The sequence below is a fragment of the Pholcus phalangioides genome, unplaced genomic scaffold, assembly GCF_987345545.1.
Source record: "Pholcus phalangioides strain wild (caught in Gottingen) unplaced genomic scaffold, Ppha-v1.0 ptg000024l_1, whole genome shotgun sequence".
Classification (NCBI taxonomy): domain Eukaryota; kingdom Metazoa; phylum Arthropoda; class Arachnida; order Araneae; family Pholcidae; genus Pholcus; species Pholcus phalangioides.
Window position 1 is genome coordinate 22,270,695 of NW_028301616.1, and position 144,179 is coordinate 22,414,873.

At 38.4% G+C, this 144,179-nt stretch overlaps 1 protein-coding gene and 1 non-coding gene across 2 annotated transcripts; one reads left to right on the forward strand and one right to left on the reverse strand.

Moving 5' to 3' along the window:
• Positions 1–5,544: 5,544 nt before the first annotated feature.
• LOC149068997 (uncharacterized) lies at positions 5,545–104,073 on the forward strand. The gene is made up of 6 exons (XM_089250691.1): positions 5,545–5,993; positions 64,663–64,956; positions 72,052–72,146; positions 84,212–84,708; positions 99,354–100,238; positions 102,878–104,073. Exons 1-6 carry the CDS (start codon positions 5,946–5,948, stop codon positions 103,030–103,032), a joined length of 1,974 nt encoding a protein of 657 aa, XP_089106817.1. The 5' UTR covers positions 5,545–5,945; the 3' UTR covers positions 103,033–104,073.
• On the reverse strand, positions 15,627–15,699 carry TRNAR-CCU (transfer RNA arginine (anticodon CCU)). The gene has a single exon. It is a non-coding gene; the product is annotated as a tRNA-Arg (tRNA).
• Positions 104,074–144,179: the final 40,106 nt, after the last annotated feature.

Below are 144,179 nucleotides of genomic sequence, written 5' to 3' on the forward strand. Positions count from 1 at the left end.
GGACGGTAGAAGCTACGGGTATAACATAGGATTCTATGGGTTGGATTGCGTTGGGGGCGATGGGGGGGGAGATTTCTGAAGAAGGGGGCGATGTGTGTGGGACAAAAAGGTTGGGGTTAATGGGTTAAAGGGTGAAATTTGCGTCCCCCTCGGGGGGGGGGGGTTGAAACTCCCGATCCCTGTGATGAAATTTTCGGGTTTTCCTGACAGCTGCTGATGCTGCCCCGGGTACTTTTACCTTTCAACACATTTCCTCTGTATTACACGGGGTCAACAACATGACTGCTTGTTCCGGATGCCTAAGTGTCTACTTGCAGCCCATGGCTGCTACAACAGTATTATTACTCAATCATTGCACTTCACTCATAGTTAGAAAAATTGACGGCAGATGATAGCACTACACATAACAAACATTACACAGAAATAAACTTCACATTAGTTTCACAATACATACGCGCACAACTTCCAGCACGTCCCAGGTGTTCGACCACATGTTAAAATCTCTTCGTTGCGGTGGTCCATGATCTGGTTAGGAGGGGCACTTGAACATACAACATTTCAAATGTCCTAAATTTCTTAAGTAATTTATTTTCAGGATTACATTTTCCCTACTCTCTAATATTTTGATCATGCTCCCCCCCCCCTTCAAGGGCACAGTTGACAGGGCTCTAACCTGGAGCCCGGAATGATTCCTTATTTATTTTTTTCACACTAAAATTCACTGTAGAGGGGCCCGTCAAATATCACCGAGTTTATTCCCTGTTTCCGTTCAAAGTAAATAAATACTGGCCCATGGGACAGAGTAAATCTTCGTTTCAAGTTGTGGGTGGCCCTATGTGTGTGATTGTCTCCGTCATGTGTTGAAATCACGCAGAAATATGCCTACGTGACTCGTGTTAAACATGCATGACACAACTTATGTCGTATGTTGTGGCAAGATTTAAGTTGTATTACATGTATGTTCGCTATGCATTTGTATATAGTACGATCGTCCACAAAAAATAAAGTCGCGAGAAAGTGGAGTTATTTTCCCCATTTTTTCGATTTTGTTTTGTACCTGCTATAAGCCTATACGAAATGCTCCATAATGATGGGTCACATTTCTAATTCAAATCTTTGATTGCAACGATCAAATTGGCTGTATTTGAAATATGGGAAAAAACGGAATATATTAGGAAAACAAAACAAAAACACAACAGTACGCCCAATAAATGTGAAAAATACTGCAACTTTCACACTTTGTGCAGTTGTCCGTTGCTTTAAGCCAATGTTTCCCAAATACCACCCAATATCACTCCTGAAGGCGATGGAATTGTCTAGAGGGGAGATAGAAGCTATGGGTGTAATATGAGACCTTAAAAATTTTTTCGAGATGGGGGCGATGGGATAAAACAATTTCTGAAGAAGAGGGGCGATAAAACAACAAACCATCAAAAAGTTTGGGAAACTGGCTTTAGACCAGCGTTTCTCAAACTATGGTCCCCGGACCAGAAGTGGTCCGCAGGCAGACTTGATAATTCAATTCCAACTGGATGGAAAATTATTCAGTTGTTGTAATTGATGTAGTAATTGAAATTCTGGCTGTCAATGTGTTCAGAAAATGATGTGTCTCCAAAAATGTTCATCAGCGAGTTCTGTTGAGTTGGATTTTTTCTAACGTTTCTTGTGTACATTCATCTACTCAAATCTACTTTCTCTACATTCATCTACTAGAGACTCATCTACTCAAATTAAACGGATTTTGTCATTTTAACTATGCTATTATCTATCTTCAATTTGAAAACTCATTATCAAGACTGAATATAACTCCACGTAATCTCTCCATAGGTTGGGATTTTCTACGTTAGCTTTCAACATCACGTTAGTAGCCTAGTGAATATCGAAATCGCGATTTGGTGTTTTGAGACCAGGCCATGAATGCCTTTCTTCACTCTTGAAAGAGAAAAGTTAACCTTCCAAAAGTTTAAATTGAAAACTGAAACAAGTAATGATTTTGCACAATAAATAATTTTCACAATCGTGCCTATCAATAGGCTACAATAAGTGGATGGTAAGTACAAATATTTGTTAGTAATTGAATTTTTCGATATGCATATCGTACTTTCCTCCTTGTAATCCGCGGATTATCTGTTAAAAAGTGGTTAAACATTAAAAAGTGCGAATTATCTACCGCTGCGGGCAATCCGCAGAATATTATGTCATCAGCCTGATGAGTCTGAATTTGAAGGTTTTGATTGAACTGTAAATTTTGTTTCGTGTGTAAATAATGCTATTGTTTCGTAAATAAATTCCATTAGTTGGTGTACCAAAGGATTGATTATTAAAACAAAGGTAAGTTTTTATACATTTTTTTAAAATTCTGCGGATTATGTGATTGTTTTTTTTTTCTTTCTTCGAAATTCGCATGCGGATTATGCACCACCGCGGATTATACGCAGGAATATACGGTACACAAAACATGTGTAAACACAATGTTATTTAACCAGAGAAAAAATATTGTGTTATACAAGAATGTATAATACATTCTTGCATCCAAATATACAGGGTGCCCTTTAAGTCATAGTTCGGCCTTTATCTCATCAACCGTTCATCGTAGAAATATGATTCTAATTTAAAAAATGCTCAAAAAATGGGTTCAGGAATCGCTTTGTACCAATTTCAAGAGTAGAAATACAGTATGACACAAAATAAAAATTTTAAATTTTTATACGGTCCCTCTGTTCTCTGACTTCCAAAGCAAGTTGTTGCCCTGTCTCTCCTGAGGCCAACAAATAAAAAAAGTCCACGTTTCCAAGTGCAATCAATATTCGCTGAAATAATTAAGAAAAGTTGGGAAAAAGAGCTTAAAAATGACATAAAGAAGCGTTGTGTCCGTTAATTTACGCTGATCTTTTCCCACTCGTCTGCGATTTTTGAATTCAAATATCTCGTCGAATATTGCACTTAGACACGTGGAATTTTTTTGGTTGACGTCAGGAAAGACGGGGCAAGAACTTTTGAATTGGAAGTTAGAGAACAGAGGGAACCGTATAAAAATTTAGATACGACAAACTGTATTTCCACTCTCGAAACTGGTAGAGAGCAATTCCTGACCACATTTTGAGATTTTTTTTGGCCAAAACGCCGACAAAAGGAGATTGAAAAGGAGGTACCATTTCATGGAACAGTACAATTTAAAAATTATCTGCAAAGTCGAATAAAGTTAAAGTTGTCAATCGAGATCTCTCTCCTTATTAGTAAGAGACATATATAAATTAAAACTGTGTGGGAGTGTGTGAGGTAAACAAGAGTATGCGTGAGCCAGATAGCAGAGCCAAAAGTATACCGTGGTCTTTAAGTACCACCAGGCTTTTAAACGTAGGTATGAGGCTAAAAATTTCGATGGAAAGTAACTAAATTATTTTCTAAATAAGTTCAAATAATTGATATTAAAGGAGAACCACGAGGGGGGGGGGGCGGGCAAACGTTTGAGGACCACAATATTACAGAATCCATTATTCTATCACGGCATGCTCTGTAATTGTAAAATTTTTGGAACATACATGTAATATCTCACTCAAAAGGATTAAACACGAAAGCAATTCAGTTGGATGAGTCTACTGATAACGGTAGTGAACCCTAACTTAAGTATTCAGTAAGTTTGTTCGCAAAAAGTTATATTAGAATACTTTTAATTTTGTTCACCATTCCGAATGCAAATCCACAAATCAAAGGGACGAGATTTTCGATTTAATCAATAATCGTTTCAACTGGTCTAGGAATTCGAAATACATTATTACAAAAAGAAAAAAGATCGGAGGGACACAATACTTCTTCCATTCTTAACATCACACTCGTGCAAATCCTGTTTTTCATGTAATTACTAAAAATAAAGACCAATCTCAGCTGGAATTCTTGGAAGAAGTGTTCTGAGAATGCGCCTGTCCAAAATTTCCCCATACCAAGATGAAAATATTCTACAAAAGCGTCAAGTTCAGATATTTAATCAAGTTATATTTTATTACATTTTTATTATAAATAGTAATAAAATGTCTGTGCTGATATAATTAACTCATTCAAACTATTCTTTTTTGGAGTCGAAATTTAAGTATGTCACGAGATGAGAGAGGTTGAAAGACACTGATCTACATAATCAATACCAAAGCCAAGAGCTCGGATTATGTACATTTGCATATTTTGATAATTTTCAGCATTTTAATGTATATAAATGAACAACTTTCAGAATAAGTACATATACCTGAATTTCTACGAAAGCTCAATCACATTTTTACAGTTTTTCAAATGAATATTGCTCATTACATGTTCATAAAATCGGTTTTTTCCAGCATATGAGCAATGATCGATAGTGAAGTATTTGTACCCTACCTACATAAAAGATAAACAATATTTATGTATATACTGTATAGAGTTGAACATGGCCCCTTACAAGGGTGGGGCTGGCAGGGCTCTAGGTCCTGGGGGCCCGGGACAACTATCATCATTTTTTATGCTATAAATTCACTATAAAATGGACCGTGAAAAGTTTGACTTGGGGCACACCAAATGTCTCAGCTTAGGGGGGCCTTGCTCCGGGTTGTGGAGGACCATGGAGGTTAATTTCTTGGATTGCTAAAGTTGTTTGTAGCCTCCTTTGCTGGTATCCGTTTACTCAAGCTAGCAACCTAGAGGTCGGGTTTAAAATCTTCGATCAGAAGGCAAAATGTTGTAAGTCATTTTTCCCAAAAAATTGAGTTGTTCGCATTCCGAAGTCTCGTTCGTCAAAATTTTGGAAAGTGGCAAAATTTTGTCATTCTCTTTCAGTTTATGAGGAAACAATGGAGGGGCAAATTGTAATAAATCAAAAAGCCTAAGTGTATCGCGTATTGGTAAAATATTATTTACAAATTTGCCATCGCGAAATTTTAAAAACGTGCCATAACATTTTGCCGTCGTTTGACAACAGGAATTATCTAATTTGATCCTCGTTAGCTGCAATAATTTTAGTGTGTATTTTGTATGCTACAGTTCATATATGCATATTTTCAGAGCATTTTTCGCCTCCACCTTTTTGTTGGTACATATAATCCGGGCTCTGCCAATGACTATACATGGTTCCCTAAAATTCACGGAATTTCCGTTCACCGAATTTCTCAGAAATAAATCTATTCGTTCCGTAAAGTGGAGAGGGAGTAAAAAGTTTATTTGGATTCCGTTTTCCGCACCTTGTGTTCGGTAAGTCAGGTACAGATGTTTTCGGGTTATAAAACTTTGATAGACTGGGCGGAGCGAAAAAAAAAAAAACCCAGAAAGAATCATAAAATAAAACTAGGAAAAAGAAAAAGCGGATAAGAACAGAAAAGACGAGGCTCTCGTACGCGACGCATTTCGGCGCACTTTGTGGGCGGGATTTTGTCAGATGTGTGTGTTTGAGGAAAGCCAAGCCCACCTTAGCCCCGGCTGGAAGTTTCCACTGCAAATGCCTTCTCTCTCTCTCTCCCCCATCATATCACTGCCTCCAACCTCTTTTGCACTGTCGACGGCAAGGACTTGTCAACCGCACTAGATTGGACAGACAAACACACAGACCACATGGGCCATCCACGACGACGGAAAGGCAATCCTACACTCGTTCTCCTCTCGGCATGCGATTTGTTCCGAGGCGATTCTTCTTAATTTCCAATTCAAGTGTTTCGGTTTCATTTTCTTTATTAAAAATACCTTTCGTGTTACGAGTATATTTGAATTTGAAAAAAAAACCCCAATCCATAAATATTGGAGATTAATCCAATTAATAATCCCAGTGAAAATTGTGTTACTTACGGATAGATAGGATTACGTTTAGCGGAGGATTTGCGTACTGTCTTTTTTTTTTTCCCGAAAAACTTTGTCCGTCACGTTATGATGATGATGGTGTGTTTGACGTGATTTAAATTGGAAGAAGTTATATTATATCATCGAGATACGTAATGTCATACACGCAGTTTGGATATACGTCTTACGCTACGACATCTCCGGTGAGTTGAGCCTTAATGTCTTATAGTGCAATCGATTTCGATTCAATCTCTTCATTAGCTATAGAAAACTGAAAGAAATCAAATTAAAACAAATTAAATATACAGCCTAATTTATGATTTTTCTTATCATTATGAAAATGTTTTACTTCTCTTTTTTCATTATAATTTAACCCTCTATGTGTTTCACCCCTCATAAAAACGTATTATTATTTTTTATATTTTGAAAAACGGATGTGAATGGGTGCTGTTAGTATATTTTTAATTGAAACAATACAGCAATTTAACTAATTAGAGTTGGTTTTTTAATTAACTGAAACGGTTATTATTAAACACATTCATTGCTGTAATGACGAGCATTTAATCTACCCCTTACGCTAAAGTTAAAACAAAACGCGCAAATTGATATAAAACTTGTTACTTCACTTTAACATAAATGAATAAATCGAATGTGTGCTCTATAATGATTTAAAACTTATAAGTGTATAAATCTGGCATAAAGTTAGAATTTCTCTATACTACGGTATTTTTCAAAGCAAGGCGCTACACAAAATGCAGGCTTTGATGTGCATGTGTTCTGCACAGATAGCGTGTTTCTCGTAGAATTTGGTGGAAATTACACACGAGACACTTCCGTGTTAACGTAGCTTTTAGTTGAGGTTGCGGATATTGTGTCCACGTAATGTTGTTCTTCCATTCGTGACATATCGGAAGACTTGACGATGCATGAAATAATTTCTAGGAACTGATGTATCCTTACGTTCACTAGAATTTAGCAATTTCTTTTCGAAACCAAATCTGAGATTGCTTTTCACCGACTTTGGTGTACAAAACGTGGGAGTTAGGAACTGCCAGATATCGAAATTTTGAATCGCAACTTTTCTGTACCATTTTAGCATTTTCCGCAATGATGAGTAATTGGAAATCAGTTAATCAAGTCTATGCAAAAATTTCACCAAAGACCATGAAAATTGTGCTGTTAGCGCCTTGTAATGTGAAAGCAAAATAATATGGATTGGAATGCTTTGAAAAGTTAATAAATAAGTCGCTGAGAACACGCTGCAATAATAAGAAAAACCCTAATGTAGAGAACGAGCTATCTCGTCGCTAGCGATAGGCGAATATTCTTGGAAGACGAGATATCTTGTCCGTAGTGATGAATGTGTTAAGTGCGAACTGTGCAGTTTGCTTTTGTTTTGCTGTTATCTATGAAAACAGATAAAATCTTACTCTGCAAAGTTGAATAGTTGTTTCTTGAATTTTATTTCCGATTCCCTTAATATGGTGCGATTTTACAAATCGCTGAACTCGTAAAATTCCAGCAGCTTTCAAAAAATGACACCGACAGAGAATCAACTCCTTCTAGGGAAAATTCGCATAAGCCATAGTTTTTACTGTTTAACCATTGATGTTATAAGATGTACTTATATATACTTTCAAAAATACCAAAAGAAAAACTCTAATGTAATGGTTTTTTAAACCATGTGTATCCAAACCTACGCTGACCCATACTGTGTTAATATATGTTGGAAAAGATTCATACTGAAATGTGGGAAAATGATATGGATGATATGAATGAGATATTGGGAAAATGATATGGTCATTGGGATATTTATATCTCGATTATTATTGAGATTAGACTGAACTTTCGCGTAAACTATTCTATCCGAAATCTTTTAATACAAACTACATAAATATCTTGAGTTTAATGTGTTTCTGAAAGCCTTTTGTATCATGAAAAATTATTATAAAAAACGACGGCCTTAAAAGCCTGAAAATTCACCTTTCATCTGACAATGGCCACGAAAACCTAATCATCTACTTCTAAACATATAGATTAGGTTGAACATACTTAGCATGTATTTAATTTATTTTATGCGTTCGTTTTGTTTCTTTCACATTTGTTCCATGTTCCCACAATATAAATATTCGCATAAAATTTAATTGGCATGTGGTTAAGATACATTGTTTTCTATGAAGGCAGCGTCCTAACAAATTGAGTCCTGGGCGAAATGTCTTTTTTTTTTTTTTGCCCTTCTCCCTCTTGAGAAACGCTTTCATACATTTCGGATGAAATAATTTCGGCATTCAAAAAAAGCGTGCATGCAAAAGAATTCTGAGGAAACATCTCAAAAATAGGAGCACACATTAAAAACTTAGAGTGAGTAAACATCTTCACAGTTTGGGACTCCTGTTTGACTTAAGTCTTTGGCAGAGGCGTAAGCAGGGGGGAGGGGGGGGGGGGCTCAGAGTTCCCGTGCCCAACCCTCCCTCAAGCCGACCAAGAATTAGAATAAAAAAAAACCAGTATTTCGGTGTAAAAATTGAAATATCAAAATAAAATATCCCTTATATATGCTATATTAACTACTTTCTAGTAATTTAAATGCTTTTTGAAGGGTGGTAACTCAAAATTTCTCGGGAAGAAATTTTTGTCCTTCCCTCCTCCAATACAAGCATTTTGGGCCCCCCCCCCCCCTCATAGGTCGATCTGGCGTACGCCCCTGGTCCTTGGACCATTTGTTAATGCACCAATGCTATGCAGAATCAGAATCAACGTATGTACTTATGCATGCAAATCAACTTACAGTTCAAAAAAATTTCCTATCTTCCCTAACACTAGAAGGACGGTCATGGGACTATACCTAGAGAGGGGACAGGGCCCTCCCATCATAGTCTTTTCCGACAGTTTTTTGAACATTTTTATATCTTAAAGCACGGTATAGTATTTTTAATACAGAATAGAGTTATTACGCAAGTAATTAAAGGTGAAACCTTTGATCTCTCTCTGTTTATCATTTTTTTTTATTGTTATTTAGTTTTTAAAGCATTCTGTGCAAACCCCCCCCCCTCTTGATGGGCGTGAAGGGTCGTCTTGAGAGCATCATGGGCCCCCAAGTCAAGTGATTTTTCTGAGACCCTACCAGGCAAATTGAAAATTTCAACCAGATTTCATTTTTGTGAGGCCCCCGGGCCGTGCCCGGGTGGGCCCATGCCTTAAGACGGCACTGTGTGCGTGTGAAGTAAACTCGGGCGTAGTCATGACTTCGGATTGGAATGATTTCATTCCCTCCTCCCCCGAATAGGATTCGAGTGTTTCATCGCTCCTAAGTGTTGAACAGGATCAACGAGTGGGATTTTGCGCTTTTTTTTTTTTTTTCGCAGTTGCACGATGATTAGAGAGATCCTGATCTGAGGATAATCTTTCCAAAGGGTTTCAACAATCGTCGATTTCAGTTGGAAAAAAATTCGCATAATTACAGTGGTATGAAATCAGTATCTGTATAAGCACTGGGTTTCTCGTAAAATATTTCAGAATCTTTGACGTTCTTTTGTGACGAAGAAGGTCCCACAATATTCCCTACACTTTCAACTGCAGCAGTTTCTTCGCAAACCAAGGGCGGAGATACTTGGAAGTCTTATAGACTTGGAAGTCTTGCGGGGGGGGGGGGAGGGGAGCATGGGAGGGCAATGCACCCCCCAGCATCAAAGGTGGAGTTGACTGATCTAATTTATATGTGTATATATGAATTGACATCATCATCGTGCCCCCCCCCCCCCACAAGACTTCCAAGTCTATATCCACATATGCCGCAAAATCGATAGACGGAATATTATTGAGATCTCGGATACTTGTATGGAAATCAGTTGCCGTTTGAGTACAGCATGTTGTTTTTCTGTGGCTTCAGCGTGGTTTTATCGTTTATTGTTTCCAGTAGCGTTTTATTCTTCATCAGCTGATGCATGAACGGCACCATCGGAGAATAATTTTATTCTGGTTCACGCGTTTATCATCAATATTGTTGTTCGCTTCACAAATGTCTAAATGTCTCGCTTCCATTCTCTGAATTCTCAACATCAGCACCACTGGTCCTGGGTTTTTTTCTCACGCAATCTTTGCGAACTTCTGAAAAATTTCCCCTTCGAAGAAAATCTGCTTCTTTTTGCCAGTTCTACACCAATCAGAAACACATGGAGATATATCTACTTTGCCGTACAAACAATTCATTCATCGGACAAAATGACAAACGTACTTAACAGCAAAATTTTAGTCACCGTGGAACGCCGCTGTGGTGGTCGAGTGGTTATAGTGACGGACTCGCGATGCGAGGATCTGGGTTCGAACCCCACAGTGGTGGTCGGCTGAAGTTGGTTTTCTGTGGTTCCCAGCTTCAAGGCGAGAATGCGAGCCGATCTCCCCGTTAAAAAGTCTCGCCACAGAGAGCAACAGGCCTACAACGTTACAAATATCCAATCATTACACTTCACTCACAATTTGAAGTATAGATGGCAGCACCGAAATATCATACATAACACTAGCTACACGCTCAGACTGTTAGGTGTACACACTCACTTTGTTCTAGACTCTGCCACTAAGCTGGGCTGGAAGAGATCTCGGCAACGGGATAAGTCCGGTGGCAGAGATCCTGGCGTTCATTCATTCAGTCACCGTGGAACCCTTGAGGGTTATGAGGCTGTTCCACGGGATCCAAACAAATTTTGAATATTTCTGTAATGTACAGGGTGTCCCGTAAAAGGCTCGTAAATTTTGTGGTTCAAGAAAACTTGCTCCTAGCTAATAATTTTTATTTTAAAAAATCAGTTGTTTTAAGGTTTGTACGGGAATGTCTGTAATAACGGGTCATATACTAAGAGATCACCGCAATATTTATGGCATTTTACTGTCTAATAGAGTTAGAGCTCTTCTTGTTTAAAGATTTAATATTGAAAAAAAAAATCCAACATATTTTTCATCCAATGTATAAAGAATAATTTGAAGTGAAAAAAAACTAACTAAATTGTGCAGTGTGCAATTGTGCTGCAGTTTTCCAGCTTCGAAGTGCGAATGCCAGCCGATCTCCCATTTCAAAAAGTCTCTCCGTAGAGAAACTGACATGAAAATTCGAGCATTTTTCCATTTTTACTTCAGAAAATGGAAGACAGATGGCATCCAGACCAAACTTGACCCCCGCTCTGTCCCCATGGGGATATAAGCTGGTTAAGACAGATGGCAGCATGAACACGAAACAAGCGCAACTCGACAACATAAATACGTTAGGGCCACACATACACTCAGAACACACATTCTCCAACATGTGCCGATTGGTCAGGAATTCCGCAGAGGAATGTGTACGAGGTGCATGTGCGGTCAATTGGTGTTGAATTTTTTCCATGGTTAAAATGTCTGTGTTAGGAGGAAAAAAACTACCGGAGTTAATGTTTCTCTTTTGTTTGGTCAGCCAAATGACCTGAATCTGTTTAAACGCCATTTTTTCCCGTCAAAATTCAAAATAAAGAACCATATCAGTATAACAAGAAATTCTTTTATTTGCAAGCTATCCGGGTTCCGAGATTTTTTTAAGAGTTCCATGACGTTAGATTACGCGGAACCCCCGAGCGAGTTTTCACGGAATAACAGTTGTGTGTGTGGAAATCTATGCCTTAAGACACCTTAAGGCAGGTGTCTTCAACTTTTTAGACATCGCGGGCTAAATTGAAACTTTCCACGAAACCCGCGGGCCACCAACTCAATGGTGGGCCTCAACAGAAGGGCCAATGGGGCCCCTGTTGAGGCCCGAACAAAAAGCCTAAAATAATGGAAGGCTTCATTATTACGAAATTATATCTTTTGTCAATTACCAATGTTTATTAGTTCTGAAGTCATTTCTTTTACCATTCTGGAAAAATCTTTCATTAATTACTTCTCTGATTATTATAGTCGAATCCCGTTTTAATGAATACCGTTATAGCGAAACTCTCGTTTTAACGAACACTTCTAATCCTCCAGATAAGTTTACTTATGCACGAAAAACTGGAATTACTTTACAACGAAATTTCGTTAAAACGAAGTGATTTCTACGGTCTCTTGGAGTTCGTTGCAACGGGATTCGACTGTACTTTAAATGATTCTGTAATTATTTATTGCTACAACTTTGAAATTATTTCCTTCATTAGAATTCCGAAAATATACTAGAATTATTCTCCCAGTAAGAAGTAGAAATTTCTATCAATTGCGAAATAATTCCAAAAAATTCTGAAATTGCCTTTTCATGAAGTTTTTCAGAATTTCTGTGAATTCTGCAATTAGGTCGATATGTATTTTTAGATGCCGACTTTTTCCGTCTAAAACAAGGGCGCTGAACCTTTAGGAGAGTGCGGGGCCACTTCATTGGTTTGAAAACGTGTCGCGGACCACGTAAGCAACCTAGAACTGTGCCGTAGGTAACTTGAGCGATTCGCAACTGCACCAAGAACCGCTCAAGTGCTCTGCAACTGTGCCGTGGGACGCTTGAATGACCAGGAAGAGTGCAGCGGGTAACATAAATGATGCAGAACTTTACCGAGAGAGCCGCTCAAATGTTCTGGAACTGAGTCGCAGTTTAAGTGATCTGTAAATGTATCGTGGGCCGCTTGGGTGATCTCGAAATGTGCCGCGGACCACTTGGGGGACGACAAACTACACCGCGGGTCACTTGAGTGATCTGTAAACTTGCCGCGGACAGTTTAAGTGCTCTGGAATCATGAGACGGGACATTTGACAGACCTGTAACTGGGCCACTTAAGTGCTGTGGAACTGCACTGCAGGTACCTTAAGTGATGTGGAATTGCATATTACTTATTTAAGTAATCTGTTAATGTGCCACTTCGTTCATTATTATAAAATTAGGTGTGAGGCCGCGGGCCACATTAGATAAGGTTGAGGGGGGGAAGGTTCCAAAAACTGTTTGCGTCTCGTGCTCCGTTTCTTACAGGCCTGCGGGTTTATTAAGCTCTTTCCCTTAATCGTATTTCAATGTCCTTAGCCATTTTCTAAAAATGGTCGGCAGGCCACGGCAAAAAGCTCCGAGGTCGAAAAGCGGCCCTCTGACCAAGGGTTGAAGACCCTTACTCTAAGCCTAAGGTCTGAAAATTCCTATCAGCTTTGACTCGACCAAAGTCGACAAGGTTTCGTGCGATGAATAAATTTTTCTCTCTCGTAAATTTTGAGCTCTTATGCGCAGTGTAATTACCGATATAACGATATTCTGCGGACTGAAATTTTTCTCGTTGTAAAGGGTTTACTATCGTTGTATCGAGTATTGTTTTTTCAAGATTTCACTGTATGAAACAGAGGTACACAACCTCCTTCCAGCGGGCCAAATGCGGTCCGTCGAGGGGTTTCATCCCGCCCGCGCGGTAGGTATTCCAGAAGAAACCTATCAATACGCATAACACGGTAAATACATTGACTAAACATGCTTTCCTCATAACAATACGAAATAGGGAACTATAGGGACATCTCCAATTATCATACAAAAAAAAAAAAAAAAAAAAATTTCAAATGCAATTAAGGTAGCCAATCACAGCCGGAAGAATTTGTAAAGGCAAGTGAAGTTGAAAAATTACTGCCAAGAAAATATTGTGAAATGCAATTGAAGTTGCCAATCGCAGCCCAAAAAATTGTAAAGGCAAATTGCAAATTATAGCAGAAAAAAAAAAAAAATGTCAAATGCGATTGAAGTTGCCAATCACAGCCCGAAAAATTGCAAAGGCAAGTGAAGTTGAAAATTAAAACCAAAAAGAAAACAAAAAAACTGTAGAATGCAATTAAAGTTGCCAATCGAAAATATTGTGAAATGCAATTAAAGTTGCCAATCGAAAATATTGTGAAATGCAATTGAAGTTGCCAATCGCAGCCCAAAAAATTGTAAAGGCAAGTGAAGTTGTAAATTACAGCCAAAAAAATATTGTGAAATGCAATTGAAGTTGCCAATCGCAGCCCAAAAAATTGTAAAGGCAAATTGCAAATTATAGCAAAAAAAAAAAAAATGTCAAATGCGATTGAAGTTGCCAATCACAGTCCGAAAAAGAAAAAGAAAACAAAAACACTGTAGAATGCAATTAAAGTTGCCAATCGAAAAAATTGTAAAGGCAAAATTGTAAAAATGCAAATTACAGCCGGGAAAACAAAAAAAAAAGAATTGTCGATGGCAATTAAAGTTGCCAGCTATCGCCGAAAAATCGACGATGGCGTGAATGGGGAGCTACTGCAAGTCGCAATAGGCAAAAACGTAATTAACCAAAAAAAAAAGTATTTGCATGCAAATACGTGAGATGGATGTAAGCATTTATGCGACACTAATTAATTATTATAGAGTCATAATTATCATAATATATGACGTCATGAAAATAATCTCAATTCCCGATTTCAAAAATCCTCGTTTAAAATGAGGAAAAAAAAAACAGGAAAAATCCTGAAAAGAAAATCCGGAACGGCCAAAATTATGGCACCCCTAAAGAGCACATCACTGGCGCCCCCCGCAAGCCGTGTAAACACCGCATATGAGGCCCGCGGAATGAAAACGTTCTGCGCATCCCTAGTACATAGCTGCCAAGTCTCCCGAATTTTTCGGGAATCTCCCGAATTTTAGCTTCATCGCTCGACCTCCCGAAAAATTCTTAAATCTCCCGAATTTTTAAGAAAATCACAAAAAATCCCTAATTGTCCCTAAACATTCCCTACTTTATTTAAAAAAAAATCCCCGCTAATGAAAACAATCCCTAAGGAATTTCTTTCGGGGCATGAAGACTCTTTTTTTCCCCTTTTGAAATGACACCACACGTCGTAAATGGGGGAAATTCCCTTTTTAAGGAAGTTTTACAAAACCCTCTGATGGTAACAAGAAAGCTGTTTGTCTTATCGCGCAGGGAAAGGGCTTAGCAGCCAATAGTCCTGGATAATAATTGAAGATTATAGTGACGCGCATGTTGTCAAAATTTCTTTTGTTGAAGTTACGTACGTGCGATATAACAAAACATGAATACTGATAAGCAAAAACATATTTAATCAATTTTAAAGACACTTATTCCGATGAATTTCCTCTCATCAAACGTTCCAGAGAGAGCCGACTTTTCCTTTTTGTACAAGTTGTGTTACGGACATAAACATCGGTCATGGAAAGACTGTAATCATTACTCGTGAAATGAAAAAAAGAAAGAAAAAAATCAAGCAAGTGTCTTAGTCAGTGTTCTTCAAAAATTGACGCTTTTTTCCTTCATCTTCCGATGATTTTGGGGTCATTCACGCTGAATGTTTGTTCGCAGCGTTTCTGATTGAACACAATATTTATTTTTACATCACTGAAGTTTTGTCCTCCAATTTAACTTGTTTTTCGCGTATGAATTTTATTCCCAAGGGTTTAACTTCCATGTTTGTAAAATCCCTATTTTAATTTGACTTCAGTTTTTGAGTAGGGATTTTATTCCCTACGCTTTAACTTTTATGTTTGGAAAATCCCTATTTTATTTGGAAAAATCCATATTGTATTTATTAGGGAGTGGTTTAAGCATAAAATACGGGTTTGCGTGAAAATCTCCCGAATTTTCATTTCCAAAAGTTGGCAGCTATGCTAGTACATAAAATCCGAATATCTCTGAACTCAAGTTTCAGCGCATTATTAGCATATCTTTTCTATCACTCGAGGGCACCACTGTATTTGAAAGTGACATACATACAAACAAACAAACAAACGTCCCGCGGGGCTGCTTCTATTCCCACTTTTTATTCAAGAACATTTTATAGTTTCCGATTTTTATTTCGAAACGAACTTTACACAACAATTTCGAAAGGAAAGGAAAAAAAAAAGTTAAAAATTTTACCCCCGGCGGGATTCGAACCCGCAATCCCCGGTTTAGGAGACCGGTGCCTTATCCATTGGGCCACGGGGGTCACGATGATCAATATACCATTTTTGAACGGTAAAAATAAACTCACATTTTTTTTTTACCATGTTTCGTATATAAGCTCCGACCTTTTTCCAGTGGCGAGCACTGCCCTTACCCGTCACCAAAAGAAGAGCACCCTTACGGAGAACTTGACGTACGAATGCATGACAGGATGATTTCAATCCTCGAATGCAATTTGTACAAGGCGTTTAGTTGGAACGTTGAACAAGAGTGCTCGTGAGCGCCAAATCGGACACGAGCATCGAGCATTCTGGTTGCGTCAGGGAGCACCATGGTGCTCGCGAGCAACGGGTTGAAGATGGCTGGTATAAGCCAATATTAATATATCCGTATAAAACCAAAGCCAAAATGTATTTATGCAGCTGTGCTTCGGTAAACCGGGGGTCGAGACCCTTCTCGGATTACCCGAGAAACAATGGGGAATTAGGGTATAGGTTAATTTAATCAACGCAAGTTAAGGGGGGGGGGGGCGTTCAAGTATTAGTATGCCAACAGATTTTTCATCCAATTTTTGACCCCCTTCCACCCCCTTGTCAGCAAAAATTCGACAGCTCTGTTCCCCCCCCCCCGCTCCTCCTAACGCACATTGGACTAAAAGACGTACGCGGGGAATGGGGGGGGGGCGACGCTCAGATTTATTTGTGTATTTATTTTCGATGCAAAAATATTTAAAAAAAAATTTAAGTATCGGAAAAGTACCTTCATACATATATATAAACTGAAGAGCCAAAAAAAGTGGTACAGGCATGAGTATGCAAATAAAGAGATGTGGAACCAATCAGAGTACGGCGCTGCGGTCGGCAACGCCTATATAACACAAAAAGTGTCTGGGATAGTTGTTAGATCGGTTACTGCTGCTACAATGGCAGGTTATCCAGATTCAAGTGAGTTTGAACGGGGTGTTATAGTCGGCGCACAAGAGATGGGACGTAGCATCTCCGAGGTAGCGATGAAATTTGGATTTTCACGTACGAACATTTCACGAGTGAATATCGGGAATTCGGTAAAAAATTGAACCATTCAACGAAACATCATCGATATGGGCTTTCGGAGCCGAAGGCCCACTCGTGTACCCTTGATGACTGCACGACACAAAGCTTTACGCCTCGCCTGGGCCCGACAACACCGACATTGGACTGTTGAGGACTGGAAACACGTTGCCTGGTCTGACGAGTCTCGGTTCCAATTGCTTCGAGCTGATGGACGTGTACGGGTATGGAGACAACCTCATGAATCCATGGACCCTACATGTCAACGGGGGACTGTTCAAGCTGGTGGAGGTTCTGTGATAGTATGGGGCGTGATATGGGACCCCTGATACGTCTAGATACGACTACAGGTGACAGGTACGTAAGCATCCTGTCTGATCACCTGCACCCATTCATGTCCATCGTGCTTTCCGACGGACTTGGACAATTTCAGCAGGACAATGCGACATCCCACGCGTCCAGAATTGCTACAAAGTGGCTCCAGGAACACTCTTCTGACTTTAGACACTTCCGCTGGCCACCAAAATCCCCAGACATGAACATTATTGAACATATCTGGGATGCCTTGCAACGTGCTGTTCAGAAGAGATCTCCAACCCCCTCTTACTCCTATGGATTTATGGACAGCCCTGCAGGATTCGTGGTGTGAATTACCTCCAGCACTACTTCAGACATTAGTCGAGTCCATGCCACGTCGTGTTGCGGCACTTCTGCGGGCTCGCGGGGGCTCTACACGATATTAGGCAGGTGTACCAGTTTTTTTGGCTCTTCAGTGTATATATATATGCTGCAATAATCGATTTTTATTGATTTCAAGAAGAAATTCATTGCGACCCACACTCTAAGCCCTATACATATATGCTAAGCCCATGGTCCGCGGAACAGATGTGGCACTTGGGGGGTAATCTGATGTGGTCAGTCACCTCAAACCCAATTTTGTAAAAAATTAACGATGCGGCACAGATCGCTTGAGTGACCCGTGGCACAATCCCACAGCATTCAAGCAGCCCGTGGCATATTTTAAGATCACTGAAGTAGGCCCTGGCAAATTCACAGATTACTCAAGTGACCCGCGACGCAGCGTTCCAGAACACTTAACCGATCCGTGGCACATTTAGAGACCCCCTTGAGTGACATGTGGCACTGTTTTAGAGCAATTAAACGGCCTCCCAGTGCAGTTCTAGATCACTCAAGTTACCCGCGGCACATTCCCAGATTACTCAAGTGATCCGCGGAATAATTATGGATCACTTGAGTGTCGTGCGGTACAGTTCCAGGGCACTTAAGTGGCCCGAGACACATTTCCAGATCGCTTGGATACGCGGAACATTTAGAGGTCACTAAAGTGGCTGTGTAGAGCACTTTTCAACAGGGACAATGTTAGTTAAGGTGCCCACAAACTGGGCCCCTAGTAATCAACCGAGCTGATCGAAAAACGAAACCCCGTTTACAACGAACGATATACAGTCGAATCCCGTTTTAACGAATACCGTTATAGCGAAAATATCGTTTTAACGAACGCTTTTCTAATCCCTCTAGATAACTTTACATAGGAACAATGCAAAAATCTGGAATTCCTTTATAACGAAGTGATTTGTGCGGTCTCTTGGAGTTCGTTATAACGGGATTCGACTGTATTTGTGGTTTCCTTTCGCTATATATTTTCCTTAAATTCCTTAAATCGGATACAACGAACTATAAATTTGGATGAACGTCTTTTTTGCAACTCATTATACAGTGAAATTCTTATGTAACAATAACTCAAGGAACCGGAGGGAATCCTCTATGACGGATTTATCGTTATTGATGGAATAAGCTGTATAATAATTGATACTACTATTTAATCGTACATGCACCTCGTATAAACATTCCTCTACGGAATTTCTTAACGAATCGGTACATGTCGGAATGTGCGTTTGCTTGAGTGTGTGTGTGTGTGTGTTGGCTTTAACGTGTTTATGAGGTCAGAATTGTGTTTGCTTCGTGTTCTTGCTGGTGTTGCCATCTGACTATTTTGAAGTAAAGACGGTAAATGCTTGAATTTTCATGTTATGTATAAGTATCGTGATGTAGAATCTGCCTGACTTTTCTTAAATCGGAGGGCGGCTCGGCATTCACGCCTTGAAGTTGGAAAACCACAGAGCAGAGTAAAACCCCTCTCAACGAACAGCTCCTTCCCCTCAGATGCGGTCACCCCCTCTTTTAACGCCAAATGATGCAGTCGAATCCCGTTGTAACGAATACCGTTATAGCGAAAATCTCGTTTTTACGAACACTTTTCTAATCCCGCAAATAAGTTTACGTAGGAACAATGCTAGGTAACCTGGAAATTTCGCTTTAACGAAGTGATTCCTCCTGTCTCTTGGCGTTCGTTATAACGGGAATCGACTGTAATTTGCCCCCGTATAATAATAGTGCGCATTTCAAACTCCTGATTGACGGCCACCCTCCCTCAATTTTTTTTGTTCCTTTGGATTACTGGACTGGCCGGATTATCGTGTCTACTGTATTAGCACTATGCGTTGAGACCAGAGATTGATATCGTTATATAAGTGTTTATTGTCATACAGGGATTTTCCACTGTATTACAGGGAGGATATAGCCTAGTAATACCCGAAAATTAAGACGTCTACTCGTCAATAAGGCATCGTTGAAATTTTTCTTAAAGTTATTCTCACGAAGGGGGATGTTTCCTATACAGAAGAAAAGTTCGAACTTTCGTCGGTAGAGGGCACTGCACAAAACAAATCTGTGGAAATATGCAAATCAGTCTTACAAAATGCAAGATGTACAACAGCCCATTTCTGAATTTTCCTGTCACTGGCGCTTGCATAGTGATGTTGATATTGGTGGATAAAAGCACTATTGGTGAAGTTGTGTTTTACCTGAATCACGAAAACCAGTTGAAACTTTACGAACGTTTCGGGAACAGAAGATTTTGAAGAAACGTTCACGTCCAGGATTCTCTAACATTTAGTGCCTTCTATTGACAAAAATTTGAACTAATTTTTCCGTACCGAAAAAAAAAAAAATTCCCCCTTCGTGAGGCTCTTTTTTCGCACAAACTGCACTCAAATACTTGCATATCAATTCCTGCAATTTGAATGTATTTTAAACTATTTACGAATCTACGTTACACCTTGTTTATCCGTCATTTTCAAACAAACATTTCGGGTTCCCTCCCTCTTGCTACGGCTTTGCCTAGTACTGACATGTATTTTTCAATGTTATGTATTTACTTATGGTTGAGGGGATGAAAACAAGATTCAACAACTGATAATACAATTAGTAAAACCCGGGAAAGGAGCAGGTTTTCAGCATTTTCTTTCGTCTCCGTTAATACAGAAGAGGGGGGGGGGGATGGATGACGATCAATCAAGTCAAAGACGTAGGTTGGGGGGAATCACTATAAGGTGATGGCATCCCGTTGAGAATATTTCTTCTACTTGAATGACCCCCGTGGATCGAATAGCGAGAGTATTTTGATGACGTTTCAATAGCTTTTGGAGTTTATTCACTCGAATTGGATTTCCGATAACAAATAGAATGAGACGTATCTGAAATTTTATTTAAAAAGAAATCGAAGGGGTCAAGATTACGCTATAAAAGTTTTAGAAAAGTTCTTTTATAAAACTTGAAAAATGAAACCAATAAGCGCATCTGTTGCATTTGAGCAAATGGTTGCTTTTTTTTTTCACGTTTGATAAAAGTCCTTTTACAAAACTTGGAAAATGCAACCAATAAGATTATCGGTTGCATTCGAATAAATTCAGAAGATCAGGTTATTGGTTGCATTTATCAAGTTTTATAAAGGGACTTTATAAAATTTAACAGTAATCCGACTTAATAATGTAAAACACTACAAAACTTTGATAAAATCTCTCTCGTAAAACTTGAAAAATCCAGCCAATAAAGCTCACAGGTTACATTCGAGCAAATGCAGCCCATAATCTTACTGGTTGAAGTTTTCAAATTTTATAAAAGAACTTTTAGAAAACTTTTATAGTGTAATCCCGGCTGTATAGTAATATTTATTTTCGTACATGGCTCTGGCATTCTTTTATAAAATAGAGGAAAAACACAGATATATCTGCCAGCTATGTAAGTGATCATGTTCCGTCGAAATACCACTGAAATGCAATATAAATTCGACTCACTAGGAATGGTAAAAGTTTTGTTAGTCTGTTATACATGAATTAAAATGCAGTGAAACCTCGCTACAACGATGCTCGATATGACGATAAATCCCTCCATTATGGTATTTTTTCAAATCTTGTTTGGAATCATCTATAGCAGTGGCTCTTAAAATTTGTCGCCCGCGGCTCCCTTGCCAAATTCATGATTCGAATGCGGCTCCCCAGAATAGTTTGGTAGACATTTTCCCAAAAAAAGAACCACTTCAAAGCATAAATAAGCACACAAATCACCATCTCCAGCTCATCGCGACAAACACTGGCCTATAGTCAGTCTAATGATAAACACCTCTTGATATACAAAGATATCCTTTACTATGATAAACCCCTCTATAACGACATTTTTTTGAGGAGATTTTGAAATTAGTACTACCTGATCACCGAAAATGTTGACGTTTCCGCGGTATCACTGCTTTTTGTGACATCAACAAAGTATATTTCAATAAGCTTTCTGACAGGAACAATACATGTAATTGAATTTCGTTTATCAACTAAACTAAATCAATTAAATTTTTTTTGCGGTGAATAAGTACTCAAAAGTGCATTTTTTGGTGGTAATAACAACGTCAATTTGGAAAAAATACCAACAGACGCATAAATTTGATTGCACGCGATGATAATCGTGCCTCTCGATATAACGATAACACTATGGTAGGGGTTTCTAACGTAGTTTCCTTATGAAAATCAGGCTGTTCTATGGAGCTCAAACAAATTTTTGAATATTTATCCAAAAAAGTGTCCCTACTGCTGTCTCAAAAGCATCATAGACCCCTAGGCAAAATAAAAGAAAGCTAAGGAACCACCTCTTATACTGTATATTTACTCACATTTATAATCATAAATATGAGATTCATCGTGGAACCCCCCCGGTGCAAGAGGTCTCCTCATGTCCCCACAAGGGGGGGGGGGGGGGTGCTGACAGGGCTCCAACTCGGGAGCCCGCCAAAGATTACATCTTGGAGCCCTACTGCAGGATGTGGGGTCCATGGGTCTCCATGCCGTTTCCGGGGGAGTGGGTTGGGCTGGACCAGATGGCCCTGGGTATCTCGTAAAGTAAACGAGAATTCTGCAATCCAAGAATCCACTAGAAGTGGATAAAATTTTTTCGAAAAAAACACCCGTTTTAAGGCCAGGATTGCACTATAAAAGTTTCATAAAAGTCCATTTTTAAAATTTGAAAAATTCAACCAATAAGATTATTGGTTACATTCCTGAAAATGCAACCTTATTGGCTGAATTTTTCGAAATTTTATGAATGAACTTTTATGAAACTTTTATAGTGTAATCCAGGTCTTACAACTTGTACTCTCGAGAATCGGAAAATGACAAAAATTCGAATTTCATAAAGAAACGAGTTGGACATCCGTTTAAGAAATTTACAGGTTTTTTTTTGGTAGGAATTGGTAGGAGAGAATTTGGTAGGTTTTTATCCGTAGGAATTCAGATGAGATATTTAAGTTGTTTTTTTCCCTTTATCATTGAAAATAGAGATATTCAACATTTTGTAGAATGAATAGCGAGGACTCTCGGAGTGTTTTTTTTTTTTTTAACGCATGGGCCTCACCCGGGGGCCTCAGATGCATAAGAGGGTGTCATGATTATTTTAGATCCGACAGTATGACTTCCAAGAGAAAGTATGAAAACTGGTAGGCTGTGATTTTTGACTATATAGGGCACGTGAACATCACTTGCCCGGGATGCCCATGATGCTCTTAAGACGGCCCTAAGGTTGATGAGTTGCACGGGAAATAAGCACATCCGTAAATGTACCGTTTAACTAACAAAATTAGGCCCGAGTCCGTGGACCACACCAGATGACTCCGAGGGCCACATTTTATTTGCATGTCATGGGCTGAGCATGCATGTGCAAAACCTTATTCATTAAGGCCAAGTGTTATGAAACAAATTTTTCTTAATTTTCCGAAATTTCACGAAATACGATTTCAGTGAGCTGTTGCGTCCCTTGACGTAATCACAGTAAGATGACCCTTCAACTGACATCAAATCAAATCTTAATTAGGCCAGCTACATTTGCATTGGAAACAAACATTTCGGCGTTCTCATGCTATCATTAATAATTTATCAACTCCGAATGAATATTAATAAGAATATTCTTATCGTTGGTAGAGTAGGTTAAAGGGAAGATGAGATATTAACAAGTTCCAATAATACATACTAAAATCTTAAAAAACTCACTATAATAATTTATCATGAATTATTAATTGCGTATGCAATGATTTTTAGTGCGTGATATAATTTTTCGTCCCGTGAATTAAAACTACACATAATTTAAATACAGTAGTTTAAGAACAATGCGAACATGCTATTGATTGTAATTGTGATAATAAGTGGAATTATAGTACAAGTCAAAACTCGCTACAACGGTACTCGATAAAACGATAAATTCTTCTGCAACGATATTTTTTCAACTCTCGTTTGAAAAAGTCTGTTACGATAAATGTGAAAAGAAATAGGTATATTATATATAATAACGTGTTATTATGCATACTTACCAATAATTTTGTTAAGTTTGATAAATTTATCACTTTCACACCGGAGATTATGCATAATACCCACAAGCGTCGTTGGTAAATTTGATTAATACTAAAAAATTTATCACTTTTCATTAGAGATTATGCATAATAACCATGTATCGTTGTTAAATTTGATGAATACGTTTAAATTCGTTGCCTTTATGTGTGATTATGCGTGTAATTGGTGAATTACACCAATTACATCTCTAGTGTAATTGGTGAATTTGATAAATGTGAAAAAATTCCAAATGAGCCTAGTATGTGCGCACCCCGATATAATTACATAAAAAATTTTACGATTGTACTTTGATATACAATACATGTATGAATTATCATTTATAGTATATCAAAAAATACGATTTATCATGTTTACCAACGACGCGACGTTTGGGTGCTAAGCATAATCGCTGGTAAAAGTGGCCATGTTTTTCGGTGCTTATTAAATTTACCAACGACGATTGGGTTCTACGCATAATCGCCGGTAAAAATTTTGTAAAATTTAGGGAAGTTTATCAAGTTTACCAACGACGCTTCGGTACTGTGCATAATCGCTGGTAAAGAGTGATACATTTAGGGAAATTTATCAAACTTACCAAAATGCTCGGCGATTACGCATAATAACCGGTTATTATGCATTTATTATTTATTTCATTATTACCGTAACATCTATAATGTAATGTTAAATTGCTGCCTCTCGATATGACGATAATCCCTCTATAGTGGATGTTAAAGTATTTGCAACATGGAAGGCTTTACCGTATGCGTTTCCAGTTTTTGGGGTTTTTGGGTTTTATTAGAATCATAAGAGTTTTGTAAGAACTTTTCAGAGAATCGCGTAACTTTGAAATAATTTTTAGTGAATTGTAATTTTGTAAGAGATTTGAAGAATTATAATTGTTTGAATAATTTTTGAAGAGCTCTATTTTGCAACAATTTAGAAATAATTAAATTTTTTTAAAGAGTTATAATTTTTCCGAGAATTATTCTGTAAGAATTTTTATGAGAGTTATAATTTTGTGAGAAGCTTTAGATTTATAATGTTTAAAGTATTTTTTTTGGGGACTTTGTAGAGAATTTTTGAAAAACAATTATATGATTTTGTAAAAAAGATTAGAAAAATAATAATTTTTCAAGAATTTTTTTAAAAGAATTGCAAATTTTAAGAGAACTTTTTAAAAATTTTTTACAGAACTGTATCTTGCAAGAATTTTGAAATTATTAAATGTTTTTAGAGAATTAATGATTTTTGTAGAGAATCATAATTTTTTAGAAAACCATGATTTTGTAAGAATTTTTTTTGGAGAATTATAATTTTCGAAAGAATCGTGATTTTTTAGAGAATCATAATTTTCTAGAGATTGATAAGTTTGTGACAATTTTTAGGAAAATTATAATTTTTTCGAGAGCCATAATTTTGTAAGAATTTTTTCCAGAATCATAATTTTGTAAGAATTTTTTCCAGAATCATAATTTTGTAAGAATTTTTTCCAGAATCATAATTTTTTAAGAATGTTTTGACAGAATCCTAGTTTTATGTGCATTTTTAGGGGAAATCACGTTTTTTACCGAATTATAATATTTTGGAGAAATATAGAATAGATAATTCTCTGGATACAACTGTCAAATCCCGCTTTAGAAAACTTAGATTATAACGACTTCGAGTATAACGAACGAAATTTTCAGTCCAAACAAATAACACAAAGGTGCGTGTTTTTTTCTGATTAACCAAATTTTTAGTCCCCGGAAGTTCGTTATAACGGGGTTTTATTATATCACTCCTGATCTAACGACCCACCGTTGCACAACCAGGGTTAACGTACTCGCAGATGTTGGCAAAAGAGAAGAAAGTTTACAATATTTCGTGTCTCAAGCATGATCCAGAGTTGGCAAGAATTACCGAGCCGTTATATACGAGATTGCGCTGCGCTGCGGCCACCGAACTCCTCAGATTGGGAACGCATTCTTTTCCATCACGAGAGGTCACTGCACCAACCTCCGATTCCGCAAGTCTGGATTTAGATCACGACATTAATGTATTCGTTTGAGCCGGCTCTAAACAAATGGTGCTTCACGAGACATCTCTCGGATGCCTTTAAATACTTTCTTCTTCTTAACCGTACATGCACATTCCTCTGCTGAATTTCTAATAACGAATCGGCACATGCCGGAATGTATGTTCTGAGTGTATGTGTGGCCTAACGTATTTACGTTGTTGAGTTGCGCTTGTTTTAGTGTTGCCATCTGCCTTCTATTTTCTGAATTAAAGATGGAAATGCTTGTAGTTTCATGTTATGTCAGTATCGTGTTGTAGGTTTGCTTGCTCTCTACGGAGAAACTTTTCCCAAGACTTTTTTTTTGAATACTGTAGAGCAGTGGTTTCCAAACTGTTTGTCGCGACCCCCCCTGGGGGAACCGCGTTATGGAGCTGGGGAATGGGGGAGGGGGGTTCGTGAAATATTTTCTTAAATTTAAACGTCTTAAAATAAATTGATTTTATTCTTTCGTAACGTAAGGGGCCATTAAAGTATTACGTAAGCAGATTTTCAGCCATTTTTGACCCCCCCCCCCCGTCAGCAAAATTTCGTCAGAAGCTTAGAATATCTGTTATCTTCAAAAAGGGATGGTTGATGACGTAAGCAACTTTCAAACCCCCCCCCCCCCCCCTTGTCATCAAAAGTCAGCAAATCCGAAACCCCCTCCTCCCTTCGATGCTGACGTAATACTTGAATGACCCCTAAATAAATATATGTTAAACCTAAAAAACACACTTTAACTCTTAACCATGGCAGGCAACCGATTACGATATACAATTTAATTTGTTTTTGCGTAGGGCAGGGGTTTTTTTTAAGTTCAACTGACACTACTTAGTTTAATTACACTGACGCTACTTCGACCTATGTAGTGCTCGTTGTGGTGGACGTATTTGATTGAAACTTGGGGTATATACGACCATGGGGAAAAGACTAAAATTTTTTTGAAATAACTTAAAACAGCACCATTTTTTCATCTAGTGGTCAAAAATTGAACTTTTTCGTGAATTGAATCTTCCTTTACCCATGGGTTCATATATCCTATATACCTAGTTCCATCAAAATACCTCTATCAGAAACATTAGGCACTCTACATCCGTCTTTCTTTCTTTCTTTCAAACCGAGCACAACAAACACCATCAGAAAGCCTCCACGCGAAGCTTGTGACGTCACTAAAGAAGTTATTTCACCTGCAATCATTGGATATACTGCAAAAGAAAAAAAAAATACATCGCAAACGTCGGCCTGCTGCATCCAATGGCTACAAGCGAAATAACTTCTTCAGTGACGTCACGAACTTCGCACGGAGGACTTCTCTTATAGATAGTGTTGCCTCCGCACGGAGCTCATGACGCCACTAAAGAGTGTCATCTCATCTATAGCCATTGAATATAGCAGACCGTCACACGTGTGGCCATCTTTAACTTTTTATAGTACATCCAATAGTTATAGTTGAGATGACCTTCTTCAGTGACGTCACGAGCTTCACGCAGAGGCTCTCTGCCATAGATGGCGTTAGCACAACTCCGGTCTATGGCCATAAGCAATTTAGTACCGAGTGAGTTGTGCCGGAAGTATGATTGTGTGTATCTAACAATCTGAGTGTTGCGTCTGATTTTCAGTGGTGCCATCTGTAATTCAGAAATTGTCATATAAAGGGGTCCTTAAGTGCAAGAAAGAACTGATGGGGGAAAAAGGGGCTGCGGGGGAGTGAATTCTAGTTGGGCGCATGGAGGAAGAGAAAATGAAGATATATACGCAGGGGGATACTTCTGATGACGAGTGCCGGGGGGGTTCTCTTATTATGATTATTATGTGTGTGTGCGCTCCAGAGAGAGAGAGAGAGAGAGAGAGAGAGAGAGAGAGAGAGAGAGAATGCCGTTTTTGTACAAAGCTTTACAAATGAATGGTTAAATATTGGTAGTGTTCAAAATTATGACTGGATTTACGTTATGAGATGATATGTTCATTAAGGAAGGAGTTCGTAGAAATGAAGTGAAATGATTGAATATTTGTACCATTATGTCGGCCTGTTGCTCTCTGCGGCGAGTCTTTTGAATGGGGAAAATCGACTCGCATTCGTGCCTTGAAGTTGGAAACCACAGAAAATCAACTTCAGCCCAACCCCTGTGACGACGGCAGGTGAGTTGGTTTGGAAATGAAGGCCCCCCCCCCCCCATCTAACGGTGGTCGCCTCAAGCACCCCGTTAAGGAAAATATCTCATTTATATTCTTCTCCGGGTTGGAACCTGGGCCGCGACGGCAACCTTCACGAGGGTAGACGAACATCTTACCACCACGCCACTCGAGCGGGCTACGTACGTCTGAGTGGTGTCTGTTTATTTGTAACCACCCTGTATAAAGCGCTGCATTAAGGTTCCATTCGATCACCCTCTTGGGTTTCTCAGCTGAACAATATTTTTTTTTCCCTGCATAAATAGATATTTCTAAAAAGCATTCTCTTCTCACACCGCGATGTAAAGCAGCTTTTCAATCATTCAGTAGAAATTTTGCGACGTGCTTCGTGGACTTTGGCCGAGGATAAGTGGTTGAAGAACACTTATATAAATTGTCTGATTTATGGAAAATTCTTCACCACGCAATTCACTGACACTCAAACGATTCGACGGACCTCTTGTGTCCCGTATTACGTGACATTCCTGCATTTTTAATTGTTCTGAATTGCTTTATACATTTGTTCTGTTTTTCCAACGATGCATATTTGAATTTTTAATGTTTAACGTTACACATCGTGATTTCAAATAATTCGTAAATAGCGTTTTCATAACTTATTATGATAATTATAGCTATAAATACATATTCATCTTACATTCAACGTCAGGTTTAACGTTTTTTTTCTCTCAATATTTTACGGATTTCAACTACAATTGGGCATTTTGCCGACTTATACTGTAGCAGCGTTTTTGATGACAATTGGTGTGACGTCCCGTATTTTACTGTATTTAAGATTCCCAATTATTTTCGGCAATGAAATATGGTCATCTAGTCATTTGAATTTGTTTTCCCCGTCAAATACGTTTTTATTTACTGCGATTTGTAGCAGACCTTTATTTCCCTCCCCCGTTTACCAATTTTGTAGTAATTAGAATTCATCGTAAACTGCATTGACTACAGTTAGTGATATCTCGTATTTAGGATGGCACAATTTCTCGCATTTTCCTCTTTAAGGTATGGCGAACCTAAATATGAAGGCATAATTTTATTTGAACCCACATGAATATTATTAATATCAATTACAAAAAAAAATTAAATAATTTTTCATTCAGTTAGAATCGAATTATCAAGTCTGCGTGAGGACCATCTACGCCAGCGTTTCTCAACTTTTCTGAAAGCAAGGACCAGTAAAATGTCTGAAACAATTTGACGGACCACTTGTGTCCCGTATTACGGGAAATTTCAGTAATTTTCATTGTCCCGATTTTTTTTTATTCATTCGTCCCGTTTTTTCAACGATACTTATTTGAATTTGTAATATTTACTGAAGTCGTGAAAACACGGCGTTTTCATAACATAAATTATATTATGATAATAATGGTAAAAATTATAAATATTCATCTCACATATTTGTCGGGTTTAACGTTTTTTCGCAATATTTCAGCAATTTCAATTACGATCGACGATTGTGCCTACTTTTGGTAATGTTTCTGATAGCAATTGGCAATGTTCCGTATTTTACGGATTATTATTTAAGATAATGTATTTTCCTCAATGAAATATGGTCATCAAATCATGTGAATATTTTTTTCTTGAAATAGGCTACTGTACATTTGTAGTGTAATCACAACTGATTTGTAGAAGCCCTTCGTATTTCCACACAATTCAGCAATTTTAGCAGTAATTAAGAAATTGCATTTAAAGCAAAAAAGTGAAATTTTTTTCAAAATTTAGGATTGCAATTTCCTGCATTCTCCTTGATGGTGTACCTAAGTATGAAACTATAATTTTATTTGAACCCATACGGATGTTACTAATATCAGTTACAACGGATGAATAATTTTATCAAGTCTGCCTTTGAACGACCTATGCGATCGTCGCAAACCACCTCTGGTCCACGGACCATAGGCTGAGAAACACTGACCTATAGCGATGGATCAGAGTTGATCATAACTCACACACAACATTGTATGAAAAGACAGTACGAACTCTATGTGTGTGATTTTAACCCTTACAGCGGCAATCCCGCGAAATCTCGTCAAACTTTATTTGCTTTATTTCTTTCTCACCCGAATGATATCTCTAGTTTTCAAATTTCATTTTCACTGCGGGTGACGCCATAGTGACGTCACCATTGTCTTGTTCCAGCCAGCGGTTGTTGCCAACATGGCGTCGCGGTCAATGCATTTTGTTATGGGACTATAAAATACTAGTGGTAGGGATAGAGCCTTGTGATTTTAGATTCCGCAGTGAAAGTGTGCTTTTATTTCAAATGTGGCATTTGTAATGCGCGGATCAGGAAAATTTTAAAAACAGCTTAAAGGGTTAAAAACTGCTTTGAAACGATGCTCATCTCCAGAGGGAAAAATTGAGAAATCGTGGAAAAAGGCAGAATAGAATTTGAAGTCTCTATCTTTAGAGATTTCTGTCCTCATTTTCTTCTCTTGCTTGATGGGTTTTTTGGGTTTCCTTCACCTTCTTCTTTTTTCCCTAAGAAACACGAGAAGTCATTTGAGCCAAATCTCTGAAGACGTTTCCCTGATAATATTCGTCAAATATTTATCTCGCAACTCACGTCGAATAAATGTCAATGGGCAAAGTTATATCGCGGTGGAATTCATTTTTCGAATGGTTTCGGGGGAAGCCAAATAAAATATAAAAATCCGTAAATATAGTCGTCTTTTCTTGGTTCAGCTGATACAATATGATATAAAGTATCCCCCTGAAATTACATATTTTATGATGATATGATACCTTATACAGTCTTTTTTTCCCCTCATATGGTCACTCTTATCTTGTACTAAGAATTTTACTCATTATTTGTTGTCATTTTGTGTGCATGGGTCATGCATATAGTTTTGATTGAAATTATTTCTGAAAATTTTTGATTACTCACTAAAATTGTATCAATGACCGACCAGTTTCGAGTAACATTTTAATGCAATTTCGAAACTGTTATCTCAACAATGCATTTCGGAAACTATTCTAATTAACAATACATTTCGGAAACTATTCTAATTAACAATACATTTTGAAAACTATTCTCGGTAATAATACATTTCGGAAACTAATCCCAGTAACAATAAATTTCGGGAACTTATCCGAGTAACAATAAATTTCGGAAACTATTCTTAGTAACAATACATTTCTGAAACTATTCTCGGTAATAATACATTTCGGAAACTAATCCCTGTAACAATAAATTTCGGAAACTATTCTTAGTAACAATACATTTCCGAAACTATTCTCGGTATCAATACATTTCGGAAACTAATCCCAGTAACAATAAATTTCGGAAACTTATCCGAGTAACAGTAAATTTCGGAAACTTATCCGAGTAACAATACATTTCGGAAACTTATCCGAGTAACAATACATTTCGGAAACTGTTCTTATTAACAATACATTTCGGAAACTGTTCTTATTAACAATACATTTCGGAAACTGTTCTTATTAACAATAAATTTCGGAAACTTATCCGAGTAACAATACATTTCGGAAACTGTTCTTATTGACAATAAATTTCGGAAACTTATCAGAGTAACAATACATTTCGGAAACTACTCTCGGTAATAATACATTTCGGAAACTATTCTCAACAACAATAGATTTCGAAAATTATTCTCAACAACAATAGATTTCGAAAATTATTCTCAACAACAATAGATTTCGAAAATTATTCTCAACAACAATAGATTTCGAAAACTAAACTATCCTCAATAATCTTCAAAAACTAAACTTTCCTCAATCATCTTCCAAAAAAAAAAAAAGAAAAAAAAAAGAAAAGACTTCATAAAACCAGATTAATTTTTAAAAATTGTCCTCAACTGCAATCCTTTTTGCAAAATATGGTCAATAGTTCTTTTTTTTCCAAAGATGTCCTCAACAACAACTCTTCTTCAAAAAATGCTCTCAGCAACACAACAATTATGCTTTTCCAAGAATACTGTCCACAACAATGATGCTTTTCCTAGAATACTGTCCACAACAATAATTTTCTAAAAATGTTCTCGACAGTAATATTTTCCCAAAAATATTTTCAAAAACAATACTTATCAGAGGTTATCCTCAATAACAATATGTTTTCCATCGTGAAAACAAAAACTAAATTCACATCATATACATTATAGTTCACTGAGGCACAAAACATACACAGTTTAACTAAACTGATGGTCAGAATTGTAAGGGGTGATAGAACTTGTCAAAACAAACAACTTTCACCACAGTATGTGGGGTCGGAAAGCCAGTGGTGAGACGTGAGAGGGCGCCTGCGTGATGAAAACGTAGAACTCAGTAATGACGAATAATAAAGGATAAGGTATCTTTATTATCGAAAACTTTACACCAAATGCTCAAATGAACGACTACCAGCTGCGGAAAAGGCGTCACATCGGCGACAGATAGCAGCTGAATGAAGGGCTCTGCAAGGGGCTACGTTTCATCCTATCCAGAGAACGCGACCTCTGGCGGCTTGCTTTCCGACCCCACATTGTATGATCGTGAAAGTTGTAGCACCCTTTACATTCTGACCATCAGTTTAGTTACACCCTGTATATTTCAAGGTATGCCGCAGAATTTAGCAACCAGTTTGCAACTAAAAGTTTCAAATTTCTTCAATATGTTTTAAACAAAAAAAAAAATGTTTCATGTAATTCAGTGATGTCCGTAGTGTTTCCATCGATGTCATACTTATTACTAAAGAAAAATTTTGAACATGAAATCACTTATTATTAAATGTCCTGTTAATTAACAAAATGATGGTGGAAGTATTCGTAAACGGTGGCAACACAGGTTCATGCCGATACTGAATGAATTGGACCTTTCATGTAGATGTTGATATACTTACATTCTCGAACCTTTAGAAATTATGGAGGGTCTTCGACCTTTCGACATGGTCTTTCCACTGGACAAATGGCACAATCGAAACAATCCCGGATGTTGTTTTTTGCGGATATTCGGTGCAGTGATCAACAACGCGGAATATCCGCTGACCTATGGCGGTGCAGCGATGGAAACACGAATAATAACATGGCATTTACATTCATAACTGATGTTGGACGGGTAAATATATTGGCGATAAAAGAATAATAATATAATAATTTCATTTTGGCGTAAAATATTCCAAGTATCGGAGAATTTTTTTTCCCGCGAGAGAAGATAAAATTATTAAGATAAATTATATATTTTCTGTATAACATGATTAAGAGAGATAATGTGTGTGTGTGTGTGATAAATCCAGTTCATATCACACAAATATACCGAGCGAAGTTACTATAAGTTACTAATGTATTAGTGCACTAGGGGCTGAGGTCATGTGAGCCCACCCAATAAATTTTGTAAGGGGGGGCTAGGCCTCCCCCCCGCCAATACTTTCTGAAAAAAACAATGCAATGAATCGGGGTCGTCATTTCAACGTTTTGCGAGAGGGGGGGGGGCAAAGAACACGCACTCAATGTATTCATATACATATATTTGTATACGATTTCTAGTGAATTTTTTAGAGCCGGGGGGGGGCAAGCGCCCCTCCCCGACCACCCCAAATGACGGGCCTGCAATGTACCTTCCCTCTCCTGCGTACGCACTTGACTCCCGTATATACGGGACGACCAGCAATTTTCATCCCCTCCAATGTGTTTTCTTCATGTCGGCGTCTCTGTATACAGGGTGTCCTGTAATTCCTAATTCCGCCAAGAAAGGTGTTGCCCTGTATCTCCCGAGGGCTTTGGCAGCAACAGATACAACTACAAACAGTTCTACAATGCAGTGTTTCTCAAAATGCATGTCGTGGCTCGTAAGGGCGTCGCCAACCTTTATCATTGGCGTTGCGGTGAACTCCCTATATTCGCGTGTGCTTATTCGGTTTCTTTCAAAGCGGATCTTTGTTACACTCTTCTGGGGAGCCACGGCTGACAAAAGTTTCAGATCCATTGCTTTGATGTGACTTTAATATGAAGAGCTCTAATTCTAAGAATTACTTGGTAAAAACGCCATAAGGTCAAACAAAAATTATGCGAGGTAGTTGCATTTTCACTGAAGTTATAAGCAAGGCTCATTAATGGAAATGAGCTGTGAGACCACCATTATTTACATTATTTAACAGAAAAAAAGCTTTTTCTTTGTCCTTGAGTTGAAGTTGTTATTTCTGTATTTGCTCGGCCTGAACAGTCACGCGAAAATGATGATTATTCCCCCTCGAACTTTGCTTTTCTGGTGAAAAGATCGATATTCATGAATAGATCATTTAGCATTGGCTCATCGGGGGACTGGAATATCGAAAATGACAAAAAGAAGCTTTTGATCTGATAATAATTTTAAAATCTGTAAATAAGTTTTAGAATATAAGTCACGTGTCTGGACGTTTCACAAAATAAATAAATAAATAAATAAATAAAATTTTGAGTTAAAATAAAATTTTAAATTTACAAAATAATGGGATTTTTCCCACCTTTATTCCCATATACACTTCATCAAGTTTTTAGCTCCCAAAAGAGTAATTGCCATGATATTTTCGATGTGCTGTTCTTTAAATAGATGCTTCAAGTCGAGAATTCTTTGGTGAAGGTGCTCTTTTGGATAAGCACATCCATGCTTTTCTTTGAATTTTTCGAGATGAGTCTGGAGGATACGATGTATCATTTGGGAAAAACATTGGGAATCACATTTTTCTATGGATTTCTTGTTTTCCCACAAGCTTAAAATGGTTTTCGGTCCAGCGATTACCTAGGAAGCCGTTAAGCATGCGAACAGAGATATCCCGAGCATCTTTATCGGTCTTTGACTTTTGGGAATTTCCTTGTATTCCATATTATGTAATGTAATCACAGTAGCCTACTTCAAATTCTTTTTGAAAAATTCTCGAAAAATTCAAAGAAAACTTGGGCGCTTACCCAAAAGAGCACCTTCAGGAACGAATTTTCGGCTTGGAGCATCTATATAAGGGAGAACACATCCAAAATATCATGGCAATTACTTTTGGGAGCTAGAACGTGAAGATGAAGTGTATAATATGGGAATAAAGACTGGAAAAGTTCCATTATTTCCAAATTAAAAATCTTATTTCGACTCAAATTTTGTTTTCTGTTAAACGTCTAGACACGTGACATATATTTTATAAGTTATTTACAGTTTTCAACATTATTATCACAGTACGAGAAAAGGTTTTTTTTTGTTATTTTCAATATTCCAGTCACCCAATGAGCCAATGTGGCAAATGATCAATTTACAAATATTGATCTTCTCACCAGAAAAACAAAGTTTGAGGCGTAAAATTTTTCTGTATTGTCTTTTTCAGTCGTAAGCATTGGGAAATGTAATCTACTAACCAACGAGACAAAAAATCGTGTTACATAGTGATTATTGACATTATAGCCAAGCCGTTATAACCGAGTTTGATAAGTATTGGTATCGAAAATTTGCCATCCCATGCTGTCGCACATACCCAAAGAGGGCTGTGGTTTTGTTCATTTATTGATATGAATCCGTTTCCGACTCGCCCATCATCCCCATTATTTCCTTGCTGTGTAAATGCTGTTAGAGGGAGAGGGGAAGAACCATTTTTCTGTCCAACAATATATATATATATATAGAGTGAGGGTGACGAGAGAGAGGGATACACAGGGAGGAGTAACTCAGCTCCTCTCGGGTCATCTAGGAATTCATCTCACGCTCCAAACAGCACGGACCATGACAGGCGAGAAGATTTCGATAAGGTCAATTGACAAAACAATTAGATGCTTACTTGGATGATGGAGTTCGCGTCAGACACGTCAACGACTAAACACGTCCCCGCGTCCTCTCTGTTATCACACCAAGAGACGAGAGAATTTTCACGTCACATGCTTCAAATGCACCGTGTATCTCCTGTATTAACGGGAATAACAAATTAATTTACCGTTATCAGATTTTCCAGCTCCCAATTATACTGATTAATATTCCATAAGCATGGTTATATTTCAGTTATCACGCAATCCTTTACTTTTACAGCAAATATACAGATATGTTTACAATATGCATCTTAACAATAATTTTCCGTAGAGGGTGTTCTCACACATTTCATGAAAGCGTAGGATGCTCGCGTATCCCCCGAAGAGATGCACAAGGCGTGCGTAGTCTAAGATATGGGTAGACTTTTGAGTATTCATAGAAATGCGTAGAATTTTGAGTATTCATAGAAATGCGTAGACTTTTGAGTACTCATAAAAATGTGTATAAAGTTTACGTATTCATAAAAATGCGTAGAATGGTTGCGTATCTCTAGACATTTATGGAAGGTGTGGCGTACTCCAGGGCTGGACCTAGCTCTAAAAATTTACATGCCCGAAAAATATTATCAATTAAAAATCTAAAATTACTCAAACCACTAATTATAACTTCCCGCACTGTTGGTATCGGAAAAGAGAAGTCACCAAGATACAATACGCCTCGTTTATAGAATCGTAGCCGAAATACTGTACGGGACCGGATCAGGCAGGCTCTAAGATACGTTGGCTTGGCCATGCGACTGAGAAACCGGGACAAATCTTGATAAGAACCGGGACATCTCGAAAAAAAAATATTTCAGAAGGCATTATATATAGTGTCGAATCGCGAGGCAATGGATAAAATTACCCATCGGTACCAAAAGCCTGGGCCCTATACGGTTTAGTTCAGTGCCCTTCAACCTTTTCTCATTGTAGACAACTTGAATCAAGTGAAGATTTTCGCGAACCGGCATGACTGAGAAAAACAATTTACGAACCGACAGAAAAAAACAAAAACAAATTGGCGGATATTTCCTAACTTTCTGACTTTTTGTTTTATATCTGTACTTTGCTGTTATGAATACGAGAAACCACGTTAAGCTAGCACCTCTGCTGTCACCTATTGAATGAAAACAAAACTATCTGTTATACTTCTTAAAATAAAATGGTTGGTGGTTTTAAACCGATGTGCAGAATGCAAATGAACACGTGGAAGAAACTATTACGTGGCAAGAAACTATAATTTATTTTTATGCTGCATACTGGTGTAAATTTTATGCGCCAAAATACCGGTTAATATGCTTTTTGGTATTTACCAGAGAAAAACATATTAACCGGTATTTTAATGCATATAATTGACATTGGTATGCATCATAAAAACGAATAATATATGGTAATAGAGTAAAACCTCTCTTTTGCGGTCACCGGGGGCACAGAAATTTCGTCCGTAAAAGACGGGTGGCCGTTAATCAGGGGTTTGGAATGTATACTTTCATTATACAAGGGGACCCACCTCGTTGGACATTTTGCCTGTTGTGGCGTTGTATTTGAAATTATTATTTGGTCGTAAAAGGGGAGAATAGCACATCTGAGGGGTGTCTGTTAAGAGAGGTTTTGCTGTGTAACACATTTACTATATAACTATCCTCTACATCAGAGATCTTCAACCTTTCTCCCAGTCACGAGCACCGCCTGTATCCATCATCAAAAGAAGAGCACCCTTACGGCAAGTTTGGCATACGAATGTATGAAATCAGGATGATTTCAGTCCTTGAATGCAATTAGAACAAGGTGGGTTCAATTGGAACGTTGATCAAATGCCCGCGAGCAGGAAATCGGACACGAGCATCGAGCACTCTGGGTGCTTTGGGGGAGCACCGTGCTGCTCGCGAACAACTGGCTGAAGATGCCTGCTCTACACAGCAAAATGAGTCGAAGAAATAAAAAACAAATATCACTGTTTTCCTATTTCTATGGCACGGAGGGGCAGAAAATCGTTTTATAACTGAGAGAAACGTTTAAAGGAGAGAAGGTGTGTATAAGCGATAGATCACTGCAGTGTAATTCAGATTAATATGCTTAGCAGAAGATTGTTCCAGTTAATTTTAATAATAATAATAATAACCTTCCGTTAAATAAATCAAGTGTGAGGAAGGGATTTCTGAAAAGACATCATCATTCACAAACCCACGTGAAATCCGAAAACAGAACTCGATTTACATTCAATATGGCTACCATATATTCATCCAAGAAAACAAAAAACAATATTCATAGCATAGTAATGTCCGTGTGTGAAGCTAATTTTTCACGAAGAATATCTATATTTTGGTTATTTTTCTGCACCGTTTTCAAGGATATTTTTCAGCTACATTCGGTGGTCATTAATCTTTCAGTCAGACGAATATCCTAGCTTGACTCCCTGACCATACGGATGGAAAGAGAAAAAATAAGAGAAGTCACAGTTTAAGAGAAAGACATTAAATCATTCTGAGTCCATCGTGACTTAGAAAAGAAAGACCTCCAGTGTCTTTTTCAGGGATATAAAAGACACACACACACACACGTATAAGGGCAGGTATATGCATAAATACACAGACATATAATACCAATACGTGATGTGAATTGTCTATGAGTCTCTTGTCCTGTATCTTGTCCAATCTTAGGGACTATTATTGCCTTTTGAGTGAAATTTTAGAGAAGAAAGTCATGTATAATACTAGGTTGCTTCGAAAGTTACGAATCTTTCTGGTAAATGCATGCTTCAGCTGTTGTGGTGGTGCCTTTCTATCAGATTAAAATACAGTCAAATTCGGTTATAACGATATCGAAGATTCTGTGAATTTTTTGTCGTTACAACCGGGATTGACGTTTTTGAGCAAAAAATGTAATCAGTTGCAATCAAATATCGTGCATGTGAAGTTGTTATTTCATTACGATTAGGGTGACTAAGTTAAGTTTGTTCGGGGAAAATACGGAAAATTGGGGGGGGGGGGGATGGGTCATTTACAGAGGCGTACGCAGGGAGGAGGGGTGTTCAGAAAGCCTGTGTCCCTCCCCTAAGCCGACCAAAAATTAGAAAAAAAATGTAATTTTTCGGTCAAAAAAGTGAAATATATCGAAAGAAAATACCCTTTACATGCTTAACCAATTTAAATGCTTTTTGGAAAGGTTGCAGAAAATTTTAGTGCCCTCCTCCAAAAGGCGATCTTGCATACGCACCTGGTCATAAATACGAGATGTCACTAATTCTTGCCAAAAATATTGCCAATTGTAGACGAAATAGCCGTGTATTGCTTCTAAAATGACCCCTTGGCGAGAAATACTGTACAATAGAAATTCTGCAGTGATTTAGAACGTATTTGCGGTGGGGGGGGGGGGGATTTAAAACATGAAAAATATGCGAATGAATATTTAGTTATATTCGCTATAACACAATTGAAAAGAAAAGTTATGCAAATGACCTTCATTACTGATTCTAGTAAAAATCATTTACATTTTTCTCTTTGGCAATTAGTCCGGATCAATCGCAGTTATTGACGTTATAGCTGAGTTACCGTCGTTACAGTTGTAAAAAACAGTTTGATTTCATGCATTTTTTACGACCGAGGGTATTTGAAAATCTTTTCTGAGACGTTCATTTTTTTTCTCTCATCGTAAGGGGCCGTTCAAGTATTACGTAAGCAAATTTTTAGCCATTTTTGACCTCCCCTTCCTTGTCAGCAAAATTTCGTCATCAGCTCTGCCCCTCTGAAACCTAACGCATATTGGTGGGATCAGAGACGTGCACGGGGGAGGGGGGGGGGGCTCTCTCGTGCCCCCCTCCCACGATCAAAAAAATAATTTTTTTCAAAATTGAAATTTCGGAAGAAAATACCTTTATATGTTATTATAATAAATTTCTGTTAATTTCAATGTTATTTGAAGACTATGAACGCAAAAATTTATCTTAAATAAATTCATCGCGACACACCCTCTTAGCCATATAATGATAAATCACATAAAGTTCCTTGACCCGCGGACCAAATATGGCCCTACTTGATGCGGCCTGCCCTCTTCAAACCTAATTTTGTAAAAATGAACTAAGCGGCACATTTACAGATCGCTTAAGTGTCTCGTGCTACAATTCCAGAACATTTAAGCGGTCCGTGGTATATTTTCAGATCACTTAAATGACCCGAGACACAGTTCCAGAACACTTAAGCGATCCGTGACACGTTTAGAGATCCCTTGAGTGACATGTGACGTAGCTTTTGAGTACTTAACTGGCCCCCAGTGCGGTTCTACATCACTCAAATTACCCGCCGCACATTCTCAGATTATTTAAGTGATGCGTGGCACATTTCCAGAGCACTTAAGCGGCCCGGACACATTTCAAGATCACTTTGATCCGCGAAACATTGAGATCACTAAAGTGGCTCTGTAGGGCACTTATCAATAGGGGGATGTTGCTTCAATTGCCCACAAACTATCGAAAGGTTTTTCTCGTTTTTGGCGCACCGAATAAGATGCCATTAAAAATATTTCATATTTTCATAAAAGGTGGTTGATGACGTAAGCATTATTCAAACCCCCCCCCCCATCGATGATGACGTAATACTTGAACGGCCCCTTATGGTACAATATATACGGTCGGCCCCACGCTAAATCAAATAAATTTCTTCCCTAGAGAGAATGTTAAAGTTCCCGCTTAATACTAGCCGGAATGCGAAAATTTTAACGGTGATTATTACATTAAGAAGGCATCTAACTGACCGAGTCTTTAAGACTCCCAGGCATAAGGCATTTAAGCAAAGGCAAATAAGGCAATTAAGAAGGAATTATTTGTCTACTTCAAATCAAATATTACATTTCGTACGTCAACTGTTAAACACTATACACATAATGCTTTTATTGAATGAAACATTTGGAATTAATGGAAAATATGTTACTAAAGCTTTGATTTCACTATAAAAGTTTGATCAAAGATCTTTTATAAAACTTGTGGAAAAACAACCAATAAGCCCATTTTTTACATTCGCTCGAGCGTAACCAATACGCTTATTGGTTGCATTTTCAAGTTTTATAAAAGAACTTTTGAGAAAAAATTTTATAGTGCAATACCGGTCTAAGTTATAAGAAATAAACAATATTTGAGAGTAGGTACTGTGTGTGGCCTGCGAGTATTCAAGTTGTCTTCAATACGTACAATTAATTATTTAATTTTCGTTGTCTGCTGAGTCGATAGAGGGCGCTAACTTTACTAAAGAAAAAAAAATCTTACATGTGATCATTGCGATTATATATAACTAGCTACAATACCCGGCGCTGCCCGGGTTTTCTTCAATGAGGCTTTTTGGATCATGCGATATCTCCCTCTTTCTTTGAGGGACATGCAAACCGTGTCTAAGTTAACCAATATGGCGACGTCCTGCGCGACTCATGAAAGAAATAAATATAAATTTAAAGAAACGTAGAAATGAATAGCCCCCCCCCCTCTTTTTTTTATGGGTGTAAGGTATTTCGATTCCCTCCCCCTGAACTTCAAGTTATCTATTTCTGCCTGTTTGAGCTTCCAAAAATGCTTAATTAAAGCTGTGGAATTTTTTCGATGCACTTTACGGGGCCCATAACTAATTTTAAAAACATCCTAAACTATATGAATTTATGCAAATAAATATCAAAAGACAATACGGAGAACTTAATTTTCATGCTTGAGAAGATATAAATAAAAAGTTGAAATCAATGTTATTACATGGATATCCAACTCAAAAGTAGATCCGGCAAATTATTCATATTTTTAATTTTCTGGGCTTCGTATCTCCAAGTGAATTCCATATTTCAAAAATCGAGAATTCAATTTAATTTTTAAAATTATTGATGTGGCAGGGAACCCCCCCCCCCACTAAATTTCCGTATTTATGCAGTTAAATCGGCAATTTTAATAGAGATTTCTATGAGGATCACCCTTTTCCTGACCCTCAAAGCGATGATGGTGATGATTATGACGTCTATTCAAAAAGCCTCATTACTGAGAGTATTGAAAATGTGGCAAACCATTATAAAGGCATAAACTATTATACATAACTGGCAGCATTAAAGAAGTGACAAACCATTGTAAAGACATAAACACGTCTGAAACTCATCGCTAGGGAACCACGGTAACCAAAGTAAACGTTCGGAAAGTGATTGTTGAGGCCCAAAAACCATTGTTGCCGGACAGTTTTTTGCCCATTTGGGGCATTTGCCCTGGTCTGACGAAATTTTAAAGTAGCCTATCGTTCAAGTCGGGTCCCATTCGGTATATATGCAAAATTTGGCGACGATCGATCTAAAATTGTAGATTTGTATAGAGAACATACACACACACAGACACACAGAAAATCAATTTTATATATATAGATTTTCTCATTTCATTTTTGATGTCTGATTTCTTCGAGAAGCTTTATTAATATCGATGCTTCATGATTTTCCAATATAAAAACTATATTAACGTTGTAAAAGGACAATTGAATTGTTTCCGTGCCTATTCGGATACCCCGCTTAATCAATTATTGTGTGCTAGAATCGTTATATCCGATCAAACGGGGCCTGTACATCATGGTTGACGCTAAAACGTCAGAAAATTTTGGAGAGCGTAGGCCAGAGGACTTTCAGACATGGCTATCAAAAGAAAAAAAACTTCCAGGAAGCCAGAGGACCAACACACATACACACACAATGACATTAGTCATACTCTAAATTCATAAGGCTCGTTAACGGGTGCGGCTCAATAGGGTCCAGAACTCCATATTATTTGAAAATTGTATTTATTCTGAGATTATTTTATCATCAAATATAAATTTTCATTGAAGTTGGGGAATTATTTTTCTACTATTATCAATCTTAATTCATTCTGGAAATATTTCGATATAATTCTACAAATATTCCTCTTAGGCCGGTATTACACTATAAAAGTTTGATAAAATCCCTTTTATAAAACTTGAAAAATCTAACCAATAAGGTTATTGGCTACATTCTAGAAAATGCAACCGGTGACCTTATTGGCTGCATTTTTCAAGTTTTATAAAATGACTTTTATCAAACTTTTATAGTGTAATACCGGCCTTAGATTATGAATTTTCATGAATTGCGTTTTTCCCTCCAATCCCCTGAAATTATTTCCCTTTATTTCTTTTTATATAGTAAAATTATATAATCAAGGTTTATTTACATTATTCTCTTTGGGAATTAGTCCGGACGACCACGATTATTGACGTTATAGCTGGGTTAGTGTCGTTACAGTCAAAGTCGTAAAAAACAGCGTTCGACTTCATGCAATTTGAAAATCTTCTGAAACGTTCATTTTTTTCTCTCTCATCGTAATCTCTCGGTGCACTTTGAATATATTTTCTAAAGGGAGTCTTAATTATTTATATGAAATTGTATCCCTTGTAGTAGTATTCTTTAGCTGTAGTTCGTAATAACGAATCATCCTTATTTTAAATGAAGGTTTTTTTCGTACCAATCATTATCAGACTGTGGTTCTGAAATGTTTTCTGGAAATAAATTTGAAATTACTTCTTTCACTAGTTCTCTGAAAAACAATTTTTTTTTTCATCCAGGCCTTTTTTCAGAATTTCTATGTATTTGGTAACTATGTAGGCCTTTTTAGTCGGTGGTCCACTTCGAGGGCCACATTTGGACAGCAGGTCAAGTGTTGAAAACTCCCCCCTCCCCCCCCCCCCCCGACGTAGGAAATTCTGGTGATTTTATAGATTGTCATTGGTGACTTGAGTTTTGAGATAACCTGTCACGACCTGTGGGTGCTCGTCTTGAATTTTGTGCAGGAAATTTTGATTCATATGAATCAATTCTAGGGGTGCTCGGACTCGTTCTACAAATTTCCGTGGGTGGCTCCCACTGCGTGCGCCAATGAAATTAAATATGCTGTAGTTCGCGCGCGCGCGCGCGCGTAATATCAAATCATCCTAATTGTAGATAAATATTTTAAACTACAATTCAGAGAGAACATCATATATATATATGTATTTTGTACCAATCATATTATTAGACTCTAATGCAGCTTTCATCAGTAGTTGGTTGGTATCGATACAGTATACATATCGATACAGTGAAACCCCTGATTAACGGTCACCAATCTTTTACGGGCGAATTTTTTTTGGACACCCGCCGACATCCACTAAAGAGAGGTTTCTACTGTATAATGGAGGATTCCAGTTTAGACACCGTGTATTCAATTAAAATCAGGAAAAAAGAGTGGGTGACTCTCTCTTCTGATGTGAACACCGACTTCATTTACAAAGAACTCTATGTATTATCATATGCTGTGTCCGATTTTCTTGGCTTATGTGTCTACTACTCTCTTCATTGACAATTATTAATAATTGATACAAAGAACTCTTCGGTTCTCTGACAACAGATTAAAGATGATTTACCCAAATAACACTATGTAATACAATTTTTGTTCTTGGTTAGCAGACCACATTTCAAATTGATTTACGACTGAAAAAGATTGAATATGGCAATTTTTTGCTTTGAACTTTGTTTTTGTAGTTGAGGATAAGATATTTGTGAATTAGTCATTCGCCATTAGCTGATTGGGTGACTGGAACATTGAAAATGACAAAACAAAAGAGCGTTTTGCACAGATAATAATTCTAAAAACTGTAAATGACTAGAACGAGTCACGTATCTGGACGTTTAACAGAAAATAAAATTTTAAATTAAAAAAATAATTAGACTTTTTCCCTTTTTATCCCTATATACCTTCACGCTTAGCTCCCAAAAGTAGATGCCAAGATATTTTCGATTTCTCCAGGATGATTCTCTCTTATATAGATGCTCCAAGTCGAGAACTGTTTGGTGAAGGTGCATTTTTGGATAAGCATCCCTGCTTTCTTTGAATTTTTTGAGATGATCGTGGAAGATGAGATGTGTCATATGCACTGTAATTACAGTAAATAATGCGGAATACAAAGAACTTCCCCACAAAAATCAAAGACCGATAAAGAGGCTTGAGATACCGGGTTCCTTAACGGGTTCTTAGGTAACTGTTGGACCAAAAACCATCTTGAGCTTGTGGAAAAACATGAAAACCTATACAAAAGAATGAAATTTCCGATTTTGCATATCGCATCCATAACGCTCATCTGTAACATTTCAAAGACAACATGGCCTTCCATAAAAAATTCTCGACTCGGAGAATCTACATAAGGGAGGAGACATGGGAAATATCATGGCAATTACTTTTTGGAGCTTCACAACGTCAGGATGAGGGGTATACGGGAATAAAGACGAAAAAAGTCCCATTATTTTCAAAATTTTAAATCTTATTTTAACTGAAATTTTACTTCTGGTAAACGTATAGTTACGTGACTTATTCTAAAATTATTTACAGTTTTTATAATTATGATCAGTGAGGAAAGTTTTCATTTTGTCATTTTTAGTATTCAAGTCACCCGGTGAACCAATGTGGTGAATGATAGATTCACAAATATCTATCTCCCTCACCCACAAAACAAAAGTTTTAGGGAAATAATAACTATTTTCCATGATTATTCAGCCCAAGCAATTACAGAAAGCACAACTTCTACGGAACAAAGAAAAAATTTTGTTGTTGTTGTATGGATATAATCGAAGATTCCTATCCACTCCAAAATTTTTATAGGTTTTTCATTTCTTAATTCATTTTTATTAAAATTGACATTCTGATTCAGTGTCTTATATCTAAAAAAGCACTTTGTACAGAATTCACAAAGGGGTCCCAAAAACTGTTCCGAACTCATTAATAAGGCTTTGTGCATCACTAAGTGACGTAATAATATCAGTATGTGTATGGACTCTAAATTATTTTTTGTCATTTGTATGGCACAATTCTCAAATCCCCATTGGTTAGAAGAATTCCGCGGAACACAGGTTGAGAACTGCTGTATTTATGGAGAATGACGGTAAACTACAATATATTACAAACTAAAATTACCCTTTAATGAATCCATAAGCCGTGCCATTCTTCTAATTACTGTTCTGTTGTACTTCTATGATTAATTGACGATTTTCACGGCCATTTATAAATACCTAGTACATTTTTGGGTCTCATTGTACACAATGAAGGCAATCGCTTTTGATTTGAGCGTATCCAAAGCCTTGAAACTCGATATTGTTTCCTATTGCAAAAAATATTTCAAAGGAACCATCTTTTGGCGATTGAGTTTTATGATTTATTTGAGTTTTTTTTATGAGCTTTTTTTTGATGACCATGATTTCACGCAGAGAATTATACTGTATACTGTAGTGCATCCGAACTCGATTATAACGATCTCAGTTTTCCCAAGACCTCAGCCATTATTGATAAAGCATATTGATTTCACGACCAACGATCTCGGATATAAGGACATATTTTTGCAACGCAATAGATTTTGCATTCGTGGTGTTTTTCCGAAAAAGTTTTCAGCTCCATATATTGTTGAAATGCTTATCCGTCTTTTTAATTATTAAGTACTATAATGCGTATCGAAATTAACGAGAAAAAAGTTTTTGACGACTCATAACTTATCGATGCAAGAAAAATATGTTTTCCATCGTACTGCATACTGGCGTAAATTTTATGCAACAAAATACCGGTTAATATGTTTTTCGGTGTTTACAAGAACTGATTTTGCGACGAATGTAAAAACAATGGTAACAGGTATTTTGGCGCATAAAACTTACACCAATATGAAGCATAAAAGTAAATAATATATGGTATCACAGCACATTTTGTTCATTTACATGCTCCATAACCATTTTAAAACCAACAACTAACTTTACTCAGAAAAAAAAAACCCAGATAGTTTTGTTTTTATTTGATAGGTGGCAGTCATATTTTTGTGATAGACATTTTTATATTTTGTGTAGAAGAGAAATGATTCATAAATATTACTTGAGTTCTTTATTTGTTGATGTATACGTATTTGTTGCATCCACTTGGACCCATGCATTTCGTTATCTTTTCAAGCTCTATCTTTCATTCTGAAATTGACTTCATAAAGCCACAATATGCTTGTTATTTCTAGCATATCGTTAAACCACTAAAAATTGTAAAAATAGGCACCTAAAAAGACACTAATAAATGAAAGCATTTGAAATAGCTACTAAACGAGACATTTATAATTAATGTGAAAAAAGGAAAAATAAGTAAAAACGAATAAATTGAATTTCCGGAAAATGACTGAAAGGGCTAAAAAATTTACACCGTCTATGTTTCTATATTTGTCTTTTTTTGCCAAGCCAAGTTGATACTGCCGCATCAAAAAAGAAGTTATCGTGATTCTCCAAGCTGTGGTCGGAAGTGATTTTAATTCAACTAGATACGTAAGAACTTGAAAATTAATGTTAGCTAAAATTAAAGGACTATTTATAATAATTAGTAATAAAATTTATAACAGTTAATGAATAATTATAATCATATTTAAATTTAAAACTGCTCTTACAATCTCGATGTGAATTAATAGTGTCTCGATTGCTATTTATAAACTTTGTATAGCAGAAATAAAAAGCCTTCGTCACTTCTACGGCTGGGAATCCCAAGTTTTATTATATTTGTATTTCTCAGGCATTAATGCCTATTTGTGTTCAAATGGGGCGGAGCTTTCTAATAAGAATTGATGCTAAGAATTGAAATTTTTTCAAAGAGCTAAGTCTTTGAGGTTCTCGAAGCCCAAAACACCAGGGTTTCACAAAATATGGCCACTGAGATTCAAGGATAAACATAAAGCAATGTCGAAATAGGCATTTTTACGAAGAAGTTTGAAAATAAGCGAAAAAAGGCATTTATGACACAGAACTTCTGGGTCCTATTTATGATAATGGTGTAATAACTATTTCATTTTTTGATAAATAGTAGCCGCGGTTTATTTATTACATTTGATACCATACAAAATATAAACTCAGTATTAATACACCTTGGTTATAATGACACCATTCCACAGTCCCTGATACCGTTATAGCCAAGCCAGACCGCATCAATAATTTCTAGGTACGACGTTTCTTTTCAAGCCATCGAAATTCCATAACACCAACCTCGTTAAATTAATGTAAAAGAAATACTTGAAAGCGTATGTTGCATGAATGCGCATAGTGTATCGCATAATTGCTTCCACCTAACAGTTACTATACGTGTATCTAGATGAATAATTATCTGATAAAAGGCAATGGGGATAGAATACTTATTGGCTGACAGAAACATCAATTCACCGACTGCCATTGGCTGTTCACATAGCGTAAGAAATGTCCAGTTACGCCCAGTGGATCATTTTATATAGTGCACGAACTCTAAGGACCAAAGTTGCCATAGAAATTCCAAACAACAGTCCATAATGGACTTGACCGTCCAAGCTACGAGGGTAGAGAGAGAGAAGAGTAATTGTTCTGTAATTCGTAATACCTGTAAAAAAAAAGGGGGGATTGGAAAAACGAAAAAATGGCTACGGTGAAGTAATGATCTATGCTCACGAGGGAGATGATCACCCGCAATCGAATAACTGAACGATATACGTGTACGCACACATATTATACTCAGGGTGAGAACAGTACCGTGTTATGCTCTGTGTTTTCATCGCTGAATCTACTGTAGTAACTTCACCGAATGGATTTGAAAGCGCCTGGAATTTAATGGTTATAATGTATCTCATTTTCTGCCCTTCTAATATTTGACTGTCAAATTGGCAACATGATACTGATCTCATGCCAAGATCCTGTACTAGAGGATTTAGAACCAATTTAACAATCCAATATATCCACGCGAGGGCACTGCTTCATTTTCAATACGTAGTTGAAAGTTATTTATAAGCTTCGATATATATAACAATATTAACATTAGGGTAATTTGATAATAGACATTCCGTCGAATATAAATGTTTTTGCAGAGGCAGCTGAATGGCTTACGTATCAGCCAACACTTCACAGATCTAGTTTCGAATTCCAAAAAGTGTCATGGGAGCAGACTACGTAAAAAGGTTGTATAAAACGCTAAAGTTAATTTTTTTTTCCAGGGTCGTTTGAAAAGCTGAATTACTTCTTCGAGAGTTTTTCGATAAAAACTCAATAATTTCTTAGATGGCCATATAAAGTTGAATTACATAGCTGAGGGATGTACAAAAGCTGAGAAATTGGGGTAGGCCAACACTATAGGAGAAGGCCTCCGCGCGAAGTTCATGACGTCACTGAAGAAGGTCATCTCGCATATAGTCATTGGATATGCTGCAAAAAAGGGTGAACATGGCGCATGCATCGGCCCACTATATCAAATGGCTATAGGTGAGATGACGTTCTTCAGTGAGAGTTTCAAGAGTTCTCTACGAGTTTCGCGCGGAGGCCTTCTGTTATAGATGGTATTGGGTAGGCTGTGTCATAGACACGGCCGCAAGTTTTGACGTGAATGAGTTTTTTGTGCCTTGAATCGCTCATTAGCATCGGCTTTGTCTTTGGAATAGCTAACGAACGACATCAATGTCGTATATTTTCGTTGTGAACTGCTCGAGATATGGAGGAAAAAAATTGTTACGAATTAGGGCCCCGGGCTTGGGGCCCTAATTGGTTCGTAAAATTGGTAACAATTGGTTTCAGCGCATAATACACAATTAAGCGAGGTGTTCAATTATGCTGGGAACAATTCAATTGCCGTTTAACATACTTAGTATGATTTGTATATTGAAAAGTGAAGGAGGAGGCCCGTAGACAGAAATTTCGTTCGGGGGGGACTACTTTCATTATTTCGGGGAGGGGGACCAAAGTGATAGAACAATACATTTGGCCATATTTCCCCCTTTTTTCGGTCATTTTCTCACATTTTGAGGGGGGGGGGGCAGACCCCTAAGTCCCTCCCCCGCTACGGCCGTGTGAAGTAGTAATACTGTATTAATAAAGCTTCTCGGATAAATCAGACATCAAAAATAAAACGAAAATTATATTCAATTACGACGATCACTATACTTGAGCTTTTCATTTTTATGGCGAACGTTAGCCCCCACTATCGGCTCAACAGAAAACAAAAATAAAATAATTAAATGTACAGAAGACATCTTAGATAAATACTTTTAGGTTGCCATACTTTCCAAATGTTTCTGCCGTTAAAATATATATATATACACACACAGCCGAATCCCGTTATCAACGAACTCCAGGAGACCGGAGAAATCACTTCGTTATAGCGAAATTTCGTTACAAAGGAATTCCAGGTATTTGCATTGTTCTTATGTATGTAAACTTATCTGTGGGGGATCAGAAAAGTGTTCGTTAAAACGAGATTTTCGCTATAACGGTGCATTCGACTGTGTATATATATATATACAGGGTGATTATAAAAAAACTATCCCGACATATGGGCCCCTAACTATCATACCATTCACAGAAACTGAATGAAATTTTGGCATAAGGTATTTTGATGTATGCGCTCAAGAACCACCGCGCGCCGCTGTGGTGGTCGAGTGGTTATAGTGCCGGACTCGTGATGCGAGGATCCGGGTTCGAACCCCACAGTGGTGGTCGGCTGAAGTTGGTTTTCTGTGGTTCCCAACTTCAAGGCGCAAATGCGAGCCGATCTCCCCGTTAAAAAGTCTCGCCACAGAGAGCAACAGTCCTACAACGGTAAATCATTCAACCATAACACTTCACTCATAGTTTGTATAACTGGGGGCAGATGACAGCACTACACATAACAAGCATTACACAGAAACAAACTTTACGTCAGGTTGCACTACACGTACATGCACATTCCCGCATGTACCTTATTCGTTGGGGGGTTCAGCGGGGGGGGGGGGTGCATGTGTGGTGTAGCAGTAGTAGGTAGGGAATCCATGATGTTCTTAAGTCAGCCACCCACTCGTTGGGCAATTTGCCTGTTGTGGCGTTGTATTTGTATTTGTATTTGAATGATATGGAAAACAACAGTGTCACTCTAGCAGTTACGGTTACAGTGAGAAAATTTCGAAAATATCAAATGGCAACACCAAGTTTTTTGTATTGGAATGCGATCTCCATTGTGAAAAACCCTAAATAGCGTTCGAACGGCAACTGTAGCGTGAAAATCACCGGCGGTAGATAGGCTAAAAGTGAGGACAACCAATAAGGACAGAGAAGCAGCATAAAATAAAGCATTTTATTGTGTTTCACAAATTTTCCACATGACCTTGTGGATCAGGCTGGGATCTCAGCCGAAGAAACGACGGTGTGACGAATGAAACGAACATTAATGCTCTGGTGCACGGCAAAGTCCTTTTTACTTTTTTACTTGCCTAGCTCAGGGGATTTTCGTGCTACAGGTGCCATTCCAACGCTATTTAGTGTTTTTCAGTATGGAGATCGCATTCCAATACAAAAAAACTTGGTGTTGCCATTTGATATTTTCGAAATTTTCTCACTGTAACCGTAACTGTTAGAGTGACACTGTTGTTTTCCATATCATTCTTGAGCGCATACCTCAAAATACCTTATGCCAAAATTTCATTCAGTTTCTGTGAATGGTATGACAGTTAGGGGCCCATATGTCGGGATAGTTTTTTTTATAACCACCCCGTATATATATATATATGTATATGTACAGTGGTTAATATGTATTGCTAAGTACTCGTGTTGGATCCAATGTTCTATCAAGGAGGGGGGGGGAAGTATTCGATTAAGCGAAAAACGTAAGATTGTGTCCATGGGAGAAATTGTGGTTCCCCAGAGGATTATTCCCCGATCGAGTATGGCCGGCTAATTACAAATACTATTTACTCTTTTTGCTAATGTGGCGTTGATAAATGCATTTTTTTCTTTTATGGAATGAAATGATTGTAATGGAGCTTGCTCTTTTGCAATTTCAGTTTGAGTTTTTGTTGCATCAACAACTTTTAATTTGTTGCACAAACTCTTTCTTTTCGCATTCATTTTTCTAATTGGACGGCTTTTATATAAAAAGAACCAAGTGCCATTTTTAACATTTTTGAGATATACCGACGTCTGAACTATTGAAAGAGGTGGGATTTTTTTATCTAAATAGAACCAAGTGACATATAGGCTGTGTGCACTTGAATCAACTACCGAACTGAATCGAAGATAACTTTAAATAGCTTTTTTTCTCAGTTTTGATGTAATGGTGCTTGGTTCCTTTTATATAAAAGCCGTCCAATTTTAAGACATTGCATAGACCCATAGCATTTCTGCAGATTTTTCACGATTTTTACTGTCGTTGACAACGTCAGCGATCTCTATGGGCGCTGCAGTGAATAAAAATAACTTGAAATAATTAAATATACTGAAGACAGTTCAAACAGTTAGAGGTCAGTAGGCTATTTACCTTAGAGACTAGGTTTTTATTGTCTTAACTTGCACCATGTTTGCCGTTTAAAATAATATTTCTTTGATTAAAAAATACCATGTCTATAACGGTCGATATATATTCACATATAAATCAAATACAGGGTGGGCAAAAAGTCCGTAGAAATTTTAGAAATGAATAAAAACTGGAAAAGTAACCGAAATAAAAAACGGTTTGCAGGGTTAGCATCACTAGGTCACGGGAATTTTTTTAAAACAGGAGAAAAACCGAAAAAGCAGCCGATAGGTGGCGCAGGTACGAGCGTCTTCGGTGGAAATATGCTAATGAGACGGTTATAAGAACTTGTGTGTGCTCCTAATCCACAATCAGTTCACCGTTGTAAACCATGTATGTGGACCTGCTGCACTCTGCGCTGTTGCTGGATTTGTGACTCGCCTTCAATGTGTTATCCCTTGTGTGGTGGTAGTCATGTGGAACACATACTGCTGTAATAAACGATTTGGAGGCATTCTGTTCGTTATTTACGCGTCTTTTCTTTGACTTGTGTACGTCAGGGCCGCCTATTGGCTGTTTTTTTTCCTGTCTTAAGAAAATTCCCGTGACCTAGCGATGCTAACTAATCCTGCAAACCGTTTTTTATTTCGGTTATTTTTCCGGTTTTTACGAATTTTCAAAGTTTCCCCGGACTTTTTGCCCACCCTGTATATATTTACATGTATTTCCCGCATGGAATCGCAATATATAATTACGTCCAAGAAAAGTTTTGAAACTTGAACATTGTCTCTATGGAAGAAATCATTATGACTATACTCGTTTTGATTAGTGCAGAAAATTTTCTTTCATATTATCCGCCTTGATTCCTATATGAATGACATATACCACTCCTTGGTGAAAGAAAGGGTCAGTTGAAAAATGGCGATTGTAAAAGAGTAACCATCGGACATTTTTTCAAATTTTTTTCAGAGATGATGACAACAATGAGAAATAATATCTTGAAAACTGGTTCAAAAAAGTTCGCAATACTTTTTCAGTAAAATTTTTTCTCTCGCATCATTAGGGGCCGTTCAAGTATTACGTCGTCATCGATGGGGGGTTCCGATTTGCTGACTTTTGATGACAAAGGGGGGAGGGGAGGGTTTGGATAATGCTTACGTCATCAACCACCCTTTATGAAAATATGAGTTAGGATTCAGACGGGGCAGAGTTGATGACAGGGGGGAGGGAGTGGGTCAGCGTTTTGCTGACTTTTTCTGTCAAGGGGGGGGGGGTCAAAAATGGCTAAAATTTGCTTACGTAATACTTGAACGGCCCCTTACAATGCAAATGGAAACAACTATAAGGCCACTCTACTCTTTATACTCTATATATATCCCTTTATTCGCGTCTCTTACTTTGTTTCGTATGTCCTTACGGCTAGAGAACATTACTAGGAATCTCGAATAATTCCGCGACTTGGCTGGTTTTCGTCAAGTTCGATTCTTAAAGGTGGGAACAGGTAAAAATCTATCTTTCATGGGAAAGGAAAGCACCTCGTTTTGAAAAAAATGTATATTAATTTCTCAAGAAATTGGATAGAATATAATTATGTTCAAGATACCACTTAATAATTTTCTGAAGAACAGCGAATTTTATTCTTAGGACGGTTAGGCCGTTTTCTTTAACAGATTGGCAGAGGAGAACAGCAATAATTCAAGATATGAACAAGAAAAATTTATTCAGAGAAAATTGCGAACGTTTAAGAACCAGTAGAAATGTCCAAAATAGAAGATTAGGATGTCCGCATACCGTGTGCCCGAAAAAAAGGCTTTCCTGACCTCTCTTTACAAGCATAAATAGTCATGAGATTGGAGTTGGCTGAAAAATATTTGATTTTAGGGAAAAGCGTGGTAAAATGTTGTTAATTGAGTTTATAACTCAACCCTGATTATATAAAATTTCAAAACCTTTATCGCCTTGAAATTAAGTGCGAATTCCAATCTCACCACTGTTTGCTTGTAAAGAGTAGTGAGGGATAGGGCCGTAACTAGGATTTTTTTGGCGCCTCACAACTTTAAAATTGACAATTTTCTCTGAATAAATTTTTCTTGTTCACATCTTGAACTATTTTGCTGTTCTTCTTTGCCAATCTGTTAAGGAAAACGGCCTAACCGTCCTTTTACACCAAGAATAAAATTCCCCGTTCTTCAGGAAATTATTACCCGGTGTCTTAGACATACTAATATTCTATCAGATTTCTCGAGAAATTAATCTACCCTTTTTCAAGAAGAGGATTTTTCCTTTTTCTAAAAGAGACAGCCTCGTGCCCTCTTTACGAATAGAGCTTGGCGAAAAACAACCACTTCTAATTATTGGAGAAGTTCCTAGGAATGATGCCTAGAGCCATAAGGATTTGCAAATAAGGTAAGTGACGCGAGTAAAGGGGGAATAGTAGCAACACCTTCTATAGCAGAAAATCTCCGCGCGAAACTTTGACATCACATCACTGAAGTCGTCCACTTCACATGTAGCCATTGGATATAGCAGTCCGACGTATGCGAAATCATTACCTTTTCTTTGCAGTACGTACAGGGCGTTTCAAAAAGAATCGTAACTATTCTGCTTTCAATCCGTTTTGATCGAATAATGTATAGGTAGAAAGAGGGGAAATCTCGAGTTTCACGCAGTTGCCGACAGGTGGCGCTAAACGCTCTTCCTTCAGCCGCCACTTCAGTGTTTGTCAAGATGGCGACTGCACGACAGAAATCGTTTTGTGTTCTAAGCTTCGCGAAGTGCGAGTCTGTAACAACTGTTCATCATGCTTTTCGTCGACAATACCCTGGTGTTGAACTTCCTCAGAACATTAGGCGATGTTATAAACAACTCCGAGACACGGGTTGTCTGTGTAAAAGGAAATCCCCTGGTCGTCCCCACATGTCAGACGAAAATGTGGAGCGCATCCGACAAAGTTTCGCACGTGTAGCCCACAGAAATCCACTCGCAGTGGATGCAAACATGCTCCCAAACGTTTGGGGCGAATTTGACTACCATATAGACATATGCCGCGCATCCCAAGGTGGACATAATTGAGCACCTTTAATTTGGTTCGTAAAAAAAACTTTATGATTAGCCATGCAATATAAAATTAATCTTTAGTGTCTCTCTCTATGTTCAATATTTTTCGGAATATACCCATTTCAAATCGGGTGATTCTTTTTGAAACACCCTGTATATCCGATAACTATAGGTAAAATGGACGACTTCAGTGGCGTCACAAGCCTCGCGCGGAGGCTTTCGATATAGAAGGCGTTGATAGTAGTAGGTAGTGGCCTTACAGTTATTTTTTCCATTTGCATTGTATGATAAAAAAAAAATTACTGAAAAAGTGTGTGGCGCGAACTTCTGTTAATACGTTTTTAAGATAATTATTTCTCATCCGGTCATTATCTCTTTTGAAAAAATTCCGAAGGTTATTTTTTTCACGATCGTCATTTTTCACCAGGTCCTATAATTTTTTCCGCCATTGTATACAAATGTATTACAGTAATTGAATATTTTTAGAATTGCTTTTTACTGGCCGGACAGAATTCCCGAAATTGAGGAATCGGCCCGCGGGCCAGAGTTTGTTGTACACTCATGATGCAAACCATCTTAGATAGTTTCCTGAAAACACAAATATATATCAGTGATAAAAATAAATATTTGTATTTCCCCTCCCCCCCGCCCCCGCTTTCTTCCACCCTCAGCCTGAAAAACCTAGAAAAATCGGTCTTTCATCCGGATAAAAATAATCGTATCCATTGAGTAGGGTGGGAGAGAGAAGTTTGTATTTTTTAGTGTATTTTAGTATTCCTATTTTTTCCCCTAAAAATAAAAAAAAAATACCCCGAGGGACATTTTTCCCCCGGCTTTTTACGCCCTACACACAATCGTGCCTATACATTTTTTTTTTATACATTGGTCTCTACGGAGGAAAAGCGTGCATCTCTCTCTTTTTGTGTGTGTGTGTGAGAGAGTGAGTGCCGTGTGTGGTGCTATCGACTCTTTCTGTGTGACTCTGTTTCACGTCCCAGTTGCACCATAATCAATCTTCATGCTTTTCGGTATCCAACGTCGGATCCAGATACGGCCTGTCTTCGGATATATCCACACCCCTCCCACCATTTGGCCAAGTCCCGACAAACAACACTATTGATAGGGAGAGAGAGAGAGAGAGAGAGAAGTCGATTTTTTTTCACCAATACTCTCGATCTCCCGCCTCACCAATACAGTCCATATAATATATAAGAGCTCTTCACCGAGAGTAGGTTTTTATACCGTTTTATACTCGGTAAATGGGCCCTCGTCCCCATTTCTGTTTCTCTTTTTTGTCCTTATCCTATATATATATATATATATGGTCTACGCCCCCTCCCGAAGATAAGTCACATACCTTTCAGGATTGTTTTTTTTGCGTTTAGTGTCACCCATCGGTCATTCCATCGCCGGATTCAGATGCGTCCGCCGAGTGCAACGTGCTGGGCCGGGCTTGGTCGGTTAGTCAGTTTCTGCGGCCCCTCTACAATATTTAGCCAGCCCGGCTTAATCGGGTAACGGATGCCCTGCTTACTCGGATAAAATCCTCCGGAACCGAAATTCCTCCCATAAAGACAATGTTAACTTTAACCCTTTCCCGCTTAACTGAATATAAGTTCAGCAATTTTTCCCACTTCAAACTTCATTCGTATATCGGGGAGCCGTAGATGACTACAATAGCTCATACCCCCCTCCATTACCGATTTGCCAATTAAATGCAGTAGTGCATTGAAGCCTTGGTTAATATGGGAGTTCAGGGATGACGGCAACTTAAGAGTCATCTCACACCATCTCTGAGATGGTGAAAATATTTGAAAATAAATGTGGCTGGGGAAACATCTTTACCACGGGAGTTATCGGCCACCCCTACAGGAACTAATAGATAACACAGGGTTTGTTAACTTTTTTAAGCCGTGACGAAAAATCGACAACATTATCAACTTAGTGACCCATCTCTCGGTCTATTTTTAATTTAAAAACTCTTATTATAAGCATTTCTGATTGACAAAATATTTATTTTGAGAGATTAACTAAACCAGTGCATGGATTCAAACAGGGCCTGAGCTAAGGGTCACTGAATCAAATAGAAGGTCCCATATTATTGAAAGCTTTCATTAATTCTGAGAGAGAAATTGTTTCTTTCATAAATACTGAATTTTCATTAGTTCTGTAATTATCTCTCTCACGTATTCCGAATTTTGACAATTCCGAATTTTTTTTTTATATCTCTCACTTGAATTCTGAATTTTTTTAAATTCTGGAATTACCTCACCCATGAATTCGAAATTTTCGTTAGTTCTTGAATTATCTCACCCATGAATTCGGGATTTTTATTCATTCTGCAATTATTTCTCTCGTTAATTTTAGATTAATTTTTCATCAGTTTTTGAATGATTTTTATCAATTCCATAGAATCGTGTTGTTTTTCCATCAATTTCAAATTCTCAAGAGGTCCTTAAAAATATCTGGGTCGCACGCCAGATTTGTACGACCCATCTCAGGGGGGAGCCCCTGTGACCCATAAGTTAAGAGTCCCCTCTCCCCTAGGATAGCATGCGTTGATGACAATTGATGTGACAATATGATACTATATGAATATAATGTAAGTAAAGAGAGTGCTGGATATATATAATGTGATGAGCAATATTTTACTTGAGGGTAAATAGGTAATATGTGTGGTTACATGAAGTATATTTATGATGACATATATGGTGACTGCTAGTACCAGAATGAAGAGAATTAGCCAAATAATACAAGTACATGCCAAAGTATATAACATTGAGTCTGGACATCTCAAAGAAATTTTTAAGTCTAAAAGCATAATTGGAGATTTTCACGATATTCATAGTCAGAGTTCACAAGAGAATCATACCAGTTTCCGAGAGAGTTTTATACATAAGAATGTTTGCAATCAATGGTATCTCTGCGTATATGCTGATTTCTGATGAACCAGAGGAACCTTGTAAAAGTTCAGGGAGTCGTGTTTTAGAATCAAGAGCAGTTTTTTTTTGTATTTCTAGCATAGCAGAAGCTGCGTGAAGTAATGTAGGGGAGTATAATCAATTTAAAACAAATAAGTCTGTTGTTGATGGTAAAAGGATGTCTTGCGCCTGCAAGTTTTGTTAAGAGGGTCCCCTCTGACTTGTTTGGCTTTTTTAATAGCTTCGGAACAGAACTCAGATCAGAATCAAATTTTTGCCAATATGCCCCAGCCCGCCTGTATTCCTGCCATCAACATACGGGTTGATGATAGGAATATAGACGGGTTGGTAAACAGCCTAGAGGTGTATTTAATGAAAGTCAGTAAGTGTTAGTATGAGAGAAAAAAATTGTCAAAATCCGGAAATTACAAAGTCCTGGTTCTAAAATTATGTAGAAAAAGCTAGTATAGTGGAGAATTCAAAAAATTTGATTGTATATTTCAAAAACTTATTTTTAGAGTTCCGATAAATATAATGAGAAGGAAATTTCTAGAATAAAAAAGTTTTTAGAGTTCGTGAAAGCAACTTTTGGATTAAAGAGGTGATAGACTCTGCTCTGAGCATATATCACTATTCCCAGCTTTAGTGATGAATTTGCAAAGTATCGCTTTCTTTATCCTATTTCGAGAAGCACTTCATGACATTCTCAAGGCAGGACTTTGTTAAAACCATGGCTCTCTGTCACACTCGTATAATGGCTGGCCCAATACGTTCCATCCGCAATGATCGTCAAATGTTGGCTGGTCGTCATCCTGCCCAATCTATCTTGCCATACACCGCCAACAGTCACAACCCGAAGAGAGTATTCTGTTCTTGACAAATATTCGCCAAGCCGCTTCAGGCAAATGACTATTGAGCCAGCAGAGACCTGCACTTGTCAAGTTCGGAGAAACGTAAGTTACGACGGAGCTCACCATGGAATCAAAGAGTTTGAAGGCGTATAGAAGGGTATAGATGCATTAGCGGATTTGGATTATTTTCCGGTAGCAATTTTGGCCTTAGCTATAGTGCGATTACTGTTTTTTCGAAATGTAGCGGAAAAAATTGTACCCAGATATATATATAGATATACCTTTAACAATTTCTATACTCTGTCCCTCCCATGTGAAACTATTTTTCCATCCTTTCTAAACCAGACCTATGAAACATTAATTCAATAACGCTTGTTTAGTTAGCATTAAATATTAATGTTTGACTGAAAACTGACGCTTGCTTTGCAAATTAAAGCTCAACACTGTTAATATACATCAACCACTATATACAAACTATTTTTATTGGATAACATATTTGAAATTAATAGCAAATATGTTATTGTCGAATTAAGACTTGGAAAAAATCTAGTCTTGAAAGTGGGCGGTGGCCTCAACCTATCTAAGTTATTTTCAGTACAGTACTTAAATTTAATTATCTGATTTTATTTTCCTGTTTAGCCCATAGAGAGCGCTATTTTTTCGCAATGAAAAAATCTTATATACTGTGATCGTTCTAAATCGGTTTTAATAATTAGAAAAAGAATTTTTTTCTCTATTACATTGAATTTTTTTCCCCTGAAAGTGTTAGATTCCAAACTTAATTTACAAAACAAAAGTTTCATTCATTTCAGCTTTGAATTTTTTAAATCATCTACTTTTAAGGAAGAATATGATTTAATTCTCTTTTGTTTTTTAATATAATTTTAATGTTATTATGGACATGGGCAAGCCCAGAAAACATACAATAAATTTTTTTCTCATGAATTTTATGGTTGATATCTCTAAACTAAAAGATCGGGTAAGTATGTATGTATATATATATATATAACTTGAAAAAATTAAGGAAATCAAATCGAATTTTAGTTCAGGCGGTAAAAAGCTAAGAAGGCCCCTGCCCGACAGGGAATCCTGCACACAGGGCCGTCTTAGGGCCAGGTGCCTCACGTTAACGAGATAACATAATGCGCAAAAAAAAATAACTATCGTAAACACTATGAATCTGAATTGGGATGGCTGGTGGTTTAAATTCATTGGTGGGGGGGGGGGGCTGTTTGCGAGAACTTATATTGCTATTAAGATGATGCTTCTTCCCCCCACCGGAGAGGCTGCCATTGCCGTATCCTGGAGCCCAGTTATCAGCTTTACATATTTTTCAATCTTTTCATCAATAATGCTTCTTGAAAAGCAATGTATGTAGATTGCCATAGTGCCAAGTGTAGTGCCAGTGTAGATTGCCAACTTGTAGGGTCCGGTCAAAAATCAAGTCCACATTCAAGGGGGGGAGGGGTTAGATTCTTGTCCATGTGAGTGTGTCTAGAGGTCATTCAAGTATTACGTCAGTATCGAGGGGGGGGGGGTTTCGGATTTGCTGACTTTTGATGACAAGGGGGGGGGTGAGGGGGGGGGTTTGAAGGTTGCTTACGTCATCAACCACCCATTTTTGAAGATATGAAATATTCTAAGCTGCTGACGAAATTTTGCTGGCGGGGGGGGGGGGGGGTCAAAAATGGCTAAAAATGTGCTTACATAATACTTGAACGGCCCCCTGTTTGCAAGACACATATTTTTCATATGACCAGTCTATAGATCGGTAGGATTCCAAACCATTTGTTAAGCAGTTAAAGTCGAAATGTGATATGCAATTAACCAGTTTTATGGTCCTCAATATTTTGCTGTGCCCGGTGTCATTTCACTCATAAGTCCCGCCGTGGCAATTTGACATTCGATAAACTAGAAAACTAGATGACCAGTTGTAATGATGACGGCGTGTGGCAGATATCAAAGGGAAAATAAAAAATTGACCACGCGAAATCTATATCTAGGATCCCGAAAATTACTGAGAGAAAAGTTTCAGAATAATTTTGTGACCGCAGTTGTAGAAAAACTAGTGTATGTGAAACGATATTTAGTGTGTGACATATATGTAGAAAAAGAGCCGTACTCACCGACATGGTTTAAACTGTAGTCACAATTTTTGGATAAGAGATCAATATAGAGTGGTTAAAAACCTGAATTTAACCAATCCGTGTGAATCTCTTATCAAAAAAAATTGTGACTGTATTTTAAACCAGTGATTCCCAACGTGGGGCGATGGAATGTTCCAGGGGGGCGGTAGAAGCTACAGGTGTAACATAGGATACAATGGGTTAGATTGCGTTGGGGGCGATGGGGCGAAAAAGGTTGGGAAACTATGGTTAATATATATAATATATATATATCTTGCATAGATGGCTCCTTTTTTGCACGTAATCTAGCTTTAAATTCTTGAAAATTTTTTTTAGAATACTCATACAATGTCCTCAACTTATTAAAATCTCGTTGATCCTCACGATTTTGGTTTTATTAAGCGGCTGATTTTTATAACCGGCGAATCAAAAACTGAAATTTCAAAAATATATTTTTTCGAAGAAAAGTTATATAAATTAAAAAAGAAAAAAAAATGTATTTTACAGCTGTGTTATATATATATATATATAATAACCTTTTACAAAAACAAACAAAATTAAAATTTATTATTCCTTTAAAGTGGGTGTGATTTAAAAAAAATTATGCAAATACAAATGAAACAGCAGATAAAATGCTCGAGGAATTGTGTGAAGGGCGCGGTAGCCCAGAGGTCGATAAGATACTCGCCTGATGTATCAAAGGATGTTTAGATCGGTCGCGAGTTCGATACCCGGTTCGTGCTTGTCACAAAAATTTCCTGACACAGGGGTACAACAGAAACGGCGACATGACCGCAGAAAATGTATTGCTACCACGGAGCCCCCACCATCAAGGGGTTAGCGCACTAACGTCACGACGAGTATAAAAAAAAATAAGCCTACCGTTCGGAATCGCAAATAAATTGTAGGTCCCGGTCTAAAATTATCCCTCGTGTGCAGAAAATGACTGTGGTGCGACAAAAATGATCAAATTGTCTAAAAAAAAAAAGACTCCCATAAAAAGATGCGGAATATAACAGAAACACAACATAAAGGCAATTGGGTCACGAGGAAACAAATACACACTGAAATAAAACTAATGATTATAGTTGTTTTTTATCTAAGAGAATGGACAGCTTCTCGATTCCTTCCATTATAAACATCGTATAATGATGATATCCAAACCGGAAGATATTACCAAATAATTTATATATATATGTATATATATTTATTGGATACAACACATTAAATTTATAGTAAATATGTTGCAAAAACAAGACACACTTGAGAGTAGGTACTGGTCTCGAAGAAGTAAAAGTTTTATGGCTTCAGTACATTCAAATATTTTATTTTTGTTCTCGGTTGAACCCACAGAGGACGCTAGCTTCCTCGAAGGAAAAGCAAAAATCTTAAGTATTGCTCGCGATCTCGTTGTAATTCAATATCCTTTTCATTGTGATGTCTGAATTTTTATTAATATTGAGATACTTCAGCAATTAATAATTGTTTCCCCGCGTAATCGAATACTCCCGCTTAATCGGATATTATGTGCTGGTATCGTTGACATCAAATTAACCGGGGCCGATTGTAATATTGTACATTCGCTTGAGGATTGCGAAGACTAGCACTACGAGATGCCGAACCACGTCGAGCGGGATATTATACAAGACTACGGCGGATAAACGGAGCCGAAAATATGGCAGGCACACCCGCGGGGGGAGGGACAGTGATCTGTGTTGTGATTTTTCGCACGCGTGTGTTTGTTGTTATGGTGCAGTGTTTGCCGAAGTGGACAATATCGTCCACGGGGGGCGATGTAAGTTTCCACGGGGCCGGTGGATGCTTTAGATTTAGCATAGGATTCTATGAGTTATATTGATTTTGGGGGCGATGAAAAGAAACTTTTCATCGCACAGAGGTCTTCAACTTTTTTTTTTAGTCGCGAGCACTGCCTGTACCCAACATCAAAAGAAGAGCACCCTTGCGGCGAGTTTGACATACAAGTGCATGGAATCAGGATGATTTCAATCCCTCAATGCAATTTGTACAAGGTGTTGTACTTGGGACATTGGTCAAGTGCTCGCGAGCACAAAATCGGACACGTGCATCGCGCACTCTGGGTGCTTTAGGGAGGGAGCATCGTGGTGCTCGCGAGCAACGGATTGAAGATGCCGGTTGTAGTGTGTTATAACGCGCTGCTCTCTCTCTCTCTCTCTCTCTGGTGAATGCTAGCTGGGTTTTGATTCGATTAACTGAGTCGGACACAATTTTTTCCCCCACATCATATTACTTTGTGTACATTTTTGTACTCGATTGACCGCATATCCTGGTACATCCCATTGAAAATTTCGATCATTTCGATCATATCCCCGATACGTCGAGAAGCTCTATTCATACTTAGAATAAGACAACCATAAGCATTCTTTATGGGCATTGCATTATATTTTATCATGTATATGTAGTCTTTGTTTTTGTGATTGCATTTTCAATTTTGGGGGTTGTTGCATTTTAGAAATAAATGACACCCATATTTGTTACGGGCAGCTTTTTTTAGCCACCTCGTTGGGCATTTTGCCTGTTGTGGCATTGTATTTGTATTTGTGCGATTTTGTAATATGTGTTTCACAACAATAGAAAGTGTACGCAAAATGTAGATATTTGATCATTTTTGATTCACCACGGTCATTTCCTGCACACGAGGGATAAGTTGGAGACCGGGACCTACCAACTTATTGCCGATTCCGAACCGCAGCCCTGTTTTTATACTCGCTGAGAGGTTGATGCCCTAACCTCTCGATGTTGGACTCCCTACGGTAGCAATATTTTTCCGTGGTCATGTCACAGTTTCTGTTCTACCTCTATGTCAGGAAAGACAAGGACGAGCCGGGTACCGAACTCGCGACACCTCTAAACATTCTTTGGTACTTTAGGCGAGTATCTTATCGACCACTGGGGCTACCAAGCTCCAAACTGTAGATATAGATGAGGAAATAATATTAATTTAATTTTGTAATGCATACGAGCTGTACTTTTCCAGCCGGGGCAAGAACAAACGCATCTTGGCGCCCACATGCAATGTAGAGGAATCAGTTAAATGGTGCATTCGGCACACCCCCCCCCCCGTTTTTTTTCATCCAGCGCCCGGGGCACAAGACCCGCCTGCTCCTCCCTAGTTGCGGCCCTGGAAGCAATATACTACACACAAATATCCTCATCAGCAATATGCGGTGTATATTGGTTTGGGGGGTGTACGTGGGACATCGTATCTTACAGGTAATATACGTATACAATGTATATAAATTTTAATATAAGATTTGTAATATACATAGGCGTACTCAGAATTTTCTTAAGGGGGGGGGGGGTTAGAACCCCAAAACCTCCTTTTTTGCGTACGCCAATGGTTATATGCATGTACTGATAGTAACGCGTAACAATAATTGTGTGAGAATTTGTATTGCGGTATATATAACATGCTCCTTGGGGTAAAATTGTTTTTTTTTCCTCATAATTGGGTCCGATCTCTTCTAGACCGTCCATCCGTTTGGGAAAGAGCCCAAACCACCCCAAGATGGTGTCTCTGGGCGGTCATGTCTGTAATATTGTGCACTAATTGCATACATGATACGTTTGATCTATTGATGCTGAAATCGATTTTCTTTCATCATTTTCCTCTTCCATATTCATGAACTGATTTAGTTTCATTAAAAAAAATGTTTGTTTGTTCGGAACATTCGAAACTGATATTTTCGGAGTATTCGAATATTAAGGAGCAGGGCAGTAACTAAGATTTTCGCCTCCCCCACAACTTTGAAATTCGGTAATTTTATAACGATGGTGTTTGTTCTTACCTAAAATTTGCCACCCACATTTTGCCACCCGGGGCAGTTACCCTCCCCCTCCTTTCCCCCAGTTACGGCCCTGTTAAGGAGTCTTTTCACTCCTCAATGAAATTCGGAGGAGTAAAAACTTAATTTTTTATCAGTGAATCACTTCGGCGAACACTGTATGACCATGAATTGAACTAATTTTCGATGGTTTATATAAAAAAGTTGATGATATTTTTTACTATATGTTATATTTTGCAGTTCGTTGTGGGACCGGGCCAAAGTTCAACTCCCCAGGGGTCATCGTCCTCGTCGTCGGCGGCGTCGTCCTACGAGAAATCATGCGGCTCTCCAGAGGCCGTTCAATCGTCAACCGCTTCGTCCTACGACGCACAGAGGCTGCTCTCGACCCGCCTGGCGGCCGTTTCGACAGGCTTCTACGGCGGTGCTCCCGGCGGCTACGCTCCATCCAGTGCTCCCGTCGTCGACCAGGGCATGACAGCGTCGCCTTACGCCAGCCTCGAGCCCGCTTCACCTTTCTATCCAGCTGCTCTGGTAAGGGGGAAAAACAAAACAAACTAAAATACATTGAAACCTCCATATAACGATACTCTGCGGACCAAGAAAAAATATCGTTGCAGAGATGCTATCGTTATATCGAGAGGCTGAATTATCATCAGGCACCGCCAAATTTATGCGGTTGTCTGCATCTTTTCTGAATTGGCGTTTTCAGTACCACCATAAAATGCATTTATGAATGTTTATTCGAAGCAAAAAATTGCAATTGATTAGTTGGCGAATAAAATTCAGTAAATTGTTTCACCTTTTAAAGTAGTTTCCGCACACCACTTTTGTGTATAATGTAGAAATAGCTTCACGGGAAACTTTATTAGCCCTTTTAATCCTCTGAGCGGCATCGACGAGATATCTCGCCTCCTTAAAGGCTTCTTATCTTAGCATTGACAGGCCCAGATATTTTGTGTAGATGATTTATCAGTGTAACACATTTCCTAAAACCTCTTAGTTTGCACCGGCTGAAAAACGGAAGAGTCTATTTAATTTTTAAAAAAATATGGCGTTTTGAAGGGGGTTTAGTGATTTATTCTGCGCCGCTTAAAGGGTAGATAGTGCAAAATATCGATGCTATCAGATACCCTCGAAAGCACAAATACTGCTGAGGTATTTAAAAGTATATTAAAGGTGATTTTGAACGGAATATATATCAAAAAAATATCGTTGCAGTTTTCAAAATCTCTTAAAAATATATCATTCTTGTGGAATTTATCGTAGCAAAAGATTTGTATCGCGAGAGAGAGAGAGAGAGGAGTACAGATCAAACACGCTGAATCAAACTTTTTCTAGTAAATAAACGTGAGTGGTGCCTCGCAAATAGATTATACAAAAATTACCAGTCGCACAATCACTAACTACGGCACAATTTTTGACCCCCAACAAGAGATTATATGAAGAATTAATTCGTTCTTCCCTCGTTAGAAGATGAAAGAGTATAGTATACTAACCGCATTTTTATTTAATTTGTGTACTTTTCGACATCTCAGACCAGAATTGAACGTTTCCGTCGCTGCCCAGCCTTTGCAGGCTGTCTGGCGAATTACAGATCACAGTATGTGAAGGAAAAGGACAAGTTTGTGCATGTGTGTGTAGGGAATGAACGAGCCAGGAGAGTATTGTTTACAAATCTTCGCGTAATGAATGCTCATCGAGATAAAACACAACGCAGTCGAAAAACAAGGGGGAAATGTCTTAAGGGAAGTAGCTGATGATTTGCTACCCAAAAACCCCAAACATTATAAAATTTTTACATAATCGAGAGACACTAATCAGAGATGTTTGAATCAATAAAAGATTAGAGTTCATGACAAAATTTTTGTGTAAACAATTTCATTCGGCAGTACAGGTACTGTTGAACCGTCATCAGTCATATAACCATAATCAAGAACGTCAAAGAAAAAGTTATAATGAAGACATGACACACACCATCTCTGTATTGTAATGACATCAATTGCAATATGACATGAATTTGATGCATTATTTTATGCAAGAGCAAATTATGAATAAATGAGAAAAATGTGATTAATTGCGAAACAAAAAACAACAACAAACATATAAATGCCTCTGAATTGTGATCACAGCATCTGCAATGTCAAATAAAACTGATATTAAATTGATAAATTCTTTTCGACATGTATTTTATGTAAAAATACTAAATACAGTCTAACCCACTTGAAAGGGTTTTCGTAACTTTGTCCTCAAAGGGCGCTAAAGAAAAGTAAAAATTTCAACTAAATTTGCACAAACGCTATGGCTTCGTGCAACAGTAATAATAATATCCAGATGCATCATCAGTCAGGGGTTTTGTGAGCGGTTCTATCTATATATCTATCCAGATACATGATCTTGCAATCTACTAATTACATAGATAAATAATCTAGTTCAGTTACATCATCTAAAACCAGATCATTTATATTCCATGCAAAAAAATTCAAATTAGAGCTTTTGAAAAAAAAAAAAAAATCAACAGAAGGTAATAGATAGATAGATAGATAGGACCGCTCACAACCCCGGACTGATGCAAAGCACCTTACTTCCGTTACCTCAAAAGAGGCAGAGTTGTGTCGGAAAAAATTAGCAAAGATTTATAGCGGTGACTCCCCTTGCCCCATGCTCGCAAGTATCGAATCACTCGCGTCGTTCTACCCATGAAGACAGCCATCAAATCGATGCAACGTACAAGGCATTTGACTGAAATGGGTAGCTGAACCCAATGACTAGGGGGAAAATTACACGTGTATCGCCCAGTGGCACATAAGGGCCGGACACCACAGCCTGGCATTTCGAAAGAAGTGTGGAAAAGACTTGTGGGCGAGAAAGAAGTAGTTAGCATGTTGAAGTGGGAGAGGTTTGAGAATGGTCTAAATACACAATGTATACAAAAAAAAAAAAAAAAAAAAAATACTCCACTGTGACGGGAAACGGAAGAAACAAAGCCTCCGTCCATATTGCTAGGCAGCTTTGTTTCCCTTTCGTTTTACGGAATATGCAAAATACACACACACACACAGAAAACACACAGAGCCTTCACTGCGACGGGGATAATCAAACAGAGACAGTGACTACCTCCGTTGACAGTGCTGGGCAATCACATTTGAATTACTGTACTGTCATATATTTATCTGCATTACATAAACATTTCCCTTTTTTATACTGTTGGGAATGCACATGAACATTACTATGAAGGTAATACATATTGGGAATAAATATCACCATGAGCTCATACAAGGTTACAAAATTATCATCATACTATGAAAGTGGGAATACTACGGAAGGTAATAAGTGAATCAGAATCTTAAGATTTTAAAAAATTGAGCATGATTTTCTGTAATTGTCAGTTATAGCAAGTTATAGCCCATATGAATATAATGCGAAAAATCATATATATACAAACCTGACATTTTCTGTGCAGCAGAAAAAATTAAAAAAACCCATCAGGTAAGGAGTTACTATTACGATTCACGCGAAAACTGTTAACGCACATCAACCTTTATATACATAATAATAATATTAATGGATAAAACAGTTCGAATCAAAGGCAGATATGTTGCCAAAATAAGATTTGAACTTGAGAATCGGCTCTGGCCTCGAAGAAGTATCTAAGTTGTGGCTTCTCTGTACGTACATTTAAATATTTTATTTTTTGTTCTCTGTCGAGCCCATAGAGGACGCTATCTTTCACAATGAAAAGTGGAAATCTTAGGTATTGTGATATCGTTGTAATTCAACATAATTTTCATTTGATTTTGATGTCTGATTCATTCTAGACGCTTTATTAATACTGAGATCCTTCATCAGTTTGGAATATACAAACTATACTTAACGATGTTAAACAGCAATTGAATTACAGTCGAATCCCGTTTTAACGAATACCGTTATAGCGAAATTCCCGTTTTAGTGAACACTTTTCTAATCCCCCAAATAAGTTTACATAGGAACAATGCTAGGTAACCTGTAATTCCTTTATAACGAAATTTCGTTTTAACGAAGTGATTCCTCCGGTCTTTTCGCGTTCGTTATAACGGGATTCGACTGTATTATCCGAGTAACCGAATATCCCGGTTATATGAATGAAATTATCTAAGGCGGATTATTTTCTTGAAAGAGAGTAACGAAATTTGCGTCTGAGGATTATATTCAGGAAATTACGGTTCGCTTCGGTACCATTCTGATTTGAAACATCTCTCAATGCTGTTTATTTCGCAATATTTACCAATAAGTAACGGTAGATAAATTTTTTAAATTTTGAAAAATTTTAAATCGAAAATTGATTAGTTCATGCACATGCATGTACTGTCCTGCGAGTTTCGAGTGCCAGGTAGCGGTACATTGATACGCGGATTGAGGCATCTCCTGCAGCTATATGATAGGGCTCCTCGGGAAGTCAGGGAAAATCAGAGAAGGTCCAGGGAAAGGAGAAATGGTTAGGGAAAGTCATTATGCGTAAATGTAAAATGTTTGAAAAAAAGTGAAAGAAATATGAAAATATTTCGTAAAAGTCGGGGAAAAATTTTGTGAAGGGAAAGAAATGAAACTCTAAAACGATTTGGAAAACGTTAAGATTTTAAATTATATTTCTTTCTTTTGGAGTCTATTCCTTCTTTTTAAATTTTGGTCAGGGAAAATCAGGGAAAATTTTGATTTTTTTCAGGGAAAGTCAGAGAAATTGATTTTTTTTTTTTTTTTGGAAAGGGAAAGCGGAAATTTTTAATTTTGGTACAGGGAATTTTTGAGTTTTTCTCAGAGGAAGTTAATGAAATTTCTGAGTTTTTTTGGTCAGGGAAAGTCAATGAAATTTTTGAGTTTTGGTCCGAGAAAGTCAGCGAAATTTTTGTTTTTTAGGGGAGATTTTGTGTTTCGATCAATTAAAATAATTGAGTTTTGGCCAGGGAAATTTTTGATTTTCAGTCAAAGAAAAGTCAGAAATTTTTTGAGTTTTTTTTGTCAATGAAAAATTTTTGAGTTTGGGTTAGGAAAAGTAGAAATCTTCTGAGTAGAGGAAATTTTTGAGTTTCTGTCAGAGGAAGTCTGTGAAAGTTTTGAGCTTTTGTCACAGAAAGAGAAATTTTTGTGTTTTGGTTAGGAAATGGGGAAATTCTGAGTTTTTGTCAGGGAAATTTTTGAGTTTCGGTCACAGAAAGTTTAGGAAATTTTGGAGTTTCGGTCTCAGGGAAGTCAGGAAAAATTTTTTCTCGGTAAGAGAAAGCCAGGTAAATGATCAAACAGATTTCGCTAGGAATACTGTATAAAAGATTTCTGTCAAAGTATAAATATTCTTCTCGGAAATCAATAATCCTTGACTAATCATCCGAAAATTACGGTCGATTTCGTTAGAAAACGGAAAATTCCGAATGTACTTTACCTTAATCTCATGAATATTCAGGTATAATTGAGCGATTTGAACTCGTAGAAAGACAATAAGGACGTCACGCGATCACAGAAAAATGTAGGACCGAACTCACTCGAGTAATTTCCAGAACACGAATTTTCTCAGGAAGTTCACCATTTTCTTTTGGCTGCTCAAATGAGCATAGAAACGAGGAGTGAATCATTCCATCTGTTCTCCGAACCTACATTTTCCCATGTACAGTATAATCAATCAGATACCAGCACGCGACGAATAGCGTGCTCGTATAAATTGGGACTCATCGATATTTACCGGTGAGAGAGAGAGAGTATTTTATATGCTAATGCTCCTGTGTGGTACTTGCCTACAACAGGTCGACGAGTGAGAAAATCGTATGAAGTTTGATACCAGGATACCCACTCATATTCCGTGTCACTGACTTTATATCGCTGGAGGAACAGTGAATGGTTCTCGGTATAATATACCTGCCTTTTTCGTGGTAATTATGCTGATTTTGAATTGCGCCGGAGCACGCTAATGCCTGTTATTGGTTGAACAGAAACGATATGTATATGCCCATATATATTTTTTTTCCGCTTCGAAAGAAATTGGACATGTTTCCTTTCGACATTGATCTATAACGTTTCCCAAATAGAGGTACACATTCTCGACGTCCATTATTCCGGAACATGCGAAGACAAAAAGAAAAAATTATTGTCACGCGTACTTGCAGAAGTTTCACCACCAGCTTTTCAGCAGTTGAATGGAACTGAACTGAATTAGAAATGGTTTTGGTGGTTCCTCAGCAATCAATCCCGATTATCACGCTTATTGGAATGCCATGAAACGGCTGCGGAGGAGAGATTTAGTTGCGTTTAGACAAGGAAGTTTGCGTAGGGCCGCAACTAGATGCTTGGCCACCCGGGCATTTTGATGCCTCCCTTGTAATGCTGAAGAAGTTTCAGAATGAAATTTGCGCCCCCTCGGGTCTAGCGCCCGGGGCACGAGACCCGCCTGCTCACCCCCCCCCCCTAGTTGCGGCCCTGAGTGTGTGTAGAAGAAAGAAAGAAAGAGAGGAAAAAAATAAAAGTCACGTCCGAGAAAAAATTGCTGATGATAAAGAGGAAGTTGGAAGAGTAGGCTAATGTCCATTTCCAAGGCTGCTGCCACAACCCAGATAAGAAGTTACTCACAAGTCCAACACCAAGACTACGAAAAGGAACTGTTGTCCACAGTCCATAAGCTAAGCACAAAAAAACATGCCTTAGCCACATATATTTGGGAAGCACACTTCTCTTACCCTTGTCTTCAATAAAAAATTGGTGGAATGAAACTGAAAACTTCTTACTGTGCGCATGAAGAGTTCATGATGACAATTAATATGAATTGCGGCAGGGATTTGTGTGGGAGACACCCAGTATAGGCCCACTGTGCGTAAGCCTCAGGGGCGTCGTAGTAAGATGCTCGTTTACCCCCGTGAAGGTTGCCGTCAGTTTCCAGATTCTATCCGAGGGGGGACGAAGAATATTGATATTGAATATTCAGATAAGGAAAGTTTAACTAATGAGCTTGAGTTGACCGCCAAGAGATGGCGCCTTCATTTTCCTGCCTAAATCTATAACGGCAATAAATTGCAGTGTAGCTTTGTGGTCAGAGTTGGTGTGTGTGTGTGGTGAAGTAGTATAGTGTGCGTTTGTGTGTTCTGCCTGGAGGACCAATGATTCTGTTTAAGATTATTTTGGTTAGGGTGCCTGAAAAGGGGAACGGATTCGTTGTGCATCTTAAAGCAAAGAACAGATTTTTCGCTCCAAGTTAGGTCTCAGAATCGTTCAGAGAAAAAAGCAGGATGAAAAAAAGCACACATATACTTTTTAGTACGGATTACTGCACATACACGTAGTGTATGTATTATCTGTATCCCTTTTTTTCTTTCAAAAGTTGGAAAAAAATTAATTATTTTCAAAATTGATTTGTGAAAATTATTTTTCTGTTGAATTAACTGATGGCTTATGAGAGAGATGGAAGAGAATGGCAAAATCGTCAGTTTTTTCTACAAAAACACAAAAAAGAAAAAAGAAATCCCTTCTATGAATCAATATTTCATTACTTATAAATGAAATTCGTATCTACGGATTATACTCAGGAATTTACGATAGTTAGTAATTTTTTAAAATTATTTCGCTATATTTTACCACTAAAATGTTTCACCGACATATTTTCTTATTCTGCAGAACACTGCCTACGGAATGAAAGATGGCGCTGACCCGTGGCGAGGGATCTCACAAACGGGACCTTACTATTACGACCCGACGTTAGCTGCATATGGGTAAGTTGCCGCACCATAAAACAACAACAACTATAAAAAAAAAAAAACCACAGTGGATGCCGCTTATAACGTTCTTTAAAAAATCGTCATGGTAAAACGTTGTTAGCGGGGAAAAACGCTTCAGACGGGAATTCTCGATGATTTTTAGTAAGAGTTGGGAATCATGAAAATAATTCGTACTCAGTGGGAATGTTATAAGCGAAATATCTACTGTGCTTCTCGTACACGTATTGTTCCGGATAACGTCTCTCACAAGCAATCGAGATGGCAAAGCAATTCGAAGGACAACACAGATTTATTACACGTATTCACAAGCAGAGATTTGACTAAATCTCACTGAACAGAAGATGACTTCTCTCACATACAAGAGATAGATAGATAGAGAGAGAGAGAGAGAGATCTCGTATTCAAAAACTCCTCAAACTGCCCATAGTTATTGCTTTTAAGCATTATTCATATGAATTCTTTTCTATACAAAAATATCGGGATGAGAAAGCGAATGGAACCCGAAATATTTCATCAATGTTGTCCAAGGCAACATAAATACTCATTGTGACGAACTCAAAAATCTTTTCTAGTAATCTATGACAAAGTGAAAAAATGTGAAAATAGTCATATAATCCCCTCAATTCCCCCCAAAATTTATTTTAAAAAGTTGTATTTCTTCACATCTGAATTTTTTTTTTCACAGCTCTCTGTTGTCCCCTTGGTGAGGACTGCCCCCCCCCCTTTCCGTTTGATTTCCTCCCATGGCCCCAGGTTGAGAAACATTGATTCATGCCATCTTCTTTTTTCACCCACCTTTCATGAGCTGTGTTCGAATTATCCGTATTCAAGACTAAATATAAACGACTAAAATTTTATGCATATATTTTATTACACTGAAAAGGGTCAGATCAACTATGAGGTCAAAAGCATGCTCAACCAATGGTTCGCGGTCCAAACGTGTCCTTCGGAGTCATCTGATATTGATCGAGACAAATAATCAAGCCACTCAAGTGGCTCTGGGCACATTTCTAGATTATTTAAGCGTCTCAAAAATCACATTTCTAGATTATTTGTCTCAAAAATCACATTTCTAGATTATTTAGGTGTCTCAAATCACATTTCTAGATTATTTAAGTGTCTCAAAAATCACATTTCTAGATTATTTGAGTATCTCAAATCACATTTATAGATTATTTAAGTGTCTCAAATCACATTTCTAGATTATTTAAGTGTCTCAAATCACATTTCTAGATTATTTAAGTGTCTCAAATCACATCTCTAGATCACTTAAATTGCCCGCGGCATTTTCATAGACCACGTAAGTAGCTCTTGACACTTTTCCAGATAGCCACAATAGTGGCTCGCAGCACACTGATTGTTCACTTAAGCAGCCAGCGGTGTTTTTATAAATCACTTAAGTGGCTCTTGGCACATTTCCAGATCATTTAAGTGACTCGAGGACCATTTTTCCAGATCTCTTAAATTTTCCGCGGCACAATATTCCAAATCACTTGAGTAGCTCGCAGCACACTTACACATCAATTAAGCGATCCGCGACATTTTCATAGATCGCTTAAGTGCCTCTCTTTGCACATTTCCAGATCACTTAACTTGCCCACGGCACATTTCCAGATCACTTGAGCGGCACGTTTCCAAACCAATGAGGTGGTCCCACACTCTCTTATTTATTTATTGAATATTGCTTGGCCGAGGCCTAAAAATGATGTTGAGCACCTCTTGTTATAAACAGTAATTAATATACACTGTAGAATATATACCATAAAGTATACACTGTGAAAAGAACCTAAGACTAGAGAAACGGAGAAATATATAAGAGAAGCATCGGAGAAGAAGAAGCTCGTCTTAATTTATCAGTTTTTTTGGGGGGGGGGGGTCTTGGAAGAGAAACGGTTGTCGATTTGGAGTCTCAAGTGCACGCCATTTATTACGGTTTGGTTCATTTTCGAGGATCGGGTTCGCGACCCGCGACTCCCTCGCCATTTGTATCAATCTTCCAGGGGGCTTCTGTCATTTGACGTTATGTATTTATTTATTTGTCTCTCGAACTTTTCGAGGGTTTTTTTTTTCACTTTCCTCCACCCGTAATGTTCGATTTAAATGTCCTCCGGAGGAGAGATTTCAATTAACTAACAAATGGATGCTCCAGGATGGAAATTGACATTGGATCCATTAAGAACATCAATTTAACAACTGGTGACATATTATGCGTGTGGGTGTCGCGTTCATTTAGTGGGAACAGGAAAATAAATTAATTCGGTCCCTCTTCGGGGTTTTTAATACATGTGCAGAGTCCAGTAAAAATATTCTGTGAATTCTGTGAATACTCGAATGTGTTTGGTGAATATCCTAAAAAATTGGTTCTCGACCTGGGGAGGGGGGCATTTGAGGTCCTGGGATATTCCAGGGGGAACTGGGTAAAAATCTAGCAGATAGGAAGCTGTGACAGATGCGTATAAGGGCCACAGAGAGCTGTGAATAAAACAATCACGTGTTAAAAAATTAAGGTTTGTAAATATTAGTGAACGAACAACTTAGTATAACTAACTAACCATATTAGTTTTATTCTTCTATGGAGCTATGCGAGCTCATTAAGGGCATCACAGAAGTGGAATCAAGCGGGTTCAAAAGGGGTGACAAAGTTCACCTCACGTGCCAGAAGAGGACAAAGCTGGATTCTGGAAGCAGACGCATACAAGAGCCTCATTTCAAGAGGAGCGATGAACATCGGTTGGCATCGATGTGCCATTAGAGAATATGTCCGGCCACTCCAGTGCTTTCGATGCTGGGGATACGGACGTCGGGCTAAGCGGTGCAACAACAAGGAGTTGTGCAGAGCCTGCGGAGCTGGGTACCACAAGGAAAGAAAGTGCAAAGATGCAGTTAAATGCAGCAATTGCCACGCGCACAACGTGGCCAAGGGTACCAAGATTCCCACAGGACATAGGAGTAATTCCAGAGACTGCACTGTCTATGGAAAAGAAGATTGAGAGCAAGCACATGGCCCCCACAAAGGGGGGGGGGGCTGACGGAGCTCTAGCCCTGGGGCCCGGGACAGTTCTCATAATTTTTTGCTTTTCACGCTGTAAATTAACTACAGAAGGGGGCCCCCATGAAAAATCTGACCGGGGGCCCTCAAAAGATCTCAGCCTAGGGGCTGGGATGTGGGGGCCATGGGCAAGCATCAATTACGATGAATAAAAGACAGACGTCGGGCAGGACGGACTGACAAAACTGTACATAATGTACACACTTGTCTTGGTTAGTCAGTAGTGTTAAGATTAATAACACAAAAAATATGAAATACTGAGCGGGAAGGCTCTCGCGACGTCTGATCATCGGAAATAGTCGCATGTCCTATTGGATGGGACGAGGTAGCGCAACAGAGCTTATACTTCCTGGCAACGGGCACCCATGGCATGGAAATTTTATCCGCTAACAAAGATTGTCCCTTAATGAATAGTAAAATTCTTTGAGGCCCGTCTGTGTGTAATTCAGGAAAGTTCCCGTTAACGGGAGGTGTTGTTAACGAGGATTGTCTGTTATGGGAGGCGTAACTGTAGTGGGGAAAAAAAACAGAAACAGGGCCATCTTAAAGCATCGTTAATGCATCTTACCCTTGAAGGGAGAGGGGGGGGGAGCTCACGCCCATAGGGGACACCTACATGATGAGATCTGGTACAATGATTTTCAAGAGTAGGTAAGCTGTTTCTCCAACTAAATACAGGGCCAGAGGGCCAAGAGAGAAGCTCACTGATTTCTAGCCCGGAGGGGATGGGGGGGGGTGGCGGCGAAGATCAATCCTAAATTTGTAAAAATTTTGTTCTCTAGAAATTCAGTCAAAATCCATTTAATTAGTAGAAATGCTGTCACTCCTGGATTGGGGGGGGGGGGGGTAGTTGACCTGGGGGGGGCACGAAAAGGAAATCTATGCAGTTTTGGGGAGGGGCTGTGAGCAAGAAAAATTTCTGGAAACACTATTGCCTTGAAATTCCGAGACTAGAAAATTATACAACATTCTATATTAGCGGTCAGCATATTATCCTACGTTCGTTTCCAACCCATCGTCGAGAGATTGCAAGCATTCTGACTATGCAGGGCAGCGCATATTTGAGAGCTTACATATTTGCATACTTTCTCGCGAAAATCCGTGGTCTCATCATGGAGATCTTCTATGGACATGCCCTCAGTATGATACTCAAATAGGCCCAGTGCTAAGATGGTCCAAACGGTGCTATCTGAGTGCATGGGGCTCACCTGGGTCCTCCCGGTTGGTCTCTAATGCAGAAGGAGGCCTTGTGTAATAAACTCGTTTTTATTAGCGATTCGTCAGAGATAATCCAAATTTCATGCCAAAACCTTGTAAGTGAAATAGTTAAATGCAAAGAATACTCGCCAAGCCGCAAGAATAGGAAAAAAAAAAGCACCATTTTCCACACCACCCGAGAGGTATGGTGCCAGGCGCGTTACCCCTTTGTGTACGGCGGGTTCCCACGTAGGCATATTTCCGTCTTCATCCTGCGCAACCCGTCGAAGATCTTCTCTCGACGGGCCCCAGAGCAGCAACCATAAAAGTTGGTTGGGTGCCGTGGTAGAGGCCTCGCCCGTACACCACGTTTCGGCCGAACCCCGGACCCGGTTAAGGTCGTATGGCTCGGCCCAACGATGGAAAGAAGCCTTTCGACACGGGCTGCTTCCTCTGCCCCGGCTTCCTTGACAGTCGACCATCTCGCGCGCGAGGAAAATGGCGACCGGCCAGCTGCACACGGGGCAAACTGGGGGTTGGTCATCCAAACTCGCCGTCTCCGAAGATGGGACGGGCAAAAGCCGTGGAGCGCTCCTCAGAGGGGGATGGATAAGAATGAAGAAATCTGAAGACATCATGTTTCCAATCAAAACAATGGAATTTTCACATTGTTTAAGAAATTCGTTCCAAAAGCTTCAACAATTAAACTGCATAGCTCATTGTTTGATTTCTAAACACGGGAAAAACTGAGAGGGGAAAAACCAGGGTCATCGAGGGGCTTCCTTATGGGTCATAGAAATTCTCTTACAGCTAAAGATTCTTGAGCTACGGGTCACGATTCAAACTTGACTCGCAGGGTCTTCCGTCATATGTCGTTAAAATCAAATAACAGTCCGGGTTTCTCGGCTTATGTGTTTCGACCAGGGTCGCAACTAGATGCTTGGTCACCCGGGGCAAGCGCGCATTTTGACGCCCCCCTAGTTGAAGGAGAGGTTTCAGAATGAAATTTGCGACCCTCGGGTCCAGCGCCCGGGGCACGAGACCCGCCTGCTCCCCCTAGTTATGGCCCTGATAACGAACAACATCGACAAATATCCCCGGATAGTTTGAATTCACAGAACATCTCACAAGTGTCTGATTATAAATGAGACAGAAATTATCGAAAGGCCCACGCAATACAGTCAGTCAGCCCTCGGTATAACGTCACCTCTACATACCGAATAAAAATGACCACACAAGCGAGGTGACTTGATAACAAATAAACCCGATTCAATAATTATGTTAGCAAGGACTTTCGAAAACTGACTTCATAGGTGGGATGACGTTATAACGAAGTCTTACCTCAAATTCTAAGCTGAAAATTTCCAGAATCATCATCATCATCATCATCGGTACGATCGTACGGATGTTGTACGTAAGTAGGTTGTATGATGTAGGTAGATTGATGGAGGTCGAACTCACTCATCGCCCCGAGAAATTATAAATTCCCTCCCCGAGATCCACAATTATCAATTATCGGACTAACTTGCTTATCCTTTAACGAGGCGGATTACAACAGGAGGTGGATGGAGGAAGAGAAGCCCCCGTAAACATCTGCGGGCGAAGGATAAGGTGGCCATTAAAAACAACAACAGGAAGTAAACTACCGAACGTAACGCAAGCAAGGAAAAACATTTTGTTACTCCGAAAATAATCCGCATCATAATACCGAAGATTCCACGACAATGGAGATACCTCTTGTAATAATAATAATCCCCGTCCTTTATTCCCAAACGGTACAAATATCCTCGTTCTCATCATCTGCAATGACTCTACAACGTCATTAGTGCCGTTACAACGTCTTTATATGCAAATATTCGTCATAATTATATGAATATATATTTCTTTAATGGTTGATGTGTGGGGGAAAAGGATATCTTGTGTCATTAGCATGAATGTGTATGACATGATATTTAAGAATAATCCCAAATGTCTAGAATTTACGATAATTTACGTAACGCGTCTGTCCAACCTGGGATGGAGGATTTACGATTACGGGAGATCCGGCACTCCCATTCTCTAGAGCAGTGGTTCTCAACCTGGGGCCATACGGCCTCCTTACGGTCCTGAGATATTCTGGGGGGGGGGGGGGCACTGGTGAAAATCCGGTGAGGGGGGGGGTGTCGCAGAGAGTTGTGAAGAATTAGAACTTTCAAGTGAAATATGATGGGAGAAAATGTTACTACAGTCGAATCCCGTTATAACAAACGCCAAGAGACCGGATGAATTACTTCGTTAAAACGAAATTTCGTTATAAAGGAATTCCAGGTTACTTAGCATTGTTCTTATGTAAACGTATTTGGGAGATTAGAAAAGTGTCCGTTAAAACGAGATTTTCACTATAACGGTATTCGTTAAAACGAGATTTTCGCTATAACGGTATTCGTTAAAACGGGATTCGACTGTACTTTCAGAATCCAACAGAACTGTCCATAGAACCAGGGCCATCTTAATCCACGGGCCTATGGGGGGTATAGCTCAGAGACTCATATCCTCCTTACGGAGGGCCTACATGATGAGATTCGGTTTATAATTTTCGAATATAAGTATGTAAATATGTAAGCTATCACTTCCAGCTAAATATTAGGCCCCAGAACATTACTTTGGATGGGGCGGACCCATGATGTTGAGACAGCCATGCATAAAACCCTTCACAAGACGGAAGCTCACTGTGAACTCTAGTCCAGGGTAGGCACAAACCCAGGGTGATGTGATAGGAGGGTCGATTGTAGGTTTGTTATGTGGATCATTCCATATTTTACACATTTCATTTGGCTCTTGGAAGGGATGAGCATTTACCTTCTGGATCCATGTTTGGCCCAGGATTCCAGAATTAAATTTTATTTTATAAAATATTTGTTTCATTATAAATTTAGTTTTGATTAAATTCAATATAGTAAGTTGAAAGGGTCTTGTTCTGGGATGAGCGTAGGGGGGCCCCGGATAAGACAAGGGGAGCCATGAGAAGAAAATATCGTCCAAAGGGGGGGCCATGGACTGAAAAAGGTTGAGCAGTTGTGACGACGCTCAAAGTATGCGCCGTGGCTCCCAGTGGCGTCGCCAATCTCTCTCAGGGGTGTCGCGAAGAACTGGCGTATTGATGTTTTGGCGTTACTGTTTTGGTTCAGGATTCCCCGAATTCGTTAGGACAGCCTTTTCAACGTTTCAAATGCGCAGTGTATTACTATTCAATATGGAAAGTATGACACAGTTCTAAATACAGCAGTACAGATTTATCATGTTTACCAACGACGTGATGCTTGGGTATTATAGATACCGTAGTAATCATAAGCAATAAGAAACCGTATAGTAATCACCGGTAAAAGTGATCAATTTAGGGAAATGTATCAAATTTACCAACGACGCTTAGGTACTATGCATAATCACCGGTAGAAGTGAATAATTTAGGAAAATTTATCTAACTTACTAGAATGATCGATCATTATGCATAATAAACTGATTTATCACATTTAAAGTAACATATGTACAGGGTGCATAGGTAACAGGGCGTATGGGAAATACCACTGTAGTAGATCCTAGAGTTATACTTACAGTTAGAAAAAGTATAGAAATAACGTGTAGTACTCAGATATGTCATTCATGTTCCAAGCGGTTGTATAGTTATTAAAATAAAAAAAATTCCTTTTTATACAGTGTCTCAAAAACCCAATTAGAAAGTTGTTCCCATGTCTCTCCTGATGCCAATACGGATAAACCGTCTTATCCTCACTAAACGCTGGTTTTTCCAACAACTTTCCTCCATTTTCCGAATTCAAATATCTCCACATAGAAATGCGGAATTTTTTTTTGTTGGCATCAAGACAGACAGGGCAACAACTTGGCAATTGGGTTCTTGAGCACTGGGTGTCCATACAAAAAGTTATTTCAATTATAAAACCTCTTGCAACGTGAATGGCATATCTGAATACTGCAAGTTATTTGGAAAGTTTTTCTAACTGGAAGTATACCTCTAGGATCAACGGTTCGCCAGCAAACTGTCATACTATGCTCCTGTTTGCTATTAACCCTGTATATCTCCCTGAGGTTAAAAAAAATATCTACAGTGAGAAAAAGCAACGACCACGTTTGTTTGGCTACAGAATCTGAATTGCATTTTTTTATGTGCGCAAACTAATTGCGTACGGAATCGAAAACATTACACATCCATCCAAGGAAAGGTCAGTTCTCTCTCCAATATTTTCGAAGACTTGAGAAGGATTTCATATATTTCCAACTCATTGATCATGTTTCAAGGTTCAAAATACGATTCGTGTTGACTATGGATTTGCAATTGATGTGGTTTTTTTTACAGTTCATCGGTCTGTAGCACATGATTTCTATCCTATCCTTGATTTGGACTCGATTCAGTTCAAGTATCCTCCAACCTTCGTGAAAATTGGGAAACGTAACGCGTGTTAAGTGTGTTTCGGTTTCAAACCAAAACTTTGATGCAACATCGTTGAGGTTTATTTCGATACACGATAGGCTATTGCAGCGTAGGACCAATCAAGATGGAGCTTTTAATCGACAATATGTTAATTTTTCCTGAATAGCTAAAGACACTAAACGGATAAAAAATAAAACTTTATCCCAGAAAAAATTATGCCTTCTAGAACAGAGTGATTCTCAACCTTGGCAAGCCCGCGACCCGGTTTCATTCATTTTTGTGAGTGGAAGGCCCAGTCAAACACAAGACTAACGGAAGATGAATGAGGAAAAATGAAACGGCTGATCATTCGCGGCCCGGTATGAATGACGTTAGGGCCCGGTACCAGGCCGTAGCGTGGCGGATGAGAAACACTGTTCTAGAAGATATTAAAAATAACTATACAGTACAGTATTATATATATAGGGATACGTAAATTTCGTATTTACGAAAATAACCGCGATAAATGCGAAATTTCCGAATCCCGATCCCGTCAAATACGAAGATCGTCATAGAGCGACAAGATATCGTGCCATCGACTCAAACTAGTGCCTGGATTTCACTCTGGATGAAAGACTCAACTTCAGGAGCCATACCAAGAACAAAATGAAAACGCTCAGATCGTCTTGGCGAATCTATTGAGATTCGGTTATCCGAAGTCCAAACTTAGTTTGAAGAACAAAGTTTTGATGTACGAACAAATCGTTCGCCCAGTGTTAACGCATGGTGCCCCAGCTTGGGCTTTCGCATCTAAAAGCAACGTGTACAAATTACAACGATTCCAGAATCGCGTCCCCCGGGGGGGGCTTCACTAGAGAACCAAAATTCTTCCACCTCACCGATCTGCAAAAAAGATTTGAAGGTGTCGTGCAGGTATTCACACATCAAGGAACTATCTAGAATAACAAGAAAATTCGTGTCAACAACATCTGGAGAGAGATCTCCAATTATGAGATGCTCGCGAGTTTCTGAAACTTCTGAGGCCTAAAAACATACTCCATACAAAATATGTGTCCGAATTTTGAAAAATGTGTGTATGCTTGTGTTTGGGAAAGAGCTTTAACCATCCCAAGATGGTCTCTCTGGGCGGTCATGTTTGTCTGTCTGTATGCTTGTGTACATATATTTTTGTAAACATTTAAACATTCATTAGCTTTCAATACAGTCTCACGAACGGAGACATCTAATACATGACGAACTAGTGGATAAGGCAATTTTCCGCAACAAACCGTTATTTCCTTTTCGTTCCTTCAAATATTGCCATTTTATGCCAATGTAATATTGTGTTACTTCAAGATAAAGGAGAATAGGGCTCTATTGAGTTCGCGCGCGGCGCACTGTATAACGTTCAACGGTTACAGAGTCAATCTTCCTTCGCTTTATTCCTTTCGATCAAAATTGCAGTAAATATTCTACGTGGGTTTTACCAGCACCTCCTAGAGATAGAAGGTCTCTGCAGTGTTTCCCATAAACGTCATTCAGACTACCTAGCAAGAGTTTGCCACATTTTGAAACACAGCATCCTATTCCGTTTCTTCTTATTTTGGCGTAGAATCTTCCTGATTGGCTCACAAATATCACACAGTGATTTGATGAGGGGCATAGAAATCGCCAATTCTGAGCCCGATCATTTCTTTTCCTCACAACGATGATACTGGCACGAGCAGGGAATTTTTCCCCCCTGAATATTCTAAGGGAAAAATGGACTACTTACTGACGCAGACTGTTGCAGAAGGTGCTGGTTTTATTCGAGTTATTTTACAGCAATCAAACATCAACTGACAAACTTGATAATTTAGTTTATATTATTGCTAAAAAAACATTAATATCACACTATATTTTTGTTTATGTGGTATATTAATCGAAAAACCTGTCACTAATTTCAATCGAAGAATTATTCACCAGTTGTGTGTTTTATTTGATAGGTGACAGTAGGAGTTCCAGTTCAATGATATTTTCTATACGCAATATAATTCTGTTAATAATTCAGAAGACATATTTTTTTGCTGATAAAATTTTATTTTTAACCGTTTGTTGGTCATGGACAAAAGTTACTAAGACAGGCAGCATTTTACCACGGTGAATAAGTTAACGAAATATGAACTTTAGTTTAGAGTCTGAGAATACTTCCATGTACCTAGAGTTTTTGCTGCGCAGAAAAAAATTCCCCCATATTGTTGAAAGTAGCCTGTTATTTTGCCATTCCGCACAGATATCAAAATTCTGTGCGTGGAGAAACATCAGATATGTGCAGGTGAAATTAAGGAGAATGTACCCCCCCCCTCCCATCTGGAAAAGAAGGATCCTTGGCAGCACCGAAATAAGAAATTTTATTCAGCTCAGCAGGTTTTTTTTTTTTTCAAGCAGGCTGATGCTTAGTATTTTTTGCGTTTCATAGACGGCAGCAGAGGTTCCATTGTGTGTGCGTGTATAACGATATTATTTATTATTTACGTACTCAGTTTTCGAGAGAAAGCATTGCAGTACAATTACCATAGACATTCCTTAACTTGGACATGAGGGCGCATGCGCACACATCTCTGGCTGTGTTCTTCACAAATGCTTACAACAGATGGCGCCACTGCATCGACAGTACAACCATTGTTTTCTAACCAAGACAGAACCGCTTTTAATATGTATACATTTTTATGATGCTGCATTTCAACGGGGGGGGGGGGGCATTCATTGATTATCATGCATTGAATGTCGTTTCACTCATTTTGTTTGTTTCTGAATGGAGGCAGGAAGAGATTACTGATTCTCTAATAAGTTACCTAAGCAACATCTTAACCCATGGGCCCACCAAGTATGGCTTGGAGCACTCTACGATGATGGGATCAGGTGTTGTGATAGATAGAGTAGTGTCAGTATAATTAAGCTGAGTTAATGTCAGTTGAAATTGTACCGACACTGATGTAGCGCCCGTTGGGGTGGACGTATTTAATTGAAACTTTACGAGACAGCAACAATACATGTTTCCATAGCACGGGTTTCCACCTGGAGTTCCACGGAACCACAACTTTCTTTGGGGTTCCGTATAATATACGTTATTTAGACCATGGGGAAAAGATAACTGCAATAAAAAACGCCACTTTTTCAACTGGTGGTTAGAAATTGAACTATTTTTTATTCTTCCCACAGGTCCATATACCCTGAGTATAACAAGTTCCATCAAAATACCTCCATCAGAACGGGCGCTACATACTCCTGAGTAGTGCCAGCTTATTTATAACAGTCCTATATATAAGATATTTAAAATAATGTTTGATTATTCTTTTTTTTGTTGTAGTATTTCTATGTTTTGATTGTGAAGTAACACAGTGTCAAACGTTTGTTACCACCCCGCAGGTACGGAGGGCTGGATTTTAACGGAGCTCGCCGCAAAAACGTAACCCGTGACTCGACAAGCACGCTGAAGGCTTGGCTGAACGAGCATCGCAAAAATCCATACCCGACCAAAGGCGAGAAGATCATGTTGGCCATCATCACGAAGATGACCCTGACGCAGGTTTCGACTTGGTTCGCGAACGCCAGGAGGCGGCTCAAGAAAGAGAACAAGATGACCTGGGAACCTCGGAACAAGAGCGATCCCCAGAACGAAGACAACACCAGCCGCAAGACGTCTCTGGACGACGACGACGACGACAACTGCGAACCATCCGGACACGGTATGCGAGACGACCCTTCGAACAGTTCACGAGACAAAAGAGACAATTACGACAGGTCGAAACTGGGTCCGACATCGGTACGACATCACACGGCATCTATCGACGCCGACAACATCATCAGGGACAGGCTACCACACCTTGTAAGGGAGCCGTTGCCACCAGAAGTGAGGAGAAATGGTAAATACAAACTAAAATAACTCCTAAGATTTTCACGAAATCAAAATTTTGCACACGGTTTAACGACGACGGTTGTAATGGCACCTCGGTTTTAACGACACTTCGATTATAACGTCAATAATTGGCGGTTGTGACTAACTCCCATTAACGAACTATACCTAATACGTCAAAGAAAACGCAACGACCTCGGATATAACGACACATTTTTTTGTCTCTATTCCGTATTATTTCCGTATGGGCCACCTGGGCATGACCCTTGGGCCTCAAGTGCAGAAAGAGCTTCATCAAAATGAGATCTGGGTAACACGTATTTTTAGACTGGTGGGGGAGCTCCAGGAAAATCACTTTGCCCGGAGCCTGCGATGCTGTTAACGGCCTTGATCGTATTCAACATTCCCCCCCCCCCCGTAAAATGCATTTTAAATCACTGAATACTTACTGAAGCACTGCATTTCTCACCAAGGGCTATTTACAAAGAATAATTGGCGATTTTGACGGTTATTGGCACCCTTTTCAGCGAGATTGCACCCGTGCATTTGATTTCAATTTCCCGTATTTTTCATGATTCAAATATGCTCACACCTTAAATTATACTGAAATAAAAAATTCATGTACACTATCTTTGATTGCATCTGAATAATAATATTTTTCACACTTAAAAGATATTAAAAACGTCAATCTTCGTTGTAACAGCAACTCGGTTATAGCGACAAAATTTCGCGGAACCTACGATGTCGTTAGAACCAAGTTTGACCGTATGTTGCAGACAAATTTTAAAACATTGTATCAATGGTTCTCTCAGGCTCATGATTTCCGAAGAAACATCGTATTAACCGATATTTCACTGTATCCGATTTTTGTTATACGTGGGCGCGAGTTATTAAAACAAACAAGTATTCTATAAATTTTTGAGAAATTAATTGTTTTTTGGGGTGAAGGAAAATGACAGAAAGTGAGAAGATATAAAAATTACCACCACAGTATTCTACAAATTCTCTCAGAGATGGATGACGCTAAAAAACGAAACTTATGAGAAGCAGACCAGCGCCAAAGGGCTGATTGCGGGATTAGAAGCTGCGTTAGGCTTGGGAGGATAAAACTAATTAAAAATTTACACATCAAACAAAACAATTAAAAAAAGTTTCTACCAATATTTGACTTTATGAAAATTTCACTATAATTGAAATAAACTAGAATAAATTTTTTATAAAAATGATAATTTATAACATGAACTTTTCCAAAAAAACGAGGTGAGTATATTTCTATAATATGCATCAATTCAAAAAATTAGTGTTTTAAATCAACAAAAGAGGTCGGTAGCAAATACATTTTTTTCCGGAACACGTTTTTTGATTGCTCTTCTAATTTCTTAACTAAATTGCATACAATTTTTACAATGATTGCTGATTACTTGAATACAAATACAACGCCACAACAGGCAAATTGCCCAACGAGGTGGCTGACTTAAGAACATCATGGATCCCCGAGCCATTTTTTGGAGGCCCTACCTACTACTGCTACATCACACATGCACCCCGCCCACACACACTCCCCCGCGGAACCCCCAACGAATCGATACATGCGGGAATGTGCGTGTACGTGTAGTGAAACCTGACGTGAAGTTTTGTTGTTTCTCTGTAATGCTTGTTATGTGTAGTGCTGCCATCTGCCACCAGTTTTTCAAACTATGAGTGAAGTGTTATGATTGAATGATTTATCGTTGTAGGACTGTTGCTCTCTGTGGCGAGACTTTTTAACGGGGAGATCGGCTCGCATTTGCCGTCACTATAACCACTCGACCACCACAGCGGCAAAACATACTTAAAAATTTCCAAGCCCCCTCCTCCTACAATAATAAAAATCAGACTGGGGGGCGATCGACCTGTTGCGGGAGCACGTCGAAAACGTTAAGGGACGATGAGAGGAAAATAATTTCTGAAGGAGGAGGCGACCAAAAAGTTTGGGAACTACACTTTAATACCATAACCCATAGGGATGAAGATAATTTGCGTAATTCATAGATTATATCATGGCAGCCATGACTATGAATATCAATATTAATCTTACACATTTGCAGTGCTTTCAGTGCAGTCGCCAAGCATCGGCCCCATCTCCAAGAGCAGAAAGGGCCTCACTAAATGAGATCTGGTCAGATTTTCAACATTGAGTATGTAAATTGTGTAAGGCTGGTATTACACTATAAAACTTTGATAAAAATTATTTTATAAAACTTGAAAAATGTAACCAATAAACATATCTGTTACATCCGAGCGAACTTAACTGATCCGCCTATTGGTTGCATTTTTCACGTTGTATAAACCAACTTTTATAAAACTTTTATAGTGTAATCCCTGCCTAACAGGCATTTCTATCCAAGTTGAGGGGGGGGGGTGGGAAGGAAGCACCAGAAAAATCACTTTGGCCGAGCGCGTCTTGAAAACGGCAACATTGGTTATAACGGCAAAATTTCTTTGAATCTCCGATGTCATTATAACCGAGTTTGACTGTACAACAAGAAACACGTAGGAGAAGAAAAACCATCTCAAACCTCATGTGTGATAAATATCTCCTCGGGATCGATGTCAAAGTTCAAAGATACCTTTAAATTTCACCAACCACTTCAGTAACTCAACTCTAATGACTCTGTAGCAAATAAAAGCCATTGTCTAAAGACATATTCGGTTACCGACGCCCATATATCAGACAACGGTACTCGCGTCAAGGGGGGAAACAATGCCCTGGTAAGGATGGCTCGTGGCAGGTGAAGATCAAACAATATATCTGTATATAATGATGTATCTTTATAACGTATAAACTTCGGGGCTAGCCGGTGTCTAAATTTAACCTCCGCCCTCTATAGTAAGAAGAAGAAGAAGAAAGAGGGGGCCCCCAGCAGCTGTAACGGATTCTATAAATACTGCAATATCGATTTGTATCCCCTCCCTTCAGGTAATAAGAAAATATTCTTTTCCTGCCTCTCCCACATTAGGTATTTTCCCGTAGTATCTCCTTCAGAATGTCCCGTTTATGATATTTACCGTCTTTTCCGTTTCGACAGGAGTGAGTTCGAGTCTGCATTAGAACGTTTCTGAATTGGAAATGGAAGTTTTTGTTTTAATCAGTACAAAAAAAAATAACGACCACGGTGCTGATTAAATATAAAACGGAAAAGAGAAGGCAGACTTCCAAGGCCGAAGTTTATAAGAGTATCCATGTTACGGTAAATTTGATAAATCCGGTTATTATGCATAATTACGGAGCATTTTGGTAGGTTTTATAAATTTACCAAAATAAATCACTTTTACCATAGTGCCAAAGCGTCGTAGGTAAATTTGATAAATTTCCCCTAAATTAATAATTTTTCCTGCGACAATGCATAATACCCAAGCTTCGATGGTAAGTTTAGTAAGTACTAAAAAAAATTATCAATTTTACTGGTGATTATGCATAATGCCGGAGCGTAACGCCGTTGGTAAATATGATAAATCGTACTGTATGATGTACATGATAATTCATATATATGTATTGTATCATTATATCGGGATACGATCGTAACATTTACCATCGTTATATCAGGGTCCTACTATATTCATCACACATACTAGAATCATTTGGAATTTTTTCCACATTCATCAAATTCAGCAATTGCTGAATAGGGTATAATGCATAATAAAACTACAAGGCCCTAACAGGCAAAATGCCCAACGAGGTGGCTGAAAAAAGATGCCCATAACAAATATGGATGTCATATATTTCTGAAACACAGCAACCCAATTGAGAATGCAATTATAAAAACTGAAAACTATATACATGATAGAATTTTAAATACATTGTGTGCCCATAAACATTAGTTATGGTTGTCTCATCTAAGAATGAATAGCTTCCCGATTCCCCATTATAAGCATCGTATTTCTTTTTAAACATGTCAATTGTGTTAGAATTCACTATTCCCGGGGTAAACTATTCCATTTATTCACAAAGCTATCAGAGGAAAAACTATCTGCGACACCACAACCTAGTTGTTCAGTGTGGTGTCAACTAAATCAAGTTGTCCCTTGCCATCGATATTGTCGTCCCCCTTGCGCGAAGCTGTCGATTGACGGCGTATTAATAACTCATGGTCCATACTATCCATCCCGCTGAAAATTTTGAACACATCGATCATTTCCCCCAGGCACCCGCGTTCCTCCAATGGGAACATATTCAAGAAGCAAGTCTCTCCTCATACCTCAAGCCTTGTGTACTAACACGCGTAGCTCTTTTCTGCAGCCCCTCAACCAAGTCTATGTCCCTCTGTAGGTAAGGTCTCCATACCCTTACGGTATTCTCCAGTCCAGGACGAACCAAGTTTCGGAAAAGTGCAAGTATCACTTTAGAAGAACGCGAAGAGACCTTTTTAAGAATGAAACTTAGCATTCGATTCGATTTTTTGACCACCGCCGAACAATGTTCAGAAAACCTAAGCCGCTCGTCAATAAGAATACCAGATCGGTGTTCCTAGTTGCATCCGGAATAGTAACACCACTCAAATCATAGGTGAAACTTGCGTTGTTCGAACCAAGGTGACCGACCATGCACTTGTCAACGCTAAACGTCACGCTCCATTCATTTGCCCATGCTGCAATCCTGTTTAAGTCGGTTTGGAGCAATTCCTTATCGCTTTGATACCCGACTATCCATCCCCATTAGCTTCACGTAATCTGCGAATTTGCTAATAATCCCATCGATAACCTGATCGAGTTCATCGATAAAAAGTGAAATAACAGATAAAGACGATAAATCTCAAATAACTCGCCTAAAGTACCAAAGGATGTTTAGAGGTGTCGCGAGTTCGATACCCGGTTCGTCCTTGTCAGAAAACTTTCCTGACACAGGGGTACAACAAAGACGGCGACATGACCGCAGAAAAAATTGCTACCGTAGGGAGTCCCCCCATCGAGGGGTTAGCGCACCAACCTCTCGATGAGTATAAAAAAAGAAGCCTGCCGTTCGGATTCGGCAATAAATTGTAGGTCCCGGTCTAATTAGCCCTCGTGTGCAGAAAATGACCGTGGTGCGACAAAAATGGTCAAATAAATGATCAATCTCAAGTATTTATCAAATTTGCCAACGACATTTGGTTATTATGCGCAATCGTTGGTAAGTGTGACAAATTTATCACACTTACCAAGACGATTCCTTACATTTACCGTAACATGCAGCAATGGACCTGCTGATAAACACACAAAGAAAAAATTGCAGTTCAATGCATTTCTTTCAATTTTTCTGTAAGTCCTGAAGCAAAATTTATATTTTTGCTATCCATTGCTGACGCAGCCACCCTTTCTCGCTGCTACGAGTTTGTTCGTAAGAAGTTGATATTTTTCCCAAGTACATAACTTGATACATTTTGCTACGACGTCGGAAGTATCTTCCTCTTTTGTGAGAGAGAGATGTTGGTGAATAGAAAACATTCCTAAAAATTGTTCAGTGATGTTCATATTGTCATCCGGGGCTCGTCATTCGAGCCACATCTTGAATACCCGAAATTTCGTTGAGAGTCATTGAAAAACACTAAATTTTAGGACTTCCAACTGGTCACTCAAATTATCGCCTATTGCTCCATTTCTTTCGACCGAAATACGTCTCGGTATAAAAAAATATCATGAAATGCTTGCTCATAATTCAAGATAGTACATTTCATGCAGCATTTATCATCCATTCCTTAATTAAGAAACCATCGCTAAAAAAGCGGGAATTTTTCGCGAATACATGCAGCTGATTCCATATCTATAGCTGTTCTCGCTGCTGATTCATTTTGTTTCATAATTTTTTGTCATAAATTCTTCGTATTTTGATTTAAAAAAAACAACAACAATATTTTTGGGTCTTGTATGGACGTCGCAGGCTGTCCAATAGTTCCTTCGGGGCCGCTAGTTTTACACCCTTGCCCCCTGTACAACGAAATTTATTAACTAAAATTTTTAAATTTATGAAAACATGTTGAAATTAAACTGATACGGCTTTAGCTGATACTATGACCTTTGAAGACCGGACACACCCCGCTTCCCATCTCATAGAGATATCGAAGCGTTCCCGAAGGGTGGGTGTATCCGGAAAGTTTTATTATAAAAACAAAACATTGTCGCCTCATACGAAGGCAACTTTAAAATCATATAACAGGTGATCAAACTCGAAACATAAAACGCCAATCGACAATCGAAATTACAAAGAAGATTATGCGATGATAGCCCTCCCATAAGAATCTTGCCATCGTCAGTTAATCGAATGATTGTCAATAATCTAAATCTAATGATTGTCAATAATAAATATAAAATTTCGAATCGCACAGTAAATCAGCTAATCACAGCCATCCATTGTCCAGCTCCCACATATCAGTTCGATTGTCGGTATCGGTCTTCAGTAGTGAATCGGTCTAGTATCGGTCCACCGTCGTCTAGGCCGCAAGTTGTAAATCATCGCCTGGCTGCCGCTCTCTCTTCTATAACAGTTCATAATTTTACTTGATTTAACCGACTAAACCGATTAAATGTCTTAAATTATGTTCCTACGCATAACATTTCAGATAAGTGACCGTATTTAAAAATATTTGAATCAATATATTTCGATCAAATTTTTTGACATGAGGAAACAAGTCGATTGAACGAAAACTAGTGATGATTTCTAAAATTACTGATTAAAAAAAAAAACCCGACAAGATGCAAGTTAAGAAATTCCAGGATATGACAAGCATGTTCAGCATATCGTCTGCCTTATGTCAGAGACATGAATGTGCAAATTTTCCCTTTTGAGTTTACCAGCTGATGGGATCATTTATATTGCTGAGCTTTTCCAGAAACGAGAAAATGTGTATCCCATATTGAAACACATTTTACAAATCATTTTAGGGAAACAACTTCCCTGGGTTCCCCTTCTCCTTATATAAGTAGAGTAAACATTCAAAAGTCGTTTTCATAGCTTCAATATTTGGCGGCCTCTATTTGTTAATTTATTTCTATATTTATTTACATCCATTCAGTGGATAGATGCGTGAAATGAATAGAACATGTTTTCATAGCATCAATTAATATAACATAGTTACCAACACTACGTTTGCTATGAATGAATTCATGTGAAAATATTCGATTAAAATTTGACTAACCGATTAAATTTTTTTGATTAACTAGTTGAAAATTTTAATTGATTCCCAGCACTATTAAGTTTATTTATAATATTATAATAATATTTTTTGCACGTCTTTTTCTTTCATTATTCATCATTACTTTTATCACATTATCATTCCTTTACATCTTACAGACAAATTATAATAAAGACGTATCATTAAATCTTACGAGATAATTTTCGTCGGTGGTACATCTGTATATACGTAGGAATTTCAAGTTTTCGCGCAAAATCACAGAATAATACCGGATTTCAAATGTTAATATTGCTCGCGTATACAATTGTTCAATACAACGGCCACCGTAATAACCACCGCGAAACATCATCCACGTCAGTACGAGACAACATTCGGTAATGTCTAGTCGAATCCAAGTTTTTACAACAAAATACACAAGTCATACATCGGTATACGAATCAAGGATTCACACACAAAAGGCTTTTTTTCCCTCTTCTTCAACCTTTTCTATTCAATTCCTACCTAATGACACGAGTTATGGCAGATACAGAATCACATACAATGTCCGCAATCAAGTAAAATGAGAAGAAAAAAAAAAAAAAAACGTATCGGCAAACAATTTAAAACCATTTTCCCTTCAGTATTGATTGTTGGCACAACCCGAACATCGTGTGAGAGTTTTGCTCCTTATCACCATCTTATCCCACAAAAAAAAGAAGAAGATAAGAACCTTGTTTCCTGGTCGATATAAAAGAAAAAGGGACAAGAGAAAAGAAAATCCTCATGTCCTTTTGTTCTTACAACTCAGCAAGCCGTAACATGATTGGATACAGCTAGATACAGCCAACTCAGAAGCCATTGTAGGCTTCTTTTTGTATGTGGGGGGAAGATAGTTAATTAGGGTTGTTAGGAATCAAAAGGGAACAATCCTTTCCATGCTTTTCCATGAGAAGATGCGTGCAAGGTATTGCGTATACATTGTTGGAGAATCCCCCTCATGTGGATTCAGTCACAGTTTGGTAATCATGAAAAAGTACAAATTTGATTGGCCATCCGCGTCTCCCAGGCTTTTGTTCTGTCGGCGAGGTCATTTGCTATTCCGTCAGCGAAAAAAAAAATAAAATAGAAACCGCTTGTATTTGGTTGGTGAAAAGATGTCCTCCATTTTTTCAAACAATGGTAATAATGCATTTGATTATTATTATAATAATACCTGGGATTCGGGCCACTCCTTCGCCGGGTTTTCATTGGCTGTCACGCTATATGGTATATAGTCACGGAACATTATTATTGTTTTGCGGATCGGCACGCATGGGCAGAATAGTGCCAATGTTTTATTATTATTATTATTATTATTCTGGAAGCCCTCGAAACGGTTGGTTAATCCTCTAGAAAATAATAATAATAATAATAATAATGATACAGGAAAAAAAAAATATTTTTATATGCGATAAACTGCTGTCGTCACCTCTATCGTGCGCACCTTTGAGTCGGGCGCACGCGAAAATGTTGTCGACGGTCCAAATCTCCGAATATGTCTCTCTCTCTCTGTGCGGAAAAAGCACGCAATAATGTCGTAAAAATAATGCTCATAAAAGAAAAAAAATAGTTGAATAGAATCATTTTCGTGTTTCTTTTGTGTTTGATTATGGATAATGGGAATTTTTTTTTTTTACCGTGGTAATTTCCTCTTCTCATTGGTCTGTCCCGAAAACGAATCGACATTGATGAAGAGGTGGGATTCGGGACAACATCCAATCAACGTACCCACAATCACGACTACAATTTTGAATGTTGTTCGTGCGTGATACCTCGTACAGCAATGGCAATCTATTTTCCTCCCGTTTTCATGAGAGAGGATAATGAATCCATCTAATATTGGTTCTGAAAAACTAGGATATATGTCAATTATGATTTCTCTGCTATTTGAAATTCATATGTTTTTTTTCGAATTTTTCCAAATTATTGGGAGAATACTTGTTCAAATAATAATGTAATAGAGGGTGTCGGTATTGATATGGCCCCCACATGTTGGAGCAGGGGCTCCTAGGCAGGGATCTTATGTGGACCTTCCAGACCAGACTGTCACGGGCCCTTTATCATGGATTTATAGCGTGAAAAACAAAAAAAATTATGAGAATCGCCCCGGGGCCCCCCACCCTTGTTGGGCCATGGGTATCGCTAAGCCCATTGGTGCCTATACAGGCTGTCCCAAATTGTTTGCACAGCGGATATCTCTGCAACCGTCGACTTACGAAACATAATTTCATCGATACCTACCGACAAAAATTTAAACAATTTTTTTTCTCTGTGGCAGAAAATAATTGCCCTTCGTGAGAACAATTTCTTCGCAAACCGCATCCAAATGTACCAACTCCTTCCATTTTTTGTTATGAATGTTTAAACAATTTACGAATTTATGGAACACCCTGTATAAACACAATATCTGAAGCTACAACAGGCAAATTTCCCAACAAAGGTATCTGAAGAAAAAAAAACAAAAAACAAACAAACATTGAAACTCTTAATTTTGAACACTTGGGAACACAGCTGTGAACACAATATTGAGATCATTGAGATTCGATCAGATTTTATTACATCAAACCGATGAGGTTTTGGTTCCGAATCCAATTACCAAAAAAAATCATATTTATTTTCTATGATTTAATTATGAAACACTAATGAATATTCTTTGATAATATCGGGAATTCCGGTCACGAATATCGATGATGAAACGATTAATGTAATTGATGTCGATAGGTATCTCGTTAACGATCGCAAAATCAATTTCCGGCTGATTCCAGCGCTTAATTTTCTTTTCTTTTATATCCTTCGTCATCAAGAGAAACCAGTTTTATAATTAATTACTTCTTTTTCGGGTATGTATTTATGTGAACACGCCCGAAAAATGAAACTTTGTACGGTATATACACATAACTAACAGGATGGAACATTATCTTAGCGGGTGTGCGAGGGGAAGGAGATCTCGAAAGGATTGGATAGTCTCTGTGAAGATTTCTAAAGAAATTTTGCCTATGTGCGAGTCATACAGGGTGTGCTGTAAGTGCTAATGCGGCCTTTTATGTCATCAAGCGTTCGTCGTAGAGGTGTGGTTCCAGTTTATAGAAAAAAGAAATGCTCGAAATGTGTTCAGAAATCATCATGTCTAAGTTTTGAGAGTGAAAATACAGTGCGTCAGAAAAAAAGAAAAGAAAAAAAAAAAAATTCAAGTTTTTTGAACACCCTGTACAGAAAAAACCCAACCAGAAGCTCGTTGTTCTCTCTCTATTCTGGGGCCGAGAAAAAAGTGGAAAAAACATTTTTGAAAGTGTAATATTCCTTGAGATATTTGAATCAAAAATCGGGGAAAATATGGAAAGAGTGAGTAATGAGTAAATGAGGAGGGCGGGGGGGGGGGAGTGTCGTCCGTTAATTTATGCTGTTCGCAAGAGCTTTAAAGAAACCCCCACCCACCTTCCTTGGTGTATATAAGTTATGGCTCCCACAAGCGAGAGGCTCACAGAATTACAGTAATTTTCTGTTTTTTCATGCTATAAATTCACCGGAGAAAGGTCAGTGAAAAGTTTGGTTTGGGGATAAGCTTGGAGGATAAAGATTTTAGCCTAGGGGCCCTGCCCAAGGATGTGTGGGGGGGGGGGCACGATATGTGTTCATGTCGATTCGTATCCGTGGATGACGTTTAATCGAGGCTCGATCGATTGGCCTAATTGTGGAAGGGTTTGAATTTTCAACGTGTTTACGCAACAGGTCGATTGCCATCAGTCTGACTTTCGTCATCATAGTTCATGAAGTGGGGGGGGGGGGAGGGTAGGGGATTTGGAAAACTTTAAATATGTTATTCAAGTGGGACAAGGGGTCCTATGTGCATTTCCAACCCATCTCATTAAATCCATCGCAGTAAATTGCAATATAGCGATATGGCCAGAGTTGGTGTTTGGTGAAGCAGTAATAATACTGTGTGTGTTACCCGGTGCCTCAACATTTTTTGCGCCCGAGTGGCGCGGATAAGATGCTCGTCTTCAACTATAAAGGTCATTGGCGTACGCGTACCTCCTCCCAAGAAGAGATTATAGTGTTATTTTGCCGGGAAAAAACGTAAAATCCCCCTCCCCCTCCTTGACAAGAAAAAAAAAAAAATTTAACTCCCCCCCCCCCCCCTTGAGAAAATTCTGCGTACGCCTATGATAAAGGTTACCATCAAGATCCGCGGGTTCGCATCCGGGCAAGAACATCAGGAACAAGTTCTTTACCTACCGGGCGTAGAGCGACACCGATAGATGGCACACCTTCATTTCCCATCCAACTCTACTAGTTGGAAATTGCCGTATATATGACCGGAGTTTTGGTGTGCGGTAAAGTAGTAGTCCTATGTACAAATTATGTGCTATTTGGTTAAGGAGTTATTAAGAGCCATACAAAAAAAAAACGTGTACCAGAAAGAGAGAATGTTTTTGCTAACATCCTTCTGTTGTGGATTAAAACACTATTACTGAATTGATGCATATTATAGAAATATACTTATTGGAAAACTTAATGTTATGAAATAATATTTGAATAAAAAATTTATCACAGTTTATCTCAAATATAGCGAAATCTGGTCCAGTCAAATATCGGTGGAAATTTTTCAAAATTATTTTGTTAAGGTGAACAAATTTTGATCCCCTTTCTCGAAAGTTCAGTTTGGGTTTTTGTGCGCGAAAAGATAAATGTATTTCGTTTTTTAGCGTCATATCTATCTTTGAATTCAAAAATATTTTCTTGATTTTACGCTGGTGGGTAATTTTGATGACATCTTCTCACTTTCTATCATTTCCTTCATACACAAAAAATATTAATTTCTCAAAAATTTATTGATAAGCTTGATTATTTTGACACTTATAACAAAAATCGGATGCAGTGAAATATTGTTCTGCAGCAAACTTGTTCTAACGATATCGTAGCTTCCGCGGAATTTTGTCGTTACAACCGAGTTGCCGTTACAACCAAGGTTGATGTTTCCAAGACCTTTTAAGTGTGAAAAATATAATCAGGTGCAATCAAATAGTGTACATGAAGTTGCTAATTTATTATAATTTAAGGTGACTGGTCAGGAAAAGTACGAGAAATAGAATTCATAATCACATGGGACATCGTCAGTTCTTGCTAAAAAGGTTGTCAATAATCGACCAAATCGCCAATTATTTTTTTATAAATAACTATTAGTGAGAAATGCAGTGTGCTACAGCAGGTCTGCAGCGATTTAAAATTTATTTCACGGAAAAAAAGTTGAATACGACGAGGGCTGTCTTACAACATCACCGGTCCACTGCCAAAGTGGTTTTTCTGATGCCCCCCCCACCTGGCTAGAAATACCTGCGACCCAATTTACATGCTCAGTGTCGAAAATTTGACCAGATCTCATTTCACATGAGGCCTTTTCTACACTTGAGGCCTTCAGGGCTGTGAGAGGGTGGGTCCATGCGTCATGACGGCAATGAAAACACGGCAAATATGTGAGATTAATAATAGATATTTACAGTCATAATTAAAAGCAACAGGCCTACAACGGTATACTATTCAATCATTACACTTCATGCATAGTTAGAAAAACTGATGGCAGATGGCAGCGCGACACATAACAACCATTACACAGAAACAAACTTGCTGGTAGGTTCACTACATACACACACCACACATTCCAACATGTACCAATGTCTTTGAAGTTCCGCAGAGGAATATAGATGAGGTTCATGTCTTAGTTTAGTAGTAGTCATAATTACCATAATATATAATCTATAAATTATATGCGAATTATCTTCATCCCCAATTTCAGTAAGGGTTATAGATTAAAGTATAGTTCCCAAACTTTTTGGTAAATCATCGGGGGGGGGGGGGTTGCTGATGCTGTGGATCCTCTGAGATACCCACAGCTTCTATCGCCTCCCTGACTGTTCCGTCGCCCTCCCCGAGGTTGGTGGGGGGGGGGTGATAATTGCCTAACTTGTTCTAACGATATCGTAGCTTCCGCGGAATTTTGTCGCTTGCCTTTTTATTTCTCAAATAAGAAAGGCAAGAAGATCAAAATTTCGAAATTTTCTGGTTGTTTTTTACACTTTATCACAAGATTGTCATTACAACCGAGATTATTACAACCTAGTTCAACTGTATTTCGTATTCCTTGTTCATTACGTTTCGAATGTAGGAGACAGTGCTGGACAAATCTGTTGTCCGACATGCCCGTGGGCATGAACAAAAATTTTGACCGGACACGCATTTTTGTAAATGCCTATTCGTTCACTTCGTTTTTTTTTTTTTCGGATCTGCGATATTTATGAATTTATAACTAAAACGGAGCATTAATTTTTATTCCCCGTGTGTTTACTGGAAACGAACTCCATATGCACAGAAATGAAGATTGTCAAAAACGCAGTATTTTCTATGGTATGTGTAGAATTCCGTGAAATAACTAAAAATTATCTCGGATGAAACTTCTTCGGATCACTTTTACCATCTTTATCAACTAACTGTCTCATATAGTGAAACCTGTACGAAACGGAAGGTCAAAAGTGACTGAAATATTATTCCGTTTTAGACAGATTTCCGTTTCATAAAAGTACTAACCATGGAACAGACTATATTTTGATTACGTTTTGAACAGGTTTCCGTCTCATACAGTGTCCGTCTTAGACGGGTTGCACTGTATTAAAATAGGAAAAGTAGGGATGGACGACGTCCTCACTTGCTGTTCGAGTAAGGATAATCTGTCTAATAATTTAGATGGAGGGTTGACGAGATCAGAGTGTGTGGGGCAAACGTCCTGTCTTTTTGAAACTGAGGTTAGGGCACAATTGACTCATTTTCTTGAAAACGGGTTCAGCGTGGGGGGGGGGGGGCAATCGATCTAGACCTATTTGAAACAGATTTTTGAACTTCTCCTGTGTGGAATTTATACCCATCATAAAGCGCACTACGCAGCTTCAACCCGCAGCTCAGAATCACGTAGTGCGGCCGGTGTGTGGATTCGACTTAACCTACTCCGCGAGCCGATTCCTATGCTTATGTGAGTAAATGCGAAATCTCGCACCCAAATGTTGACTTAAAATGGTGTGCATTGGGGGCAGATCCAATGCTCAAAGTCTCTTGTGTGTGACACTGCAAAATTGTATCAATAAATACAGGGTAATTCAGAACTCATGAAAAAACTTCAAGGAGTGATAAAACACATCTAAACAAGCACTTTTCGTTGTACAATTCAATGTAGTAACGTAAGCGTTTACCCACTAGGGGGCGTTTTGATTGAACGTATGATTGAAGTGATGGTTTTGCCGCTTACCGTTATTTCTGTCGTGGATTGCAAAAGAGAATGGCTTATTAATGATAATAATATAGACTCGACTCGACTCGACTGAGCAGGACTAATTAATAATCGCAGCTATGTGTTTTCTTTTTTTTTTCTTTTGAATTTCGCCTGTCCTAATTTCCTTCCTTTTTCCTCTTTTTCTTTTTTTCTTTTTGTTTTTACTTCTAGAGGGGACCTTCTTGCATCACTCTCTGCAAAACCAACACCATCACACCACCACCACCACCAACAACAACGTCCAGCACGACCCATGCAGGCCACCGCCACCACCAGCCCCCCGGGTACCCTTCCTGTCGACTCCCATCAGCAGCAGGACCTACGCGGGACATCACCAGCAACACCATCACCATCACCACCACCACCATCAACAACACCCTCAGTCTCTGGGCGATGCCGTGACCTCGCCACCGGACATGGTAGTGGTCGGTGCACCTCCTCCAGCGGATTTCGTGATGGACGAGGACGAGGAAGTCGGTCGGGACGTGGACGACGACGACGATGACGACGACGTACTCGCCGGCGGGACTGACCAGAAGCCCAAGATATGGTCGTTGGCCGACACGGCAACCAACAAAGCTGTCCAGAACCCGGTATTTGCCGGGACGTATCAGAACTTTCCGGATTGGACTGGTGCAGTGAGTGGCGAGAGTTCGGCGAGCTATGGCAGTTCTGTTGCCCTCCATGGCTTCGTGGCTTCATCTTCGTCGGCTTGTTACGGGTACGGTCCTCAAGGACTCAGCGTCATGTCTCTGCAGACTGACACTCCTCCTCAAACTCCCCCTAACATGAAAATATCTCTTCAACAACAGCAACAACAACTCTCTCTCGCTGCTTCTTCTTCTGCTATTACTACTTCATCTTCTTGCGTTGTACCTTCTTCTTCTTCTCCTCCTCCTCCTCCCCCCTCATCTTCGACGGCATCTTTTGCTGGTAACCAGCAGCAGCAGCAGCATCAATCGTCACAGCATAACATGCATCTAGGATCAGCAAGCAGTTCCTCGACTCTGCAGTCTAGGCTTTGTTGCAGTAACGTCCAGTTTGAAGAACAGTCAGGTGAGTAAGAGCCATTGCTCGACCGTGGCTATATAAAAAAAAAATGAGAATGCGGCTGGCTTGGCGACAGTGCCGTCTTAAGGCATGGGCCCACCCGGGCACGGCCCGGGGGCCTCAAGAGAAGACGGGTCTCACAAAAATGAGACCTGGTTGAAATTTTTGAGAATTTGTTTGGTAAAGGGGCTCAGAAAAATCAATTGGCCTGGGGGCCCATGATACTCTTAAGACGGCCCTGCTTGGCGATTCTAAATTGGGCGAGAGGGAATATTAACACAACTGTAGAAATTATATGGTGGAGTAGAATTTCTCAATCCCGAAATTTCTTCTCAAAGTAATAATATCATCATCAAAAGGGTGAATTTCACTTTTAAATCCAACATCTATCCATATGCTACCCCGTTTGATGCAGGAACATATTGGAAAAATTTGGATGCCTTCGGATAAGGAACAACAACATAATTATTACCAAACTCACCATAAAGTGCGCAAAGGTAGGACGGAATTAATTTGCCACTGCAAAAGTCACAATAAACTTGAATTAATTCCACTAATAAATAAAAAATGGCAAATATGTGAGTTGAATATTTATACGTATATTTATTGAAACGAGTCTATTGACCGAAATTATTGATATGCGTATATTTATAGTCAAAATTATCATAATTTTCCAGTATTGAAAATTATTTTCATTCACGATTTCAGCAAAAATATTACAAATTCATGTAAGCTTCATCATACACTGAAAATCCTATGTATAAAGACACCCTCTATAACAATAACCGCCTATATACATATAATGATATTACTCTATTTTTACTCCGATACACTTTTCACAGCCATGATGTGAAAAGTGTGAAAAATATTCTATTTATAATGATACTTTTATCCGGTCCCTTGTGTATCGTTATACAAGCATTTTCAGTGACACTAATTATCCCCAGGCTACATCACCAACATCACCATTGACAGTATTGCTATCTTGATATTGATCCAGGTCAGGTCATTTTTCATCAAGAGTACCTTAATGATAAAATAGCGTGACCTATTACCTCGTTGCGTATTTCGTCTGTTGTCGCCTAGTATTTATTTGTAATGTAACTGAATAAAAAGTTAATTCAGAATAAAGAATTCATTCAGTTCATCAAGTGAAGTGAAAAACTGAAATTTTTCATTAACCTAATCTTGTATTTTAAAATCAAATTTAAAAAAAAAAATAATTTATAAATGAAATTTTTATGAATGAATCTCAAATACAGTCGGCCCCACTCAATCGGATATCAACGATTCCAGCACACAATATCCGATCAAGCGGCGGTATCCGATTATGCGAAGGACAATTCAATTGCCATTTTACAACGTTAGTATAACTTGTATATTGAAAAGTGATGGAGGATCAATATTTATTAATAAAGCTTCTCGGATAAATCAGACATCAAAACTGAAAATTGTGTTTAGCATTTATTATTAAATTAATTACATTAATTTTATTATAATAATTATACAATGATCACAATACCTAAGAGATTTTTACTTTTCTTAAAACAAGTTAACACCCTCTATTGGCTCAACAGAGAGCAAAAATGAAATAATTAAATGCACTTGGAGGTATTGTATGCCCATAATGAGTTGGCCTCTGACCTTTAAGCGCGAAGGGAGGGTTCATTTTCCAAGGAGAGGTGAAACAGGGGGAAAAAAACCTCACTAAAAAATAGTGCAAGAGATGCCAACGGTAAATACCAACCTGCTCCTTTTCCCTGCGATCTTTTTTACCGAAAGAAGCTAAATGGAATCGCCCATCGTGACGTTTCATGACGTAGCCAGAGGCCAACTCAGCGTGGGTGTACAATATGCAAGGAGGAATAATACACCTACTCTCAAATGTATTTATCTTAACCTCGTGTAACATATTTTCCACTAATTCCAATTGTTTCATTTAAATAAAAACGTTATGTATGTGTATAGCGGTTGATGTGTATTAACAGTTGACGTGTGAAGCGTATTATTAGATCGAGCGGGAAGAAAAACCGTTGAAATTATCATATTATAAGCGGGGAAACTTAACATGGTCTCTATGGGATAAATTTTGTTGCCGGAGGATTTTATCCCATTAAACGGGGCCAACTGTATTTTTTCCTCATTTGATGGATTATTTTCCTTTAATTTTCAATCAATTTTTATTCAATTACATTGATGCCATGCCATTTTATCAGGCACGCAAGGTTTTTTTCGTCGCATTTCTTTCTTAATATAGTTGAAATTTTTCAATATACTGTATATATATATTGGAGATAACATCGCGTGGCCATATGCAATCGAAAAAATGTGTATTAAATATGTCAGTGGCTAAAATAATGCTTGTAATGATATTTCTACCGGATCATAGTTTTTTTTTTTTTGGGCCTCGTGACCATGCTAAAAGGTATGAGACAACTGAAAAAATATTTTTCGACCTGTATCTGTCCATCATTTCAGAACAAATTTCGATAGAAATTAATAAAATAATTATAACGGCGGCAAAATTGTAATTCTTGCCAAAATGCTGTCTTGGACCAAACACATATTAAAAAGATTAATACACTGACTTTCAACGTAGTATTATTGACAATATGACTCATGAATGTTATTTTTCGATTCCACAGTCGAGAAGAAGCCGACCTGCGACGTGTTTGTAGCAAGTGCATTAGTCCCATTCGCCCATCAACCAGTTGGTGCATCAGCAGCCGGTGCGAGTCCTCAATGCGTCCAAGAAGAATACTCTTCGGCAGCACTTCATTACAGAGAGCCGCACCAATAAAATTTCATCTCCAATCACACACGCATGGTATATATTTTACGTATATGTATACATAACACTAGGTGCCTATCTCTTGTGGAGGAAGCTGAAGGAAACGAACACGAGCCACACACACACACGTAAAACGTGGAAAAGAATAAGGAAGTGGAATCGCGCACCTCATCACAAAACTCTTGCTTTTGCACGGCACAGATGCGCGCACGAGCAGCAACCGTGGGGGTTATTATAATAATAATTATTTTTTTTCGCTTCAGAAATGCTTACACTAAATCAGTTCACTTCATAAAACACTATTCGGCAATAATTAGAATGTGCTGCCGGAAAATTCCGCGGCCTATTTTGCCAGTGTGAGTGTGTATATGTGCTGTAATAATATATATGTATGCGTCCCGGTGGGGAATTCACCGGGCAACACTGGATTAAATGCACGAAGCTCGAACGTGAGACACGCGCATGTAATGACTAAATTAATTGGTGCAATCACACGAGCCCCGATTATACGAAATTCACGCCTTTCATGCCTTAGCTTAAACTGCACTTGGCTCGATCAGAGCGGACAGACAATGTTACTGATGTCACGCGTTTACGTAAATACATTGGAGCAGTTCTCTTTATAACATCATTATTATTATTATCATTTGTACAGTTTGATTGAATTCCGAGTGGTAGTACATGTTTGCTATTTTCGAAGCGATATTTCTAGTATAATAAAAACATATATTATCATTTGTTATTACGAATGATGTTGTTTTATGTTTATGTATTATCCAGTGTATGATTAAGATAATCGATATTTGAGGAAAAAATGTTCAGTTTCACATGATTTGGAACGAATTTATTGTTGATTTATATATAAAAAAACATAATGTATGTTGAAAGCTTTAAAATTCAGGGTTTCTTTCCCGTGATGTTTACGGTGGAAATATATGCAACAGCTTGTAATATTTTTTAATTTATCCCTTTCAGACCCGAGCATTAACTTTTTTGGAATTTTTAAGATGTTTTTGCATTTTTGACACAAAAAATACATTAAAAACATAAATGTCAGCAAATTATTTTTTCTTTCAAAAATTGTCAATTTTCTTTATTTATATTCATTTTTTTAAAGAAATAACTCACTTCGTTCAATTTTTTTTCATCCAAGATGATGTGAGTATATTCATCTTTACATGCAATTTTTTCCAGAATTTTATTGCTAAATTTAATGTAATAAACCACACTTCGCCTGGAGGCACTTTTTCTCCTGCAAGCCATTTCATAAAACCCCTGAAAGTTCAATTTCAAGTGCTGCCCTTTGATGAACGCCCCAAAGTTCATATTCATCAAATTTCTAAATCAAAAGACACAATCCTTTAACTCCTTGAGGTTGAAAAAAAATTCTACAGTGAGAATAAAAGCACACACAATCCGCACATTTGTGCATGCAGGGTCTGAAAGGGATATGGTCATTTTTTTAGGTCCCCCTTCAGAAGTCACTGATAACCATTGTCTTGAAAGTCCCTTTTTCGATGCAATGGTCATGTTCGTTGCCTTCGATAGCGAATGGTTATTTTTCTGAAGACTATTCTCTCGTAACTGACTGTTGAAATCAAAGAAAGCCAGAACTATCACTGATTATTAAAGGCATTGCGATTGCTTTTCTAACACCCTCAACCAGTCGGCGATAATTTTAGCCTTTTCGTTTCTACCATGATGAAGGACCGTCTTTACGAGTTCGATAGCGGATCTTCTTCAATTTTGAGATAATTTTCAACTTCCGTAAAAGATGTGTATTTTAACATTGAAGAATTAAATTAAACTGTCAATATCAAATGAAGGAAAATATTGAATATATAACGCAATAATGAAAAACACTGAGAAGAAATTTAAAAAAAATCAACCGATATTTGAAGTGTGGTTTCTCTCCCTGTGTTTCCCATTCGGGGTCCGGGAAACATCTGGTTGGAACATCAGTGAAAATGCGGTCGGATGAATGATCACATTAACCTTTTCTGACTTCAGCGGTCAATTACAGATGATCACCTGAGCATTGTCATAAGAGTAAATAATTATTTTATCATTCCTATGCCTTCACCAGTTTCTAATTACTAGGGCATGATCGTTTATACTCTCTCTGCTTTCGTCAGTGGTCGATCACTATAGCAGTCAATCATCTCACTTCATCTTTCTTTGCTTTCAACAGCCAATGATCACTTTACCCTTTTTGCCTTCACAGCCGACGGCCATGTTATTTTTGTCTTGAATAGCCGACGACCATTCTATCTTTGCCATTGTCTTCAACAGCCGAAGATCGCTGTATAGTATCTTTCTTTGTCTTTAACAGCAGATGATCATTTTTTTCTTTGTCTTCAACAGCCGAAGATTGCCATACAGTATATCTTTCTTCGTCTTTAACAGCAGACTATCACTTTGTCTTCAACAGCCGATATTCGCTTTAGCTTTTATTGCTTTTAATAATTTGTGATCAGTGTTTTTTGCTTTCAACTGTTTATGATCATTTTTTATTTACCCAACGGGTATCTCCCCGCAGATTGAGAACAAAGTTGTCTATTCTACTCTATAGTTTAAATTTCCATTATGATCACCTTTATCGTGTTACGAGCATCAACATTTTTTCAATGGCAACACTAGAATTTCTTTCTTTTTTTTCACCCCTTAACATTGTGAATGATCGTAGCTTTCTTTGGCAACTCACATTGATTATTTTGATCATCACTCCATGGAAAATAAACTATTAGATATTCTTAAAAAGTCAGTGGTCATTTTCGCCCGACTTCACTTTTCTTATACTTATATAAAACCTCTTTTTTGCCTTCAGTTGTCAGTGACCATTTCCTCTCTCTGATCACTTTCTTCACCTTCATTGAACGGATTTTCATTTATTTCGAAATCCTCGCTGTTTCCATGATCACTTTCTCACTTCCCCCTGAAACTCGACTAATCACCTGCATTATCTAACCACGCAATAAAAAATAGACCAATATTTATAATAACCCCTATATTTTTTCATAAAAATCTCAGATTCCATTAAAAGTTCATTAAATTGTTGATTTTGTTGTAATTCTATTTTATTGAATATTTATTTTAACAATAAAATAAGACATTTGTGTAACAGCATAACAATCTCTCATAATTCATTTCTTTTGAAATTGTATAATTTTTTTTTCCTCATAATTTCTTCTTGTGTTTCAATCACCCGTATTATTCACAGATTATTGATATATTATTGTACATACACAGTTATGCATAATAATTAACATAATCAAGGTATATATATTTTGAGAAAAAAAAAATGGGGATTTTTTTTTTCTTCTTTTGAATGAATATAACGGTGAAAAAGCAAAAAATGTTGAGTATTTGATAAAAGTTTTATTAATTATTATAATTATTTATTTTGAAGAAAAAAACTTTTTTTTGAGTGTCACCTCTTATTATGTGTCAAGAATTGTTATTTTATACGGAGGATGAATTGAAAACGAAATTTATAGAGCGGTGGCGACGAATTCGTAATTAATTATTATACAAAAAATATAATTAAATTTGTTGCCTAAAAATTTTGATTATTATTTTTTTCATTATTTTGTTGTATTTTATGGAAAAATTGAGAACTGTAAGAAATAAAATGTTTTATGCACAAAATTTTGTATTTTTTGAAAAAAAAAATTGCACAAATTATTATAAAGTTACAGAGTATTTCAATTAATTTTTTTTATTGACAACAAAGTAATCGATCAGATTTTACTAATAATTAATATATACTCCCTCTTTCTTAGAAGAATTATAATTACACGGTGATGTGATTAAAAATTGCAACTTTAATTAGAAATTTCGCATGAAATGAAATTTTTTTTTGCAAATTAAAAAGACCTAATGAGTGCCAGGGTATATTTCTTTAAAATTTGTTTACTAAGAAATTTAATTTTTTTTATGACGTTTAAAAAAATAAATTTTCAGAAATTTCGTACATATTTTTGATCTGGATTTTTTCCCCATATCCACGTGAACAGAAATATATATATTTTTTCAAATAGATGAAAATAGTCTCCAATTTTTGTTTTGTCACATGGTATACGAGGAATCACGCTATCTGAATATCACAGTTTGTCGGTGGTACCGAACAAGACCCCACTAGGAAGTGCCAGTAAAAACGGCTGTGAAGGGTAAAAATTGCGGGTAGAGAAGTGCGTGTGTGAAAAAGAAAAAAAGAATATCATAAAGTCCGGGAAAAAGAGACAATTTTACTTTCAGTAAGCTCTTTACACAGAGTCAACATGACCATTACAACATGAGCCCAATAACAATCACTGAGTTTGGTGGGGGAAAATTAAAGCCTCTAGATCAGTGTTTGTTAACCTTTTTTACCCGTGGCCCCCTTTTGGAAAATATTTTTTTCTCGTGGCTCCCCGTCTTACCCAGGGTCTTCGACCCTCATACAGAAGGGAGATTCTTTCTACGTATTGAATTGATTTTTTTCAGTAAATTTATATTGAACAACATTTTCGTAAATAAGATTGGTCTCCTGACCACTGGGATCGAATTCATTGAACACCCCTCTAGTCCGAGTTATATTTAGAGCAGTCTCACCATCATGGGCCCCTAGGCAAAGTGATGTTCTATAGTCCCATACTTAGCTGGAAATAACAGCCTACAAAATTACTACAGTATTTACCATTTATCTTCGAAATTTATGAGGTCCCCCCCAAATTATGAGGTCGCATGAGACCTCCCCCTGGCGTGGCCCCTCACAGGAATGGGACTGATAGAGCTGCAGCCTGGCACCCGATATTATTCTCATCAATTTGTGTTTTTTCACAGCATAAAATTAATATAGTGGAACTCGCGAAAAATCTACCCAGGGTACGTATGAAAGACCCCATCCTAGGGTCCCTGCTGTAAAATGTAGAGGTTAGACAAGGATGGGTAAATGCCTTGAGATGACCCTGGATTTATGGGTGGTTTTGTTGGATTCTATAAGTAGTCACACCCCACCATGTATTTCACGTAAAACATACATGCTCAAACCCGTGGCCCACGGGCTAAATGTGGCCCTCAGAGTCATCTGATATGCCCGCGACCTCCAACTTAACTTTATAAAAATGAACGAAGCAAGCATCACATTTAAGTGGCCTGCTGCACATTTACAAATCAATCAATTAACCTGGAGCACTATTATAGATAATTTAATTGACCAATGGCACATTTCCAAATCACTTGAGTGGCCCTCGACACGTTTTCAAATCAATGAAGTGTGGCCCGCATTCTTCAAAGGGTTGAACAGACTTGAAAGCTTCATTTCTTCACACCTAAATTTTTCTTCTCAGATCTCCGATGCCTTCCAAACTACTTGGTCCCTTACCACTTCATTTTCTTCCGTGACCCCCGAAATGTCCCAGTACCACAAGGAGGCCATATGGCCCCCGGTTGAGAACCACTGCTCTAGATCATAGTCTCCTAAACTTTTTGTTCCATCGCCCCCTTCATCAGAAATTTTTTCCTCTCATCGCCCCCCCCCCCAACTCGAGTAAACCCATAGGATCGCCCACCGGGAGGCGATATTGCCCACTTTGGGAAACACTGCTCTAGATGAATCTCGAGGAAAACAAACCCTAACAATTGTCAGTTAGTTACTGATCAACACTCTTAGACTCTGCAGAGTCTTTATGCTAGTATTTCTACCCGCAAATTGGATTTATCTTATAAAAATAAACAAGTAAATCGCTTCATACGTGCATGCATAATACACTTATGTCAAAAAAAAGTCAGGAAAAGAAGGGAATTATAATTACTGATTATTTCAATTAAATTAAGTTAAAAAGTAATAAGAGGAAATTTATACAGGGTAGGCAAAAAGTACGTAGAAACTTTAAAAACGCATAAAACACGGAAAAATAACCGAAATAAAAAACGGTTTGCAGGGTTAGCATCGCTAGGTCACGGGAATTATTTTGGCAGGGGGAAAAACTCATAACAGCCGATAGATAGCGCTGACATGCACAAATCAAAGTCTATCGATACGATCCGTTCAATCTGTCGGAACTGAAAGATGCAACCCGCCGAGAGGTGCCATGTATACATCCGGACCAGCTGCACTCTGGACTTGTAAACCGTGTATGTGGACCTGCTGTCGTTGCTAGATTTGTGACTCGCCTGCAATGTGTTATCCCCTGTGTTGGTGGTCATGTGGAACACATACTGCTGTAATAACCGATTTGGAGGCATTCTGCGGAGGTTATTTGCGTATATTTTCTTTGACTTGTGTATGTCAGTGCCACCTATTGGATGTTTTTTGAGGTAGTTTTCCCGTCTTAAAAATATTCCCGTGACCTAGCGATGCTAACCCTGCAAACCGTTTTTTTATTTCGGTTATTTTTCCGGTTTTTTATGCATTTTTATAGTTTCTACGTACTTTTTGCCCACCCTGTACATCAATCACAAAGGAAAACAATGAGTCAAATTGAAATTTTTGAACGTACTAAATAATTGTTATTTAATGAACTAGTCATTAAGTATAAAAGAATTGCGCAAGTTAGAAGAGCGGTCATAAATGCGTTTAAAAAAATTTAACTTGAAATTTAAAAAAAAATCCAATTTCACACTGAAGAAAACTTATGTGTTTTTATTACTACATCTGACTAATTGTATATATTTTTATAATATTATATACGTATTAAAAATATTCCAATCAGAAATAAATTTAGTTTTTGAAATTATTTAAAAAATAATAATTCAGTGACATCCAGAGAAAAATGGCGGAAGTTGGCATAAAATGCAAATATTGAAATTTGCAATCAAAACCCCTTAATTTCCGATGTGTGAGTCATTTTTAGTACACAAACAGATATTTAATTCCAACATCATTCTTATGAGCACCGCAAATACACTCATGCCCATAAATTAAGGATAATGCCAGCTCCGGAAAATAAAGGTTCAGAAACAAAACAAACGTTACTTATTCATAAAGCCCATTTATTAAACAAAAGATAAAGAACAAAAACGATGGTGTATGTATGATACCATTCATAAAAACTACAATTTTTGGTCCCAGGAGCAATTGTAAAAAATATCTCCTTTACAAAAACTTACTATTACATGGTTGGTGTGATGGTTAATACATTGTATGTCTCCCATGCGATGAAATACAGTCCGTACAACGCCTAGGCAAGCTGAGTATCAAATTATCGATCTGATGTTGGGGAAGATCACTCCACTCAGCAAGCAATGCTCTCCGAGGTTCAGGCACACATGTAGGAGGTGGTTGACAGGCTGCAACTCTTGGATCCCAACAGTCGGATTCAAGTCAGGTGAGAATGCTGGCCATTCCATACGGGTTATATCCTCAGATTCAAGGCATTCGTTTACGATGTTTGCTCGGTGAGGACGGGCGTTGTCATCCATAAACACAAATTCTGCGCCCATGGCACCCCTAAACAAACGTACACGTTGTTCCAGAATGATGTCCCGATAAATATGGGCTTTCATGGTTCCGGTTTGAACATGCAGATCTGTTCTGGAACCCAGTATAATTCTACCTCAAACGAGCAATGCTGCACCACCGTAACGGTGTCGTTCAATGATGTTGTCTTGGTGGTAACGGGTACCTGGAGTTCTCGATATGAAAGTCCGACTTGAATCAGACTGCAAGCTAAACCTGGACTCGTCGGAAAACATCACGTAAGCCCACTGTGACGATGTCCACATTGCATGTTCTCTACTCCAGGCTAATCGCTGCCGACAGTGAGTTGCCGTGAGCGGAACACATCTGACAGGCCTACGAGCATATAGACCAATATCACCCAAACGTCTGTACACGGTTTGCCTTGAAACTGTGGTACCCGTGGCTGCAGATAGCTGACGAGACAGGTCGGATGCTGTGCTCCGTCTGCTTCTTTTGGCAGTTACTGCCAAATACCGGTCTTCATTCGGCGTTGTAACTCGGGGGTGACCTGTACTTTAACGTCTACTGACATTTCCGTTATCTTGGAATCGTTGCCATAGCCTAGAGATGACACTTTGGGCAATTCCAAGTTCCTCGGATACTTCCATCTGAGTACGCCCACATTCCAGGCGGCCGATAATTCTACCACGTAAAAAATCATCCACATGCGTCCTCTGTGTCATAACTGTTCGCTTATGGCACTGAGTGCCTTGTGAACAATTTTACTTCTTTGCCACCATACCTTATATACCCCCCCCCCCCCTTACACTCTCGTCATTGTAACGTACTATCGGCATCATCTGGTGGCTTCCTGAAATTTGCATATCATTCTTGCAAATGTGTGTGATAATTCTACAGGTGAAATTTTTACTTTAGATTTCGATTTCCGTGTGATTCTGAATTATCCTTAATTTATGGACATGAGTGTAATATTAGAATTATTAAATGTGATTCACAGAATCTATTGATTTATCATTAAAATATTAATCATATAAATCTCCGAATTATAATTTTTTTTCCCAAATATTTTAGTAGATTTATTAAAATTCCTCAGAAAAAAATTTAAACACGACATAATGCGAACATGATTTTGATGTATGAAGAGATTTGGTGTATTTTTTCGGCCTGAAATATACTGAGAAATTGAATTTTTTGGATGTTAAAATTCCGGGAAATCAATTTCTCATAATTTTTTTGATTTACCCATTTATCGCATTAGCAGACAGACAGACAGACATTATTGACCGCTGACCGCCCAGAGAGACCATCTCGGGACGGTTTGCGCTCTTTCCCAAAGGGATGGACGGTCTCGGAGAGCAAGAAATGCAGTAAAACTGGAGAGAATCCACGTTTTTTGAATGTTGGAGTCTGGTTCGTTCCCAACCATACCGGTAAAAGCGAGGTTTTAATGAAGATTTCACAGTTTTCATTTATTTTAATTCAATCGATTTTTAGAATCTAGATATTTTAGAATTTTTCAGAATCTCTGACTCGAATTTCCCGGCGTGCCGGAAAACACGGGTATTCCCAGCATGCGCTGTTTTTCGGCATGCCAGCTGATGCGGAGAAATACGGTTATTTAATTAACATTTAAAAAAAAAAATTATTGTAAACATAAAAAAATACTCAATTTCTCTAAAAATTAATTTTTTAATTTTATTTTATTCATCTTTAAATAAATATTTTCCGGTTATTAATCTCCTCAACCGAAAAAAAAGGCGAATGCTTGTGTTAAATAACCTTAAATCCAGAGGTCTTCAACCTTTTTCTAGTTGCGAGCACTGCCTGTACCCATCATCAAAAGAAGAGCACCCTTACGGAAAGTTTGACATACCAATGCATGATATCAAGATGATTTAAATCCATCAATACAATTTGTACAAAGTGGTTCACTTGGGACGGCGATCAAGAGTGCTCGCGAGTACAAAATCGAACACTAGCAACGAACACTCTGGATGATTCTGGGGAGCACCGTGGTGCTCGCGAGCAACGGGTTGAAGACGCCTGCTTTAAATGGTAGCGGACAGAGAGTAGTTAACTCGCGATGTCCGAAACAACGAGCCGTGTGGAGACACATCTCCTCGTCTTTTCTCGTGTCAACCACGCTTAAATCACTTTGTGAACAAGTAATTTATGACACTACGTCTTGAGGAGAGTCCTTCGTGGACTCCGGGGATCCCGGATATCGACCTTCGACTCCAGAGGGAGGTCCAGAACTTCCACGTGAGACGAAATTCAATCTCTGCCCAACGGGAGGTGGACATATACACACACACACACATATATATACAAAATATATATAAAAAAAAGACAAATCTCTTTAGTGGCCGGAGTTTGGAGTGAGAAAAGAGATGGACACCCGGTGAAATGGAGATACGAAAAGAAACAGCTTTCACTGTGGGAGATTCTTCCATCTTTTTTTTTAGTTTTTATCTTGTTCTTGTATTTTTAGTTATATTTTTTACTGTACGCGTATCCTCTTCCGTGAAAAAAAATTTACTGTTGAAAAATATAAAAAAGAAAACGTCGTGCGGTAATATTTTTTCAATTTTTCTTCTTTTTTCACTGCGGCTTGACGATAGATCAGTTGCTGTTGGGAGATCAGTCAGAAGTGCCACGAATCATTTTGGTTGTGTGAAATTGTACTGATGCTGGTTGAAATAAGGGTAGAAGTGGAGATTCGATACGTCATTCTCACGAAATTGAGTAAAAAAATGAAGAAAAGAGAAACTATCAAACCTAAATGTTGATAAAAAAAAAAATTCTTAGACCGAAATTACGCTGTAAAAGTTTTGTGAAAGCTCGTTGATAAAACTCGAAAAATTCAACCGATAAGATCACCGGTTGCATTTGCTGGAATGTAACCGATGCGCTTATCGGTTGAATTTTCCCAGTTTTATACAAATACAAGGCCACAACAGGCAAAATGCCCAACGAGGTGGCTGAGAAAAAGATGCCCGTAAAAATAAGGATGTCATGTTAAAAAAGCAAGATTTTTACATTATACATTAAAGTATGGACAGAGCTTCTCGATTTACGCCAACATGTTTATCGTATTTCTTCTTAAACGTGTCAATTGTGTTACAATTTACTACCTCCGGGGGTGAGCTATTGTATTTATTAACAACCCTATTAGAGAAAAATTTCCTGCGACACCATAACCTCTCATTGTCCCATGTTATTATATTATTGTCCCTTGTTATAAAAGACCTTTTACCAAAATTTTATAGTGTAATCTCGGCTTTAGGCCGGGATTACACTATAAAAGTTTCATAAAAGTTCATTTACAAAACTTGAAAAATGCAACCAATAAGGTGATTTATTGCATTTGCTAGAATGTTACCGATGCTCTTATTGGTTGAATTTTTCACATTTTATGAAAGAACTTTTATCAAACTGGAAAAAAGGCCACCAATAAGATTATTGGTTACACTCTAGAAAATGCAACCGATAACCTTATTGGTAACATTTTTCAAGTTTTATAAAAGGACTTTTATAGTGTAATACCGGCCTAACGCCGGGATTACACTATAAAAGTTTGATAAAATCCTTTTTTAAAACTCAAAAAATTCAACCAATAAAACTCATAGGTTACATTCGAGCAAATGCAACCGATAATCGTATATTGGTTGAATTTTTCAAGTTTTATAAAAGGACTTTTAGAAAACTTTTATATTGTAATCCCAGCCTTAGACCACCACTACACAATAAAAGTTCTTTTATAAAACTTGAAAAATGCGAGCAATAAGCGCATCGGTTACGGCGCATTCGAACGATTGTAACCGACAGGCCTATTGGTTGTTTTTTTTTTATTTCGAGTTTTGATAAAAGATCTTTTACAAACTCTTACAGTGTAATCCCGGCCTTAGGGAAACTTTTTTACACTGCTGATAAATGAAATATAGTCAGCAGCAAAGTTGGTTCGAAATTCATGTCGAAACAATTCAAGTTTAACAATGTTAAGTGATAGGCAAATCTGACGTAGCATTTTGCTTATATTTCAATCACTAATTTGATTTACACTCGCAACATCCTGAAGAGTTCTTTATAGTCCCCGGTCTATACAGCCCCATAAGCTAATTAGAAAGTTGTTACCCTGTCTCTCCTGAGGACAACAAAAAAAAAAAGTTTTCAAGTGCAATATTCACTGAAATATTCGAATTCAAAAAACGGAGGAAAGTTGGGAAAAAACAGCTCTGAATGCGGAAAAACCATTTAACCCGCATTTAACGCTGTTTTTTTCTCTAAATTTCCTCCGTTTTTCAGATTCGAATATTTCAGTGAATATTGCACTTAGAAACGTGTATTTTTTTTTTGTTTGAATCAGGAGAGGCAGGGCAACAATTTTCTAATTGGATTTTGGGGCACACGGAGACTATATAAAAAGTTAATTTTTTTATTTAATTATTATACACCTCTTGCATCATCTGAGTACTATCCTTTAGGGACCATACAAGTATTACGTAAGTAGATTTTCAGCCATTTTTGACCCCCCCCCCCCTGGTCAGCAAAAGTCAGCAAAACACTGACACCCCCCCCCCCCCACTATCAGCAAAATTTCGTCAGCAGCTTAGAATATTTCATATCTTAAAAAAGGGGTGGTTGATGACGTAAGCAACCTTCAAACCCCCACCCCCTGTCATCAAAAGTCAGCAAATCCGAAACCCCCCGCCCATCCCGATGCTGACGAAATACTTGAATGCCCCCTTATTTGAAAACGTTTCCCAATTAGATGTATACCTCTAGAATCAACGATTCGCCAGTAACATGCTATACCCACTGTTTGCTATGCATCCCATATATTTTTGAAAACAACAATATGTATTTTTGTTTTAACACTAGAATGACGAAAGCGATCATTTTGACCTCAAAGCCACTTGGACTTGCGACTACATTCAAATGGTTCATCTCAGTTTTTTGAAACTTCGCGATTCTCTCACCTTGTTAAAAGGCTCTCAAATTCTTAAAACATAAATGTTTCTAGTTTAATTTGGTTCCTCAGTTTAGTGGTAATATGAAGTTATACTGAGTACGACAGAAGTGGTCATTTTTACTGCTACGATTGCAAATGTGATTGCAAAACATACTGAAACTGATAGTCTTCTTTGTCAAATATCAATATTGAAAGATAGAGAACAGAGATATTTTGTCATTGTGTTTGTTTTTCTCCAGTACCAATTTTTGTACCATTCAATGGTACATTTTTAAAAAGCTCGTCATCGTACGCATTCAATTCATTTAGAGTTTCTATGGGTATTTACGTTTTTACTACATTACATTCGCTGGTATAGTGCCGCACGAAGGAAAGAATCTTAATTTTTCCCGATTTTGCCCATGGAGCTCTAGCCCGAGGGCCTAGGTGGTTCCTATCATTTTTTGTTTCTTCACACTATAAATTAACTACAGCTAGGGGGACTCACAAAATATCCCAACCTAAGGACCCTGCTGAATGATGTGGGGAGGCATTATTTTACCACATATGCTTTCGATTGAGCAAAAAATAATTTTTCAGTTGATGAGCAGACAAAATGTAGGTCTTTAGCATCCCGTGCACACACAACATTGAAATGCCGGACAAGGAAAATTTCTGCCAGAAATTATGACATTTTATTACTCTACTAATGAGTGAGTGTCATTGATGTTTTCGACGAAATTAATTTATTCAAGTGAAAAATGCAACCAACTTCGAAAAGCTGTCTCACGTATGTATTTTACATTAAACTGCCAGAATTTGGCGGTTATTAACGGTTTCAAGCCTGCGATACAAAGCCTCAAACGCTTTGCAAAATTTTGAACTTCGCGTCGCACCTCTTCGTCAGAAAGTTCAACCCATTTCCGACTCAGGGCTTTCTTCCGCGATGCACAAACTTCGGTGGCACTTAGCACAAGCCAAGTTCTTCAAAATGGACCACATCTTGTAATTCATCGGATTGAGATCAGGGGGAATATGGTGGCCATTCAGCAGATGCGATGAAATCAGGAAAATGAGCCTTGCATCACTGCTGGATAGCTTTTGCTCTGTGCGCTGTTGTAATATCCAAATGTCTTTTCCAAAATGCTTTCAGTATCATGGAAGCACAACAGCTTGCAAAATATATTTCTCGTAAACATGTTGATTGATTTTCACCTGTTTTCCACAAAAACAAGAGGTATATTTCCATTGGAACAAACTCCATCCTAAACCATGCCATAACGGTTCCCAACCGGAGTTCCGCGGCCACTCCAGGGCAATAAAATAAATCATTAAACCTGATAAATAAATAAAAGAAAGAGGGCTGCGTGGTTCCACCACAAAAATTATATACTAAAACGGGCTCCGCGACATCTTCTTAGCCGCACTCGTTTATTTCCATGGGTATATTGTTGATACTTTCAGAATTGGTAAGCCGTAGTCTCGGTTCTTGCTTTGCTATCAAACGCACAGATTCTCGGTTATTGCTTTCCACGAGTGATCTTTCTCATTGAGACTCTTCCATTCTGAATGACACTTCTGATGAGCTGGCAGTTCCTCTTTTTGTTGGCAGTACTTTTTCTTCCTCAACCTTCATGACGTGGCTCCTTAAATCGCTTAATTGCCTTTGACACAAGTGAGCGGGAAATACGAAGAGATTTTGAACGTCACAATTTCGTTTGTCTTTCTGATACAATGCAATGATGCGACACTGTTATTTGACATTTTTTATCACGAAAATTAAAACGCGAACAAAAGTTATTAGAAATCACAAACTATACTTTAACATTACTACAATAGATAAAAAAATTTAATCAAAATTTCACCAGTCAGAGCGTTAGAAAATTTGCACACACAAAACATTTATTTCTTTTACTCCCTAAATAGAAAGTTACGAAAAAACAAAAACGTTCTGTGCCAAATATACAGTCGAATCCCGTTACAACGAACTCCAAGAGACCGGAGAAATTACTTCGTTATAAAGAAAATTTGGTTATAAAGGAATTCCAGGTTTTTGGCATTGTTCCTATGTACGCTTATCTGAGGGATTAAAAAAGTGTTTGTCAAAACGAGATTTTCGCCATAATGGTATTCGTTAAAACGAGATTCGACTGCAGTAAACGTAAACTGATGGGAACACCATTTAGGCGAATTTCCAGAGAATGACCCACTTACAAAATTTTTTGCACCAATAAACATTTTTTCGGTGGGCATTGTGACCTGGCACCTGGGATTTGTCAACCCTTAATGTAAAGTACACGGTTTTTGTGACTATACCGACACTACTCAGAGTTATCTGTAGCTCGATATACCATAACAGCAAACTTGATAGAGGAATTAATGACAATTAATCGACAGTTAATTAGTAGAGGATATAATAATAATTTTCAAGAACACTTTGGATAAAAATTATTTTTCCATAATTCGTTTGAAACATAAACCGACATTTCACTATTAAAATCTACAGTAATATCTACGACAAACGATAATACATATTAAGAAAATTCTATTTCTCACGAATAGAGCGTAAATACCTAATTCACGTGTGTGTGGGATTTAGAAATTAACTATTATCTTAAATAATTAGTTTCAGGAAATGATTATTATAAGGCTTATGTGGTGGTAATGACAACAGACATATGTAGAGGAAGTTTGTGTTTCCAGAGGCAAAACAAAATGGGCTCCTAGCAATAGCGCTAGCCACACATAAAAAAGTTTCTTTAGGAAAGACGATCGATTATTATAAATAGACAAATAACATTGTATCAGAATCCGAAAAAATATTGCAGCAGTAGCACTAAAACGCCGTATGGAATTTCATCGATTGCCAAATGCGTGCCTCTGGAGATAAAGCGATGAATCATGGTCATCATCACAAAACGTTCATCCATCAATATTACGATGCGTACGTTGTATTTTCTGGGAGGACCGACCACCGGCGAATTTAAGAAGTTTCGTTGTAACCCGAGCAATGTTTTCACAATTATCGTGTCACGTGAAGGACTTTGACAATTATTTATTGCCGTCATGATGGATTATCGCGGGCCGTGTGTGTGTTTTTCTACATTTCCACTGTTTCTCCGAGTGTGTGTGCAGAGTAAACCTCTAAAGTGGACGAGGATACAGCTTACATGTGTATGCTGCTTAAACTGTTATTAAAGTGCACATATATAATTTTATAATTTAAATTTTGAGTTTGAATTGAAATTTCAAAAAAAAAAAAATTAGGATAGACTGTTTCGAGAGACGGCTGCAAGTTTTCAACGTGAATACGTCGTGTTGATTGAAAGAAATGACATTTTCGCACTTCTTTGAACCATAATTCTCTCATATACAGCCGGCCTTGCTAAATCGGATAACGGATACCACGTTTAAACGGATAAAATCCTCCGGCTCCAAAATTTCTCCCATAGAGACAATGGCAAAGTTCCCCGCTTAATATGATGATTTCAACGACTTTTCCCCGCTTAATCGAATATTACACTTCACACGTCAACTGTTAATATACATCAACCAATACACATCACCAAGGCTGGACAAATAGCAAAAAAATCTAAGCGCCAGGAAAAATTTTTTGGCTCTTAAAAATTTTTTTTCACAAAGAAGAAGGTCCAAAATAATGCTTCTTTTAACTTTTTCAAGGCATAGTGACTCTCATGTTGGCAAATATACTGCTATAAATTTCAAACATTTCGTGCTGCTTTCAGTAAGTATAATTTAGTAACTACACAAAGAAAGTTTTAGGCGTCAACACCAATATTTCAGTCGCCATGGCAACCTGGCACCTAGGATTTGTCCAGTATAATGTTTTTTTTTGGAATGAAACATTTGGAATTAATGGAAAATGTGCCACCAAATTAAGATTTAAAAAATATATATATATTTATACTAGTAGGCACTGGTTTCCAATTATTCAAGTTCTCTTCTTCAATACGTGCATTTAATTATTTAATAATTAATTTCTCTGTTAAGGCAATAGAGGGCGCTAACTTTCCAAATGAAAGTAAAAATCTTAGTAATTGCGATACTTAGGGCTTGGATTTTCATTATATAAAAATCTTGAAAATATGTAAACAAAAAAAAAATTCATCAATTTACTTTTAAAATTCTCTCACCAGAATCCAATATAAACCATGCCTACCTTATTCACAATAATTGTTCTTCAGTACGATATAGAATTGCACTGAATTTTAAGAAATGCAGTTTCAAATGTTTAAAAAAAACCTGCTATTGTTTACTTTCTTCTGAGAAACATTTGAGAAAACTATTTTGCAAAATTTATTTTTTGTTTTTCTTAAATTCGATAAAAATTATCTGTAATTTTTCCTTCTGCAAATTTTGTATTTTCATCCTCTCGAATTATTTCTTCCGTAAATTTTAAATTTTACTCAATTCTGAAGAAAAATTTTACATCAGTTCTGAATTATTATCAGCGCTGGAATTATTTCTTTCAATTATTTTCAATCCATCAAATCTAGAATTTTCATCTTTCAGGAATTGTTTCTATTACCCGCAATTACATTCAGCAATAAATTCTCATCAATTTTTGTGTTAATTTAAATTTAATTGTGTGTTCAAAATGGATATTTCTCAGCATACCTGAAAATTCTGAAATAATAGATGTCGATTTCCCCCTTCACAAAATAAATAAAATCGAGGCAAAAAGGGGATCTTACAAATTTTTTCGATGCCCTGAAATTGTCGAGCCGCATCTGCTGACCTCTCCACTATTTTTGCAACCGGGCTCCGCGTCCGGTAAGGGCGGCCCAGTTGGATTCGAAGTCTGACCTATTTTCTAGACCAGTGTTTCCCAAAGTGGGCAATATTGCCCCCTGGTGGGCGATGAAACGGTCCAGGGGGGGGGGGGGCGATAGAAGCTACGGATCTAGCATAGGATCCTATGGGTTCACTCAAGTTGGGGTGGCGGCGATGGGAGGAAAAAATTTTTAGGTGAAGGGGGCAATGGAATTAAAAGTTTGGAAAACTATGTTCTAGACCACAGTTTCCCAACCTTTTTTGTCCCATCGCTCCAAAACGCAATCTAACCCATTGGATTCTATGTTATACCCGTAGCTTCTACCGCCCCCATCTGGAACATTCCATCGCTCCCAAGGGAAGTTCTAACGCTCACGTTGGGAATCACTGTTGTAAACACTTGAAAATAGTGTCGATTTATAAAACGTAGTCACGTAAAAAATTTAAATGAATTGCCATTAAGTATTATTAATCTTGCACATGTTTCAGAAAGTCACGTTGGAGTTCTATAGAACAGTGATACTTCGGTTGACATAGACAATTCGGTCCGGAATCACGTTCACAAGGCGAAACGTGATTTTTTTGGGGAGAATGCATGTGTAAAAATAACACAATTCCATAACTGTATAAAATTCAAAAATAAATTCTTTAAAACAACATGGAATCACTATAAAAATAAAGCAATACCGACCAAAATCTAAAATAAGCTTTAAAATTATGTAAATTAGAATTTATAAGGTGAAAAATGCACACTGAAGATCTTCTTATCAAACAAGACCTTTGCTTACTGAGCCTAGAATGCCCATCGATAGGTGGCGCCTTAATCCCCCCTTGCAACTGCATAGGTAGGAAAGTGCCGCATGACAATATGACCGGAGTTAGTGTGCAGAGAAGTAGCAGTCGAAATCGTAGATGTTTCCATCCTGGCAGCTCATTTCTGTGGCTGATACATGCGAGATGAAAATGATAAGTTCCTAGAATGACTATACTGTTCGGTTTAATGCCAAGAGTCTTGCACTGTAAGAACGTGTGCTCAATAAACATAGGTTCCTTTTTTTACCAATGCATTCTCTATGAATTCAGATACTGCAGTATGACTTGTTAGCCCTTGGAATTTTTTTTTTTTAGCCCACAATGTCTCAAAAGTTGAAAAGACCCCTGCTATAAATAACAAAAAAATCGTTTCGGGGTAGGAAAAAACATTTACGAAATAATTTGTTTTCATTCTCAGAATTTTAGCTTCAATGCCACATTATTGATCAAAATGTACGCTAATAGTATTACAGTAATCAACATTGAAGAAATAAAACATGACCACTCTGTAAGAAATGACTAGTCACACACAATTTCCGATATATAAAATATTGTATCAGTATCGTGACCACGATATGGCATCTCTTCCGCGTATAATACGATCCATCAGATAATCAAAAAAAAACAGGGATCGCCCCGGAATGTTACACAACACAGTACTTCTCCAACAGTGGCGAAACAACACGGAGGAAACGCCTGTTAATTGCAGGACGGTGCGAAATAAATCAATGTATAACTTCACATTACAAACCGCATAATAGGTAATAATCGGACAAAAAACCAACCCTTATCGGAATTAATACTTATATATTATAGTGAATTCCCCCTTTTTCATAAAATAAAAAGAGGACATCGGGGCGATTCCTACGAGAAATGTATTCGGGTAAAATTAAAGAAAAGAATAATAATAATATTATTTCTTTCCTTCTTCGACTTGTAATTGAGGTTAAACGAGGATTAATGGAAGTAAGAGCAACCACCAATTAACCGAAAATGGATTATATGAGCTCCCATTCATTTGTAAAGCCTTGTTGACAACGACACAAAGTGCGCCCTTGTGTCGAGGACGGTCCGCAAGAAATAAATGGCAGCTAAATGGATACGATTAGTTTAGAATTAAAAGAAAAATAACGAGAAGAGAATAAATGGAGCGTTTGTTTAGCCTTATGACAAAGTTTCCAGTTCAGGACATTCTTTCGTGATTTAGTTTTGTTTTTTTTACCGCTCAAAGATTTATAACTTTGGTTTTTTATTCTTTTTTTTAGATCCTTTTCTTTGGTTAGTATTCTGTTCTCCCGCCCTATCATTTATATGTCTCTTTGGAGGTATTCTGAAGGGAAATCGAATTCGATATCGGACCCGGAACCTTTCTTGAGTCTGTGGGAATTTTTCTTGGAGATGGACATGACGAGAGTTGACTAAATGGGTATTTTAAATGAAATGCGTAATCACATGCATTTATTTTTATGTAGTCGGTTGTGGCCGTAGACTAAAGATATACTATTATTATTATTACTCTTTGGTCGTGGCACACCTGAAAAAGCGAAGTATGCAGTCGCCTCCGTTTCGAGGAATGGACGTGTGTGACTACCCTAATGTCAAAGGAACTGGGAGCTAAAGATCGTTTTTTGTTGTTTTTTTTTTTCAATCTTATTTAAGGTATCCGGACTAGGGATTAGCGTTTCCTTAGTTTTTCCTCAATCCCGGGATTCAGTTGTAAACATATGAGCAATTCAAGTACAGTCGAGCCTCATTAACGTGAAACTCAAATGTTCCGTCGAAATTTTTCACGTTAACCGATAAGCATGACAGAAAAAATAATTTTTGACATTCTGGGGGGGGGGGGTGCACCCCAGACGACTAGGAATCACATTAATACAGGGTCGGAAATGCTTTACCTGACGCGTTAGATGACGTAAAACGAGAGCGGTGCTTTCGGGCGTTAGGTGCAATGGCCTGCTCGACCAACGGATCTATCATGCCTTGATCACTTCTTCCGGGTCCCCAGACTGGAGGAATATCAAAACGTGTACAGGGGTTGGACAAAATAATATGAACACCTGTGAAATGAGACAACACTCGAGGGGACCTGTCGTATATTCCCGCCCTCTAGTGTGGAAGAGTGCCACCTAGCGGGTGAGAATGTGCACACATCAGTCTAGTCGCAGCAGTGATAGTGTTCGGATGCGGAATAGTATATTGGGGCGTTAAAACTTCGTTATGGCTTTCTTCGCAAATTTCGAAAAAGGCATGATTGTTGGAGCCCGTCTTGCCGGGGAAACAGTAACGAAAACGGCCACCCTTGTTGGTGTCAGGAGAAGTACTGTGTCGACGGTAATGACAGCCTATTAATAAAGATTTTGTTTCATTTCACAGATGTTCATATTTATTTTGTATAACCCCTGTAGATTCGCCGTTATGCAACTGATGAGGACATGAATGTCTTCGTCTAGATCAGAGGTCTTCAACCCTTTTCCCAGTCGTGAGCACTGCCTATACCCATCATCAAAAGCAGAGCACCCTTACAGGAAGTTTGACATATGAATGCATGAAAAGGCGATTATTTCAATCCTTGAATGCAATTGCTCCAGAAGGGCTAAATTGGAACGTTGATCAAGTGCTCGCGAGCACGAAATTGGACAAGAGTATCGAGCACTCTGGGGGCACTTCGGGGAGCAACAAGCTGAAGATGCCTGGTCTAAATTCTTGGTTTTAGCCCTGGTATTTAGGAATGACACTAAGGTAATTCACATTTTTTGTCCAACCGTTAGGATTCAGACCAGAACTCTAGGCCTAGTATTCAAGGATGATCACGGAGGCAGATATTTTCCATGAAGCAGATGAGGTCACACACACACACACACACACACACACACACACACACACACACACACACACACACACACACACACACACACACACACACACACACACACACACACACACGGGGATTTATTTATCCATCCTTTCTAATTTTTTCCTGCATTTAAAGATAACCACGGGGAAGATACACGAGACCTGGATGACCGTCCAATTTTTTTAAATTGGCACTGAGCTGTAGACTTTTAAGAATCACCATAAGGCTTTAATTAGGAGTAAGGTCACATCCACACAAATTCTTCAGAAAACTTTACAAACTTGCACATGATAAAACATGAAGTCCGACTTTTATAATTAACATGAAAGAAACCTTCTTGAAACGTCTTCAAGGCAGCTGGTATTGCACATGATGCTTGAAGTGTTAAGGAGGCTCGTGAATGCAGTTAATATTGAATTAATTAATGTATGTAGGTTTCTCCTCTCTCACATCGCAAGAGGAAATATTTACACGACACGGAAATATTTACACGTGGAATAACCAAAACGAAAAATTTTCCCATGAACATAAATGAGCTGCAGATATTTATTCCGGACACTTTCGAACATCTTTTCAGTCGTGTTTTATAGGGAGACGAATATCGATAAATCCAAATTAGATACAAAATGTGTGAAAGGGATCCTTTTCACCCCGTTGAAGTTTAATACGGCCAAATTACTTTGGTTTCGGACTCATAAAACGACTCCTCTCTTCTTCCTTTCAATACGTACATACAACACATAAGTACTATAGTTGCATTGGCGAGTGTTCCTTCTCCGAGGTATTAAGTCGTTGCAGTTAATGGACGTACCACGAGGCTATTCGAGAGCTCTTTTAGTGAAGGTTGGCAGTAAACTTTCTGCCTAGAGAGACCTGTCATCCCTAAGTGCGTTATCATTTCCCCCAACTTTACCTTCTTTTATATGTGTACCTACTGTATCTACTATTATTTCCACCGTTTTTTTTTTTAGGATGGCAGCAGAAAAGAAAACTGGAATCTTGGCTTTACGATCTTGTGACAAGTAGAGTTCAAACGTGGACTTTACACAAAGTGAATATCTGCTTAAATTCTGGCCGGAATCAGCTATGAATTTTGTGGCATCGAAAGATGATCACTATAGAGCCTGGATTATATGGGCTAAAACAGTGTCGAAACATGCATTTAAAATGCCAAAATACGCGCTAAAAAATTCTAAAATATATGCGTTAAAAAATTTTAAACTATGCATATAAAATCCCAAAATATGAACTAAATATCCCGAAAAGTTAAAAGTTCCGAAATATGTACAAAAAATAGGAAAATATACGCATTTAATCAGCATGCAAAAAAAAAAAAAAAAAAACCAGCAGATAAGCATTTAAAAAATGCATATTTTCTATTTCTTAGTGCATATTCATTTCAAAAAATATCCCCACATATGTACTATATAATGAATATGAAAAAAATATAGACAAAAAAAAGAGAAATTGGGAAAGGAAGAGAGTAATAAACTAAGGAAAAATGCAAAGAATACAGAAAAGGAAAATGTAATGGTTTAAAAAGAAGAAAATGGAAACAGATTGAAAATACAAAAAAAAAAAAAAAATTGTTACAGGAACGTAGAATAGGAAATAATAGGAAATTATATAAAAGAACAAAGTGTGTGATTAGAAACAAATTAGCGTAGAATAACAACCGAAATGAGGGAAACAGAAATGAAGAAAATGGAAAGAAAAAGAAATAGAATATGAAGAAAATGGAAACAAAAAGAAATAGAATATGAAGAAAATGGAAACAAAAAGAAATAGAATATGAAGAAAATGAAAGCAAAATAACAAATAGGGATAATGAAAATGAAAGAAGAAGCAGATGTGAAGCAGATGAAACAAAAGAAGAAATAGGAATGAGGAAAACGAAAACAAAAGAAGAAATAGGAATGAGGAAAACGAAAACAAAAGGAGAAACAGAAACAAAAAAGAGTGAAAACAAAAGAAAAAATTAACGAAGAAAATGAAAACAAAAGAAAAAATTAACGAAGAAAATGAAAACAAAAGAAAAAATTAATGAAGAAAATGAAAACAAAACAAGAAATAGAAATGAAGAAAATTAAAACAAAGAAATAGAAATGAAGAAAATTAAAACAAAGAAAGAGAATTGGAGAAAGTGAAAACAAAAGAAGAAACAGAAACGAAGAAAAGGAAATAAAAAAAAAACAGAGATGAAAATGATGGAAAAAAGGAAAAAAAAAAAATCAGAAATGAAGATAATGAAAACGAAAGAAGAAACAAAGATGAAAAAAAAAAGAAAAAAATATCAGAAGTGAAGAAAATTATAATTTTTTCCCGGTCTTTCTTCTTTCTTAATTATTTTTATAAATATTTATACTATTCTTCATTTTAATTCTTTTATTTCTCATATTTATTTATTTCGTTTTCTCTCTTATTTTTCATTTCTTTTTCTTGTTAATTTTATTCCAATTTCTTTTCTAATCATTTGAAACAGAAATGGTTATTGCAGCATTTGTAGCAAATGAAAACAAAAGAACAAAAGGAGAAATAGAAATGAAGAAAATAAAAGTAACAAAAGAAGCAAAAAAAAGAGATGGCAGGAAATGAAAATAATAGGAACGAAAAAAAAATAAATAAATTGCAATATAAATGAATTATAGAGCCACAGTGCGTGAAATAAGAAAGGCTGGGTCATGTCTCCAGCGGTGTAGAAGGTAGCATGCTTGCCCGGTATGCAAGAGGGCCTGGGTTGAAGTTCCGGCGGAGACGTGATGACTTTTCTTTCCGAGTTCACCTCAGCATAATATCCGGAAACTAACTGTTTTCTTAAATGAATTATATTATCAATTACAATATAAATGTGGAGATTTTAAAAACAATCGGAAAACAAAACATAAACCACAAAAAAGACAGAGAAAGAAAAATTGATTCACAAATTGATTTTCACATATTATATCTAAATTGATTTCTATAAACTTATATATGATATTTTACTGGATAGTAAATAGCGTATTAAAGAAATAAGATTTCAAATTTATTTTGGAAAAATGCAAATACGTTCAATAATTTTTCAAAAATTAATTAGGAATTAGACATTCGTTATGAATTATTGTATCAGTTTGAAAAATTTCCTAAAAATTTGCAGATCTAGACATTACATGAATATCACGGTACTTTTATGATGTATATTGAATCATGATACACACACGCACGCACGCACGCACGCACGCACGCACGCACACACACACACATTCATGGCTGCAGCGATTCAAATCGAAACTATCATATTTGCTATGCTCAATCATGGTTTTCGTGAATACATTTTAGTTCACTGCAGATTTGCTGACCCTTCATTTTCCCACTGAGTGCTGTTTATACGGAATAATTAGCAATTTCACAGGCAATTGATCACATTTTTGGAAAGAACTGACGATGTCCTGTGTTTATGTTCCCAATTTCCAGCATTCTACTCAGTGGGATATGGTTATCTTAAAAGGGTTGGTGCACGCAATTTTCCATAAAACACATTTTCGAATTTTTTAATTTCGAAATACCATGAAATTTTCTGCGTTTAATTGTGTACAAGTTTTTGTTCTACCTGTGCTAAAAATGTTTTTAAAATATTTTAATATAAACTGCTGGCGGTTGGGGAGGGCATTATATCATGCTAATGTTTCCACTAAAATGCTGTTTTCTCAAAACTAAATTTCTTGTTAGGTAAGACATATTATTTCAAACTCCACTCATTAAAACGTCTTGAAACTTCGTATGTCTTTCAAAACCATAAAATTACATACTTTAACTCGAGGATATTTTATTAAAATAATTAAAAAAAAAATTTTATGGCACAAAATATGGGCAAATTTTGGTAATGTTTGAAAAATCTGCGTGTTGTGGAAGTTAAAATTCAAGAAAAAAAAATAACAAACATTTAAAATCCTAAATACTCCTGTCAAATTGTATAAAAATATCCATATTATTTGAGAAAAAAAAATTGAGTGCCTAAAGTGAATAGAAAGTTTTTAAATGTTCCTGAAAGGAAGGAGATTTTTCCCATAGGAAAGCATGGGAAGCCGAGATCTTGCACCAACCATTTCAACTTGATGTATAATATTGAATCTGATTATATTTTTCACATTTAACGTATCTGACTACCTTTCCCTACCTTTTCTATAAAATGATACTAGACGACTTTAATAACATTTTGTGATAGAAAGTGTCTCGAAATGATGAAAAAATAATAATAAATTTTGGACAGTCATTTTCTATTAAAAAGTTAACCGTGTGCCAAATTTCAAGCAAAATACATGTAATATTCGAAACTATAATTTTATGAAAGAAGTGTTTTGTTATTTTTTCACAGTACATTTAGCTAATAATGATGCAGGTTATGAACCAAAATTTAAAGTACTGTATGGTGTGCTTATATATTAAATCCAAATATGTTGATATACGTGTTAATTTTTTGAAACTTCATTTTAACATATCAGGTACAAAAAAAACCACTGTAATTACACAAATTTGAGTGATAGACGTTAGATTTTTGTTTATAACCTTGGCAATATGTAGTAGAATGTTTCAGTTGTCACCATCGTCATATTTTTATTAAATTATTCAAAATATGACGAATTTCCAATATGGTGACGACCCCTCCATCGAGTCGCGGTACAGACGTTATGAGAGTAAAAATCATGACTTGTTTGCTTTCGCTTGTCAATCCCTGACACTTTTACTCGGATATAAGTATAATTTAGCGCATTTCTCGATCGTAAAAGCTTACTAACGTATAAACTTACTAACGCAAAGTTTCGTTCAAACAACAATAAAAAAAAAAAAAATGAAAAGAAAGGCACCGGTTTTTAACAATTCACTTTTCACTGGCTTCTCTTGTTTCCTCTCGTGAATGAGATTTAAAAAGACGAAGTAGGGGATGGTTGACCCGCCGCTAGAGGATACTTTTGTCAGGGATACAAGATCGTATATCGTCTTGAAACGCTCTCTTAAACAAGATGTTGTTTCTTCCCGTTTCTCTCTTACCGCTCTATATTCTTTTCTTTTGAGGAAAAAAAAACCATCACCTAAGAATACACATTTACAGTGTATTGAAATGAACGCATCAATTCAAATTAAAGGATAGTGCATATTGTTTCAAACCATTCCAATCGAAAACCCTGTCAGAATGCTCGTTATATCCAGGTCCGTTTAGAGCTGAGAGTTGGACAATTATTATATCATGGACCTTTGGTCAGTGTAGATGCAGATTAGTTAAAATATGCAAGGAAATCCCGCTACAACGATACTCGATGCAACGATAAATCTCTATACAATGATATTTTTTCCGAATCTTGTTTAGAATTGCCTATAGTCTAATGCAGGGCTGGACAAATCCCAGGATCCAGGGGGTGACTATTGGTATTGAGAGGGGTGGGTGATGGTATGGATGCCTAAAATTTGCTTTGAATAGTTACTGAATTGCAGGCTGAGAGTAGCACAAAATGTTTGGAATTTACAGAAGCGTGCTTGCCTACAAGGTACGTGGATTTGAAAATGAATCTGCAAGTCTGAGGTTATATGTTCAACTCATTTGGTTTGAAGAAGAAGATCTTGCTCAACAACACAGAAATAGAAGAAGTAGAAAGCTATGTATATACCCGGGACAAGAAATTATAACATAGCCAACGGAATCATTAATGAAGTAAACAGAAGAATCGAGATCGGATGGGACACTTTTCGCAAAAACTGTAATTCTGAAGAGCCACATGCCATTATGCCTAAGAAGAAAAGTGTTTAACCAGTGTGTGTGCTACCAGCACTGACTTATAGAGCTGAAACACGGACACTCACAAATAAGACGATACAAAGGCTACAGACAACATAAACAAGGAGCATTGTTTAGATGTATGATAAGCGTGGATAGATGTATGATAATAGGCATCACAAGAAGAGACAGAAAGCAAATCACTTGGATAAGAAGCCACACAAATGCACATGCCATCATGGAAAGAATTAAACGTTTAAAATGGAAATGGGCTGAACATATTGCAGAAGACAATTATCCTGGATTGGTACCCCGGAAGTGTTAAACGTCCAAGAAGGTGTCCCCACGCAAGATGGATCGACGAGATCAGAAAAGTGCTGGGAGTCAACTGGGTGGCAAAAACATCAGACAGAATAAAATGGAAAAATGTAGAGACCTTCATCCAGCAGTTGATTGGAAATGGTTGTTGTTGATGATGATCTGTCAACATGAAATGCTCTGAAAAAGTCAAGAAAAGCATCATTTTAGGCCTTTTTCATAGGGTAAAAATTTGTTTGCCAGCTAAAACATTCTTATGTCTTGTGGAATTTTTTTTTTTAATTTGTCCAACCCTTGGTCTAATGTTAAACTAATCTCGATACAACGATACCCTTTGCTACGATAAAATAATCCACAATGATATTTTTTGAGGATGTTTCGAAACCGTTGCAACGATATTTGTTTTATTTCACTGGAAATCCCCTGCAATGCATCTTTAATTAAATACCTGACCACTGTTTCTCTTTTCGAGGGTGTTTTAATAAAATCTGTGCTTTTTTTCACTATCTGCCCTCCGAAAATGTTATTGAAGCTACCGTGAAGCTACTTTCTGTGTGATACACAGAAGTATTGTGCGGCAAAATACTTTGCAGTGTGAAAACAGCTAACTAAATTCCATAAAACAGTGAAGAAATGCAAAAATACAAAAATTGCAAACAACAGTGCAAAAATACAAAACAGTGCAAAAATACGAAAACAATGCCAAAATACAAAAAAGACAATGCAAAAATACAAAAGATCAATTAATAAGTTTTTTTCTTTTTTTCTGGGAATAAATACTAATATAAATGCATTTTGTATCGTGGTAATAAGAGCGCCAAGAGAGAAGAGACGCCAGCAGCAGCATAAATTTAGTGGCGACTAATGATAAGCTACCTCTGATATAATAACTTCTCTACAACGATATCTTTCCTTGAGCTACAGGGTATCGTTGTATCGAGGTTTAACTGTATAAAAAAATCCAACAGATAGAAACTTGAAACTCAAAATCTTCCATTGTTACATGAAAAGTCTCGGACGAGCGAATTTAAAATGTCTTGTAAACATCAAACACGGTTGTAGCGACGAAATTTCTCAGAATCTTCGATAGCATGATAACGGCGTTTGACAGTAGACTCTCGATAACCCGGCGGTGCGCTAATCCGGCGTTTTTTAGACGGATCTACTTTGAGCCATAGAAGAGAACATGTGACTGCATGTCTTTGTGCAGAAGTTTATATTATTTGAATCGGGGGGCGGATCTAGAGCTCACAGCTAAGACGGGTGATTTTACAAATCACTAAAAAATTAGTCTTAGCATGAAGTGACCATATGACCCACATTTTATCCCGTATTTTTCGTAACTGTCCCGTTTTTTCCATTTTTGTTTTTCTTCGACTAAAAAAAACGGGTAAAACCATTTTTATTCAAAAAAGTTTTCTCGAATTTGTTGTTGCAATATCATCATATAGAAGTCCCGACAATTCCAAGAACATTTGGTTTCATGAACATTGCATTTCGCTTGCTTCCCCTTTTCCGCCACAGATCCTCCATGAATGAGATTTTTACATTGACTTACAGTAATATATCCGGAGCCGCTGTAGTGGTCGAGTGGTCATAGTGACGGACTCACGGGGGTTCAAACCCCACCCTCGCCGCAGTGGTGGTCGGCTGAAGTTGGTTTTCTGCGGTTCCCAAATTCGAGGCGCGAATGCTAGCCGATCTGCCCCGTTAAAAAAGTCTCGCCGCAGAGAGCAACAGGCCTACACACAACGTTACAATTATTCATTCATTACATTTCACTCACTATGAGCAGAGAAAAAACTCATAGTTTAAAACGATTGATTGCAGATGGCTGCACTATACATGAAAAACATTACACAGAAACAAACCTCACGGAAGGTTCACTATACATACACACATATTCCAACATGTACCAATTCGTTATAAGTTCCGCAGAGGTCTGGTTAAGTAATAGTAATGTATCCCGCGATTTCGGTACACCCCGGTCGGATGAAAGAGTCTACTGTATTTGTACCCAGGACCGCGGCACTAGATGCTTCGTCAACCAGGGCAAGCACGCATTTCGGCAGCCCCTTGTAATGTTGAAGGAGAGGCTAAAGCAGTGATTTCCAACGTGGGCGTTAACGCCCCCTGGGGGGGGCGGCGGTAAAAGCTACGGGTATAACATAGGATCCCATGGATTAGGTTGCGTTGGGGGGCGATGGGAGAAAAAAAAATTTCTGAAGAAGGGGGCGATGAGACAAAAAGGTTGAGAAACTATGTGCTGAAGGGTGAAATTTTCGCCCCACTCCCGGCAAAGCATCCGGGGCATCAGACCCGCCTGCTTCCTCCTAGTTGCGGCCCTGTTTGCATCTGTTCGAAATTAAAATAAAATAATAATACAGAAAATTAGTTAAATCCCCATTTTACGTAATTTCCAAAAAAACTTTATGACATCACGTTATTACTTGAGGATATTTCCTAAAATTATCGGGAGCTTTTCCCCAGATCTTCTTTTCCTGGAACGATAGAAAAGAAAAATCCAGAGGGGTGGGGGGGGGAGGGGAGAAAACAATTTTCCCAAAAATATATCTTTCTCTTTGATTCCGAGGCATGTGGCGCTGACAACAAGAAAATCCACAAGTTTTTATTTTCCCGGGAATCCGAATTCCTTTTTTTTGTTTACTTCAGGGAACCAGGACTTTTGGAAAATGGCTATTGCTGAAGAATAGAGAAGAAGAAGAATATATCTGTTATCTTTCACATGATTGATAGCGCTCTGTACTGCGTGCTTTACTGACGAAAAGAAATCCAGAAGAAAAATCGGGAAAATTCTTTTTCCCCTTCTGTCTTTACTTTTCCCGTTTCCTACTCTTTTTTTTTTTTTTTTGTCTTAAAAACCTGGCCAGTGAAGATCGAAGAATCAGATGAACTATCAGTCTTTTTTACTCCATTGTCTACGTCTTCTTTATTTTCAGTTTAAGGAAAAAAAAACTGGAAGGTCAATCAGTTACACTTTCTTGGAAACTTGGAAGAATTTCCTGGAAAAATAGTCCAAGAAATTGATTATTTGAGGTCAGACTTTTGCCAACTGCGGCTCTCTCTTGCCCAATTCATGGTTCATTTGTGGCTCTGCAGAATGGTTTAGTGCGGGGGGGGGGGCGCACAATCTCCGGCCCGCGGAAGGTGGTCTGGAAGAAAAGGATCAATATGCGCAACACGATAAATACCTGGCATGACCATATTTGCTTCATAAAAATACGGGAATGCGGGATCTATACGGGACGCGTTGCCAATCTCCGCCAAAAAAAAATTATCAAATGCAAATGAAGTTGTCAATTACATCCAGAGAAAAATTGTCAGAGGCAAGTTAAGTTGCCAAATACAGCCGAAAAGTTGTCAAAAGAAAGTATAGTTGTCAAAAGGAAGTATAGTTGTCAAAAGGAAGTATAGTTGTCAAAAGGAAGTATAGTTGTCAAAAGGAAGTATAGTTGTCAAAAGGAAGTATAGTTGTCAAAAGGAAGTATAGTTGTCAAAGGCAAGGGAAATTGCCAATTATACAGCCATAAGAAAATTATCAAAGGTAAATATGGCATTGCCGATGACAGCACGGAAGTGAACCTGCCAACTACAGGCAAAAAAGTTGCCAGAAGCAAGTAAAATTGCCAGTGACGGCCAAAAAAAAAATTATAAAGGGAAGCGAAATTGCTAATTTTACAGGCAAAACATTACCAAACGCGAGTAAAGTGGTCAGTGATAGCCAAAGAAATTATCAAACGCTTATAAAGTTGCCAACTGTTGCTAAAATTGCTGAAAGATCGCCAGCGACGGGGAAGAAATGGCTACACTGCAAATCACAGTAGGCAAAAATGCAATTCACCAAAAAAGAAACAAAAAGTAGATATTCGACAAATATGTGAGGCAAATATTTTTATATGACTATAATTAATTATGATAATAATTATGTCATAATTATCATAATATAATTTAAAAGTCATGAACATAATCTTGATTCGTAATTTAATCTTAAAAACGCGACACATTTCATAAAGGAAGTTGGGACGCAAAATGACCGAAATGTCTCGTAAAAAACAGTTCATATAGTCACTCTATAACAGGTATCTCCAATCTGTCGCTTTGTTGCGAGCACTTGTGAGCGACTCCCCAATTAAATACCTCGTACAAATTGCATTCAAGGATTAAAATCGCTCGGATTTCATACATACATATTGTCAAACTTGCCGTATAAGGGTGCTCTTTTACCAATGATGGCTACAGACTGTACTCGCGAGTCACGACTACTAAAAGGTTGAAGGGCTCTACAAGACCAATAGCGAGAGAAACACCTCATGCCTGGCCCGCGGACTAAAAAGGTTGTGCACCCCTGGTTTAGTAGAACGCACATCTATAGAAAGAACCACTTCAAAGCATGAATAGGCCTACAAATCGATATCTCCAGCGATCGCTCCTGACGATGACCCATTAACTGGCATAGCAGAAATCTCACTATACCGAGAGTGGGCCGATTTTCAGTGGGTACATATACTGAGGAGGATAGGAAATCACTTTGAAATGGCTAATAATTTGATTGCAATTTCTTTTACCTTTGAAATGCTTCACGGAAACTCCCCCTCTCCGAGAGTGCCATGGTATACCGTTTGGGAATCACTGATCACTGAGTGTATGAAATGAATGTGCCTTCCCCATTATGCCCCCCTCCATAACCTACAGTGGGGCCCTTGCTTGGGCCATTGTTATAAGCCAGCAGACAGTGACGTCTTAACGCATGGGCCCACCCGGAGGCCTCAAGAGAAGAGGGGGCATCACAAAAATGAGATCCGGTTGAAATTTTTTAAGATTTACCAGGTAGGGCCTCCGAAATACCACTTGGCCCGGGCGCCCATGATACACTTAAGACGGCCCTGCCATCAGGCTAGATTTTTCGCGAGCCCCTCAATAGTGAATTTGTGGTGTGGGGAAGGGGAACACTACGAACTTCGTTGGCGGCAGAAGTTGGTCTTCAATTTTCCAACTTCGAGGCGCTATTGCGAGCCGGTCTCACACCTGAAGGAAAAAGTCTCTCCGCGGTGCGCTGGCATACCTTCAACAACGATGCTCATATAACGTGAAAATCCAAGCATTCACTGTCTTTACTTCAAAATGTGGAAGACAGATGACAGCAAGAACACGAAACAAGCAAAACTCTGACAACATAAATACGTTAGGGCCACACATACACTCGAAGCATACATTCCGCAGAGGAATGTGTACGAGGTACATGTGCGGTTAGGTAGTAAGTAGTCGTATAAAAAAAACGCAGAAATTTATAAGAATCGTTCCGAGCCACCCTCCCCCCTCACGCTTGAGCCCTGTCTGCCCCACCTTTGTTGGGAGGACCATGAGCCCATCTGCCCTGTAATTAGGATTTTAGTGAATGGGGGGGGGGGGCAAACATGATTTTAAATCTCCACTGTAAAATTCGATGATTTTATAACGGCATTTTTGCTCATCCCCCCCCCCTAAAATTTGCCGCTCGGGAAGGGCTGTCCCAACATAATTATAGGCCCCCCCAGGTCATGTGACATTTCTGAGGCCCTACCTGGCAAGTTCTTGAAAATTTTAAACAGATCTTATTTGTTTGTGAGCCCCCCCCCCCGGGCCGTGCCCGGTTGTCCCATGCGTCTAGACAGCACTGGCTCGGGACAATTGCCCCCGTTGCCCCCCTTCCCCAGCTCCGGCCCCCACATCGGGCAGTGCGGACAATACATATAGTACGGCAGCATCAGCAGCACATGAAACAAGAACAAGTTTGACAACATAAATACGTTAGGGCCGCACATACACGCAGGAATGCACATTCCGGCATGCACCATTCGTTAGAAATTCCGTAGAGGAATGTGTACGAGGTGCATGTGCGGTTAAGTAGCAGTATGGCCGTGGCCCCCACAAAGGGAGGGGGGGGGGCTGTTAGGGCTCTAGCCCTGGGGCCCGGCACAGTTCTCATCATTTTGTTGCTTTTTCACGCTATAAATTAACTACAGAAGGGGTCCGCAGAAGATCCTAGCCTCGGGGGCCCCGCTCCAGGATGTGGGGGCTATGAGTATGGCTGCGGTTTAAGTGGGCCCCAAGTGAAATTATCCATATGCAGCTTAAAAGGAAATTTATAGTTTAAGGAAATAAAAGAGAAAAGAAAGATAAGAATCATTTCCCAGGCCCTGGGATGGAACCCTGCCAGTCCCACCGTCGGGGTGGCGTACGCAGGATCGCAACTTTGGAGGGGGGGGGGCATAAAAATTTTCTCCCCCAGGAAATTTTAGTTATCACCCACCAAAAAGCATTTAAATTAACAGCAGTTGGTTAATATAGTATATAAAGCAGGTGTTCTTAACATACGGGGTGTGACCCGAATTTGGGTGAAAGGGGCTTAGAGAGGGGGTCGTGTAAACCCATTCACAGTCAAGTACCCCTGAGCTATGGGCCGCGACCAAAAATCGATTAATTCGTAGAAGCTTGCAAAACGGGTTATAAAAATCTTCTTAGGCGAGGGATTTTAGAGTTATGGGTCACAACCCGAGCTTTTTTTTTTTTGATTCGCAGGGCTTCCGAGATGGGTCGTATAAACCCACTTACAGCCGAATGTTCTTGGGCTATGGTCACAAACCAAACTTGATTCGCAAGGCTTCCGAGATGGGTCGTCAGTGGCGTAACTACCCATTCCTGTGCCGTGTGCAAGAATTTGCGTTTAGGCCTCTTCTTGAGCCCATTTAAGCTCCCATTCCGGGCCCTCCTTCCAAGTGGGCCCTGTGTGAGTGCACCTGTTGCACCTGCCTAGTGGTTGTAGGGCGGCACTGTACACCCTACGGCACTGTGGGTTGTGGAAATCCTCTTACAGCTAGGGATTCTTGAGCTATGGGTCACAACCATGGCCCCCCCCCCACAAGGGGGAGGCTGACAGGGCTGCAGCCCTGGGGCCCGAGCCAGGTCCCTGCCTGGTAAGAAGAAGAAGAAACCCTGGGGCCCGGGACGATTTTCATCGTTTTTTTGTTTTTTCAAGCCATAAATTCACTATAAAGTCTGGTCTGGGGGCCCACCAAAAATCCCATCCTAGGCGCCCTGCTCCAGGATGTGGGGGCGGACGGTCACAGCCCCAAGCTTGATTCAGAGTGGGCCTTCTAGATAGATCGTTAAAATCAACTTATAGTCCTGCTATAAATGCACTAATTGCGTCACTGGTTCGCAAAAAAAAAACAAAAAAAAACCAGTCAGTTGCATGGGTCGCGAAGCTGATTAGGTTGCTCAATTTGGGTCAGATCAGAACCCTCTGATATAAAGAATGCTTTCTTTCGATATTTCACAGAAATATATTATTCCCACCCCACCCCAATTTTTTATCGGCTTGGGGGGGGGGGGGTGCACGGGTCCTCTGTGACCCCCTCCCTGCGTACTCCTCTGTTTGTGGGGGGGGGCATGTGCAAATGAACTTCACTTTGTTTTCTTGTCCTATAGAAACGATGTTTATTCACGTATCGCGTTTCTTTCTCCAGTAAAAGCGGTTTTTCCTGCGAGACAGAGAGGGATGGATATATTTCAAACGAATGTCATTACGTCTTTGCCCGTCAGATGGCACTGGCTGTCAGTTGCAGCAGCTTACAATCGCGTAGTGTGTGTGTGTGTGTGTGTGGGGAGGGGGGAAAGAAGAGAGAAAAACGGGGAGGAGTAGTAAGTATTTGCACTGGCCCGGAACTCAGCTGCTGCTGCTGTTGAAAAGTTCTGTCATCCGCCCCCTTTTCTTATTAACAGACCCTTCACTGATTCGATAAGTACAGTAGATCGAATTGCTTTTTTTGTGAGATTTGGATTTTTTTTTTCCGTCATCTCTCTCTCTTATTAAAGTGGAACCTCCCTTAACGGACACTCCCCGTTAACGGGCCACTTTTCCGCACAGTGGCTTTTGAGCCGGGGGTGCTGTGGGCATGGTCCCCACATCCTGTAGCGGGGCCCCTAGGCTGGGATCTTTTGCGGGTCCCTCGTCAAACTTTCAACGGGCCCCTTCTGTAGCTAATTTATAGCTTGAAAAAGCAAAAAAATGATGATAATCATCCCGGGCCCCAGGGCTAGGGCCCTGTCAGCCGCCCCTGTGTGCATAGTTGGCATAGACTTGGAAGTCTGGGGGGGGGGGGGGCAAGATGATGTTGCTGTCGATTCATCTATACATATGCATTAGATATAATTCGTGACATGGGTCTCGGCACCCCAGAAAAGATTCAGAAATAAAAATTTTGTATGTAAAGGATCAACCCACGGATATATACATGAGTTACTTACCCCGACCCGGCGAATGTGATTCGCCATACGGGGGTTCCCCGAAGGGAGCATTTATTTTCTCAAAAAAAAAAAAAAAAAAAAAAAAAAAATATATATATATATATATATATATATTACATGTTAAAAATATATACATTCTATATCACCGGAGCACCATTGGTCCGAGGTTAACAATTCACCTTACAAACGTCGGGCAACACCATTAACAACCCGCGAGCAGGAATTTGGTGTTCCCGATTACCACACGGATATATACATGTATATTCCGATACCCTCGCATGTGAATGACCAAAAACAAAGTAACCTGGGGACAGTGGCTTGGAGGCCGGTTGTGCCGGAGCACACACGGTAATTTATGGAATGGGTCTGAGCACCCTTTTGAATTGATTCAGACGTCAAAATTTCCTATATAAAGATCAAGACGAGGACCCACAAGTTCCAAATACTTCCGACGCCCCTGTTTCTGATCCTCGGTCCCGTGGAATACGGCTTTAATGCATAACACCCCCCGTTAACGGACACTCGATAGCGAGCAGTAAAATCTGGCAAATTTTTTTTCCTTCCATAACGTTTCTGCATAACCATCGGTGCATCGCTTTTACACACTCAGTAACATAACAACCAATTGCGACTCAAGCCAAACGTCGTATGAATGTGAAAGTCGTATAAACGAGGTTCTACTGTATGTCGTACTTCCCGAATAGCGGACAGTCCCCGTTATTGGACAAAGGTTTTGGTCCCATGGGTGTCCGTTATCGAGAGGTTCTACTTTATTCATTTCTCTGTCCGTTCCGAATTTCTCTGTCTATGCCCAGACATTACCTGGGCTTGCACCCCCTGCCCAGACACTAACCTTTTAGAAATTACGGGCCAAAAAAAAAAAAAAAAAAAGAAGCCCGAGAGCAAGTTAGAGGCGTATTTACGGGGAAGGGGTTAGCGGGCTGTAGCCCAGAACAGCAAGTTCAAAGGGGCGGCAAATTTGAGAAATGAGTGGCCAAGAAAACTAGTACAATAGGAGAAGGGTGGCAATTTTTGTGCAACCCTAAATAACTCCGACTTTGGTGAGACGGTAAGGGCCTGTGTAAGTTAGTGACAAAAACAGTGACCTACAGAGCGTGGGAACAGTTCAGTGAGTGACCTAGAACGTGTGAAAGTACGCGTGAATGACCAAAAGAGTAATGTGCAAACGTCTTATAATGATCAATAGAGTGACCTATAAACAAAGAAATCATGTCAGTGAGTGACCAAAAGAGTAACCTAGAGAGTGTGGAAGTATATGATTGACGAAAACAGGCATACGAACCACTAAAAGGGTGACTTAGAGAGTGTGCGTGAGAGTGCGAGTGACCGCAAGAGTGACTTAGAGACACGGGTGTGCTTGCAGGCAGGGGGGGGGGGGATAGGCAAATCAGGTTACAGCACAGGATTGCAAATTCGAGGAAAATCTAAAGGCTAGTCAAGAAAATTCGACTAGAATGGGAATAAAGCGGCAAAATTCGTGTAAGCCTCAGGCAGCAAAACCATAAATGCGCCTCTTTAATGGCTGAACCTACGTATCAACCACCCTTTATGAAGATATGAAATATTCTTAATGGCATCTTATTAGGTGCGCCAAAAACGGAAAAATAACTTTTCGATAGTTATTGAGCACCATTGTCCCTATTGATAAGTCCCCTACAGAGCCACTTCAGTGATCTCTAAATGTTTCACGGATCCTTCAAGTGCTCAGTAAATGTGTCCGGGCCGCTTAAGTGCTCTGGAACTGTGCCACTCATCACTCAAGTGATCCGTAATTACGCCAAGGATCCCTCAAGTAATATGGGAAAGTTCCGCGGGTAACTTGAGTGATATAGAACCGCACTGGCGGCCGCTTAAGTGCTCTAAAACTGCGCCACATGTCACTCAAGGGATCTCTAAATGTGCCACGGATCATTTAAGTGTTCTGGAACTGTGTCGGGGGTTACTTAAGTGATCTTTGAATGTGAAAGTGATCTTTGAGGTCTACTTCCGTGATCTGAAAATGTGCCACGGGCCACTTAAATGCTCTGGAATTGTGCCACGGGCCATTTAAACGATTTGTAAATGTGCCGCATTTTTACAAAATTGAGTTTGGGGGGCAAGCCACATCAGATAACCTTCAGGGCCACATTTGGTCCGCGGGTCAAGGGTTTTTCATATGGCTTAAAGGGTGGGTCGCAATGAATTTCTTAAAGAGAAATTTTGAGTTCTTACGCTTCAAATAGCATTGAAATTAGCAGAAATTGATTATAATGACATCATATATGAAGGTATTTTCTTCAGAAATTTTGCATTAAAAAAAATATTTTTTTTTCGTCGGGGTGGGGGGGGGGCACGAGACCCTTACGCCTCCCCGTCCCGCGTACGTTTCTGATACCACCAATATGCGTTAGGAGGTGACGAAATTTTGCTGACAAGGGGAGAGGGGGGTCAGAGTTTTGCTGCCTTTTGCTGACGGGTTGCAAAAAGGGCTAAAAGTTTGCTGACGTAATACTTGAACGGCCCCCGTAGAGCAGAGCGAGTCTTTTCTATACATCCTCTCAATCAATTTATGAATATTTTTTTCAAGCTGGTGGCGGCATCTGGCGGCTGAACAGAAAATATTAAAAATTTGCACATATAGGGATATCGTACACGGGACTCCAATGAACGCATCAGAGTCAGGACTGATGATGATGACGATAGTCAGTATAGTTACAGTCACGAATAGTTTTCTTAGTGCTGTTATAATGGTTTTCATTGATCCAATAATTCCGTAATGAAAAGAGAGGGGGGGGGGCGAAACATTAATAATTTTCCCCGAATAATTTCTTTGTGCGGTTTTTAGAGGCGTATTTATGGTTTTGCCGTCCTTCTCCAATTTTAATGAAATTTTCTAAACCACTCATTCCTCAAATTTGCCGCCCTCGGCAACGGCTCGATTAGCCTCAGTCTCTGGGAATGTGGCTCTGTTTCACTCTCGTTCACACTTTCTAGAACAGAGGATTCACAACCTCCGGCCCGCGGACCAGATGCGGCACTCCAAGGGATTCAATAAGGCCCGCGGGAAGTGTTCCGGAATAAAGCATCATAGGCCGGGATTACACTGGAAAAGTTTTGTAAAAGTGCTTCTATAAAATACAACCAATGAGCTGATCGATTACGTTCTAGCAAATGCAACCGATCTATTTATTGGTTGTATTTTTCAAGTTTTATAAAAGCACGTTTACAAAACTTTTATAGTGTAGTATCCCGGCTACTTTGGGGTTCTAACCCCCCCCCCCCCGAGCCAAGATTATAGTTTTATTTTGCAGGAAAAAAACGTAAACCCCCCCCCCACCCCGCGTACGCATGTGATGCCAATTCATATGCAGTAAAACCCCTCTTAACGGACACCCCCCCCCCCTTTTACGGCCAAATGATAACATCCCCTTCCTTAATAAAAGTATGCATTTTTAAACCCCTGATTACCGGTCATCCCTCTTTTAAGGATGAATTTTTTTTTTTATCCCGCCTGTGTCCACAAAAGAGAGGTTTTACTGTTTTATGCATACACATAAAACTTCACTACAACGATACTCCATATAACGATATAAATCCCTTTACACAGCAATATTTTTTCAAATCTTGTTTGGAATAAATATTAAATTCCTCGATACAACGAATATCCTTTATAACGATCTAACGATATTTTTTGAGGAGATTTGAAACCACTACAACGATATTTTCTTATAACGTATTTCGCTCGAAATATCCTTCAGTATATTTTTAAACCCGTCACACAATTTAGTACGCCCGAGGACGTCTAGTGATTTCGGTATTCGGTACCACACGATCACCGAAAGTATTGACGTTTTCACGGTATCACTACTTTTTATATGATACACGGAAGTGTGTATTGCGGTAAACACCTCTTTACAGGGACAATACATCTAACTGAATTTTGTTTATCAACTAACTTGCCGCTGTGGTGGTCGAGTGGTTATAGTGACGGACTCGCGATGCGAGGATCCACCACAGTGGTGGTCGGCTGAAGTTGGTTTCCTGTGGTTCCCAACTTCAAGGCGCAAATGCGAGCCGATCTCCCCGCTAAAAAGTCTCGCCACAGAGAGCAACAGTCCTACAACGATAAATCATTCAATCATAACACTTCACTCATAGTTAGAAAAACTGGTGGCAGATGGCAGCGCTACATAACAAGCATTACAGAGAAACAAAAAAAACTTCACGTCAGGTTTCACTACACGTACACGCACATTCCCGCATGTACCTATTCGTTGGGGGTTCCGCGGGGGGGGGGGTGCATGTGTGGTGTTGCAGTAGTAGGTAGGGCCTCCAAAAAATGGCTCGGGGATCCATGATGTTCTTAAGTCAGCCACCTCGTTGGGCAATTTGCCTGTTGTGGCATTGTATTGTATTAGTGTATAACCCGGAGGTCTTTCAACCTTTTTATACTCACTAGCACTGCCTGTACAGAGCACTCTTACAGTAAAGCTGACGTCATGGATTCATAAAATCAGGATTATTTCAATTATTGAATGAAATCCGTACAAGCTGTTGTATAATTGAGACGTTGATCGAGTGCTCGCGAGAACAAAACCGGAAACAAGCATCGAGCACTCTGGGAGCTGAAGAGAGCACCGTGGGGCTCGGTTGAAGACGCCTGAACTAACCGATCAAAATTTTTTTTGCGGCGAATAAACACTCAAAAGTACATTTTTTTTTCCCGTGGATGCAACCAGCGATGCCGATTTAGAAATGATGCAAATACAGATTTGATGACACTCGATATAACGATAATTCCCCTACAACGATATTTTTCTTGTCCCGCAGAAAATCATTATATCGAGGTTTTACTGTACATTAGATCTGTCAGACAACCGCCACTGATGTTGGGTCCCCCCCGCCCCCTCCGTAATCCCCCACGAAAAGTATCCACGCACACAGACACTATATGTACCTGGTCTGACCATATTTAATCGGGGAAAAAAAACGGGAAATCATTATTTTTCTACGAGAAAACACGGAGCGTCGCTAATTATCACCGAAAAAAAAAAAAAAAAGCGTTGCAAAAAATTGCCAACGGTGGATTGCAAAGAGCATTACTGCAAATCGCAGTGGTGCGAAAGAAAAGTGCTAATGCGGCCTTTTTTTTTAAACCAACTGTCCGTCGTAGAGGTATGATTCCGAATTGAAAAATGCTCAAAACGCGTCCAAAAATTATCATGTACTATTTGAGAGTGAAAATGCAGCGTGTAGCAAAATAAATAAGAAAAAAATCTAAATTTTTATTCGGTCCCCCCTTGTTCTCTATCTTCCGATTAGAAAATTGTTGCCCCGTTTCTCCTGATGCCAACAGAAAAAAATCCATGTTTCTAAGTGCAATATTCGCTGAGAAATTTGAATTCAAAGGTCGAAGAAAAATTGGGGGAAAAACGACATTAACTAACGGAAAACGCTCCTTCCCCCACCCCCTGTTTTTCTAAGTTTTTTGAGTGCGAATATCTCAGCGAATATTTCACTAAGGGGTCATGCAAGTATTACGTCAGCATCGAGGGGGGGGGGAGGGGAATTCGGATTCGCTGACTTTTGTTGATGGGGGGGGGTGGGGTTTGACGGTTACTTACGTCATCAACCACCCTTTTTTAAGACATGAAATACTATAAGCTGCTGACGAAATTTTGCTGACAAGGGGGTGGGGGAGGGGGGTCAGTGTTTTGCTGACTTTTGCTGACAAGGAGGGGGGGGGGGAAGGGGTCAAAAATGGCTAAAAATCTGCTTACGTAATACTTGAATGGCCCCTAAGACTCATGGAATTTTTCGCTGGTTTTACACAGGGGTAACAGAGAAGCAAATTTGTGTAATTGGAAGTTAGAAGACAAGGGGACCGTATAAAAATTTAGATTTTTTCTTTAAAATTTTATGACACACTGCATTTTCCACTCTAGAAACTATACAGTGATTTCTG

What these genes read in the sequence shown, in the direction of transcription:
- LOC149068997 (XM_089250691.1), top strand. Translation starts at nt 5,946, where the DNA reads ATGTCATACACGCAGTTTGGATATACGTCTTACGCTACGACATCTCCG. An exon ending in ACCAGAAGTGAGGAGAAATG is followed by an intron (nt 84,709 to 99,353) that starts GTAAATACAAAC and finishes TTTTACTTCTAG; the next exon opens with AGGGGACCTTCTTGCATCAC. An exon ending in CCAGTTTGAAGAACAGTCAG is followed by an intron (nt 100,239 to 102,877) that starts GTGAGTAAGAGC and finishes TCGATTCCACAG; the next exon opens with TCGAGAAGAAGCCGACCTGC.